This window comes from Notothenia rossii (genome assembly GCF_949606895.1).
Source record: "Notothenia rossii genome assembly, chromosome: 9".
NCBI lineage: Eukaryota > Metazoa > Chordata > Actinopteri > Perciformes > Nototheniidae > Notothenia > Notothenia rossii.
Window position 1 is genome coordinate 68,291,975 of NC_136907.1, and position 143,129 is coordinate 68,435,103.

The 143,129-nt window shown below is 39.9% G+C and overlaps 10 protein-coding genes and 1 pseudogene across 24 annotated transcripts in view; 9 read left to right on the top strand and 2 right to left on the bottom strand.

Annotated features, from left to right (window-relative positions):
* Positions 1–21, top strand: part of b4galt2 (UDP-Gal:betaGlcNAc beta 1,4- galactosyltransferase, polypeptide 2) — a 144,036-nt gene extending 144,015 nt beyond the window's left edge. Inside the window, exon 8 of the mRNA XM_079651873.1 lies at positions 1–21. This exon is cut by the window's left edge and continues 3,944 nt beyond it. The gene's annotated coding sequence lies outside the window, so the exon portion shown is untranslated.
* A 476-nt stretch (positions 22–497) lies between these two features.
* Positions 498–4,555, bottom strand: LOC307020490 (von Willebrand factor C domain-containing protein 2-like). Its single transcript, XM_079651874.1, has 3 exons — positions 4,054–4,555; positions 3,362–3,491; positions 498–2,688 (listed from the first exon to the last, which is right to left on the bottom strand). Exons 1-3 carry the CDS (start codon positions 4,399–4,401, stop codon positions 2,498–2,500), a joined length of 669 nt encoding a protein of 222 aa, XP_079508000.1. The 5' UTR covers positions 4,402–4,555; the 3' UTR covers positions 498–2,497.
* Positions 4,556–4,748: 193 nt separating this feature from the next.
* On the top strand, positions 4,749–21,747 carry ccdc24 (coiled-coil domain containing 24). The gene is made up of 9 exons (XM_079651872.1): positions 4,749–4,992; positions 5,601–5,754; positions 9,616–9,782; positions 12,948–13,055; positions 13,140–13,244; positions 14,424–14,478; positions 19,311–19,368; positions 19,809–19,923; positions 20,050–21,747. The coding sequence occupies exons 1-9, from the start codon at positions 4,943–4,945 to the stop codon at positions 21,014–21,016; spliced, it is 1,779 nt and encodes a 592-aa protein (XP_079507998.1). The 5' UTR covers positions 4,749–4,942; the 3' UTR covers positions 21,017–21,747.
* Positions 21,748–22,091: 344 nt separating this feature from the next.
* LOC307020498 (uncharacterized protein) lies at positions 22,092–72,151 on the top strand. Of its 8 annotated transcripts, none has more exons than XM_079651892.1 (25): positions 22,092–22,316; positions 24,852–24,999; positions 25,292–25,453; positions 54,368–54,505; positions 54,708–54,859; positions 55,034–55,137; positions 55,213–55,402; positions 55,849–55,980; positions 56,342–56,485; positions 56,670–56,805; positions 57,002–57,152; positions 57,268–57,410; positions 60,061–60,172; positions 60,906–60,969; positions 61,073–61,276; positions 61,375–61,520; positions 61,678–61,796; positions 66,787–66,908; positions 67,026–67,123; positions 67,536–67,672; positions 70,441–70,565; positions 70,707–70,852; positions 71,122–71,224; positions 71,325–71,461; positions 71,678–72,151. In XM_079651892.1, exons 2-25 carry the CDS (start codon positions 24,870–24,872, stop codon positions 71,793–71,795), a joined length of 3,213 nt encoding a protein of 1,070 aa, XP_079508018.1. In that variant the 5' UTR covers positions 22,092–22,316; positions 24,852–24,869; the 3' UTR covers positions 71,796–72,151. The 8 variants fall into 8 exon arrangements, with proteins under 8 accessions (XP_079508018.1, XP_079508017.1, XP_079508019.1 ...); XM_079651891.1 differs by having other exon boundaries at positions 24,870–24,999; XM_079651893.1 differs by having other exon boundaries at positions 24,870–24,999; positions 25,312–25,453.
* LOC307020512 (uncharacterized protein) lies at positions 34,982–45,845 on the top strand. The gene is made up of 7 exons (XM_079651922.1): positions 34,982–35,024; positions 35,145–35,242; positions 43,658–43,782; positions 43,926–44,071; positions 44,353–44,455; positions 44,548–44,684; positions 44,901–45,845. The coding sequence occupies exons 3-7, from the start codon at positions 43,675–43,677 to the stop codon at positions 45,016–45,018; spliced, it is 612 nt and encodes a 203-aa protein (XP_079508048.1). The 5' UTR covers positions 34,982–35,024; positions 35,145–35,242; positions 43,658–43,674; the 3' UTR covers positions 45,019–45,845.
* A 5,274-nt stretch (positions 72,152–77,425) lies between the features above and the next one.
* On the top strand, positions 77,426–96,744 carry LOC307020497 (uncharacterized protein). 3 transcript variants are annotated; one of them, XM_079651886.1, is made up of 25 exons: positions 77,426–77,507; positions 80,218–80,348; positions 80,798–80,959; positions 81,119–81,256; positions 82,878–83,029; positions 83,179–83,282; positions 83,377–83,566; positions 84,000–84,131; positions 84,468–84,611; positions 84,799–84,934; positions 85,131–85,281; positions 85,397–85,539; positions 86,576–86,687; positions 87,814–87,877; positions 87,981–88,184; positions 88,281–88,426; positions 89,539–89,657; positions 90,774–90,895; positions 91,016–91,113; positions 94,574–94,710; positions 94,870–94,994; positions 95,136–95,281; positions 95,563–95,665; positions 95,758–95,894; positions 96,111–96,744. In XM_079651886.1, exons 1-25 carry the CDS (start codon positions 77,488–77,490, stop codon positions 96,226–96,228), a joined length of 3,234 nt encoding a protein of 1,077 aa, XP_079508012.1. In that variant the 5' UTR covers positions 77,426–77,487; the 3' UTR covers positions 96,229–96,744. The 3 variants fall into 3 exon arrangements, with proteins under 3 accessions (XP_079508012.1, XP_079508013.1, XP_079508014.1); XM_079651887.1 differs by lacking the exon at positions 77,426–77,507 and adding an exon at positions 77,579–77,610; XM_079651888.1 differs by lacking the exon at positions 77,426–77,507 and adding an exon at positions 77,688–77,706.
* A 1,088-nt stretch (positions 96,745–97,832) lies between these two features.
* On the top strand, positions 97,833–100,477 carry LOC307019042 (protein THEM6-like). The gene is made up of 3 exons (XM_079649648.1): positions 97,833–97,959; positions 99,480–99,987; positions 100,075–100,477. The coding sequence occupies exons 2-3, from the start codon at positions 99,484–99,486 to the stop codon at positions 100,180–100,182; spliced, it is 612 nt and encodes a 203-aa protein (XP_079505774.1). The 5' UTR covers positions 97,833–97,959; positions 99,480–99,483; the 3' UTR covers positions 100,183–100,477.
* Positions 100,478–101,108: 631 nt separating this feature from the next.
* LOC307020492 (protein THEM6-like) lies at positions 101,109–105,474 on the top strand. The gene is made up of 3 exons (XM_079651879.1): positions 101,109–101,235; positions 102,388–102,892; positions 103,424–105,474. Exons 2-3 carry the CDS (start codon positions 102,392–102,394, stop codon positions 103,529–103,531), a joined length of 609 nt encoding a protein of 202 aa, XP_079508005.1. The 5' UTR covers positions 101,109–101,235; positions 102,388–102,391; the 3' UTR covers positions 103,532–105,474.
* A 237-nt stretch (positions 105,475–105,711) lies between these two features.
* On the top strand, positions 105,712–114,975 carry LOC307019938 (E3 ubiquitin/ISG15 ligase TRIM25-like; annotated as a pseudogene). Its single transcript, XR_013810576.1, has 13 exons — positions 105,712–106,426; positions 107,216–107,311; positions 107,435–107,668; positions 108,246–108,405; positions 108,500–108,601; positions 109,014–109,112; positions 109,612–109,659; positions 110,457–111,094; positions 112,203–112,600; positions 113,256–113,415; positions 113,503–113,553; positions 113,838–113,897; positions 114,168–114,975. The product of XR_013810576.1 is annotated as an E3 ubiquitin/ISG15 ligase TRIM25-like (transcript).
* Positions 114,976–117,878: 2,903 nt separating this feature from the next.
* eef1da (eukaryotic translation elongation factor 1 delta a (guanine nucleotide exchange protein)) lies at positions 117,879–127,607 on the bottom strand. 4 transcript variants are annotated; one of them, XM_079651875.1, is made up of 11 exons: positions 127,518–127,603; positions 127,045–127,066; positions 125,973–126,008; positions 124,736–125,356; positions 123,837–123,951; positions 121,924–121,977; positions 119,455–119,536; positions 119,274–119,362; positions 118,707–118,916; positions 118,202–118,396; positions 117,879–117,983 (listed from the first exon to the last, which is right to left on the bottom strand). In XM_079651875.1, the coding sequence occupies exons 4-11, from the start codon at positions 125,323–125,325 to the stop codon at positions 117,945–117,947; spliced, it is 1,374 nt and encodes a 457-aa protein (XP_079508001.1). In that variant the 5' UTR covers positions 125,326–125,356; positions 125,973–126,008; positions 127,045–127,066; positions 127,518–127,603; the 3' UTR covers positions 117,879–117,944. The 4 variants fall into 4 exon arrangements, with proteins under 4 accessions (XP_079508001.1, XP_079508002.1, XP_079508003.1 ...); XM_079651876.1 differs by lacking the exon at positions 125,973–126,008 and having other exon boundaries at positions 127,518–127,607; XM_079651877.1 differs by lacking the exon at positions 121,924–121,977 and having other exon boundaries at positions 127,518–127,602.
* A 4,078-nt stretch (positions 127,608–131,685) lies between these two features.
* The window catches only part of LOC307019638 (vasoactive intestinal polypeptide receptor 1-like), a 24,129-nt gene continuing 12,685 nt past the window's right edge, over positions 131,686–143,129 (top strand). The window contains exons 1-3 of one of the 2 annotated variants that reach the window (XM_079650637.1): positions 131,686–131,811; positions 132,642–132,759; positions 142,534–142,641. In XM_079650637.1, coding sequence (XP_079506763.1) covers positions 131,695–131,811; positions 132,642–132,759; positions 142,534–142,641 — 343 coding nt within the window. In that variant the 5' untranslated portion in view covers positions 131,686–131,694. Of the gene's footprint in view, positions 131,812–132,641; positions 132,760–139,438; positions 139,958–142,533; positions 142,642–143,129 lie in introns of those variants that run through there. The other variant, XM_079650638.1, reaches the window with a different exon arrangement.

Sequence of the window (143,129 nt, forward strand, 5' to 3'; positions counted from 1 at the left end):
AAATCTGATGGTTAAAGATTACCTCACTGTGTTGTCACTCTTTTTTCCCAGGGTACTGAAGAAGACACTGCTGGATAAATAGAAATGTCATTATAAATTAGTTTTCACCTCGATCTGATGTAATCCTAGAGCCTTATAATGTAATATGGCCACTTTTTGGCAACCCTATTTCCTGTTTCCATGACAACTCACATTTCTGTTGTTTCTAGGGTCCCGGTGACTAAGATTACATTCAGCTTTACTCCTGTTCTTCATTTTCTCTTGTATTTTCTCTGTTGTACAAACCTATCATTAGTATGAACAACTCTGTATTGCTTCAAAGTTAAGCTCTTTTATGTTCTACTTCTTTTCTCACCCTTTTATGGTTTTGCAGAGTTTTTCTCTGGAAACAAACTGTCAGCAGAAAATGTCTGCAGGGAAATCAAGATGCTGTCCTCTCAGAGATACCAGAGCCAAAAGTCATTCAAATAAAGTAAAAAGACACAACTCAAGGAAAACACGGAGTGAGAGGTGTTTAATGGACATGGAAAGGTGTTTTGTTTTGGAATACTTTACAAGATGCCGGTGAATAGTATCGGCATATTTAATTACACTACATGATTTGTTGGTGTGATTCTTATTTGTTCCCTTTTTATTACAGGCCGTTATTTAAAGCTCCACATTTTTTTGCAGATTGTTAAATGAGGAGAACTACACCGAGAGTGGTTTCAATCATTGCATCTCACTCAGAAACACTGATACAGCAAAGCGTTTTTCACAAATGTCAATCTCTTCCTTTAACATTGAGTCTTTCAGATTATTGGGTGATATTCACTCACTTTGGTTTGAATGCCAATCTCCTCAGGAAAATATAAATGTAGAAATGGTGTAGTCATTCACAAAGTCTCATGAAGATTTAAAAGGTGTTCATAACCCTAAAAGTTTAAAACGTAATCCCAAACCTTACTGAAAGAGGCTTTTCACGGAGATTGAATGCAGCGAATTGTGTCAGGTGTAATGATATACTTCATACAGCAGCACTTGGGAGTCTTATGCTTAAGACTATGTTTAAAAAAACGCGATTCAAAGCTACACATAAACATATAACAAGACTGGTTTATTTTTGGTTTTCATTTAAAGGTCCCTCCTGTTTTAAGTGGTTAGATATTGACAAATAACAGTAGGAATATCTGCTGCATATACAACTACATAAAACAATTCAGATATCTTTCTTATAAAGGTAAATGATAACTACATTTTGAAAAGAGTGGAAATATCAAAAGGTTGTTTCTATGAAAGGCCGCACATTTGTTTTAGTCGATAACTTATAAAGCAGATCATTAAAGATGTTTTTTCTAAAGTACATGCACAACAAACATTGCTTGTGCCTAGAAACTACTGTATAGTCATAATTATGTTAGGCCATAGTCATATGAGTTATATTTCAATGGGCCTGAAAATTGAACTGCAGGATTTATACGACTGTTACAAGTTGTTAATCGCTTTGCTAAGCCATTTCCTAGTCTAAATTGCATCACAGCTGCATTCATTAGGCTGGCGCATCAACCCGTGACAAGTCAATTACAATTTTTTTATCATCAAATAATCTCATTGGCTTTGTTGCCAAGCACGTCAGAATAAAAAAAAGAACTCTACAAAAGCTTACTCGCTCATTAACTCCTAGACCCTTTGAAGAAACCATGGCCAGGCAGACAAAATAAAAAACTGTAAATATCTGAATTTTGGTGATGTTTCAAGAGCTTGTTTTTATTAGGTTTTCTTTTTGAAAACCATATTTGTTTGATTATGGGTTTTGTTTATGAATACAGATGTAACAGTAAGCTCAGGGGCTGAAGGTCAGGCCCTATACATCCAGCGTCTTATTTGACAATACTGCCGTCCATATTATTGAATTGGAGGAGATTTAATCCTGTTTTCCTTCACTGTTTTCAATGGTTTTCAAGAACTACAATTCAGTTCTTTAACTAATGATAACGTATTGTCTGTGTTTCTTCACATAGATATGGCCGTATTAGGTTATTAGGTGGCCTACTGATCTTTCACTTACCAGCCTGTATGCACTGTTTATCCTGCCAACATGTGTCTGTCTGTGTCTTAGTTAGTTGGATAGAACACAACTTAATATGGGAATATGCACCATGGAAGCACAATACAAAGTAAACTAATAAAGGCATGGACTCAGAGCCCATCCATATGACAGGACCATGCTTTTAGATAATAATTAATTTGTTCATATTGTACTTTGCACATGATAAAATTGACAAAACCGTCTGACATGGAGAAAACCAGGAGTTTGTTAACCAACGTTTCAAACTCAATGGGTCTCATCAGTGTTGCAGAAATGTTAAACGAACAAAACTCCTTGTTTAATGGGAGCTAATCTGCTTTGATGTTTTTTGGAAGTTGCAGTTAATCCCTTTTCAGCTGCAAAAGAGAATTTTTTTAGAGATGGAAGTTGATCAGACATCGGGGGATTGTATATTCTGCTGACAGTGAATCAGTTTTTATTGACGGATGGTTGTTCAGGTGTACAGTTTTTGAGGCGGGAGCAGGAGGCGAGGCGGTTTCCCTCCCAGAAGCCGGCATCCTGGCCATCGTGACAGCGGCACTTGGTGCAGGAGTCGACCCAGATGGGCTCTCCTGCAGGAATCACCTGGCTGCGGGATGCATTCACGTAGCAATTAGGACCTGCAGGGAGAGGAACAGCAGAGGTATGTAACTGCAGCTAGAAGATATTGAGATGCACATAGTGTACAATCAAGCAAACCCATCCAATGCAAATTATCAAATGCAATTGAATTACATTTGACAGAGATTAAATACTTTATTGTTCACTTTCTGTCTGCAAAGAGCATACATGTGTTTTTGGTTTGCATGTGCAAAACTGGTCTATAAAGGCACATTAAAAGACACATCACATCCATTCAGGACACATTAAAAAACATTATTTTACAATTGAAGCTACATTAAAATTAGTACCACATTCTCCATGGTGAGGTCTGAATCAAGATTAAATAAATAGATATAAAATGAGAAGTGCTGTCGAGAAAACTGCCTTCCAAAAGCAGCTGTCCTAACTGATGAAGATCTTTTATGTTCAAACATATTCTTTGCGAGGTTTTTCTTTGCACAAGGGACTCTTTGCATTTGTCCTGAGGGCGGTAGCAATAAGAAATGGCTAAGGTCATCTTAGACTTTGCAACTTTATTGTTGAACTGCTTTCCCGTGGTGATAAAACAGTGGGGTTTGTTCATACAATAGAGGAGATAAATCTCCTGTGGCATCTCTAAGAGGCCCTCTGTGCTTTATTGTTTATTCTTAAACTTACGTTCTAACTTTTTTAATGCTATTCCAAACTTACCCTCCTTGCATTCAGGGCAGCATTTCCCAGGCTGGTAATTGGGGTTGACACATGGTGGCGGGGCACAATCTGCAACTAGACAGCGGGCGATACCATCACTGTCACAAGTGCACTGCTCACATTCTGATGGCTGGGAAAACATATACACACACACAAATAGTGAGAATCAGCATCTCTCACCAAGCCCTTTTCATGCCATCTCAAAAGGGGGCGCTAGTTTCCTTCAATTTCAGGCTATACTCAAATTACATACCAACATACCAGACAGTAATTTATTGGATCAGAGTTCTGCACGGAAATACCCTGAACAATATATAATTTGGCTTATATAGGCCTACTTATGATTATAACCTGCAAGCTTGTGAAATCAGATACATTGTTGAAATATATGCTTGTGCTAGTTACACAGGATTGCAGAACAGGCTGATACCTGTATAAAGGGAACTGAGGTTTACACATAAACAGTGCTGCTCACCTTTAGTTTTTATGTGTGATTGGGTTATTATGACAAAAACTCCTTGGCTGCTTACATTTTTCTTTAGACCTGACTTTCGAGAAGGGAAACATTTAAGTAACCTTAAACATGTAAAGCCCTAAATATACAATATTATAAATGGGGACATGCATTCCCCATCTATCCTGGAAGCACAGGCCAACCCTATCTTTGCAAGTTTCAAAGCTTACGGGCTTACCTGGAAGTTCTGCCCCAGGTCGTACACCACTCCTCGGTACTCACACCCGATCTTCTCGCACCTGGGGCAGCAGTCGGACGGGTAGTGGCTCACATGGATGCATGCAGCCGGGAGAGAGGTGCACTCAGTGCGGGAACATGCAGAGCCCTCACTGGTGCATTCACACTGGGTGCAGTGATCAGATTCCAGAAAATACCATTCGCCCACGAAGTATATGCTCCCGTTGGCCTCGCAGGTGCCATCCTGTCCGGCGACTGAGAAACCAAAACCGGCCTGTGCGCAAAGAAGTAGTGCCAAAACGACCGTGCGTATTCTGCGCTCCAAGGGAGGGCTCCCACTGAAAACCATATTGAATTATATGATAACAAATAGACCAGGTTAACAAGAAACATCCACTGTAGTCCAGTTGGGATTTGGGAGAGAGATTGCGAGAGTTATTTTACATTGTTACTGAACGCAAAAGTCCTTGGCGTTACCTCAGTCCTCCGCTGAGGCTGAGCAGACCTCTGGAGGGAGCCCGGAAGGGGGTGGAGGTTGGGGGGCATAAAAAGGGAAAGTTTTATATTCACTGCTTCTCCGAGAGTTCACACGCCAGTCTCAGCTGAAGTCTTTCCCTCCCCCAATTTAACATCTTGAAGAATATTAGTGCAGTCAGACTTTTACGAGACTCCAGGGGGTCTAGTGTGTTGTCTATGGGCAATTACTAAATTATACAAAGCATATAAATCGGTATTTATAGATAATGCATGACACTGTCATTTTGTAAAGCAAAAATAAACGAAAAACAACTACAAACGGTGGGAAATATAGGGGAAAACATTTTTGAGTGTTCTCTTAATAAAAGTAAACCAACTGTTGACAGTTAAGGCAGATCTCGCGATAACTTCCCATGGCAACTGGAATGTTTACCCTGGACAGCCTTGCTAGGTTCAAGATTGGGTGAGAATGTTTTTTCCTTTTAAGCAACATTACAAACGCATATTCTGAAATGTCTAAAACGAGTTATACACAAGCAGTTTATCATGTGTTTGTTGGTGTTAGAAATACACTTTGTACACCTCGTGTTTTGGAAAATGAACATGCTAGCCTTCCTGAAAAGACGGTTAACAGTTCACCTGTTTGTCAATTAGCTAACAATGCTAAAGTTTTGCTAACAACATACAGTTGTTGTGGACAAAACTAGAGAAAGTAACATGGTAATTTGTATCTTTTTACCCATGCAGTGCAGCTTCATGCCCTTTAAACCTTTTTTGTGTGCAGAAGTTGTGAGATAAATATTTAGATATTTAACTTAGTTAATATTACAGAAAATGCTCCATTACAAGTAGAGATCAATGTAAAACTATACACATTGCAATTATATTTTACAAGATTAATAACAAATGTTAAGTTAAATCTTAAGGAATCAGCAAAGTTACTATCAATGTCAATTTAATGTAGTCGGGCAACAATTATTACAGTTTGCATAAAACTCAAGTAAAGTTAAATGGCTTGAAAATGACACATTATATTTCATTTCAGCTTGTTTTTTGTTTCTTTATTCCTAGGTTACCATTCCTATGCAGTATCCTGATGGAAACCAGCTTCGGCCAGTCCCTGTGGAGCCTGATCACTGAGCATGTTCCTGGGTCAGAGCTGTGTAAGATCCACACAGCACTGGGCTACTCTGTAGTTGACATGTACATAGAGGTGCACACTGAGGTGAGTTTCATCCCTGCACTGTTTTTTTTAGCTTTACAATTAACATGTTTTTAAGTTGGAACATTTCTTGGTTACGAAAATTGAAACACTGAATGTTGTAGGGTCTCACAAGAATACCACCAGACCATTTACAATCATTTTCACTTTAGTTCCATTTCCGGGTGGATTAAAAATATTTGCTCTGCTCAGCATTCCTTAGCAACAATTTATGATCTGCTGGGTTGTGTTATGTACGTAGTTTAGTTGGTCTTCATACACGCCTTCATTCCTAGACTTCCTAATAAAAGTGAATTGTGGGTTAACTGTCACTACGCTGAAATGCAGTCCAAATGTGAGCCAGGCAGACATACATCAATATTTTCTTTAGGCGAGCAAAACTCTCTGCCCCCAACCCTCTTGTATGGAAAGTACTTAAAATGACCTCACTAAAGAAAGACTTGGCTATCGGAAACATCCACTGCTCGTTAAATCAAGGTCACGGTTATTCAATTCTAAAGAAAAGCATGGTGACTCCTTAAGTGTGGTCACAAATATTTAATAAAATAAAATGGTCTATCATAAGTTCCAAGAGCTGAAACTCACATCATTCAATGTATGTTTTTTTTATTCCAACTTCCAATCCGTAACCTGAAGGTATTCAATAAACCTTATGATGACAAAACAGTGAAAGGCAGAAACAAAAGTTTAAAAAAAAAATCTAAATTGTTCCCTGCTGATGAACTTATCAACAAATCATTTTAGCTCTAAAGGAAATCAAACGTTACAGTGCATTAAAAAGGGCTCAGTGGTTTACCATTCATTTAAATATGGGGAAATGCGGCCTAGTCTACTGCAGAAACATTCCTTTCCATCTGAGTTACATAAGCAACGTCATGCCATGTTGCACTTAAGACCAAGTGTGTAGCTGTAGATTTCACAATGAGTTTCTTTAATCAGCACTTTCTGTGGGTTTTCAATGTCTCTGTTTTGTTTTAAGATACAACAGTGCCTCTCTCCCCTTCTCTTTCCGTCTTCTTTGCAAAATCTACTCTCCTACCGGTGCCCACTTCTGTTGTTTCGTCTTGTGTTCTTTGGTGAAATCTCTCCATCTGTAGATGTTATCAGCCTGCAGCGGGCCCACAGGCCAGGGGCTGTTTGCAGAAAAACATGTTGACAAAGTCTGTCTCGCTGACCACATATTATTTTCGTGACAGTTGATATTTTTAAATGTTACATGTAAGCATAAAACAGTCCCTTCCTCTTACCCACACACACAGGCATGCACACACTCTCATATTCAATTCACAATTACATTCTCAAATTAAATGTCTACCTACATTAAAACGATTTGATTTAAAGCACTTATCAAAGAAGCAATAAACTTGAAGTGAAACCAGAATGTTGTGGAGAAATTCAGTTCACACACACACACACACACACACACACACACACACACACACACACACACACACACACACACACACACACACACACACACACACACACACACACACACACACACACACACACACACACACACACACACACACACACACAAAACCAAGTAAGCTTAGTGAGTCAGGGGTTTGGTATAACCGGGTTAAAGAGGCTAATCCGCAACTGTTGATAAGACCGTTAGCAACACATTTTATTTGACTCTGATGTGTGTGTGTGTGTGTGTAGTAAATATAGTGTAAGTGTGTGCATATGTGTACGTGTGACTTTCAGTATTGCTCTGAGGTTTTTTTCACCTAGAGTTCAGTGAATGCAGTGGTTGGCAGCTAAGCTCTCAGACGGAAATAAAGACTTAGGCTGAGAGCTTTAAGAAAATTCTAGGGAACAAAACAAAAGCACAGAGCACCTTATTCTACTCCTTAAGTTATTACATTTACTGCAGGGTGGATCACTTCCTTTTCTTTCCTTTTTTGTCTTTCAGCCATGTAATGAATTCCATCCCTCAGTGAACCACTGTGAAAAGTAATAATTTATCTGCGCACGACTCCTCCATTCCTCAACATTGCCATTCCGGCCTTCATCAAGGTCTCCATTGTCTCCGGCGGTTAGATCAGAGGAAACATTAGCCTCTCTTTTCAAGCCTCTGTACAAGGCCAATCTCTCAGTACCTCCCTTCAGACTTTCACTCTACTGTCTCTCTGCTCGGAATGCAAATGAGCCCTTTAAGTTAAATATATTAAATAGTTCAGCTTTTAGAAGGTTTTTTTAAACTAACAAGTTTCAACAGCGCTCACTGAAAATAGCTCCTGGATGAGATCACAGCTCAGGGAGAAAGAAATAAGATCCAGGAACAACTTGTTAGCTGGTGAGCCATGAAACATCAACACCTGAAGACAGACACAGGAAGCCAGTGTTAGGGAAAACGTGTGTGTGTGTGTGTGTGTGTGTGTGTGTGTGTGTGTGTGTGTGTGTGTGTGTGTGTGTGTGTGTGTGTGTGTGTGTGTGTGTGTGTGTGTGTGTGTGTGTGTGTGTGTGTGTGTGTGTGTGTGTGTGTGTGTGTGTGTGTGTGTGTGTGTGTGTGTGTGTGTGTGTGTGTGTGTGTGTGTGTGTGTGTGTGTGTGTGTGTGTGTGTGTGTGTGTGTGTGTGTGTGTGTGTGTGTGTGTGTGTTTTCACAGCGTGCGAATGCTGGTATGTGAGTGGCCGCACACACATCAGCACACGTGGAAAGACCAGAAGCCGCGTGTTCAGTATCCTCTAGTGTATTCCTTTGAACTGAAGTCTTTAGCTGCAACATGACAGAAATGATCGGCAGGCAACAGGTGGGGAGGTGCTCATGGTATCCAGACTTCGCTGAGACACATGCACACAATTATTCACACACACCTTTTTAATGTCTTTTCTTATTTTACAAATGTTTCTCTTGGATTATGGTAAAATGTGTCAGTGCGTGTTTTGTGTAAAAAGGCACAAATGAGGTGCTGGGTATAAAAGTAAACCTATTCAACCGAATAAAGAAGAAGTCAGGCATTAAGGTTGACCGTTATTCTTTTTCACATTTCCTTGATCTGCTGTGATAATCCTATAGCAAAATGACACAGACTAAGAAACCGCCTGTTCCCTCAGCCAACAGGGCTGTTTGTCTAAAGACATGGCAACCTGGAGTTCATCAAGCTCAGTCTGTGCTACTGAAGTGTTTCTACAATTACAGACATATTAGGGATTTATTTATGTATATTATTATTTTAAAGGAAACAGTTGTGTATGCCATATAAGAAGGACTTGTTGTTCCGATGTTACTCTACTCCAACATATATTGGTTAAAAGACAGTTCAGCCGTATGTTTTCTTACTATTTATTGTATCCTGTTCAAAAAAGACAATGTTAAATGAAAAAGGGAGTTACATTATAGCATTGTGTCAGCGTGTTCACTAGTTAGTGGTAACCTTTTTGTTTAATGGAAATATTTTCAATAGTTAGATTTTTTATGATACAAAATAAAACAGGAATATATTCGTCTCAATTTCTTTTTTATTCCATATCAGGCCAAGATATCTTTGAAGATAACTTGGTCAACAATGACTCTAAACACTGTAAATACAAACAAAGTCGTGTTCATTTGACAGTGAGTGAGAGGAATCCTGCACTTATACACTCACAGCTTAATTCCTTTTTCCACAGATTATTTTCAGATGTTGTCTATGTGAGTCTCTACTAAAATAATCCTCACTAAATGATGGATAAATGCTTTCATTTAATTAGATTATTGCTTATTTTATGTGGACTGTCCACTCTACTTTTAAAAAGTGGTTCACTTAATCAAATAAAAAAATGTATGTGTCACATGGACTGATACAAAAGTGTGTTGGTGTTTCAATGTGTTATTTTTAAAATTATTTGATATACAACCACTTCTCTAATATTTTCAGGCGGAGATGCAGTACAAGATGTGGCAAGGGAAGCGACGAGGAATAAACGGCAGCAGGAACGGGACCCCGCTCCCTTTAGCCGACCCGCCTGCAGTCAAAGAGCTGGTGAGAGCCGAGGTCAAGATGTTACTACACACTCTGAGAGAGAGAGCCAGCAGAGAGGGAGGGTAGGTGTAGCATCACACACACTCTACCATGCAGTATTAGTGAGTTATTGAAAGGTTTGTTTAATTGTCCTTTGCACAGATTGGGCTTTAATGTATGCCTACTTGTACAACACAGGGGGGGGGGGGGGGAGAATCATAAAGAAACAGTTTAACTATGTTTGAGATAGTAATAGGATTTTTATAAAAATCAGAAGAACCATAAATTATTGATTTTCCCTTTTTTACTGTCGAATTTGATTGTTTGAGTTAAATACTATGCAAAAGATATTTCAAGGCCAATAATAAAAAAATGAAATAAAAAAATCTGTATTCATTTAAAAAATATAAAGAAAAAATTATAAGATCATTATTCATATTTTATAACACGTCTTTACCAAAGATGCCCAACCTATGAATTTCTTTGTGTGCTGCTTTTGTTTTTGGACAAAGTGGGGATACATCAATTCAAATGGTAAAAAAGACATTTAGGAAACAAGAGAAATCTCGACATTAACCACCACCACTGATTGTTGGGGAGGAATGTGGTTTGATAAAAGTGCTAGATTAGTTCACCCCACTACTACTTTAGTTGCACACTATATGTCAGTCACCTCTCAGTCATTAGTTAAACTAAATGCACGAAATATAACATTTTGAAACAAGTCTTAGAAATATACTTTTCACTTCTCGATTTGATTTGTAAATGTTTAACAGCTACAGGCTTCATAAATGAGTTTACTTCCAGATGCATGATCAGCCATTAGATTAGACGTTTGAATGGTGTATTTCCCTCCTATTCAATGAATGCCATTTCTCGCTTTGACCTCATTTCTAAGTGTGGCTTTTTCCCAAGCCACAACACAGTAAGGATAAGTAGGTTAAGACACAGCTCTCACACTCTCTACGTCATTTCCCCCCAACAAAGGGTGCCATAAAAAGCTATATTGTGTTCCCATGTCACTTAAAAATGTGATGGTAAGCAAAGCAACAAAGGTTTTTGGCTTTGGGATGTTGCAAACTGCTTTAGGAATTGAGGAACAATGGGACAATTATAGGAGGCAGACTTCCATGCATTCCTCACTATGCCAACAAACACTGGATTTTAAAGACACAGTTCCTCCTGTCTTTATTGGATTAAATAAATGTTTTTACGTTAAATGGGAAGCTAAATAAAAGCTCAATTGTAAGGTATGTTATAGAATCTGTAAAACTGCCCTTTATTTAGTGGTTTGTCAGTGAAGTGCACACAGGGAGAACACAATTAAGCTTGTGTCTGTTTCTTATTAAGCACAGTCAAGAGGCTGTGATAAAACTTTCTAATTGCTGATGGTTTAATTTCTATAGTTAATCTTACAGCTCAGGGCAGTGATAAAAAACATGTATGAAATACTCTGAGGAATGTGGTTCTAGTGGCAGGGTAGATCCGTTTAGTGAAATTGCCCTTCATCTTTAGATAACCTTAGAAAAAGGCCTCACTTAAGCATTCAATGTGTTTTAGTGCGGAAGTCCGAGTATATATGAGCTAGTATTTAGCGTAGCAACCGGCTCGATGCTGCCAGCAATGTTGCCCTGTGTCACCTCAGGTCTTGCGTAGGCCTTTCAGGGAAAAGCACAAGATAAGATGGATTGTTTTCCGTTTTGTGACAAAAGCATTTACGCCCCGTCAGTTTGTTGACATCCTATTGAATGTGATTTCATTTCTTCTACCGTCATGTTGTTTAAGTGTAAGCTGAACATATCTCTAAGGCCACAGGTCTGATCCCCACAACAGCACTGTTTTTTTATTGAAGTGTCACTGAGCAAGAGACCTTACAAGATCCCACAAGTCTCTCTTCTAAAGTGCTGCGGCCGCCTGGCTGGGATGTAAATGGATCACAAAGAGATTCAGTGAGAGAGATCCGAGGGAGAGGGATATAGCCCATTGTTATAAGAAGCACTATGAAAAAAGAATTTGTGCCACTCAGAGTGTGCCAGCACAAATTGCTTTATCTTTACGAGGTTAGCGTTGGTAGGCTTGTTGAACTTGATGCAACGGCTGCACGGTGTGTGTTTCAGGCCTTTGAAGATTTAATTAGACTAAGTCCTGAGTGTATATCAGTCTAATGACTTAGGAGCTAGCCCAACACATTTCCTCGATATAACACTTTCTTTTTAAAATGCTCTACAGCCCTCTGTTTGTCAATTAGGTTTGATTCAATACGCTTTGTTACCATGAAAACTGAGGAGAACATTGCCAAAGCCTCTAGATAGAGGCCGCCATCTCTCTCTCTCTAGTATTTTCCGCCAAAATTGTTTCCATGTGTGCATGGTCTTGATGTAATTTACCAAGAACACTTCTCTACATGTGTAGCGAAGGCCCCACTCACTAATTTCTCAAAGCCACATCAACAGGTGGAGGGTGTAAAAATAGCGCTCATGATTTGAACCACTTGTGGGTGTGAAAATGGGAGTGTACCTTGTAAAAGTCAACTGATTTATCTTATTGGCTTTCTTCTGTGTGGTCCCGATGCCTCAGCTATCCACCCACACCCATGCCTAAATGTCATTGTCTGCGTGGCTAAAAAAAGAAAGAAGCATTTTCCCTCATATAGAGACTTTAAAATGAAGCAGCGCTGACCATGCTGTCGCCCCGCCTGCTGCTGCCTAAACCATCTGCTTGTGTCTTTCTCTGCCAGTGGTCATTCAGAAAATATATTCCTGCTGCTGGTTATCTTTTCATCTCTGGGATTTGTTTTACTTCAAGATAATCATTAGATGTAGTCAAATGAGCCCAGCCTGCATGAAGCAGCAATATTAATATTTGTAATTCAATCATTCGATTAATCGATCAACCTTTATTTGTTTGCCAGTTTGATAAGGCTAAGTGAGATTAAATGTCCTTTTTAAGTTTATTTTCAGTACACTACAATCAGCAAAAAACAGTGAGGCAGATATACAATTAATATAAAATGACAAGGATGAAAGAGTACATTTTAAAACAAGAATACAATAAATGTATTTAATATAAATACAAATAACGGCATTAAGACATTACAAACTCCAAACTAAGGATAGGAAGGTTTTTATTTGATATATTCTGATATTAACACATTCACTGAGTCTATGGGTTTGTATTCACTTGCTGCAGATACAGTAAACTAACTGATGATGTAATGTAAAGTCGTTTTTTGGGTGCTGTTGCTACAGGAACGGTGAGGAGCTCCTGTCTCGGTACAAACCTCAGACAGTGGACTACGCCCTGAGTCACTTAGACAGCCGATACACCAACCCTGGAGAAGCTGATTATGTGGCCAGGTAAGTAAGAAAGAACATACAACAGAACTTGAATAATTTACTGAGTTTAGTTTTTCTTACTTGTTATACTTCCTTCTCCTTCAGTCCGAGCTCCCGCTGCTCAGTCCGGTCCGACGCTGAAGATGAGGTCGAGGCAATGAGAGACAAGCTGAATGTAACTGACATCGATCAGGTGGTCGACCGACTCAAGTAAGTTGTGTTTGCCAAACTTTCTGACTTTTGACTACAGCCCGAGGAGTACTGAGTTTCCAGGACGTTACTGGTATTGGTATCTGGAGCTTTTTAAAAGATCTGATATAACAATGTATGAATGATTTATTGTAACTAAGATACATATTATTCAGAACATTTCAGAATAAAATGTAATGGAGACACTGTTTCTGAATTTCCTCCAACCTACGTAGTTTGGCAGGTCTGTGCTGCATTTTCTGTTACTGGCTGAGCAATGAATACACCCTTATTGACATATCTGATATTATATTTCTATTCCTACTTGCCCTTACCCTTTCAATTTAAAATAATGGCTACTTGGGACTCCTTATGAAATGTGACATTCCTATATTGGTCAATTTAGTTTTTGTATTTAAAGAAAAACATTGGGAATACAATTATTAAGTTGAATCAATCTTTGACCCCCTTGAAACTTATAAACTACTACTGGTAAAACACCAAAACACGTGTTATAATACTAACTAGCTGTGACGCATCATTGTGTGCTTGGCCATTTAAATAATGATATAATTCAGATGTGGTCTTTCAGTCAGTGAGTTCCTCGAAGCTTTCCTTTTGTCCTCTTTACCCCCTTCATTTCCCCTCAACTCTCGATGGCTTCTGTCGATGCCCTCCCTCCTTTACACTCCGTCCCTCCTTTCCGTCCTCCATCCCTCACTTTGAGGCCCACGGGGCAACACAGTCACTCGAGCCACCTTGGAAGAGAGCCTCTCTCTCTCTCTCTCTTTCTCTCTCTTTCTCTCTCTCTCTCTCTCTCTTTCTCTCTCTCTCTTTCCCTCTCTTTCCCATTTCCTGACTTGACCAGAACAAAAGGCCCCATTGTCAGAAAATGCATCCCAGAGCCGGCAAACTTTATTTTTCATTTGACAGAAGTGAAAAAAAGTCTACTGTGATGATATAACCAGGGAAGGAGAAAGTGTGTAGTCTAATCTAAGCATACACCAAGTGCACATTTTCTATTAACCGTGTCTAGTTGTGTTATTAGGAGCCACTATTGTGCTTATCAGTGTTGATCCCTGTGGGCCTCTCCAACATTGAGAATGTTATATTGTGTATACTCGTCAGATTTGCATTGGTTCTCTTTGCCTTCTATCTCAATCTCTATCTCTAACTCAATCTGTATCTCTATCTAACTAGGTCCGTCCTAATGGAGGAATGTGAGGCGTTGAAAAGGCTGGTGAAGCATTTCAGGGTAAGAAGAGCCCGATGATAAACAGCCAACTGCCAATTTAATCTTTAATCTTATTTTCTTTTCAGCTGCCAGTGCAATACTGATCCAAGTCCTAAAGTTATTCATGTACAACCAGACCAAAATATAAATATTTGCTATAGTAATGCAGCTGGGAAGGATTTCAAAATCAGTATTCATATAAAATAACCTTGTAGGATACTGAATTATGAAGCTGTGCTGTATGGACATCCTGTTTATTTTACAGTATATGGGACCTTTCCTTAGGCAACATTTCTATGGCTTACCTTTTCCTAAATCTTCTCTAGAAAATGTATTTTTTATAATTGTATATAGTTATTAAATACTGCTCTATTAAATTATAAGGAAATGTTCAGCTGCCTTGTTCATAACTTTTGAATTATCCTATGATGTATTCTAAACAATGCTAATAATTTCCACTAAAAAGAAACTGACTTTCTCGACCATGGGCACTTTCTTTCCTCCTCTAGAAAAACTTTAAATTCCTGCTTGACTCCCTCAGGTTGATCTGCAAACTGGCACCAAACCCTGCCAAGGTTTCCATCCATAAACAAAAACACATGCACACTTGCACGCAAACTCGCAGACACACACAGGAAACCTGCGAGGGCTCAGTCTAACTAGATTTTCCATCTGTCTGGCAAAAAATGTTGCAGTGCTGAGTGAGATCGATCTCTCTCCAATCACTCAAATTCTTACATACTGTAAAGTACAGTACCTACCCAACACACACACACACACACACACACACACACACACACACATACACACACACACACACACACACACACACACACACACACACACACACACACACACACACACACACACACACACACACACACACACACACACACACAGTGTGGCTGCACTGTCATGCTCACATTATGAGAGGCTTAGAATGACTTAGTTAGAGACTTGAATTAAGACTTTTCTGCAGACCAGATGTGGAGGTTACGTCTGACTCACTGTGCTTTGTGTGTTTATCTTAAATTCTTACATTGCAACTATTGAAGTTTATATGTTTCAGATGTTTGTTAAGAGCCAAAAGTCAACATGGTGTAACGACAGAGTTTTATCGTGTATGTCGAATTAAGACATATTTAAATGTTGCTCTGTTAACCTTATCGGGCATTTTCCCTATTGCTGAACAACAGAAATGAAACTGGGTGTTTTAGTGACATTATTAGAGTAACCTTCCACGGCCGAAACTGTTCTTTGACGTCATGAAGCATTTATGGTTGATGCAGTAAAATGTATTTTTCAAAAAAAAATCCTTCAGGCAACATAAGTGTGTAATTTCCCCTGTAAAGGAATTATCTCCTGAGGCATAGTGTTGGTGTTTGGTGTGTGAGCAGGTGGGTATAAGAGAAGCTGTGGCTCAGGTGGTGCCGTGCTCTTATAGCATGAGCTTATTGTGCACTGCTGGGAGACGTCGATGATGTGCAAGGCATCACTGCCGCTCTGCTGTGATGACTCAGTGGTCCTTGGAAGGGATTAGCCTGTAGCCAGCAATATCCTTTTGTGGTTTTAAGTTGTTACCATATCAAAAAGCCTTTAGAATAACTTATTATCTACAGTCCGACATTCAAGCCCGCTTCAAAAGGCAATCAGCTATTTGTACAGGGTTGAGACAAAACATGAACTTTGACCTTTTCCAGCATACTGAACCCTTGAGACTACTGGATAGTGGGTAGTTTAGGCTTACAAATGTTGAAATCCATGTTTCAAACAAAAAGGTTTCTAGGAAGCAGATGAAATAAGAGAATGCAAATACAGCTGTGATGGCCGAGTGGTTAAGGCGTTGGACTTGAAATCCAATGGGGTCTCCCCGCGCAGGTTCGAACCCTGCTCACAGCGTTTGAAGATGTTTATCACTTCTTCAGTTAACTATTTGCTGCAGGTCAGGATTGACCCCTTGGTTCAAAGTGTTAACAGATTAGGTCTATTCCAGATTGCATGCTAGTGTCAAATGGATGCACTTCTTTGTGTCCATTCCCCAAGCATTTCAAGTCTATGTTTTCTATATAGAAAAATAACTATGAAATGCAGTTATAATCTCTGGCCATGTATTGAATTGACAAAGCTATTTTTGTTTCTAATAAGGATTTTTTTTTTTAGTGTAACTTAATCATTCTAAGAAAAATCATTAGAGCAGCTGTGGTGGCGAAGTGGTTGAGGCGTTGGAGTGGAAATCCACTCTCGCAGGTTCAAACCCTGTTCACAGCGTTTGAAAATACATTACATTTCTTTAATTAACTACTTACAAGGTTGTTCCAATGCAGTTTGACCCTTGGTTCAAAGTATTCCATACATGACGTTCATTTCCTATGCAATAGCTAATCCTGATGAGACAGCCAGATACAAAACACATGTGACATTCAGTTTCAGAAGCAGGCACAAGATGCTGCCAGGTATCATTTTGACACCAACAATCTAGTATATCAGCTTTTAATCCTGAAACAACCCACTATGTGTTCATACAACAGTCTTGATAATCCCTCGCAACTATGAATTTTTCTCAACGCTATCATCCATCCCATATGATGTGTGGTCTAAGATAACATCTGTTTCAAGGCCTTTCATAATAAGCTATGTCTGTTGCAGGTTTTATGTGGAACATATGTTAAATATCAGAAAGTATCTTGTTACAGTGTTTGCAATAAAGGTGTGCTGTACACTTGTACACAAAATAAGCAAACGAAAATAAGTTTAGTAAGTCAAGATACTTTGAGTGTCCTTCTTCTGCCATGATTTTCTCATCATCACGTTTGAAGCAACTGAGATTACTATTGATTTGGTGTCATTCCATGCAGTCAAATGATGTAAAGACTATTCAACAGAGGCACATTTAGAAATCAAGAAGCTTGATACGGTATGATTGAATCCTGAAATGTGTTCTAAACACAACTTTAATAACCCATTATCTCTCAGCAGGAGGGAGCCTCATACCATGACTTATTCCAGCAACTGTCCAATAGGGACTTCCACACACAGTTCACAGCATTGAATGTAAAGTCAGTCAGAGAAAACAGTTTCTCATCACCCTCACGATGTGGAAACTATTTGATGAGCTACACTCGTATTGCAGCTTTCAATGTTAATATACTGAAACTAAAATTGGTATATAAGTGACCTTTTCTGTTTCTGATCTTAATAATAGTGCAGTCTAGACCCTCAAGGCTTCCTGTATGCTTCAGTCTCTCAGTTACTGTCTGCAAAGCACAGGTGGGAGGAATAATATCATCAGCTGTGCAGCATGCATAGTTCCTCATATTGTAATGTTTGCTTTTGTGTGAGGAATGTGTCTCTGGAGTAAGCAGAGATGGTCTGAGCTTGCTGTCTAAACCTGGCAGAGCTGGCCTTATATTGCTCAAGGTTGTAAATGCTTACAAATTAAGCATTTTTATATTTATTTATTTGCATTATTATCTTCCACGTTGCATGTGCTTCGGTTCATATTGAAGAAAGACAAAACAAGTTTAATGACATTTTAAGTAAAAATCTAAATATGGTTTTCCTGTTTATTAAAAAAAATCAAAGTGTGGACTTGTAGCTAAACAGGTGCCAGTTTACCTCATGGGCACTATCCAGTTACCCTTAAGCAAACACTGAGGGCACTGCTTGGAGTGTGGACAGTTTGGCAGCCCCTTCACTCATTCATCCCTCCACTAACCTACTGAGGGATTAATGTAGGTCTTTTAAAGAGATATATAACTTAACCTCCATCACAATTAAACCACTATCACTATCAGTCTGAGCTGCATACTCTACTGAATATCTGAACCATCATGGTCAAAAGATGCAGCTTGTGTGACCAGATGATGACAGCAGCTTATGGCAGATTTTCCATCAGGATATTGCAGATTTCTGCTGGTGGACCAGCTAGATAAAATTGGCCATCATAGTTCAGCGAAACAGATGGCAGCCATCAGTAGCTGGTTTCAGCTGGATCCTGTGACCCTGGCTCTCCTGTTTCTGGTTCTGCATAAGCTGAGGGATACTCTGTGTTTTTATGTAGATTTGGGTTCTATAGTCATCTATAAAAATACAGCTTTCTTTAAATATAAGCAAGCCAGCCCCGTAGTAATGGGTTCAAACCCCACACGGACCACAAAGCCTATTTTCAGACTATGTGTGTACGTGTGTGTGCTTAAAAGATGTTTTAGATTTCAGTCATTTCACTGTCAGAGACACCACATACTTTGTCTGCAGCTCTGAAACACAACACTGGGAGGTTTGAGTTTTAATCCCAGAGGAGAAAACAGATTCAAAATATATATTTTAACTGTCAGTCACCAGGCCTGTGGGTATGTTTTTGTTTTTGTGTGTTTTTGTGTGAGTTAGAGTATATAAGTATGCAGTAGCTATAAAAACTCTCCATTAGAGCTTTAGTGTTTGGAGGGAGGAGAGTAGGCTGCCAGTCACTCATAGAAAACCTATGAGCCACACTTTTCAATCGGTCTTTGGTTTTATGGGCACACACACACACTTTGGTTTTCATTTGCTCAGGAGATATTTGAGGCCAAATTATGATGAAAGACTGCTGCTCAATCGTTTAGTGGTCAAACGCATTCCTTTTTCTCCCACTGTTATTTTTATGCCTTTTCCTTGTTCCTTTGCTATTTCCGTTTTTGCTCTTGCCTTCTCAAATATGTTTAATACATTGACCTCCTATTTTTCCAAGTCCACTTCTATCACCAGAGGCTTAAAGTGTCCTAGTTTATACAATAGCATTGTGTTAGGTAATTCCAAAATGTATGAATAAACTTAAGCTGTGTCTCTTTCTGTTCTGTGTCTCATGTTTCTTACAGGGAAATATTACACAAAAGTGTCCCACTGAGCATGATCATTCAGAACCTATGCTTGCAGGTGAGTACATGCTTGTGTTTTGCTGCCATCTGGTGGTATGAAGTGTATTTAAAGAGTTCTCTTTCTTATCTGTAACGTCCCATTTAACCTCTAGTTCAGTTAGACATGAACACATAACTGAATTAGCTGGTAAAAATGATTCAGAAGCAAATGTATGAATCCAATCCAACCATCCAAATATTTTTTTTAAATAACAGTAAAACTACTTTAAGCAGTCTAGGTAAAACAGCAATTATATTTTGTTCTAAACCAAATATTATACATTCAGCACACAATTGTTTAAATGTGTGTTTCAATTTGCAAAAAAGAAAAACACAAAACCTCATATATAAAGAGAATCTTTAGCCAAACATTAAATTCTCTTCAGAAAGTATTTATCGAAACAGTGTGTTTCAGTATATTTTAAATGTCAAGTCTTTTTGTTGTTGTTGTGTGTGCAGAGTTAAGGGAGCTTAGAGGAGCTATACAATCGGACTTGGAGCTGTACCCTTCTTCGCTTTCTGCTTCACAACCAGCTTCTCCTCTCCCTTTGAAGAAATTGAAAAACAAGTTCAGGTTAGTAGGTTATGCTGTTACAACCTCTAGAAAGGATCTCATTTGAATTAAGAGAGCAATGACACAATGTTTGCACAATGTTGCTTTTGAATTCAAACATTTACTTTACTTCTTCCTCTCCCTTAGTCTACCATCAAGGGTTTCTATTGAGGGTGTGCAAGATTTGAGCCCCACCACAGCCCTAAAGCCACATCCACCTCCTCCTCTGAGTCATACTACACCCAGGCCTCCATCAGGTGCCCGTCCCAGCAAGACCTCATCATCAGTTAAAGAGATTAATAGCTCTTCACTGACTAGGACTCATGGACAGCATATAATCACATCCGCCTTCACTGGAGCTAGGAAAACACAAACATCTATCTGCAGTAGGATCTCAACTTCTAGGCATGCAAACCTCCCTACTTCACTTCCAGGGTCTACCAGGGACCAGATGGTATTAAAAACCCTACAAGACTGCAGTCTTTATCCAGAGCAAAATGGTGCCAGTCCCCATTGCAGGACCCTAACTTCTAGTCCTAGTTTTCCAAGAAATTCATCCAATGCCAATATTCACAGGCCAAGCAGAAAGAGTGATCTGTCGCCCCAGACTGAGAGAAAAAGCAGCCCTGCCTTGAGGTCCAGAAACCTCAATAGTGTCCCCTCTTTCCGTCAATGTGAAGCAGGAAGTTACAGCAGCAACACTGAACATTGTGTGTCAACGACTGGGAAACCAAAGACCAAAAAGGGGCAACAGAATAGTACCTGTGGAGGTAGTTTACTGTCAGTGCAGATGGAGGATGACATTAAGAAGTTCTCTTCTGAGAGTTTTCAGTCTGAAACTGGGAGCTCCCCGACACAAATGGACACAATGAACAGAAACAATGGAATTGATATAAATACAAATGGTCATCTTGCGAAGGACATCACACAACAGCAAAACCCTGTAGCCACAAGCGTTCACCCAGCAGCTGTACGGAAACATAGACAGTTCTTTCCTGCCCCCAAAATACCACTTGAGGGCGACACAAGTCAGTCACAAAGGGTCCAAGAGACACAGACAGGGCTGGAGTTTATCCACAAGTTTACAGTCCCTCCAAAAAGTGTCTCAACGTAAAGATGGTCTAGGAATCTTGCATCTGTTTCAGGAAAAATGCAAGGGAGGTTGTTTTTTGTGATATTGCAAACTTTTAGAAAACTGTCTAGTCTGGGCAATTACTAGTGTTAAGACATCAGACTCAATTATATTTGGTAGCATAATTACTTGAAATTGTTTCACTCTACAATATTTCACAGTTTTTTTCTATCCTTTAAAATAAACATGAACTCTAAGTTATGTATGAACAAGGAATTACGAGTGCTTAAACTTTTTTGTATGTGATTGATTGAGATAATGTGTTTTGTAGATGTATAGTGTGTTAGGGTTAGGTTCTGCTTTAATGATAAACTAAAATAACACAAAGTATATCATTTAGAATGACTGAGAGATATTTAAAATGGACATTAGATAATGACTGAAATCAATTATCTCTGTGGTTCATGGAGCAAATTTGCTGTTTTAAAGCTCTAATTTAATCTAATGAACTCTGTTGCACAAAGTACTGGTGTTATGAGTGTAATCATGTGGATATGCAGGCCAAACATTTCAACGATTCGCAGGATTTTAATGCCATTATAAAAAACACTTGAGGAAGTGTGTTTGCCTTTCTGAAGCTGCTGGTGTCTCTGCTGCCTCATGAGGGTAGAGTTTCAGACAGGACTATGGAAACAATATGTTCAATGTGTTAGGATCAGGATAATGAACAGCAGCCTAGATCTACAATAATAAAAAGTTGATTTGTGTTAAGGTGAGCATAATTTTACCGTGGCATAGTTAAAATAAATTCCACCAATGGAATGACATCATATACATTTCCTGTCTCCTGAGTGGGCGTGGTCCTATTTGTTTGTATTTAACTTTAGTTTTCATCAAATGTGTGTAAATTAATCATATTGTCAAAAGTGGTAGCCTATCAAAATATAATAGGCAATTTTGGATTTCTGAAACTGGAAAGTAGTGTTTTAACGTCAGGTTTTAACAAGGGAGGTGTCCATCAATGCGAGTGTGTGACTTTCTAGGACTCGAGACTTTAATTGTTTTTCTTTTCCAGAAACAATAACATAATAATAACTGTGTTTCGTCTTAGCGTTTCATCAATGACAGCATTGGTCTAAAGAGATAGAAACAAAGAAAGAATATAGCTTTACAGAAAAGTTCCTGATGTTGTGCCGTGAACTACCGAACAACACCAGATTACCCGACACGCGCTTCGGTTGGCACAGCACGTGACATTACTGCCATTTGCTGCTAAAAGCACAAGGCGGATTCTCCTGGTGGTGATTTCTGCGGTAACCGAGGTTCATCGACCTTCTGTGAGGTATGTGAAAACGTTATGCTGTTTTTGAGTGTTTATCTTTGTCATTCTTGTGAATACAGAGCATTTTTCAGCCCGAGATAAAAAAAAAACAGTGAGTGCACCTGATAATGAGACATGATGGAGGGTGACTGACAATATTACTATATACTAAGTTATAAAACCTAGGCTTTAGCTTACGTTAAAACTTAGTAAAACACTGTAAATCGGCTGTTTTAAAAAGTTGTATTACAAAATTCGCTTAATAAGAGACTTTTAAACATTAACGAGGCCCGACAGCACACCACGTGGTTAGCATGCTGACATTAGCATTTAGTTAAAACCTTGCTAGCAACGCAATAGACCAGCGACATTTACATCGTTTAACTATCCATTTACGAAACAAGACTGAACTGGTAACAGGGTACTAAATAAGTAACTATATTATAATTGAAAGAATATCGTCCTGTATAGTACTATGGTAGGTGAAGCTGGACTGAGAAGATGGTACATTTTAACTGACCTATTTTTTCCTTTTTTTCTATGCACATCTTTACACGAATACTTTTTGTTGAGTTTGGAGCTGTTTATGTTGCAATACAGTAATGAATTAAATTAGTATAAACCGTAATATACAGTCTATGGATATAAGTATTTAAGGAGTATAGGAACTGTGATTTACCATGTGGTGTAGAGACTATTTATTGATTTAAATAAAGTAAAAACATGCTTTATTATGTTTATAGCTGTGGGAACATGTTTTAAATGGGGGGTGCTGTGGGGATGACACCAGGGCCAGTTTTGACCAATTTGCTGCACTAGGCAAGATTTTAGCTGGCAATGAAAAACCTCTACAAAAGACCAATAGCCTACACCACAAAAAGAGAAACGTATTGACATGGTGGACAGCTTTATATAAAAAGGCTTCAAAAGTATTTAGTATTGCATGAACATGTTTTAATTGGGGGGTGGACTTCACATCCTCTGGGGGTACCCCCCCGGGAAGATTTTTTTTAACATTTTAAAGTAAAATGCTTCAATCTGGTGCACTTTGAGCGCCCAATTACTAGAGACTGATCTGGGGGTGCAACTCTAAACACCCATATGAAAAAGATCGGTTTGCATTTTATTAATCAAATAAGTATGTGAACATAACCAATAACCTACCATAGCCAATAACAAATACATGTAAGAACTGTATAAACTCGTTTTATTTTTGTGGTTCATTTATATCTTAGTTAACATTTATTTATTTATGCATAATTGTAAACCTCTCCAGTTTTAAACAATATTTTTGGTTTACTGTAGTATACATTGGAATGATTTCAAACCTGTTTTTATTTATCCTAATAGTTATAAAGGTGTGCCTTGGAAATATTTGCTTACATAAATTGTGATCAAAACGTTTGAGACCCACTGAGACAACAGGTGCATTCACACCTAATAGTCCGTTTTCTGCTGCGCACCAGATGACAGTTTGTTACATTGTTTCATTTTTCAGAAGGTTCAGTTTGCATTCACACGGGCAAAACTCAAACGGACTATAAACTTTAAACACAAGTCATGTGCTCGGAAATGCTGTTCAACCATTGGTCAGGCATTAAGGGGGTAAAAACGCCAATCCCGGCAATTTCTACCTGAGCCTCCGCCATGGAGCATCGGCACTTTCAGCAGGTTATTCTCATGCTGCTGTTAATCTGGAGATCAACAGACTCTAGCGGCCCGCGCATATGATTATATAATCAGAAAACGTCCGTTAAAAAACATTATAACATGAGAGACTTTCTGCAGTAAGGAGGGGCGTTTCACCGACGACAGGTGTTCTTACTTTATTGTAGTTGACGGAGAATTTTTACTTTACACGACACTGTTCAACACTTCATTTTGCTTCACTCTTTAACTAAACAACCGCGGATGTCTTGAAAGAGTCTTTCGCTAAATATTTTTGAAGATACCCGCGTTCACGTAAATACTACACTTCCGATGTTTTGTTGCGGACTGCGTTCACACCAGCAATGAACCGCTCCAGAGTTCGCAGGCAAGCGCTCCGACACCACCTATTTTAGCGGACCAGAGTCCGGTTGTTTAGTTCAATTAAGAGGTGTCAGACTGTGTTCACACCGACCCAAATGAACCGCACCAAGCGGCTAAACGCACCAGGGTTCAATTCAACCGGACTATACAAAGCAGGTGTGAACGCTAAAGTGAACTATCTAAAGTTAACCCTCAGTCCTTTACCTCACTGAGCCTCTCAGTCTGACAGGACCAAAATCTCCCTCCACATTATGGTTGAAACAGCTTCTTATATTCGTTAGCGCAGCAGAAGCTAACAACAATCCCCGCTGGTACCGGTGCAACTAAAGTTGCATCAAATTTTTTGGTCATGGACAATTAGGTAAAGGTCATTGAAAATCATTGTTGAAAAAGTGTATGTATATTATCAAGATATAAAATAAACTATACCTTGCAATATTTGTTTTACCCAGCACACTTTCAAGTTGCAGTACTTTAACTTAAGGGGAAAATATCCTAATCTTCTTTCCTTCCCTGTAAATAAAGTATCCTCCTGTGTTTAAGATGGATGCAATACTCAACACACTGAAGCAGTTCAGACTGGAGTCTTTCTGCGACCAGTTGGTCCAGTTAGGCGTGAAGGAAACAAGAGATTTCATGGATAGTGTTACAGATGAAGATCTGGACAACATGGGTGAGATGAACTTCAACTTGAAATCCAAGACTGTCAAACATGCAGCTGACACTCAGTAGAAAAAACAGTTACACCTACATCTAGTGTTTCTAAGCCTGAAGATGTAATTCACTTACATTTTCATTCAAAGTTGTATCTGATTTAAGCATTGTTGACACTGTTTGACATTTCTAATGCCTCATTATACTTTCAATGTCATTCACATTAAAATAAAGAAGTAAAAACAAGTCATTTTAAGTTAAATGTTGTTATAAAAATGATATACTTAATTAATCCGATAACTTATTCACAGGTTTGAGTCATGTTGAGAAGAACCGCTTTTCGGCAATGAAAACCTCCATTCAAAGAGCCAAGGAGCACCAGGTTCAAACTGTGACGCCTGTACAAAAACCCATGGAGTCGTTCTATCTGAAGTACACATTCCCCAAGTGTCGTAAACCAAAAACAATTAAAGGTAAGAGAAACACATTTCTGATAATTGGATGCACTAAAGCCATCCGCTGACTTTTTTTATCGCGGAGTTGGCTGTTTTATTTTAGAAATGAAATGTGATCATTGCACAGACATATTGAGAGCTTCACACAGTGGATATTTTGATCTAACAGATATGGATCCAGACAAAACCACAGTTGAGGATCTGATGATGAAGATTTGCCATCTTGAAAGTGTTGGTAATTCCAAAGGAGTCTGTCTCTACACCATCGATGGGATGCCCTTGACAGATGATCCCTTCTTCAACACATGTGAGTAAACCTGAACTGCTCATAATAAAATGCATATTAGCAAGATCTTTTTACGGTTCTGTGTCCAACAATGACTACAACGGTATGGAAGCATCCGTAATGTTGAACCATGACTCGGCTCTTCTTTGTCCATCCATCCATCTTCTCCCGCTTATCCGTGGTCGCGTCGCGGAGGTAGCAGTTCCAGCAGAGAGCCCCAAACTTTCTTTTCCCTGGCCACATCAACCAGCTCTGACTGGGGGATCCCAAGGCGCTCCCAGGCCAGCGAAGAGATATAATCCCTCCATATGGTTCTAGGTCTACCCCTTGGTCTCTTCCCAGCTGGACGTGCCTGGAACACCTCCCTAGGGAGGCGCCCAGGTGGCATCCTAACTAGGTGCCCGAACCACCTCAACTGGCTCCTTTCGACGCGAAGGAGGAGCGGTTCAACTCCGAGTCCCTCCCGGATGACCGAACTTCTCACCTTATCCCTAAGGGAGACACCAGCCACCCTGCGGAGAAAACCCATCTCGGCCGCTTGTACCCGCGATCTCGTTCTTTCGGTCTTGACCCATCCTTCATGACCATAGGTGAGGGTAGGAATGAAAATGGCCCGGTAGACAGAGAGCTTTGCCTTCTGGCTCAGCTCCCTTTTCGTCACAACGGTGCGGTAAAGCGACCGCAGTACCGCTCCCGCTGCTCCGATTCTCCGACCCATCTCACGCTCCATTGTTCCCTCACTCGAGAACAAGACCCCGAGATACTTGAACTCCTTCACTTGGGGTAAGGACTCATTCCCTACTTGGAGTGGACAGTCCATCGGTTTCCTGCTGAGAACCATGGCCTCAGATTTGGAGGTGCTGATCCTCATTCCAGCCGCTTCACACTCGGTTGCAAACCGATCCAGTGAGTGCTGAAGGTCGCAGACCGATGAAGCCATTAGAACCACATCATCTGCAAAAAGCAGTGGTGCAATCCTTAGTCCACCAAACTGCAAACCCCCCCCCCCCCCCCCACGACTACGCCTCGAAATCCGATCCATGTATATTACAAACAGGATTGGCGACAAAGCGCAGCCCTGGCGGAGGCCAACCCTCACCGGAAATGGGTCCGACTTACTGCCGAGGACCCGGACACAGCTGTCGCTTTGGGAGTACAGAGATTGGATGGCCCTGAGTAGAGACCCCCTGACCCTATACTCCCGCAGCACCTCCTACAGTAACTCCCTGGGAACCCGGTCATACGCCTTCTCCAAGTCTACAAAACACATTTAGACCGGATAAGCGTACTCCCAGGCCCCCTCCAGGATCCTTGCGAGAGTAAAAAGCTGATCCGTCGTTCCACGACCAGGACGGAATCCGCATTGTTCCTCCTCAATCTGAGGTTCGACAATCGGCCTGACCCTCCTTTCGAGTACCTTAGAGTAAACTTTCCCGGGGAGGCTGAGTAATGTGATGCCTCTGTAATTGGCACACACCCTCTGATCCCCCTTTTTAAAAAGGGGAACCACCACCCCGGTCTGCCACTCCTTTGTTACTGTTTCCGACTTCCACGCAACGTTGAGGAGACGTCTCTTCTTTGTATTGTAAGAAAATGTTTGTTAACAAGTCCACCATGTCATTTCAAATGTTTTTTTGCTTACACAGGGTCCTTGAAAGACAGACATATTAAAAATGGAGCTGTGATTTATGCAATCTTTACGCCAAGGGAAAACCTGAAACAGTTTCCTCAAACACCAAAGCGAGAGGTTGTTGAAACCCTTGGAAGCGATATTGTTCGATGCCACATCATGCTCAAGGTGGGTCTAAATATTGTGGTCATTAAGCAACTAATGATGATATTAACATTTGATAATATGTTTGGTTTATGGCCCTATTTTTTATATAATTCAATGACCAAATGATATACTTACAATCCAGCACATTATTATATACTTATTACATACAGGGAGAATTTCAGGTGACGGTGAAGTTGGCAAGTGACACGATATCGAGTCTGAGAATCAAGCTGAGTAACAAAAGTGGAATCCCAGAACATGTCCTTCATTACAAGTAACTATCTAATCGTCACACCAATGCTGATTCTTCTTTCTCAATACAGGCAGATTACATTTCTCACACAGTACTTGTGTTTTCTCCTGTACAGAGGTCCACAGGGTGGTGGTGACACTCTGGAGAGTTGTGGGATCTCTGAAGGGTCAACCGTTAACTTCTCTTTGTCCTCATTTCCTCACGAGACTTCATACAACGAGACATTTTTCATTAATGATTTTTTGCCTTCAGTCCCACAAACTCAGAAAGGAATCAGTGTGTTCTTGTCTTCACTTTATGCTGTTGTAAGTATCAATGTATAGAACATTATCAGTGCACATTTCAGAACCACTCTACAACTATTGGATAAATTGCTATGACATTTATTTTCCCCTTCAGAAGGAATCAGTATAACTCTTGTGAATGATTCACTTTTAATCTAACGTCTTTAAACTAGGTCCAATTCCCAAGTTGTCAAATGCTTTGAACTGTGCCCTCAGCTGCCAATTGCATTCAGTACTAATAGGCAAATATTACAATGTTAAAATGTTAAACTAGGGGGATCATAATTATACAGACTATATCTGTTTAGCATTGTCATTGTGTGCATGGTAAGTCATGTGGTTAGAACTGACTTTTTTGCCTCCTGTGGAAAGGTATTGTAAATTAGATCTTTCCATAATAACACAATGCAATTGGTATCCAACAATTATTACGCTATTTTTTTTCTTCTTCTAGGAAAGTCATTATAAAGCAACTGCAGAAACTGATTGCCTACATACGGAAACTGACTGGATGTCACCCTCTCGCCCAAAGTCTGCATCAGTTGTTCTGCAGGAATGAAACCCTAACCAGGAACCAGAAGGTAAACAGTATGAGTGATGTCTTTTCTTCATATCCATTGTACTTTTTGAAATGTGTGTTCTAATGTGTGATTTAACATTATACAACTTGGGCTGTAAATTATTTTACTATTATTATACTGTGCTTGAAAAACAATTCCATCTTGGAACATTTCCTGCAAAAAGGAAAAGGTGTTCACCTTTATTATATTTGTCACAGCTGCAGATTTAATTTAAATTATCTGCATTGTTTCAGGAAAGATGTTTTTCCAATAATTTGGGTAAATGTAACATTTACACGGTGATATGTGCCTTTTTATCAGTTCCCCTTTCATTAGACATACTTGTCCTGTGTTGTAGATTGCAGTGGTAGAAGGCTTGTACCTCCTCTTCAGAGAGATACTTCCTGAGCGTGGAAGACCACAAGGAGAGAGACTCATTAAGGACCTGGATGTCTTTGAGAACTCTCTGTGCTGCTGGGCACATCTCCGATCAGAAGCAAAGGTATGAGGATAGTGAGGCTTGACCAAAAAGGCTCATGTGGTGTTAAATAAATAATTATTTTGTTTGTGTGAAATCTGTCCATAATTGGCAGTGTTTTTGTTGGTAAGGGATAACCATCAATATTTAGATGATAGGCTTGATCGAATGTTGACCACTTAAGTAATGATCACTTGCCTTATTTTGAAAGAAACCGGCAGAGAACCATGAGAACTACGCACCAATCACTCTGACGTCTGAAGATGGCAGCCGCTTCTCTGAACCAGTCAGAGTACCTGGAGTACCTGGAGCATTGGAATGCGCTTATGTTCGTCAGAAAATCCAAGGTAAAACTGTCATGAAATGATCATACAGTACATACAGATGTGTACAAGAGGCGTATCATAGAAGATGTGTTCAAATGGAAGCATAGGCCCTTTTTATGAGCTGATCCTTTACTGAACACTGAAAGGAACAGTTAAAACAAGTTATTATTGAATGGTGCTGTACTCTGATTCATTTCATTTTCTTTCCTCTGTTTAGATGGAGAGAAGATTCCCAACTGCACTGAAGAGGTATTGCGTGGAACATCAATAAAGAAAGCCACCGACATTGAGAAGGTTCTGCTCAGTCTGCCTCCATTCGTCAGAACCTATCCTCTTTGGATTCACAAGGACAAGACGGCTGGCCAGAAGTAACTATCATTACAGTTTTACTTTTCCTAATGTAACTTCAATGAGATGCTTTCTCTTTTGTCTGTTGCAGAGACATCAGAGTAGTTTCCACTAACCTGTGCAATTCAATTAAAGCTTTAAGATCAACAATGAGAAGACTTTTGGAAGTATGATGGAAGAATTAAAATCTCCCGACAATCAATGCCTCAATGTGACCCCACCTCTGCATTTGAAGGAACTAGGACAGTGTGAGGCATGCCTTGTTCTACTGAGTGAAGGTACTCAATCACAAAGGGGATGGGTCATTTCTGACTGTGCACATGTACTGTATGTTTAAATGGTATTGTTAACTTTTTAAAGTTATTTATTTACTGGGGATGTTGTATCTTTAATCAACATTTCAGTGTTTACCTCTGAATTTGCCAGTTAGCTAATGATCTAACGTTCATCTGCAGATTATGTGCAGGTTTTCACAAATAGTGGCCTAGCATTATCAATACAATGCTTCAACAAGCACTACAGTACAATACAATATATTATGATACAATACATTACATAAATGATGTTGTCCTGTTCCATTTACATGGAAATTAGCTGTTGAGATTTGGGTACTTTGTGATGTCACAACTGTCTTTTGGGTTGTGCAACCACTAGCCAATAACCAACCAAGGTATCACATTACATTACAAGTCATTTGTTAGATGCTTTTATCCAAAGCAACTTAAATACATTCAATAATGTGGGAAATACCCACAGGAGCCAATTGGGGTTAAATGACTTGCCCAGGGACTCAACAACATGTTGACTGCAGTGGGACTGGAACCTGCTCCCCCCTGATCCAAAGATCAGCGCACCATACCACTGAGCCACAGCCCACCTTATTACCTGAATCTCCTCCTAGAGCAACATTGTGTTTTTTTAACCAAATATCTTGCAGATGGGCGTGGGGGTGGCAGCTCATTTGCATTTAAAGCTACTGTACAGACACAGAATGAGCACATTTGAAACAGGGTTGAAACAGAGGGGTTTATGGGATGCTACAATGCACGATCTGTTTGGCATTTAGAGCCACACATTTCAGAGACATGTTTTGTATATATCTGAGACTGAGACTATACATTTATAATATATTGGTGAAAAATAATATAATAGGGGACCTTTTTAAAGGCTGTGCATATGTTAATAGTGTGCACCTTATTCTCGAACAGTCTGAAAGGGACCTCACATTGGTTTCCATATTGCCACTGACATTAATGTTTCATGTTCAGCAGGCTTTTTAATGTAATTTATTTGAATGATGTTTTATTTCCCTCTTCGTCAGACAACATTGGCGTGTGTTTGAGAAAAGAGAAGTGTTCCCCTGATATGATCGTAGTACTTGATTGTTTGGATGGCAAAAACAAAACAGTGGATGTGAATTTGTTGGCAGCCAGGTAAGCACCTTTACGGTATCTTATATTCAACTTTCAAGGGAGCACTCAAATGTATTTCCGTTCACCTTTTTTTTCATTCCTGTGTAAAATAAATACATTTTTGATCTATTTTCTTTTATATATAAAATCCTATATCATTTTGAAATGCTGCATCCTACTTCTTTTCCTATAAATATTTTTGTATTTAAAAATGTAAGCAAATATATATATACATTTATAATACACTGTATTTCGTCTCATCAGAGCATAAGAAAAAGTTGAGACCCGCAGACTATTATTTTTTTCATCTTCCACAAAATTCAGAACACGTGTAAAGTTCTAACCAGCGCCTTCATGGGCGTCTTCTGTATACTTTATACACATCATAGTTGTCAGGCCTCCCTGCCGGTGGTAGATTAGGTCTTTTTCAGGTTGTCTTATTGTGACCACGATATTTCAGGGACGCTTCAAGGGAATTTTCTTTTTTTTATTTGGCACAAAAGTGAACTTCAACTTAAGGATGAACTCATTAGGGTTTGGTGGACACAGTTTAAGGTCACTGGGACCTCTCCCAACACCATTTGGCAATAGCTCAAGAACACAAATTTACCATCTTACGTCGTACAGAATGTGCTGTACAGTAATAGACAGAGCCACAATGTTTCTGCTGTTGTGGTTTTTATTTAAATATACATTTTATGCACCTCTTTAAATTCACAATATTATTTTGCTGTCAGTTGACTGCTGAACCTTTGTTGACATTGAACACAGGACTGGTGACCATGGTGATGGCCGGACATTTGTCACAACCAGGACTCCAAAAGAGGCTATACTGGTAACTTTGTCTGTTTCTCCTTTGAACGTTTCTTTTAAAGATGTGGGACTGACAGGGCTGTACACATTCACAATACGATTTTCTTGACTTGAATATGCATTAGGTGCTGATAGACACAAGCTCCTCCATGGAGGAAGAGTGCTATGTAAGTGCAGAAATACAGAAGATCCACGCTGTGAAAGAGCTCTTTGACAACTTTGCCACGAGGACCATGGCTTATGATTTTTGTCACATCATCGGTCTTGTGAAGTTCGACTCCCTGGTGAAAATTCTTCACACATTCACAGAAAATCTGGAAACGTTCAAGGTAAAGTCAGTGTATCCGTTTTGGATTTGTCTTTAATTTAAGAACAGTTTATGTCGAATTGTAAAGCAGTGATAAACCTCTTTTTCGCATTTGTAGGAACACATGCGCAACATTGAAGCAAGTGGATGCACTCTGCTGTACGACGCTCTGCGACGGGGGGCGTCTGAGCTGGAAAAGGTCAAGACGAGGTTTCCAGATTGTAGACTCCGCATCATGTGTCTCACTGATGGAAATGATTCTGGGTAAACTTCTTCCTCGAATTATGCCATAGTATCATGTTCATACTTCTTGGAGTCGGGAGGCCTGATAATTTATTCCGGTGAATTACTCAGACCTACTACACTGAACAAAAATATAAATGCAACACTTTTGTTTTTGCTCCCATTTTTCATGAAATGAACTCAAAGATCTAAAACATTTTCTATATACACAAAATAACCATTTCTCTCAAATATTGTTCACAAATCTGAACAAATCTCCTTTGCCGAGATAATCCACCCCACCTCACAGGTGTGGCATATCAAGATGCTGATTAGACAGCATGATTATTGCACAGGTGTGCCTTAGGCTGGCCACAATAAAAGGCCACTCTGAAACGTGCAGTTTTGCTTTATTGGGAGGGTCTGGGGGGGGTCCGAAAACCCTAGGGTTAAACCCTTACCCTAACATGTCACCCATCTCCTTCGCATAGAGTTGATCAGGTTGTTGATTGTGGCCTGTGGAATGTTGGTCCACTCCTCTCCAATGGCTGTGCGAAGTTGCTGGATATTGGCAGGAACTGGAACACGCTGTCGTATACGCCGATCCAGAGCATCCCAAACATGCTCAATGGGTGACATGTTAGAGTTAGGACAGGACAGAAAACCCTAAAGACACCTCCTCCATACCCATATTTGTGGAAACTGGGCATGGCCTCTAGTGTGCAGGACTTGCAAAATATTATTCTCGGCTATGGCACAAACCCTTTTTTGGGGCCTTAGTCTTTCTCCAAAAAGTCAGGAGCCCCCCCCCCCCTGTGCACTGCTGCGAGAAGAGACTGTCTCTCCTCTCTTATCAGTGACACCTCATAAACCATAATAGGTCTTACACTCAACTTAACACACCAATTGTGTTTTGTTTATACTGTAAATATAGAAAATCATAAAATATGAAGCATTTTCATTGTGGGTTATACAAGAATATATTTGAGTATATTTGATTATAATTAACTTTCGTTTGAAGTATTCAACCTAATATGGAGATCTCAACAATTCACCTGTAACTATGAGCAAGAAGACAATTAATAATGTCATAAGCAACAATGACAAATAACAGATAATTTAACTTTTAGCTGGAATCTCAATGTTTTCTTTCTTACTTTCCATAGATCCTGCATCGAGCCAGATGCAGTTACAGCCAAACTGCTGAAATCTAACATCGTTGTTGACTCAATCCTTCTTGGAAATGTGGAGAATAACATGCTGCATGGAATTAGCAATGCAACCGGTATGGCCTCTTTTGAAAGAGAGCGCTTTAGAAGTGTAACATTCTGATTATGTCAATATGCATTCTGCCATTGCAAGAGAACTCATCACAATCCTCATTGAAGTATTTTACTCAATGATGTTAACTATTATTTCCTCTAATGTTATTTGTATTTCAAGGTATTCAACACCAAAAGGCTCAGGCATATACACAGATACTGTATATTGCCTTTGGTACATCATATTAGCTGGTTGCTATGAGTCCTCCCAAATTTGAAGATCCTGGCTGAAAGTCCTTAACTTAAGAGTCCTAAAATCAGGGTGGAAGTTAATGCCACACACTATATTACATGTCTCTAAGAGGCTTGTAGAGAGCACATTTAAGTGTGTGTATCTGTGTTTTTCAAAGTCACAATTAGCATTTAAATTATGTTGCGCCCAGGTCTAGGGGAACCTAGGCACAGCAAAAAATTGCACTCTCCCCACTCCCCAGAAATGGACAATGAGACAGAAAAATGCTGTTGGTAATTTTAATTACCTGTTATTTTTAAAGGAGGCGAGACAACCCACATAAACAAATAATCCTTTGCATACATAAATCTTGCCTAACAAAATAAGTAAAATAAAATACAGGCTTCTTACCTAACCTAACGAAAAACAGGAGAAAACGGGATCAAAACAAAAGGGTTTCGCACTCCTGGGCAAATCAAAGCTTGTCTTCAAGACAGATTAAATTAGCTTAGCTTTCCAAAGATACACAATTATACAACAAGGACCAGTAATCTGCACTAAAGCCACACAGAACAACAGATCACAGAGTTGGGAGTAAGGGAGGTCGATGAGAGAGAGGGCAGAGGAACTGCATGGCTGTAGCTTAAATGCTCCTGTCTGTTCAGGTGGACCAATCAGCATGTTGAAGGCAGCCGATCAGCTAAACGGGCACCACCTGCTCACACACACACACACACACACACACACACACACACACACACACACACACACACACACACAAACATCTTGTAAGATGGGACACTATTGTATCTGAAAAATCTGTTTTGATTGCCATGGATATGATCTCTCAACATATTTATATGCAGACACGTGTTCATTTCTCACCTCACTTCCCCATTGCCTCCAGGTGGTTGCTGTTTCAAACCAAAGACAACCAAAGACGGTCTGAAGCTCTTTGAGATTGAGACGGTTCTGTCATTGGAGCAGAGGAAACTCAAGGAAACGCATGACCCCTCTTCCATCAGCAAGGTTTGATATTATAGATCGTTGTCCACCATTCTGTTGGAAATGATATCGAAACCAAATTCATTAGTTATTTTTTACATGGAGCACTGATCTGCTAATTCATTTGTTTTTGTGATTTTATAGCGTAGTTTGACAAGTATCTTTGCTACTCATGGGTATGACGAATGTCCAGAGACATCCTTGCCAAGCCAGATCAACAGCAAAGTGACAGCGACAGAGAGGTGAGTAAGATAGGATGAGATTCAAACTTAGTAAACAAAAGTTCAGTGATAGAAACATCAGTTATATAGATGCTGATCATAAACCTTGTCAAAAAAAGTTATTATAAAATAATCTGCTGATTACCCTCCCTGCTGAGTTGACAAAGTAAATGTGTCACACATTAAAAGTGTCATCTCTGAAAAAATTGCATTGATCACAATCAGACTTACAAAAAGGCGTGTGTTGTTCTGTGTTAGGTTAATGAGACAGAGTCTTACAACCAACACAGCGGGTTTAAAGCTACTCTGTACGGCGATGTTAACATGTTGTAGAGCAATACCTTTTCAGTTTGAGAAAAAGTTTTTAGAGAGTACTTCTCCATGGACAAGTGAGTTTGGCAATTTACTTGTCCGAATACACTTTTCACTTGTCCAGAATGGACACAAATTGGGGCCACTGGAATCTTCTTCTTCGCCATCGTATTTTACATTTTCCACCGCTTACGTAAGTGGGCGGTAAGATTTTACTGCATCACACATAGGGTTGGGTATCGTTGGGATTTTAACGATTCCGGTTCTGCTTTTCGATTCCAGTTATTTTCGGTTCTCGATTCCGGTTCTTTGAGAGGGTAAAAATAAGTCCCATGACAAACTGGGAGAAAAATATATTTATGAAAACATTAAGTCAAACCTGTATTCCTATTTACAAACCACTTCATACTGTTTAATGTCTTACGGTTATTGAATACAATTATATAAAAATAATCTCTGCATTGTTTAGTTAGTTCTAAGTGGTGCAGTTTGAGAATGTACAATTGTCCCAGTCTCCTCTGATGTTACACTGCAACCTGCCTGTGAGAGAGAGTCCAACCACACAGTCTGTGTGTCCAACACATGTCCTGCAACACACATGCTGCAACCTGCCTGTGAGACAGATTCCAACCACACATGTCCAACACATAGGCCTAATAATAATAATAATACATTATATTTATAGCCTATAGGCCTAGCGCTTTTCTAAAACTCAAAGACGCTTACACATGTCCTACAATACACATGCTGCAGCTGCCCAGCTGCTCAATGTTTGTAAAAGTAAATAAATAGTATTTTCATTTCAATAATGTACTTTCTATACCCTGCTTCATAAACAATACTGACATCCCTGCGCTCCTCTGAGTCTGGGGGTCCGGGGATGTGAGGATAGCGCGAGGACACAGACAGGGAGGCTGCTTCACTTCATAAAGGAAATGGCGGTCAATATTAACAACACAGGAGGCAAAACGCTTAAAGAGCCTGTGACACGATTTTCCCCCATCATCCAAACCCATCAATTTGAGTAAATATTGTCCCCTTGAAAACCGTTACTGAACTGATTTTGGATATTTGTACTTTGATAACCATTAATCTGCCCTTCAATGTTGACAATTTCCTGGATCTTCTCGGGGATTCTTCAAGTCCCGCCAAATTATGGGTGACGTCAATGCGGGCACAGCGCTCCAGCTGCACCGTTCAGGATCCCAGCATCTGCATGTAAACGCACGATGGCGCACACAGCAGCAAGCTCAGACAGCGATGACAGTTTAATCTTGAATGTGTCTGAGAGCTCATATGAGGCTGAAGGATCGGTTTATTTTGTATCTTTTAGAAGTTTAGGAATTAGGTGCGTCAATATGGGCGATCATACGGTCATGTAGCCAGTGGTGGACTGGGACTAAAAATCAGCCCGGGACTCTCGACCGGCCCACTTCGGTACCACTAGTAAATTGTCAACGGGGGGAGTGGGGGATGTGCTAGTGACTTATCCGACTGGCCCACTTCGGTACCGGCCCATCGGGATTCGTCTCGATGGCCAGTCCGCCACTGCACCCAGCCCAGCCCACGTAAACTGTCAACGGGGGGAGCCTCGCTGCGGGGAAACGGTGGACCTACTGTCCCGATCGGAGTGGGAATAATAATAATAATATTAATAATAATAATAATAATCCGTGCATTTTATCCATTAATTTCCCCAACATTGTGGTAACAAAAAAACACACTATTAATCCATGTTGGTGTACTACTACAACCAGTGGTGTAGTGGGGATGTTTTTACTGGGTGGACGGGGTGGTGGGTGGACGGGAGACACGATGGACGCGCTCGTGAACTGTCAACGGGGGGGGGGGGGCTTGGGGACCTCTGTGTCGCCTGTCAGCGCAACTTACATGATGCCGTTTAGACAATATAATAATAAAGGGCGGTGCCGACTGTCAGCGTACTGATCCGGCCTTTCTGCGTCACTATCACTCAAATGCGGGACATAGTCTCAATGTGTGGGACGCGGGACAAATAACAAATGCTGTGTGTGCAGTCCCGCACAGTGCGGGACACCCGGTCACCCTACACACACAGTTCTGCCCCTCACACACACACGCTTCAAATCAAGTTGCATAATAGCTTGAGCTACGTTTTTATTATAATTACTGTGAAATCTGCCTATTGTAGTGCCGAGAGACGGGAGTCGGAGGCGGGGTATCGAAGGTACAAGCTAGACTTTTATTTAACATCAGAACAACATGTAAACAGCTTGAAGATAAGACCGGGGGAAACAGGAAGTCCGGTCAACTCACTAATGTCCGTGCGGAACAATACCCCAACCCATAGTTCCGTGGGTGAATAATGTCAATCACCACACAAGCCCCCCCAGAATTCACCCATAGTCAAAACCCTCGCGCCTGGGAGGAAGTACCGCCCGACCCCGGCGCGTACGGACCACAGGGGCTGAGGAGGGCGGGGCCGCAGGCGAGGACAGGGGCAGGGGCGCCAACGAGGGCGAGGGCATCCCCACAGGGGGTGGGGGGCGGGACATGGGAGGGCGGCCCCGACGTGGGGGCAGAGCCAACTCCAACGGCCTGGAAACGTCCACGTGAGCAGGCTTAATCCGATCAACGGACACAGTCTCAGGCCTGCCACCAACGTCCACCACCAGGCTCTTGTCCCCGTGACGTATGACCCTGAACGGACCGTCGTAAGGGGGGCGCAGGGGACCGCGGTGAGCGTCGTGGCGAATAAAAACGAAATCCGCCGACCGTAATCCGGGGGACACCCGGAAAGCTGGGTTGCTGTGCTGCGACGTGGGGACGGGCGTGAATGTCCCGGCGGTCTCCAGCAGGGAGGAGCGCTGCCCGGCTGCAGACCAGGGCACAGTGGCGGTGGGAATGAATTCCCCGGGGACCTGTAGCGTCTGGCCATAGACGAGCTCCGCCGACGAGGACTGCAGGTCTTCCTTGGGGGCACACCTGAGGCCGAGCATAACCCACGGGAGCTTATCCACCCAGTTGCCGTCCGTCAATCCGGCACGCAGTGACGCCTTCATGGATTGGTGAAACCGCTCACACAATCCGTTAGCCTGGGGGTGATATGCGGTGGTGCGGTGCAGCTTGACCCCCAAACCCACAGCAACAGCGTTCCACAGCTCCGAGGTGAACTGAGAACCGCGGTCAGAGGAGAGGTCAGACGGGGTCCCGAAGCGCGCCACCCACGTGCCGATGAAAGCGCGGGCGACGTCGGAAGCTGACGTCGAGGTGAGGGGAACGGCCTCGGGCCAGCGGGTCGTCCTGTCCACCATCGTAAACAGGTAGGTGAAACCGTGAGAGGGGGGAAGCGGACCTACGAGGTCGACATTGACATGGTCAAACCTCCTCTCAGGAACCGCAAACAGTTCAAAAGGGGCCCTAGTATGGCGGTGGACTTTAGCCCGTTGACAAGCCACGCATGCGTCGACCCAGGACTTCACGTCCTTCTTAATCCCCTGCCACACGAACTTCTGCGACACCAACTTCACGGACGGTTTCCTACCGGGGTGGGAAAGATTGTGAACCGCCTCAAAAACGGGTCGGCGCCAGTCCGTAGGGACTAGCGGTCGAGGCTGGCCCGTGGAGATGTCACACCACAGCTTCGCGCCCGAGTCACCGACCGTGACCTCCTCCAGTCGCAATCCCGTGACCGAGGCCTTGAGGGTCTGGACCCCGTGGTCAGAGGCCTGGTCAGCGCCCATGCGGAGTTAATCGAGGCCCAGCTGCACAGCTCCGATGACCGCTCTGGAGAGGCAGTCCGCGACCACGTTAGCCTTGCCAGCGATGTGTCGTATGTCCGTGGTGTACTCGGAGATGTACGAAAGCTGGCGTTGCTGTCGGGCGGACCACGGCTCGGCCACCTTGGACATGCAGAAAGTAAGTGGCTTGTGATCCACGAACGCCGCAAACTCCCGGCCTTCCAGCAGGAAACGGAAGTGGCGAACAGCCAAATAGAGACCAAGGAGTTCCCTGTCGAAAGCGCTGTACTTGCGCTCCCTGGGAGTCAACTGGCGGCTGAAAAAGGCAAGCGGTTGCCAGGCGCCGTCGACCCATTGTTCATGCACCGCGCCCACAGCGTAGTCAGACGCGTCGGTGGTGATAGCGATGGGGGCCCTGTGTGACGGGTGAGCCAACATGGCGGCTTCGCTCAGGGCGGCTTTGGTGGCATCGAAAGCGGCTTCCCTTTCAGCCGTCCAGTCTATGGCCTGGCCGGGGGACTTGTCCTTGAGGGCCTCGTACAGCGGGCGCATGGTGTGGGCCGCCCGGCGGATGAACCGGTGATAAAACGTCACCATCCCGAGGAACTCTCGGAGCGCCCGAGCTGTAGACGGTCGTGGAAAGGCGGACACGGCCTCCACTTTCGATGGGAGGGGGGCGGCTCCATCTTTGCTGATGAGATGCCCAAGGAAGTGGATGGAGGACAACCCGAACTGACACTTTGCCGAGTTGATAATCAGGCCGTGTTGGCTGACCCTCGCAAAAAGGACACGGAGATGTGCCTGGTGCTCTTCAGAGGAGGAGCTGGCGACAAGGATATCGTCTAAATAGACGAAAATGAATGGCATGTCTCTGAGCGCCGAATCCATCAGCCGCTGAAAGGACTGAGCTGCGTTCTTAAGTCCAAACGGCATACGCAGGAACTCGAAAAGCCCGAACGGCGTAATCACCGCAGTCTTGGGGACGTCTGAGGGGTGCACCGGAACCTGATGGTAGCCCCGCACCAGATCCACCTTGGAGAAAACCAGCTTGCCCGCCAGGTGTGAAGAGAAGTCCTGGATGTGAGGGACCGGGTAGCGGTCTGGCGTAGTGGCGTCGTTAAGGCGGCGGTAGTCACCACACGGTCGTCAGCCACCGGCTGATTTAGGGACCATGTGGAGCGGCGAAGCCCAAGGGCTGTCCGAGCGGCGGATGATGCCCAGACGCTCCATGCTGTCGAACTCCGACTTGGCGACCGACAGCATGTCAGGGTTGAGCCGCCGGGCCCTAGCATAGACTGGGGGGGCCTTCAGTGTCAATGTGGTGCTCTACCCTGTGTTTGGTAGTGGCAGCGGAAAAGGTGGGCTGCGTCAAGTCGGGAAACTCACTGAGAAGGTGCTGGAACTTGTCACCCTGTGAGAGTGAGCTGGAGAGCCCGCTGAATGACGCCTCGCCGCGGGTACATGCGAACGAGGCAAACGTCAGTGCGTCCACCAGGCGGCTGTTCTTGACGTCCACCAGCAGTCCGTGAGCGCACAGGAAGTCTGCGCCAAGGAGGGCGAAGGAGATGTCAGCCGTGATGAAATCCCACTTAAACCGCTGACCCTCGAAACACAGGTCCACTGTCTTTGTGCCATAGGTGCGGATAGGGGTGTCGTTAGCGGACGTCAAAGGTGGGCCGTGGCCCCCACCGGCGGCGTCCTCCACCGTAGCCGGCAGGACGCTCCGCTGGGCTCCTGTGTCACAAAGGAGTCTGCGACCAGAGAGGGTGTCCCTGATGAACAGGAGCCGGTTGGATGTGCCCACGCTCGCGGCCACTACCGAGCGCAGGCCTTGGCGTTTCCCGTTTCCTTGTAGGTGCAGGGGGGACGGCACATCCTCGCTTTCGCCCCATAGCGTGCATGGTACTGACACAGGCCAGGGCTGGAGTCGCTGACGTCGGCCCTGGAGCTTCTGCTAGGTGGCATGCCTCTACCAGGGAAGGAGCCGCTGCGTGTCGGGGCCAGCACCTCAGGGGTAAAACGCTGGGTGGCCAGGAAGAACCGGTCAGCTTCTTCGGCTAAAGCGCGTGGCTCAGTAATAGCCGTGTTAGCGAGCGCTGTCTGAACCTGCGGCGGCATGTGCCGAAGAAACAGTTCTATGAACAAAAAATTGGGTTCTTCCGTACCTAGCAGGTTGAGCATCATTTCCATGTGGTCAGAAGGCTTGCTGTCTCCCAGGCTATGAATAGCGAGCAGGCGTCGGGCCCGTTCCGACCGAGACAGCTCGAAATTCTTTAGCAGGAAAGCCTTGAACGCTGCATATTTATCCTGGGCAGGGGGAGATGTAATAAAGCCCACCGTCCGGGTCGCAGTGGAGCTTCCCAGTGCCGAAACGACGTGGAAATAGCGTGATGCCTCATCAGTTACTCCGCGGAGGGCGAACTGAGCCTCCGCCTGTGCGAACCATGCAGCCGCAGATGTATCCCAAAACTCCGGCAGTTTGAAAAAAACGGCGTTATTTGCCATGCTCGGTTCAGTCTCGGATCCTTCTACGAGACTTATGTCGGGGTCACCAATGTAGTGCCGAGAGACGGGAGTCGGAGGCGGGGTATCGAAGGTACAAGCTAGACTTTTATTTAACATCAGAACAACATGTAAACAGCTTTCAGCCCGGGAAGATAAGACCGGGGGAAACAGGAAGTCCGGTCAACTCACTAATGTCCGTGCGGAACAATACCCCAACCCATAGTTCCGTGGGTGAATAATGTCAATCACCACACTATTATGTTTTCGTCATTATTACAACAAACACACACTTGCAACAGATAACACTGGCAATGATTTTAGATGTATTAGACTATTACAAAAATAAATCATGCTTCAAATAAGTGGGGGTACGGCGTACCCCCGCGTCCAACGCCCACTACACCACTGATTGCAACTACAAAAAGCTAAGGTTTGTTTTCTCATCAGGAAATGCAGACCGGCTCAAACAAAAGATTTTTACATCATCATCCTCACGATCATTTAATGTATCATATGTTCGCCGAATTGACATGAAAGCACTAATAAATGTAGTTTCATCCACTTGAGTTTACAAAAATCATCGATTTGTTTTTATATCACATCCGACGGGAGGAAATTCCGCAGCTCTCACTACCGATTTTTAATCCTAATTTAATCATCATCTTCACCACGATCATTTATGTTTATGTTCGCCGAATTGACATGAAAGCACTGACAAATATGAATATAATGTAGTCAACTTCATTAAAACGTTATTAACGTGCCTAAGCTCAGTAATTCACCATTTCTACGCATGACAACACACTTTGTCCGTGTTTGGCTCTCTCGCCGCACAGTGAAGCGTTCCCGCATTGACGTCACTTCCGGCTTCCCCCAAAACCTCAAAATGAGTCGAAGGAATTTTCCCGCGAATGTTGGAAATTATTGATATTTATCGGAACGGTATCGCTTTTTCTTTTTTAAACTGACGGTTCGAGATTACTAGTAGCCCACTATTTCATTGCACAACAGTTGTTGGGTTCGTGTCACAGGCTCTTTAATAACCTTCATTACGTGTTTGAGAAAGAACATAAGAAAGTTTGACAAAGATGAGGCTGTTAAACGGGCAGCGGATCCGCTGTGCGTAGAAAGAGAGAGAGACGCTGAGCTGCACCATGCAGCGATCAGCTGATGTGGAGCATAGAGAGAGAGCTGCGGTCCGCGGGGCTCGGCCTCGCCTCCTGTCTTCACAACTCTTTGCAATCCCGGGACCTTACAATTGTTATTTCTTGTTCCTACTTTGAACCGAGTTTTACTTCCCAACCCTGCCCCTGTGCTACACTTCCCGCCCCGTCCGCCCCCGGCTAACTGTACAGAAAGCGGCGAGATGCATTTCCTTAGGAATCGACAAGCGGAACCCTGCCCTTCAGAAACAGAGCGGAGGGAGAATGCAAGGCAGTGGACACTGAAACATGCACATTGGATAAATAACATAGGCGTTTAGTCTATTTAATAAAAGAGCACATGTTCAATGTGAAACGTGACCGTAGATCTGCCTAACCAGGTTTTATGTATGTACATATATATAATTTTTTGTTAGATTTACTGTCTTTATATCACCTTATAGTGCTCTCAAAAAGAAGATTAAGGAGTCCACTAACGGGAGGTTTTTGGAGAAGGACAAGCGTGTGCTGGAGGAGCTGAAGAGCCTGCACTGTAACCCTCATCCCTTCTTCAGAGTCTTCCCATCAGTCAGACTTCAGTAAGTGGCTTTTCTGGGGCATATTTATTAGTTTTGTTGTACAGGCTGTACAGTATAATGAAATGAAATACAATACACAGTAATCTTCAGTTTTGTATTCATGCAAATACATTTTCTTTTAAATAGCAACAAGCTCGAAATGTGTTCTTATCTTCTCAGCGTTCTGGAGGATTCTCATGCAGGGCCCTCCTGACACGCCGTATAAGAAAGGCGTGTTTGAGCTGTACTGCCAGTTTGGTCCTGACTACCCAGCCAAGCCTCCACTCGTCCGCTTTGTCACACCCGTATCCGGCCAAAATGCAAATAACTGAACAATTATTAAATAAATGTGTTTGTCTTTTTTTAATAATATGCAGATAGATGGTAATCACTTATAACGTAATGTTATCTGTGCGAAATGTACGTGTGTTTCTTAACATGATGACAGGTGTACCACTGCAATGTCAACAGTGTGGGTCGCATCTGCCACAACTTATTTGACCGCAACTACAACGCCCACATCACCATGAGAGAGATCCTACAAGCTGTGTACGGACTGCTGATCAGCCCTGAGCCTGAGGACCCACTGGACAGGTAAGATTTAAACCATTTCACAAATGAGTCACCATTATGGGCCCTTAAGCTAATTTTTACAAAGATATCTTTTTTTATGCTGAATATGTCTTTGAAGAATTTCCAGATTTCAGTAAGTCTTTGTTGTGTGCTCAACATGTTCTGTACATTGGAAATCCTTAGCTTCCTTGTATTTGACTTTGATGTTACAACATCCGATATTGATTATTTGATCATTCTGCTAAAGTAGAGGGTTGCTACAGATTTTTTTGTGAGATTATGTTTTTTTCTTTCTTTTTAAGCATTTTGGCCGAAGAATTCCTGACGAGCCTTGAGACGTATGAACGAGAAGCTGAGAAACACACAGAGGAAACTGCAGGGAAGTCACTGGATGACATGGAGGAAGTAAATGGGCTCTTATATAAAACATATTTTCATATTTTTTTTACATGTTTGGCCATAATATAATGGGTTCTTCACTTTGTTTTTATTAAAAGAACCTGGTGGAGCCTGTTCCACAGTTCATACCCCAACATCTGATCTGTCCACTCACCAAGAAGATGTTTGTTGATCCTGTGAAAACAGTGTATGGCACAGTGTATGAATGCAAGGCCATTGAGGAACACCTGAAGCAGTGAGTTATTTACTAAAAATGCATTACCTGTATTGTATATTGCTGATAACTGTTGAGAAACCATATGGTTGTATATGAACAATTCTTTAAATGGCTTTCAAGCACAACAAATTATCAGAAAATGCTTAGCCATGTTCAAAGACTTGCGATTCAAAAGTCGTATTGTCATATGCACAATCAAATGTTTTCACAGTAAAGTTGTTGGCTCTTTTGCAGACACCAGTACGATCCGACAGCCGGCCCAGGAAATGAGCTTAAAATGAACGACATCAGAGCCGACCAGGACATGAAGAAAATGGTGATGGATCATCGCACTTGGCAATTAAACGTCTAAGTAACAACTGTGAATATTTACATCGGGTTCACAAATAGAAGGAAATATAACTTGCTCTTATTACATTACCTTTTACTTCTGATTTATAATCATATACTATACGCTGTTCATTTGTCTCTGTTGAGACATGTGTGTTTGGGGTTATGTTTACTGATATATGTTGATGTACTGGTTAGTCTGACACAAAGTATTTTTATGCAATGATGTCAACTTTATAAGTGAAAAGGAGTAACAAATACAATTTAGCAAGAATATTCAAGGTTTTTTCTCAAAGTGATTTAAAGCAGGAAATGGTTGTCAGCTTTCAAATTGTTCATCTTTCTCATGTAAAGCAATTAAAGATGGTATGTATTCAAGTTGTTTTATGTATTCAAGTTGTTTTGCATTTGACAGTTTATGAACTGTCAAAAAAAACTATTTTGGGTTGATATAACACAAAGGTACAGAGAAGGGAGAATATTAATTTAAATAAGAAATAATGTAAGGATAAATCAGCTTTCATAGTATACAATTATTATTTTAAAAAGGACTTTATTATTAAAAGAGTTTGACAATTTGCTGCAATTGTTTTAATTTGCTATATGTGTTAATATGTTCTTGGGAAATTGGGGGTAACTTGTTCATGTTAACATTTTATAATCGTTTTTCTAACTCAATTTGGGAATTGTGATTATATTGCTGGAAGATAGAAATGCAACATCTACTATTGGAAAAACTGTTGGAAAAATAAATCCTATAACTGGACTGATAATTGAACTGTCATCTAAACAATACAAGAGAATATTGGAAAAACAAAACAACACAGAATAAACGAATATACAAAAGTTGCCTGATTTGATTTGTACATCTCAGTGTCACTTATTTCATATCAGTGATGATGGCCTTTGGGTTTAAACTGATAGACAGGGTCAATTTTCACAAAATCTGAACCCCGAAGGCATTTTGTTATTATTTATGCTATACAACATTTCTAGGGGTATTAAGGGGTGCTGAATCGAAATCTACTCTATATGAAGCTCCAAAATGCCTCAAAATTGAGAAATCCAACATGGCCGCCACCACCAGCCTGAAATCTATTTTAAGTATATCTTTTTGACTAAACAAGGTACAAACTTGAATTAAATGTGCTTTTGTAAGTTCTCCTACATGGGCAATCTGATGCCATGTTCAGATTTGAGATGTAATGTGAATAAACTACTTAGATCTCATATATATTGCAAAAATAGTAGTTTTTATCTTGAATAATTACTCAGCTATTATTATTATCAGGCTTACTTTGTATATTGTTTTGAGGTGAAATGTTTCAAATGTGCTGTGATGGAACCTTTGCCTTCCCCACTATTGCCCCCCTACCCATACAAAGCAAAAAACAAACCAAAAAGAGGAGTCACAGAGCGCCCATTCAGCGGTGTATTAGCAGAAGACTGTTTCACACAGTATTCTGACCAATGTCCTGCAGCACAGAAAGCACAAGCTACAGACATGGCCTTCTTCATGTCCAGGACATCTAAAAAACCAATGCCTTCCTGGATATTGTACAAGCAAAAGGCAAGCACAGTCAACCCAGAGAAAACTACTACCTACCTATCATCCAGGCTCCTGCCTCTGAACTCGATACACTGAACACAGTTGTCAAGCGAATGCTTCATATTTACAAATCAATGGAACAACAGCATGTCATTCTGACAGTGGACGAGGCACTTTATCCGAAGTTGCTAGAACTAAAGTGGTCAGTAGAAGAATACAAGGACGTGCTTATCCCTTGCCTTGGAGGCCTTCACATTGCCAAGAACTTCCTGGGTGTCATAGGACAATACATGGTTGATTCTGGCCTGAGCGAGCTATGGGTCAAGTGTGATCTACTGGGAGCAAATGCTGCTCAGCATGTCATGGCAGGAAAGGAGTATGCACGTGCCATATTCCATAAGGACCCACAAACGTACCCTACAGGCTCTTTGGCAGAGCTGCTCCCATGGCTTTACACATATCTGGATGAGGTTGATGTTACACCGAGAGCTGAACTCTCAGATCTCTGCCAATCCGTAGATGCTGACCACATCGCGCAGATGGTCGACAAACTGACTACAGACAGATTCCAGTAGCCTATGAAAGAGTTTGCTGCATCGCTTGCAGTTGATGACCCGAATGCCGCATTCTGGTGGGACTACATGACTATGGTAAGCATCGTACTCTGCTTCACAAGAGCGCAGCGTGAGGGATTGTGGGATCTCCACCTGTATGCTTTCAAACGTATGCTGCCCTTCTTCTTCAGGTACAATCATATAAACGACGCCAGATGGGGAACTGTTTACCTGGCTGAGATGTCTGCTCTCCCAACAGAAATCCTCCTCGAGTTTCAGAAAGGCAACTTTGTGGTGAAACGCAGTGATCGACGCTTCAATCAGGTTTCAGCGGATCAAAGTACTGAGTGGCTAAACGCTACAGGAAAAAAGAGTGGTGGTTTAGTGGGCATCACCAGGATAGCAACATCCCTCAGTAGATGGACATTGTCGTAAAATCATAACAGAACAGTCATAGCTTCTCAGCCAAAAGCAATGCTGAGACTGACAACAGATGATGAAGACGATGAGTACACACACACTGAGTGCACAAAGAGTAGAATGGAGAGAGACGACGGGGATGAAAGCAAAATATGTGTATCATTGAAAGAGCACTGTGTGTTTCAAGATGGTGGGGACACACTCAAGAACATAATTAACAAGGAAGTGGTCACACCGGAGATTCAAGAATCTCTGCTTGGTGCAGAACACCTTGGACAGGCACAAATGAAAGTGTTTGTGGACAAACGTCCACAACCTCCAGCTAGTGACCAGCACTTCGGACTGAAGTCACCCATTCGAAAGAACAAAGCCAAGACATTTGCCTCTTTGTATGAAGTCGTGCAACTTTCCAAGAACAAGCAAAACACCACCAAAGTGGACAGGCAGATTCTACAAAGGCTAGTCACAGCTTACAGAGCAGGTTGTAAGGTAGACCTGGAAAATGTCCTCCAGCATGAACATCAGGACATGAAGAAAAGGGTGATGGATCATCGCTCTCGGCAAATTAGGTTCTAGGTTACAATAGTGTACCTCAAGTCAAGTTCACATATAAAAGGAAATGAACCCAGTTACTTTCTTTTTATCGATAGTTCCTTTTTGGAGCTTTATCCTGTTTATTGGGAAAGTTTGCATGTTATATCACTCCCTTCCTGACATCACTTTTCATATTGTTTTTATGTGTGTTTGGGGTTAACTTTTGATACAATGTCCTTTTTATTGCTGTCCTTTTTCAGTTTTATTACTAAACTTTGTTGTCTCTAAAAAGCATGTTATAGAGTATATTTAATTCAGTTCATTGCATTTGTCTTATTATTGATAGAAGAATAATCAAGTTGTCATTGTGCATTTAAAAGCTTTGAAAAAATTTATTATTGTCTGAATTTGGCTGAATTTTGAGCCTTGAGTTTGGCATGCCTTCCATAGACAATCGCCACCTCCTTGAGGACATCACCCAACAACAAAACCTTGTAGCCATAAGCATTCATCCAGCATCTATACGGAAAACAAACAGTTAATTACTGCCCCCAAAATACCACTTGAGGGCGCCACAAGTCAGTCACAAAGTGTTCAAGAGACACAGACAGCTGGAGATAATCAACAAGTTTTACCATGCAGTCCCTCCAACAAGGGTGTCAACTTAAAGCTGTTCTGTGAAAGTTATATATCTGAATATATTTACACAGTAGTAAGACATCAGACTCACAATTATATTTGGTCGCATGATTCCTTGTCAGTTGCACACATTGATTTACTTTTCACAGTTGTGTCTGCATCCATAAAAATAAACTCAGTTATTGACAACAAGGAAAACGGGTGCTTAAATCTTTTTATTAACAAACTATTCTGTCCTGCTTTTATGATAAACGCAAATAACTCAACTACAAGGTTAAGAAGTTACAATTACTGAGGGATGTTTGAACTGCACATTACACTGGACTCTACAAAATGATCTCTATTGTTTGTATAAAGACTCACCTAATGATGGCTCTATTCCATTAATCTACATTTCACAGAACCATGGACTGTATGCAAGCACTAAATGAATATATTATATAACACTGAATAGGATTTCTGATGCAAGTACTGGCTCTTATCTCTCCATAAATATACAGATGTTTTGGTGAGCTTAAATCATGTGTATATGCAGGCCAAAGAAAGCTAACAATTTGCAGACATTTTAATAACATGATGACAGAACATGCACTTATGGCATGTCAAATCAGTAATGAGTAACCCAAGTTATCCTGGAATGAACAGGTGGCATGCAGTGAGTCTGAAACAAGCCTGTTAATAAAGGGTGTAAAAACAAAGCAAAATACGGTTCAACATGTATCATACTAAAACTTTCAAGAGAGGGAGTAGTTCACCAATACATTTTGAAATGTTTAATGACGGTGCAGTGGCGTCGCTAGGAGGTGGCTACTTGGGCTCAAGCCCCGGATGTTTTCTGAAAAGCCCCGGAGGTTTCACTTAAAAAAAAAAAAAAAAATTCTATTTTTCTTTTTTTTTTCTTAAAACGTCTCGAGAGTAATGTGCAGTACCGGAGTCCACCAGAGAGGCAGCCGCTGCGGGACAGTAGCCTGCGTACTGCGTAGCCTTCCCTGCCCTTGAAGAAGTGACCCTTCCTAGTGCCTGTCTAACGAGTTTTAAGCTAATAGCCTATAAAGTTATGGATAATAGAAAGTTATTTTCATCGAAGCAGGCGCCACAAGCTGCAGCAGCAGCAGCAGTATCAGCAGCTGACAATAATGTCATCACCAGCAGTGAAGAAATGGATGATGTTTCAGGTTTGTGAATCTAATAGTGATATCTGCGCTCTGGCTGACTGAGTAAGAAGTGAAAAAGAGTGATGTAACGTTAATGTTATAGCTAGTAAACATGGAGTAACCACACTAAGTATACCCTTATATGTTACTATGTATACAGAACATGACACAACATTATCCTAAGATGTTACGTTAACCCTTCATACCTCAGTCTACTTTTAAGACACTAAAAAAACGTATTCCAATTTGTATTTTGTTTTAGCGCGTGGAATTATACCGGCTCTCGTTTCAGTACACATAACAACGGAACCATAGCAACGGAACTGACAGGCAACCCTCTGAATCAGACTCCGATTGGCTGTGACTGCATCCACTCAGAGTGTCCGATTCAGAAACGTGACTCTTACACTCTTTACGTCACAAAAGAAGATGGTGGATGAGAATAGATCTATAAACAATAAGCAATGCACCAGAATCAAGGTGAGACTATCCGCATCCTTTAAAACTCTACGCACATTCGTTTCACCAAAATAAGTAAACGACTGTATTTGAGTGAGTTAAGGCAGTGTTTTTCAAAGTGGGGGCCCCGACCCCCCGGGGGGTCGCCAGGGGGCAAAGTTTTGAGGGAAAAGGGATTTTAAACTTTTTTTTTTAGATGTTATTAATAACTGCATATCTATCAATCTATGTGTCCTTTGATGCTTTTTTAAAAATATTTTAAATATGTTCGGTCCAACCCCCCCCCCAACAACTCCTGGGCTAAGCCCCGGACCTCCTACAATCCTAAATCCACCACTGCGTTTAGTTGTGTTTTTATAAGTTTCGTTTCCTCTGAAGCCACACCCTCCTATGGACAGTATCGGATGACTGTACCAACAACAAGGTAAGATTGTTATCTTGTTCTTTGGGGTTGAATGTTGTAAATTCGACTTGATTTGTATTTATTGTCAAAATATAGTTTTGACGAAAATGACCCTAAGGTATTGAATTCGTCAAATTGTCTTGCTGTTGACGAATGCTGTCTCCAGACTGTTGGTGTTTCTCCGGGTTTTACCGAGGACATCCTTGTAACTGCAGTAAGAACGATTGCATATGTTTGTGTTATGATGCTTTACCGTTCTTAACTTATCACTTTAAGCATTTAGGAAAATGGTCTAAGTGCTCAAATGTCATGTGTAATGGTTTTTTACCTTTTTGAAAAAGAGATAGATCAGCTCAGCTATTACTCTTACTGCTATGGAATTAGTTGTGTTTCAAAGATAACGGAACACTTTCTCAGAATAAAGCAAAACTAAGAGTTTAGGGTTAGGAAAAAAAACTGAGTCAAGCAAAATAAAATTAATTTCAAAAATAAAACTATAAACTTGCAAACAAATCATTTGTGTAATCATGTAAACTATAAGTCTTTTTTCTTTGTTTTAACATATATTTTTGTTTGCAGTTCTTGTAGCTTCTTTCTCAATGATCAGACTTTTGCTCTCGCTTCAGCTCTCTCGTTTGCGCTCCTTCATTTTTTGTTTTCGATTCTGACACAAACATCCCACTACACCACAGATCGTACAGTGCAACTCATGCAGCAAACTCCGGAGTCCACTCGACCACGTTTGAGTTGGTGCCTCCTTGGGAGTTTTCATGAAAATATCTGACTTATCTTATGGATTGCTGTGCATTATACTTGTGTTGTGTAGTTTATACTTTAAATATATTTAATAAAATAATTTCCAATTTGGGATCGATAAAGTGTCTATCTATTTTATAGATAAAAAACACATGTATTTTCAAGCTAAAGGTGATACACAATATAAACTGTATATTGTTATTTTTTAAAGACTTTTCAAAAGCATATATGGCTATGTTTAGGACAAACAATCAAAGACTGCTTTAATTGAGAAAATTCTACAATATAAATATGGCAGATTTGCTTCATTAAACAGACCAGACCTAGGTTGCATATACCAACAACATTAGGAACATGCTCACATCTTACTATGTTGGTCTGAAGAGCTGAAGCCTTTATTCATACACAATGGATAAAAACGGTGTTGTCTCGTTCTATATCCTGTGAGAAAAATGATATACATTTAGCATTAAAAACTTGACATACTATTCCTAGCCTGAGAAAGATATGAATAATCAACAGATTTGAATGGAATCTAACATTTTCATGTAGAATAAAGACAAAAGAGTGATTATACAAATTACATTTATTGAAATTTGAACCAGAAGATGAAGTCTCAAAGAATGTTTTAAATAAAAAGACATAAAACAAAAAGGTGGATAATACTAAAATCTATGAAATGTATGTGCAAAGGCATGTGGTCAAATGAAATAATACTGAGTAAGTGACAACAGCTACGCCCAGCGTGGATGAAGCTGGTGCAGGTCTTTCTTCATGCCTCCTCAGTGGATGTGGGAAATGGGAGAAGACCTCTGGACATCATGCTGTCTCAATGATCCACACTGTTAATATGAGAGGAAAATAATTGTTTTAGGAAATGAAAGATGTGACGTTAACTATCAACAGGTCTCCATATAGAAAAAAACAAATTAATTGTGCCATTAATTCAACATTTATTTTTTAAATGGAATTGGAAATGAATAGGAAGAGAGCTCAAATCTGATACTTACTAAAGGTAGGGTAGGTAATTCACTCCAGAAACACTTTATGTTATATTCCATGGAATGCTCTTAACATCCCGATAGCAATGAATACATTAAATGCGTTGAAAATAAATAGTAGCTAACTGTCCCTGCTGTTAGGCTACTTAACTAGCATTGTTATCGATCTAAAGTTAGCGAAAGCTAACTTTCATAGCACATATTTGCTTTACTTCTCCCTTAACAGAATAAAGAAACATACCGTATAGTACAGCACAAACAACACAAATGATTAATACGTACATATATTTTCCCTTGTAGTATTATAATCATTGAAATGCTGATTCTTCTGGGGGTCTTCTGTCCGTGCTCAGCTACCGCAGCTGCACTATACAATCGGGGGAGGACTGGGCTGTCACTCAAAAAACTGAGTAGCCAATGGGACTGGGCGGGACCCCTGAAAGTCCCGCCCAGCTGGGATGTTTGTGTCAGAATCGAAAACAAAAAATGAAGGAGCGCAAACGAGAGCTGAAGCGAGAGCAAAGGTCTGATCATTGAGAAAGAAGCAAAGAAAACTGCAATCAAAAAGATGTTAAAACAAAGAAAAAAAAATTATAGTTTACATGATTACACAAAAGATTTGTTTGCAACTTAGTTTTATTTTTTAAATTACATTTATTTTGCTTGACTCTGTTTTTTTCTTCTCTTAATAAACTCTTAGTTTTGCTTGATTCTGAGAAAGTGTTCCTTTATCTTTATGACACAAAACTAATTCCATATTCTTCAGTATTTAATGCTACTATCAAATCGTATCAAAAGAACATTCATTTCCAAGATGTTCAAATTTGTTTCGACAAAACAAATGTTGTACATGTGACACATCATTGCTTGCATAACCCTACTTTTAAGTAGGGCTCATTTTATTATTTGAGTAATTTGGTGTTCTAGTATTCTTTCTCTCCCTGTAAATAATGTATCTTGATGTGTTTGTTAAGATGGATGAAATACTCAACACACTAAAGCAGTTCAGACTGGAGTCTTACTGCAACCAGTTGGTCCAGCTAGGCGTGAAGGATTCAAGAGATTTCCTGGATAGTGTTACCGATGAAGATCTGGACAACATGGGTGAGATGAACTTCAACTTGAAATCAAAGACTGTAAAAAAAATGCAGCTGACACTCAGTATAAAACAATGACACCTACATCTAGTGTTTTTAAGCCTGAAGATGTAATTTATCCTTTCTTTTTATTAAGGCCAATCGCATTACCGGAAAAATATTAACCATGTAAGCTTACACAGCAATTCAACTGTAGTAAATACCTTTTTGTAACATTTTATCCAATTCAAATGCTACTTATTCACACTGTGATAGGTGTTGATTCATCAACAGTGGTAGTTCTGTAGGTTGTGTCATAGTTTGAATAGATAGCAGTTACTTCTACTGTTCGCTTATATAGGTGTCTTATAGCATAAATATGCATACCATGTAATTCCCACTTCACATTCAATGAACAAATCAAAGTGAATTAAAACAAGTATTTTTGAATAAAATGTTCATTTATAAATATAATACACTTACTGAATTAAATACCGGTATTGCAGGTTTTAGTCGTGTGGAGAAGAACCGCTTTTTAGCGATGAAAAACTTTCTTCAAAGAGCTCCGGAGCAGCAGGTTCAAACTGTGACGCCTGTGCACAAATCATTAAAGTCCTTCAGTCTGCAGTACACATACCCCAAATGTGCTCAACCAAAACAAATAACAGGTAAAGGAGCTCATATTTTTATTATCCACTTTTTATCAATAGATGAACCAGGGCTAGCCACTTCCACAAAGTAGCCCAATATTTATCAGACAGTGGGCTGTGACGTGTTAGATTGGGGTGTGGTAATTCTGAAAACATTGGTAATTTGGATCTAACAGATATGGATCCAGCGAAAAACACAGTTGAGGAACTGATGATGAGGATTTGCCATCTTGAAAGTGTTGGTAATTCCAAAGGAGTCTGTCTCTACACCATCGATGGGATGCCCTTGACAGATGATCCTTTCTTCAACACATGTGAGTGAACCTGAACTTCTTTTACAGTGAAGGCTGCTCATGATAAAATGCATATTTGCAAGATTTTGTGTCCAACAGTGACTACAAGGGTATGGAAGCATCCGTAATGTTGAACCACGACAAAGCCACTCTTTTTATTGTAAGAATTTTTTTTTGTTAACAAGTCCACCATGTCACTTCAAATGTTGTTTTGCTTACACAGGGTCTTTGAAAGACAGACATATTGAAAATGGAGCTGTGATTTATGCCATTTTCACGCCAAAGGAAAACCTGAAACAGGCTCCTCAGATACCAAAGCGAGCAGTTGTTGAAACCTTTGGAGGCGATATTGTTCGATGCCACATCATGCTCAAGGTGGGTCTAAATGTTATGGTCATTAAGCAACTAATGGTGATATTAACATCTGATACCATATGATATAATCATACAAGCTGAATATGTTTGATTTATGGCCTAATTTTAATATAATTCACTGGCTACATTATATACTGATATTCTAGCAAATTTGTATTTACTTGTTACATACAGGGAGACTTTCAGGTGACGGTGAAGTTGGCAAGTGACACACTAAGAAATCTGAGACTCGAGCTGGCTAACAAAAGTGGAATCCCAGTACATGTCCTTCATTACAAGTAACTATCTAATCATGACACCAATGCTGATTCTTCTTTGTCAACACAGTCAGATTTAATGTCTCTCCTGTACAGAGGTCGACATGGTGGTGGTGACACTCTGGAGAGTTGTGGGATCTCTGAAGGGTCAACCGTTAACTTCTATTTGTCCTCATTTCCTCACGAGACTTCATACAACGAGACATTTTTCATTAATGATTTTTTGCCTTCAGTCCCACAAACTCAGAAAGGAATCAGTGTGTTCTTGTCTTCACTTTATGCTGTTGTAAGTTTCAATGTATAAAACAATATCAGTACACATTTCAGAACCACTCCGAACTATTGGATGTATTGCTATGACATTTATTTTCCCCTTCAGAAACAATCAGTATAACTCTTGTGATTGATTAACTGTTTATCTAGCATCATTAAACTAAAGTCCAAAGTTGTCAAATACTTTGAACTGTGACCTCAGCTGCCAATTGCATTCAGTGCTGATAGGCAAATATTACGTTTCTTAAATGCTATACCAGGGGGATAATAATAATCAGCATTTTAGCATTGTCATTGTGTGCATGGCAAGTCATAGATGTGGTGGGAACTGATTTTGATTGATTTATTTTATTTTTAAAAGCCTCCTATTGTAAATTAGATCTTTCCATTCAAACACAATGCATTTGGTACTTGCACTTAAATATATGTTTCTTGTGCTATGGTTTTTTCTTCTTCTAGAAAAGTCATTATAAAACAGAGCAACTGCAGAAACTGATTGCCTACATACGGAAACTGACTGGATGTCACCCTCTCGCCCAAAGTCTGCATCAGTTGTTCTGCAGGAATGAAACCCTAACCAGGAACCAGAAGGTAAACAGTATGAGCAATATTTTTCCTAAAATATCCATTCCTTTTTTAAATGTGTGTTCTTATGTGTGATGTTACATTTTGTCAATAGCACATTATACATCTAGTGCTGTAAATTATTTTACATTTGTGTGCAGAATAATTTGCTTGAAAAACAATTCCATCTTGGAACATTCCCTACAAAAATAGAATGTGTTTACCTAGATTATATTTGTCACAGCGGCAGATTTAATTCAAATGATCTGCATTGTTTCAGGAAATATGTTTTCCTATAATTTGGGTAAATTGAACATTTACACGGGGATACAGTATGTGCCTTTTATCAGTTCCCCTTTCATTAGACCTGCTTGTCCCTGTGTTGTAGATTGCATTGGTAGAAGGCTTGTACCTCCTCTTCAGAGAGATACTTCCTCAGCGTGGAAGACCACAAGGAGAGAGAATCATTAAGGACCTGGATGTCTTTGAGAACTCTCTGTGCTGCTGGGCACATCTCCTATCAGAAGCAAAGGTATGAGGATACTGAGGCTTGACCAAAAAGGCTCATGTGGTGTTAAATAAATAATGATTTTTGTGTGAAATCTGTCCATAATTGCCAGTGTTTTTGTTGGTAAGGGATAACCATCAATATTTAGGTGATAGGCTTGATCGAATGTTGACCACTTAAGTAATGATCACTTGCCTTATTTTGAAAGAAACCTGCAGAGAACCATGAGAACTACGCACCAATCACTCTGACGTCTGGAGATGGCAGCCGCTTCTCTGAACCAGTCAGAGTACCTGGAGTACCCGGAGCATTGGAATGCGCTTATGTTCGTCAGAAAATCCAAGGTAAAACTGTCATGAAATGATCATACAGTACATACAGATGTGTACAAGAGGCGTATCATAGAAGAGGTGTTCAAATGGAAGCAGAGGCCCTTTTTATGAGCTGATCCTTTACTGGACACTGAAAGGAACAGTTAAAACAAGTTATTATTGAATGGTGCTGTACTCTGCTTCATTTCATTTTCTTTCCTCTGTTCAGATGAAGAGAAGATTCCCAACTGCACTGAAGAGGTATTGCGTGGAACATCAATAAAGAAAGCCACTGACATTGAGAAGGTTCTGCTCAGTCTGCCTCCATTCGTCAGAACCTATCCTCTTTGGATTCACAAGGACAAGACGGCTGGCCAGAAGTAACTATCATTACAGTTTTACTTTTCCTAATGTAACTTCAATGAGATGCTTTCTCTTTTGTCTGTTGCAGAGACATCAGAGTCGTTTTCACTAACCTGTGCAATTCAATTAAAGCTTTAAGATCAACAATGAGAAGACCTTTGGAAGTATGATGGAAGAATTAAAATCTCCCGACAATCAATGCCTCAATGTGACCCCACCTCTGCATTTGAAGGAACTAGGACAGTGTGGGGCATGCCTTGTTCTACTGAGTGAAGGTACTCAATCACAAAGGGGATGGGTCATTTCTGACTGTGCACATATACTGTATGTTTAAATGGTATTGTTACTTTTAAGAGTTATATATTTACTGGGTATAGTGTACTTTAATCAACATTTCAATCTGAATTTGCCAGTTACCTATTGATCTCATTTTCCTCTTCAGATTATGTGCAGGTTTTTACAAATAGTGGCCTAGCATTATCGATACAATGCTTCGACAAGCACTAGAGTACAATACAATATATGTGCAATACAATATATGACATAAATGGATTTGATAAAAGCAGTGCCAGAGATAATGTGGTATGGTTACTCATCATTGCAGGTTTGATTTGTAATACACGATGGCAATGAATGATGTGCATTAGACCATGTGCACCTATTGTTTTCTTTACAAGCCCTTTGCCTGGGTGTGAAACAAGGATCATCCAGTTGTTAAAAAGGCATATACTCAAGTAAGGTACTTAAACAGTACAAATATGAGGCACTTTTTTAAATTATTTACGACTTGCAAGTTATAGCTACTGTATAGTTACTTTGAATTTACATACAAAATATCATCTTATAATTGTGCAACATTTATAATTTAAAGGTCGCCTATAATGCAAAATTCACTTTTTCATGTATATTATACATTTATATGTCTCACCTCAGGAAAAGAGACTCTCTCTTTTTGTCCTGACCCATTTATATTTAAAATAAATTAGCTGTTCAGATTTGGCCACTTTTTGATGTCACAATTGTTAGCCAATAACCAACCATGGTATCAAATGTCGTTTGTTAGACGCTTTCTTCCAAAGCAATTTAAAAGTGAAGTGTCTTGCCCAGGTACTCAACAACATGTTGACTGCAGTGGGACTGGAACCTGTTCCCCCCTGATCCGAATATCAGGGCACCATCCCACTGAGACACAGCCCACCTTATCACCTGAATCTCCTCCTAGAGCACCAAATATCTCGCAGATGGGCGTGGAGGTGGCAGCTCATTTGCATTTAGAGCGAGAGACACAGAATGAGCAGCTTTTGAAACAGGGCTGAAACAGAGGGGATTATGGGATGCTACAATTCATGATCTGTTTGGTATTCTGAGCCAAACACTTCAGAGACATGTAATATATTTAGACCCTCCAGAAAAACTCGATTCTGCGTTCGCAGAATTTACCGCATAATCAGCAAAATGGCGCAGATTTTTAAAAGGCCACATATTTATCAAAAGGCCGCATAATCCCCGCATTTTTCCACACAAAGTTGAGAAGAAAAAAAAGTTAACTCGTCTTGACGTGAAGTAGTGATGATGATGACGTGACGTCATCAGCTCGCGATTCACAGAAGGTAAACAACACCGTAGAGCAGGGTTGTCTAACTCAAGGCCCGGGGGCCAAATTTGGCCCGCGACCTAATTTTATGTGGCCCGCAAGAGCTTGCAAAGAATATAATATACAATACAATTGGTGTAATTGGTGAATATTTACTTTCAATTATTTGCCCTAGACTTCTGCTTTCAGACGTAGTTATTTTGGAAGATATTACCAGAACTGATAATAATCCAATGCAGGGCCAACCATGTAATATAATACATTATTTAATATATATTATATATTTACATATGTATATTTATATATAATTAAAATTACAACCGGCCCTTTGAGTGCAACCATAATGCTGATGTGGCCCGGGATGAAATTGAGTTTGACACCCCTGCCGTAGAGTGAACGTGTGGAACTCACACGAGAGAGAAAACAAGGTGAAAAAATCTGATCCATCTCATTTACCGACGAACATTTCTGCAAAAGACCGGGCAAAGCAGTACCCCGATGTCTTTCACGAAAGTGGGGGGAAACTATTCTGCACCGCGTGCAACTGTGTGTTGGAGCCGTCTATGGTTGGAGCATAAGAGAAAGTCGACGGTGACGACCCACTTTGATTCATTCAAACATTCGAAAATGCTTTCTGCTGCTGCGGACAAGAAAGCCAAACAACTCACGTTCACCGAGGCATCAACCTCCAAAACCCTTTCGAGGGCTAAAAGAAACGAGGTGAGTAGCCTACAAGATTGAAGCTGGTCAGATAACGAACGAGTAAATGAAAACAGAATGAGGCGGAGAAGTGTGTGTGTGTGTGTGAGAGAGAGAGAGAGAGAGAGAGAGAGAGAGAGAGAGAGAGAGAGAGAGAGAGAGAGAGAGAGAGAGAGAGAGAGAGATTAAAATAGCCCAATTGCTTTTACAATAAATAAACATTGAATGTGTTAAATTGAATAGGAAAGGGGTTTAACGTTAGTGGCAGGTTGTGTGTGAGAGAGAATAAATAAGACAGCCCAATATTTAAAAATATATATATTATATTTCGCAACTTCCCGCAATTTCACCGCATAAAATCACATAAAACCCTGCATGTTTAATCGCATAATCAAGAATTTTTCCCCGCGTTTTTCTGGAGGGTCTATAATATTGGTGAAAAAGAGTATAATATGGGACCTTTAAAGGCTGTGCAGAAGCATATGTTAATAGTGAGCGCCTTATTCTCGAACAGTCTGAAAGGGACCTCACATTGGTTTCCATATTGCCCCTCTGACATTAATGTTTCATGTTTAGCAGGCTTTTTAATGTAATTTATTTTAATTATTATGTTTTATTTCCCTCTTCGTCAGACAACATTGGCATGTGTTTGGGAAAAGAAAAGGGTTCCCCTGATATGATCGCAGTACTTGATTGTTTGGATGGCAAAAACAAAACAGTGGATGTGAATTTGTTGGCAGCCAGGTAAGCACCTTTACGGTATCTTGTATTTAACTTTCAAGGGAGCACTCAAATATATTTCCTCTCACCTGTTTGTTCATTCCTGTTTAAAATAAATAAACGTTTACTGTATTCTTTTTATATATAAAAATATTTTTTATTTTGAAATGCTGCATCCTACTTCTTTTCATATAAATATTTGGGTATTTAAAAATGTAAGCAAAAAAAAAAGATATATATATAAAAACATAATATACTGTAGTTCGTCTCATCAGAGCATAAGAAAATGTTGAGAACTGCAGACTTTTTTCATCTTCCACAAAATCAAGAACACGTGTAAAGTTTTAACCAGCGCCTTCGTGGGCGTCTTCTGTATACTTTATACACATCATAGTTGTCAGGCCTCCCTCCCGGTGGTAGATTAGGTATTTTTCAGGTTGTCTTATTGTGACCACGATATCTCAGGGACACTTCAAGGGATTCTTTCTTTTTTTGGCACAAAAGCGAACTTTAACTCAAGGATGAACTAATTAGGGTTTGGTGGAAAGAGTTTAAGGTCACAGTGACCTCACTCAACACCATATGGCAATAGCTCAAGAACACTATTATTTACAATCTTACGTGGCACAGTAATAGCCAGAACAGCAATGTTGCTTCCGTTGTTTTTATTGAAATATAAAGGTTATGGACCTCTTTAAATTCACAATACTATTTTGCTGTCAGTTGACTGCTGAACTTTCTTTGACATTGAACACAGGACTGGTGACCATGGTGATGGCCGGACATTTGTCACAACCAGGACTCCAAAAGAGGCTATACTGGTAACTTTGTCTGTTTCTCCTTTGAACGTTTCTTTTAAAGATGTGGGACTGACAGGGCTGTACACATTCACAATATGATTTTCTTGACTTGAATATTCATTAGGTGCTGATAGACACAAGCTCCTCCATGGAGGAAAAGTGCTATGCAAGTGCAGAAATACAGAAGATCCACGCTGTGAAAGAGCTCTTTGACAACTTTGCCACGAGGACCATGGCTTATGATTTTTGTCACATCATCGGTCTTGTGAAGTTCGACTCCCTGGTGAAAATTCTTCACACATTCACAGAAAATCTGGAAACGTTCAAGGTAAAGTCAGTGTATCCGTCTTGGATTTGTCCTTAATTTAAGAACAGTTTATGTCTGGCTGTAAAGCACTAATTTACCTTTTTTTTTTCAAATGTTAGGAACACATGCGAAACATTGAAGCAAGTGGATGCACTCTGCTGTACGACGCTCTGCAACAGGGGGCGTCTGAGCTGGAAAAGGTCAAGACGAGGTTTCCAGATTGTAGACTCCGCATCATGTGTCTCACTGATGGAAATGATTTTGGGTAAACTTCTTCCTTTAATCATGCTATAGTATCATGTTCATACTTAATTTGTAACTGTCAGTAAGAATACAATTACTAATGTCATAAGTAACAGTGACAAATAACAGATATTTTAACTGAGCTAAAATGTCAATGTTTTCTTTCTTACTTTCCATAGATCCGCCATCGAGCCAGATGCAGTTACAGCCAAACTGCTTAAATCCAACATCGTTGTTGACTCAATCCTTCTTGGAAATGTGGAGAATAACATGCTGCATGGAATCAGCAATGCAACAGGTATGGCCGCTTTGGAAAGAGAACACTTTAAATAAAATCCCAGTGATATACTTGTAGAATCATGCTTCTAGAAGTTTAATATATTGAATATGCCATTATACATTCAGCCAAATTCAAGACATCTCATCAAAATCATTATTGAAGTGTTTTACTTAATGAAGTGAACTATTATTTCCTCTAATCATATTTGCATTTCAAGGTAATCAACACTATAAGGCTCAAGCATATATGTGTGTGTGTGTGTGTGTGTGTGTGTGCGTGTGTGTGTGTGTGTGCGTGTGTGTGTGTGTGTGTGTGTGTGTGTGTGTGTGTGTGTGTGTATATATATATATATATATATATATATTATATAGACTACCAGTCAAAAGTTTGGACACACCTTCAAATTTGAAGTGTTTTGTTTATTTAAATGTGTTCTGCTTTGTAGATTAATACTGAAGACATCAAAACTATGAAAGAACACATATGGCATTATCTACAAAAAAGTGTTAAAAAACCCAGAATAGGAATTTTATTTTATATTCTTCAAAGTTGCCCCCTTTTGCCTTGAGGACAGCTTTGCACACTGTACTTCTCTCAGTCAGCTTCATGGGGTCGTCAACTGGAATAAATAATAATAAATTAATAATAATAATAAATACAATTTGTATAGCGCTTCTCATCTGCCTAGGCAAATCTCGAAGCGCTTCGCAGCAAAGGACACTCATACAATTTGAAAGTTAATTGAATGGTTTTCAATTAACATGTGTGCCTTGCTAGCTCTCATGAGGACCCCCCCCCCCCCCCCCCGGGAAAGGAAGAGCAAGAGTTATCTCTGCTGCAGAGGATAAATACACAAGAGTTACCAGCCTCAGAAACGGCAAATTAAAGCACCTCACATTAGAGCCCACATAAATTATCACAGAGCAGATAAATCTCAACATCCACCGTTCAGAGGAGACTGCGTGAATCAGGCCTTCATAGACTAATCGCTGCAAAGATCCACTACTGACAATGAAGAACGACAAGAAGAGAATTGTTTGGGCCAAGAAACACAAGGATTGGACATTAGACAGTGGAAATCTGTACTTTGGTCTGATGGGTCCACATTTGAGATTTTTGGTTCCAACCGCTGTGTCTTTGTGAGACGCAGAGAAGGTGAGCGGATGGTTATTGCATGTGTGGTTCCACCGTAAAGCATGGAGGAGGAGGTGTGATGGTGTGGGGGAGCTTTGCTGGTGTCACTGTTGGTGATTTATTCCAAATTCAAGCCGCACTTAACCAGAATGGAAACCACCGCATTATGCAGTAGCCAGCAAAATATAAATCATATTCTGGATTTTTTAACACTTTTTTGTTTCCTAGATAATTCTATATGTGTTCTTTATAGTTTTGATACATTTACAATGTAGAAACATTTTAAATAAATTTTAAAAACTTCGAATTTGAAGGTGTGTCCAAACCTTTGACTGGTACTGTTTATATATATATATATATATATATATATATATATATATATATATATATATATATATATATATATATATATATATATATATATACTGTATATATGTGTGTGTATATATATATATATGTATTTATATAGCCTATATATATACTGTATATATGTGTGTGTATATATATATATATGTATTTATATAGCCTATATATATATATATATATATATATATATATATATATATATATATATATACAGTGGCGGCTGGTGGAAAATATTTTTGATGGGGCTATGGAAATGGTGGCATTTAAAATCAGGAGACTAAATACGAACTGTGTGTGTGTGTGTGTGTGTGTGTGTGTGTGTGTGTGTGTGTGTGTGTGTGTGTGTGTGTGTGTGTGTGTGTGTGTGTGTGTGTGTGTGTGTGTGTGTGTGTGTGTGTGTGTGTGTGTGTGTGTGTGTGTGTGTGTGTGTGTGTGTGTGTGTGTGTGTGTGTGGTACTTGCAAACCCTCCCGATTTTCGCGGGAGACTCCCGCATTTCTCCCGATTTCTGACAACATCAGATTTACTCACGACTGTTTCCACTCGGACTTTAATACAGCAACACCATTGTTTGGTTTCCATGGTAGCGCGTCTCTTTAGCAGCGGCGCAACTCAAAGTCTGAGAGGGTGAGGAAGATGAAAACTGAACAAGAATCGACAACTCGACCCTCTGATCACTCCTTTCCTGTAAAATACAGGTCCAGCCCACACATATGCTCCGTGGTGCTACAGGCATTGCCCTTATAACTACAATAAGCATGTAAATGTTAATCTACAGTTCCGGCGATCCACTAGCACCGGAGTCTACACCTGCAGACAACTACTGTAGCGTCACCTTGGATACGAGTCCAAACAACTCACAGACACACAGGCCAGGGCGCTGAAAGGGCGCCCTTTGAGCATCAGATCTGACGACGCTGATTGGCTGAAATTATGTTTCGGCGGCATAGTTTCCAGATAGCAACAGTCAGCTTGTTGGCTGCAGCTGCTCTGGCTGAGGGCTCTTTTCTACCGCCCGGACGAGAGAGGGTAATGATACAAGCTGCGGCCAGGCAGGAAACATGTGACTTATCAGTGACTTTAAACATCGTAAAACAATTTTAAAAAGATTGTATTGTAGATTATACATTTTACTGATACCAACTATATAATATTTACCTTGTTCTTTAAAAATAAAAATAAAAATAAAAAATAAATATTTTTTGGAAACATATTTTTTAATTTATTTTTAATTTTTAATGACAATCAAACATGTGGGAATGGGCCGGCCGCCACTGTATATATATATTGCTTTTGGTACAATATGTTAGCTGGTTGCTAGGAGTCCTCCCAAATTTGGAAGATCCTGTCTGAAAGTTATGGAGCTAATTTCCTGCAACTACGGATGAATATTACTGCCTTTTGGCAGTAATATTCCGCCGTGGTTGTGCTCAGGATTTTCTCACAAATGTAGGTACACACTCACATAGATATATATATAAATATCTATGCACACACACACATGCTCCATGGCAGCAGGGGGCGCTACTGAGTCCATTTGGATGGCGGGAGGCTGAGCAGAGCATGGAACAGCCCCTGCCAGTCTGATGACAGCAGTGTTTCAGCGATCCGATACCAGACTAACAATATGTTAAATATCTCTCATTGTCTGGCCTTAGATAAATTAAGCTATGCTTTAAAGGGAAAGTCTGATATCTTTAATAAAATATGGGGGAAATTCTTACAGTTTTAGAAAGGAACTAGATATGACTTTGGCGATGTATATGCTAGATATGATTGGATGTGAGAGCTTCTTGTCTAGCAGCTTTGTAACCTAATGTTGAAACCTTTTGTAAATGCCCATTTACATCATTTGTTATAATTTATGTTGTTTTGAGTCTTATCTTTTGAATTATTCTGAAAGCATCTGTATCTTTTTGTATTTTATTTATTTAAGTAGTACTTTTTTTTTCTTGTTTATTGTGTTGTATTTATCTTTCTTTCTTCTCTTGGGGGTTATGTGTTTGTGTCTTTTGCTGAAAGAACAAATTCCAACAGAAGAGTGTGTTGTTGTTTCTGGTGAAAAATGTTAAACTCCACAAGTTACTGTTTTATGAGTTGGATGATATCAAGGAGACTGCAGGAGCTAGCTTACACCAATTGTATACATATTTATATATATCTTTATATATAAAAATGTGGCTTTTGCCCACCAGTGCTCAGTGGGGGAATGAGTGTATACTGTATACACTGAGTTCTCCTACTGAACCAACATGAAATGTGGCTAGCTTGGTGTAAACTAGCTCCTGCAGTCTGCTCACACTCATGAAACAGTAACTTAGTTGAGTCAAATTTGGCTTTTTCACCAGAAGAAAACAACAAACTCACCTGTTGGCCGCTCGTTGTTAAATGAGGTCCGGTGTTGTGTCAAATGATGCACCCCGTGTCACGGGAACGCGCATTTCTAAATGAAACGTTTAGACCTTAAAACGATGCTTAAAACGAAAAGTAAACGTCCAGGGTTTTTTTAATGGTAATTTTCAGACTGTGAGTCGTTTAGTGGTAGCTCATATAGTCTTGATTCTTGTGGTTACACTTTTCGCTCTGTATTTTGATGGTAGTGGTGTCGAATCCTGGATTTTGCATTTATTTGTCACTTCTTTTTCAGTTATTTTTTTATTTAATATATGTTTTTATTTTTTATTGTGACGTCCTGTCTGTATACACGTGCTTTAAAATGTGTTGTTTAATTTTTACATATTTGTCATATAATAATCAAAATATATGTTTACAAATGTTACATAATCTTTGTCAGCATATTTTTACCACGTTATGCACCCCTTGCTATCTTACAAAAAAAAGGGTCACATACATGACATGTGCTCCACTTATTGGTACTAGTCCTACAACTATACCCTCAAAAATGCTTGAGGGTGGGATTAATAGAAGCATCCTTTTGGGGTGCTTTGAGTCACGTGACTTTTGGCAGTAATATTCCGTGACGTGAGAAGAAAAAGGTTTGTACTTGTAAAAAAAAGTTTTCTACTTGTCTCTGAAACATGATTTATTCGAAAAATGTTATGTGTTTGTTTGATCGATACGTTTTTCATTTGCAAAACTAAATGCATTAGTTTGTAGATGGTGTTTTGTATTTGCTAACCACACTGTGTTTGTTAGTGAATCATAAGGCATCTGTAAAACTTGTTTAGTTTGTTTGTGGAGTTATGGCAGGAAATTAGCTCCATAGAAAGTCCTTAACTATACGTCCTAAGATAAGGGTGGAAGTTAATGCCACACAGTAGATTACATTGTCTCTATAGGCTTGTAGAGGGCAAATTTAAGTGTGAGCAACTGTGTTTTATAAAGTCACAATAAGCGTTTGATGTTTAATGTTTAAGTAAACATCTTGTAAGGTGGGACACTGTATTGTATCTGAAAAATCAGTTTTGATTGCCATGCATATGATCTCTGAACAGATTTATTATGCAGACACGTGTGCATTTCCCACCTCACTTCCCCATTGCCTCCAGGTGGTTGCTGTTTCAAACCAAAGACAACCAAAGACGGTCTGAAGCTCTTTGAGATTGAGACGGTTCTGTCATTGGAGCAGAGGAAACTAAAGGCAAAACTTGACCCCTCTTCCATCAGCAAGGTTAGATATTATAGATTGTTGTCCACCATTCTGTTGGAAGTGATATCAAAACGAAACTCATTAAGGTTTTACATGGAGCATTGATTTGCTAATTCATTTGTTTTTTTGATTTTATAGCGTAGTTTGACAAGAATCTTTGCTACTCATGGGTATGACGAATCTCCAGAGACATCCTTGCCAAGCCAGATCAACAGCAAAGTGACAGCGACAGAGAGGTGAGTAAGACAGGATGAGATACAACCTTAGAAAACAAAATTTCAGTAATTGAAACATTAGTTATATAGATGCTGATCATAAACCTTATCAAGTTGTTATTATATAATTCACCTGCTGATTATCCTGCCTGTTGAGTTGACGAAGTAAATGTGTCACAATCACACTTAGAAAAAAGGTTTGTGTTGTTCTGTGTGTTAATGAGACAGAGTCTTACAACCTATAGAGCTGGTGTAAAGCTACTCTGTACGGCGATGTTAACATGCTGTATACAGCAATACCTTTTATTATTATGTGTAACGGTTGGTATATACTCTTAGACCTATTATTTTGAACCGCATAATCAGATTTTATGTTTTATATATAAATATATATACATTTTGTTAGATTTACTATCTTTATATTACCTTATAGTGCTCTCAAAAAGAAGATTAAGGAGTCCACTAACGGAAGGTTTTTGGAGAAGGACAAGCGTGTCCTGGAGGAGCTGAAGAGCCTGCACTGTAACCCTCATCCCTTCTTCAGAGTCTTCCCATCAGAGTCAGACTTCAGTAAGTGTATTTTACTCTTATTAGTGTGAATCCACTATAGTTCTTTAAATCTTTAATCTTGTTCTTATTTCAGCCAATACTTTGGCTCTCAATAACTTCAGTATACTTTCAGCTACATAAACCATTAAAATATCAAACTATTCAGCCTTTTCAGCACATGATGGGAAACCTTCTTTAAAATATGTTATACTTTTCAAAATATTCAGCTTTTTAAACTATTTTGTTAACATGTAACTCAATGGGAGGAACCTTCAAATCCTCTTTTACCTACACCTTGCGCCAAATGCTTCTTCTTCCACATACTTTCAGCTAGAGACTTTATTCCAACTTTAAAATTATCACAAGACCGTCAGCTATAAAGCTTGTTCTTTAGATTTTTCATATCTTTTACACTTTTTGAGATATTTAACTTAGTTTGGAGCCTGGTAAAGAGGCTTTCTTCAGATTTTAACATTAGTGTGTATTGAGCAGCTCGTTGAGGCTAGAGTGCTTTGATCTCAAAACAGAGTGGAGGAGTGCTTGAAATTCGCCCCAAAAAATGTTTTAAACCTGCCATAATTGCCAAACCCTACACTCCTTGGACATCATTTTTCATGAAAAGCGTAGGAAAACGTCTCATACGTTGAACAATCAAAAACAATTAAGCAAAACAATTAAACAAAATGCCTCTTGAGGGCATGAAGAGACAAAAACATTCAACATTTCTCCATTAAAGCCCATTGTACATTCTGGCTCATCTTTCCTCACAGCAGCCGCACACCTTTAGTTAATCTGCAAAAAAGGCCACATTATTAACCCGAAAGTACACAAAAAGCACACTTCAGATGCTCAAGGTCTTTGAGATGATTCACGCGTTGAAATTTCACCGATATCTGTTACGGTTCTTCAACAAAACCTTCACATGTAAGAGGTTTATCTCTCATTCAGAACAATGTAAAGGCTCTCCTCTCACTGAATACTGCACATCACCATGGAAACCTTTGTTCTCTGGGCTCAAGCGCAGGTGTTTCATAACATCGTTAGCTCAAATATAAACACCTGTGTCATGGAACACGATGATGTCATAACTCCAAATGGCATGCTCAGAACGCAACAAAACATCACATGATGGTTAACACTGTGGCCCTGAACAGCTCTACATCAAATCTGATGTTACGTAATGTGGTGTTACTATGACAACGCATCCCTCGCCATAAAACAGCAGCAGACTTCAGATAATGGTTAATGGTCCAGCCCTCAACAGCTCTACGTCAATTATGGGGTGTCATCATATGCCGTTTCCATGGCAACGCATCCCTCGCCATAAAACACGATGTCGCTGTAACTCCAATGGACACGGTCCAATCGTCCCCCAATCTTCACTTGTATATCACCGGTCCATGCCTCAACAGCTCCACGCCAAATCTGAGATCTCACCATATGCCGTTTCCATGGAAACACATCCCTCGCCATAAAACACGATGTTTTCGTGATGCCTATGCAAATGTTCTAAAACAGCACCAGACTTCAGATAATGGTTAATGGTCCGGCCCTCAACAGCTCCATGTCAATTATGGGGTTTCATCATATGCCGTTTCCATGGAAACACATCCCTCACCATAAAACAAGATGTCGCTGTAACTCCAATGGACACAGTCCAATCGTCCCCCAAACTTCACTTGTATATCACCGGTCCATGCCTCAACAGCTCTACGCCAAATCTGAGATCTCACAATAGGCTGTTTCCATGGAAACGCATCCCTCACCCTAAAACACGATGTTGTCGTTACTCATAATTATGAAAATGGTCAAAACACCAACAGACTTCAGATGACATTTAATGGTCCAGCCCTCAACATGTCTATGTGCCATTAGTGAGTTTTCCTCAAAAGCTGTTGCCATGGCAACGCATCCCTTTCACTAAAACACGATATTGCTATAACTCCTATGAAAATGGTCAAAAAGTGCTAAAACTTCACGTGTGTGCTAACAGTCCAGCAGTGAAGACATATACGGGACAGTCAAATGTCGTTGCCATGGCAACACAATGCTCGCCATGAAACCCGGTTTTCTCATAACTTCAGTGAAAATGCTCCAAACAGCCCAAAACGTCACAGCTTTAGTAAAGATGCAGCCATCAACGCATCTGAGCATATTATGGGGTTTCATCAACCCATTAAGTTAGTTCAAAAGTTTGCAGTTAAACTATTCTGCTGCTTTTCAAAGCGTTTTTACTTTATTTTCTCTTCTTAATACACATTCATTCACTACTAACATTTAATATTTAACTCCTTCAGCCTACTTTCAGCTACAGAAACCATTCAACTATTAAATGATTCAGCTATTTCAGGACATTGAGGCTATACATGTTGTGTTTATACATTTTTTAAACCTTTTCTTTTAAATATTAAGCTTCTTCACTATTTTTCCTACTCTTCCAGTTTAACAACATTCATTGCAAGGCATTTGAGCTGTAACAATTTGATTCAAATAATTTCCCTTTTCTGCATTTCTCAGCTAAGTTCAGCAACACACTTGCTTGGTTTTTGTAGCTAAAAGCAGCTACAGAGACCATTCAACTAATAATATTTTCAGCTTTTTCTGCATTTTCATCTAAATTCAGCAACAAATGTTCACAGTTTACAGCATTCGCACGCATTTTCTGTAGGAAATGCATTTTCTAGTTACTTTCTTTTTTTCTTTTTTTGATGGGGCTAATACAAGTACACTGATTTGTATTCACGCAAATAAATGTATTTTTCATATATTATGCTGTGTTATCTTCTCAGCGTTCTGGAGGATTCTCATGCAGGGCCCTCCTGACACACCGTATAAGAAAGGCGTGTTTGAGCTGTACTGCCAGTTTGGTCCTGACTACCCAGTCAAGCCTCCACTCGTCCGCTTTGTCACACCCGTATCCAGCCCAAATGCAAATAACTGAACAATTATTAAATAAATGTGTTTGTCTTTTTAATAATATGCAGATAGATGGTAATCACTTATAACGTAATGTTATCTGTGCGAAATGTACGTGTGTTTCTTAACATGATGACAGGTGTACCACTGCAATGTCAACAGTGTGGGTCGCATCTGCCACAACTTATTTGACCGCAACTACAACGCCCACATCACCATGAGAGAGATCCTAGAAGCTGTGTACGGACTGCTGATCATCCCTGAGCCTGAGGACCCATTGGACAGGTAAGATTCATACAATTTCACAAATGAGTCACCATTATGGGCCCTTAAGCACATTTTTACAAAGATATATTTTTTATGCTGAAGATGTCAGTAAGTCTTTGTTGTGTGCTTAAAATGATATGTACATTGGAAATCCTTAGCTTCTTTGTGTTAATATTTATTTTTACTTTCATGTTATAACAACCACCATAGTTTATTTGATAATTTTGCTAAAGTAAAGGGTTGCTACAGATTGTTTGTGAGATTGTGTTTTCATTTATTTCTTGAAGCATTTTGGCTGAAGAATTCCTGACGAGCCTTGAGACGTATCAACGAGAAGCTGAGAAACACACAGACGAAACTGCAGGAAAGACACTGGATGACATGGAGAAAGTAAATGGGCTCTTATGTATACATCTTTTTGGTGGATATCACCTTGGTTTACATGTTTGACCTAAACATAATGGGTTCTTCACTTTGTTTTTATTAAAAGAAGCTGGTGGAGCCTGTTCCACAGTTCATACCCCAACATCTGATCTGTCCACTCACCAAGAAGATGTTTGTTGATCCTGTGAAAACAGTGTATGGCACAGTGTATGAACGCAAGGCCATTGAGGAACACCTGAAGCAGTGAGTTATTTACTAAAAATGCATTACCTGTATTGTATATTTCTGATAACTGTTGAGAAACCATATGGTTGTATATGAACAATTCTTTAAATGGCTTTCAAGCACAACAAATTATCAGAAAATACTTAGCCATGTTCAAAGACTTGCGATTCAAAAGTCGTATTGTCATATGCACAATCAAATGTTTTCACAGTAAAGTTGTTGGCTCTTTTGCAGACACCAGTACGATCCAACAGCCGGCCCAGGAAATGAGCTTAAAATGAACGACATCAGAGCCGACCAGGACATGAAGAAAATGGTGATGGATCATCGCACTCGGCAAATAAACGTCTAAGTAACAACTGTGAATATTTACATCGGGTTCACAAATAGAAGGAAATATAACTTGCTCTTATTACATTACCTTTTACTTCTGATTTATACTCATATACTATACGCTGTTCATTTGTCTCTGTTGAGACATGTGTGTTTGGGGTTATGTTTACTGATATATGTTGATGTACTGGTTAGTCTGACACAAAGTATTTTTATGCAACGATGTCAACTTTATAAGTGAAAAGGAGTAACTAATACAATTTTGCACGAATATTCAAGGTTTTTTCTCAAAGTGATTTAAAGCAGGAAATGGTTGTCAGCTTTCAAATAGTTCCTCTTTCTCATGTAAAGCAATTAAAGATGGTATGTATTCAAGTTGTTTTGCATTTCACAGTTTATGAACTGTCCAAAAAAAACTATTTTGGGTTGATATAACACAATGGTACAGAGAAGGGAGAATATTAATTTAAATAAGAAATAATGTAAGGATAAATCAGCTTTCATAGTATACAATTATTATTTTAAAAAGGACTATTATTAAAAGAGTTTGACAATTTGTTGCAATTGTTTTAATTTGCTATATGTGTTAATATGTTCTTGGGAGATTGGGGGTAACTTGTTCATGTTAAAATTGTATAATCGTTTTTCTAACTCAATTTGGGAATTATGATTATATTGCTGGAAGATAGAAATGCAACATCCACGATTGGAAAAACTGTTGGAAAAATAACTCCTATAACTGGACTGATAATTGAACTGTCATCTAAACAATACAAGATAGTATTGGAAAAACAAAACAACACAGAATAAACGAATATACAAAAGTTGCCTGATTTTTTTTTTCACAGTGTAATATAAGCACAAGTATTTGATTTGTACATCTCAGTGTCACTTATTTCATATCAGTGATGATGGCCTTTGGGTTTACACTGATAGACAGGGTCAATTTTCACAAAATCTGAACCCCGAAGGCATTTTGTGTTTATTTATGCTATACAACATTTCTAGGGGTATTAAGGGGTGCTGAATCCAAATCTGCTGTATATGAAGCTCCAAAATGCCTCAAAATTGAGAAATGGCCGCCACCACCAGCCTGAAATCTATTTTAAGTATATATTTTTGACTAAACAAGGTACAAACTTGAATTAAATGTGCTTTTGTAAGTTTTCCTACATGGGCAATCTGATGCCATGTTCAGATTTGAGATGTAATGTGAATAAACTGCTTAGATCTCATATATATTGCAAAAATAGTAGTTTTTATCTATGAATAATTACTCAGCTATTATTAATATCAGGCTTACTTTGTATATTGTTTTGAGGTGAAATGTTTCAAATGTGCTGTGATGGAACCTTTGCCTTCCCCACTATTGCCCCCCCTACCCACAATAGCAAAAAACAAACCAAAAAGAGGAATCACAGAGCGCCCATTCAGCGGTGTATTAGCAGAAGACTGTTTCACACAGTCATCTGAACAATGTCCTGCAGCACAGAAAGCACAAGCTACAGACATGGCCTTCTTCATGTCCAGGACATCTAAAAAACAAATTCCTTCCTGGATATTGTACAATCAAAAGGCAAACACAGTCAACCCAGAGACAACTACTACCTACCTATCATCCAGGCTCCTGCCTCTGAACTCGATACACTGAACACAGTTGTCAAGCGAATGCTTCATATTTACAAATCAATGGAACAACAGCATGTCATTCTGACAGTGGACGAGGCACTTTATCCGAAGTTGCTAGAACTAAAGTGGTCATTAGAAGAATACAAGGACGTGCTTATCCCTTGCCTTGGAGGCCTTCACATTGCCATGAACTTCCTGGGTGTCATAGGACAACACATGGTTGATTCTGGCCTGAGCGAGCTATGGGTCAAGTGAGATCTACTGGGAGCAAATGCTGCTCAGCATGTCATGGCAGGAAAGGGGTATGCACGTGCCATATTCCATAAGGACCCACAAACGTACCCTACAGGCTCTTTGGCAGAGCTGCTCCCACGGCTTTACACATATCTGGATGAGGTTGATGTTACAACGAGAGCTGAACTCTCAGATCTCTGCCAATCCGTAGATGCTGACCACATCGCGCAGATGGTCGACAAACTGACTACAGACAGATTCCAGCAGCCTATGAAAGAGTTTGCTGCATCGCTTGCAGTTGATGACCCGAATGCCGCATTCTGGTGGGACTACATGACTATGGTAAGCATCGTACTCTGCTTCACAAGAGCGCAGCGTGAGGGATTGTGGGATCTCCACCTCTATGCTTTCAAACGTATGCTGCCCTTCTTCTTCAGGTACGATCATATAAACGACGCCAGATGGGGAACTGTTTACCTGGCTGAGATGTCTGCTCTCCCACCAGAAATCCTCCTCGAGTTTCAGAAAGGCAACTTTGTGGTGAAACGCAGTGATCGACGCTTCAATCAGGTTTCAGCGGATCAAAGTACTGAGTGGCTAAACGCTACAGGAAAAAAGAGTGGTGGTTTAGTGGGCATCACCAGGATAGCAACATCCCTCAGTAGATGGACATTGTCGTAAAATCATAACAGAACAGTCATAGCTTCTCAGCCAAAAGCAATGCTGAGACTGACAACAGATGATGAAGACGATGAGTACACACACACTGAGTGCACAAAGAGTAGAATGGAGAGAGACGACGGGGATGAAAGCAAAATATGTGTATCATTGAAAGAGCACTGTGTGTTTCAAGATGGTGAGGACACACTCAAGAACATAATTAACAAGGAAGTGGTCACACCGGAGATTCAAGAATCTCTGCTTGGTGCAGAACACCTTGGACAGGCACAAATGAAAGTGTTTGTGGACAAACGTCCACAACCTCCAGCTAGTGACCAGCACTTCGGTCTGAAGTCACCCATTCGAAAGAACAAAGCCAAGACATTTGCCTCTGTATGAAGTCGTGCAACTTTCCAAGAACAAGCAAAACACCACCAAAGTGGACAGGCAGATTCTACAAAGGCTAGTCACAGCTTACAGAGCAGGTTGTAAGGTAGACCTGGAAAATGTCCTCCAGCATAAACATCAGGACATGAAGAAAAGGGTGATGGATCATCGCTCTCTGCAAATTAGGTTCTAGGTTACAATAGTGTACCTCAAGTCAAGTTCACATATAAAAGGAAATGAACCCAGTTACTTTCTTTTTATCGATAGTTCCTTTTTGGAGCTTTATCCTGTTTATTGGGAAAGTTTGCATGTTATATCACTCTCTTCCTGACATCACTTTTCATATTGTTTTTATGTGTGTTTGGGGTTAACTTTTGATACAATGTCCTTTTTATTGCTGTCCTTTTTCAGTTTTATTACTAAACTTTGTTGTCTCTAAAAAGCATGTTATAGAGTATATTTAATTCAGTTCATTGCATTTGTCTTATTATTGATAGAAGAATAATCAAGTTGTCATTGTGCATTTAAAAGCTTTGAAAAAATTGATTATTGTCTGAATTTGGCAGAATTTTGAGCCTTGAGTTTGGCATGCCTTCCATAGACAATCGCCACCTCCTTGAGGACATCACCCAACAACAAAACCTTGTAGCCATAAGCATTCATCCAGCATCTATACGGAAAACAAACAGTTAATTACTGCCCCCAAAATACCACTTGAGGGCGCCACAAGTCAGTCACAAAGTGTTCAAGAGACACAGACAGCTGGAGATAATCAACAAGTTTTACCATGCAGTCCCTCCAACAAGGGTGTCAACTTAAAGCTGTTCTGTGAAAGTTATATATCTGAATATATTTACACAGTAGTAAGACATCAGACTCACAATTATATTTGGTCGCATGATTCCTTGTCCGTTGCACACATTGATTTACTTTTCACAGTTGTGTCTGCATCCATAAAAATAAACTCAGTTATTGACAACAAGGAAAACGGGTGCTTAAATCTTTTTATTAACAAACTATGCTGTCCTGCTTTTATGATAAACGCAAATAACTCAACTACAAGGTTAAGAAGTTACAATTACTGAGGGATGTTTGAACTGCACATTACACTGGACTCTACAAAATGATCTCTATTGTTTGTATAAAGACTCACCTAATGATGGCTCTATTCCATTAATCTACATTTCACAGAACCATGGACTGTATGCAAGCACTAAATGAATATATTATATAACACTGAATAGGATTTCTGATGCAAGTACTGGCTCTTATCTCTCCATAAATATACAGATGTTTTGGTGAGCTTAAATCATGTGGATATGCAGGCCAAAGAAAGTTAACAATTTGCAGACATTTTAATAACATGATGACAGAACATGCACTTATGGCATGTCAAATCAGTAATGAGTAACCCAAGTTATCCTGGAATGAACAGGTGGCATGTAGTGAGTCTGACACAAGCCTGTTAATAAAGGGTGTAAAAACAAAGCAAAATACGGTTCAACATGTATCATACTAAAACTTTCAAGAGAGGGAGTAGTTCACCAATACATTTTGAAATGTTTAATGACGGTGCAGTGGCGTCGCTAGGAGGTGGCTACTTGGGCTCAAGCCCCGGATGTTTTCTGAAAAGCCCCGGAGGTTTCACTTAAAAAAAAAAAAAAAGATTCTATTTTTCTTTCTTTTTTTCTTAAAACGTCTCGGGAGTAATGTGCAGTACCGGAGTCCACCAGAGAGGCAGCCGCTGCGGGACAGTAGCCTGCGTACTGCGTAGCCTTCCCTGCCCTTGAAGAAGTGAACCTTCCTAGTGCCTGTCTAACGAGTTTTAAGCTAATAGCCTATAAAGTTATGGATAATAGAAAGTTATTTTCATCGAAGCAGGCGCCACAAGCTGCAGCAGCAGCAGCAGTATCAGCAGCTGACAATAATGTCATCACCAGCAGTGAAGAAATGGATGATGTTTCAGGTTTGTGAATCTAATAGTGATATCTGCGCTCTGGCTGACTGAGTAAGAAGTGAAAAAGAGTGATGTAACGTTAATGTTATAGCTAGTAAACATGGAGTAACCACACTAAGTATACCCTTATATGTTACTATGTATACAGAACATGACACAACATTATCCTAAGATGTTACGTTAACCCTTCATACCTCAGTCTACTTTTAAGACACTAAAACAACGTATTCCAATTTTTATTTTGTTTTAGCGCGTGGAATTATACCAGCTCTCGTTTCAGTACACATAACAACGGAACCATAGCAACGGAACTGACAGGCAACCCTCTGAATCAGACTCCGATTGGCTGTGACTGCATCCACTCAGAGTGTCCGATTCAGAAACGTGACTCTTACACTCTTTACGTCACAAAAGAAGATGGTGGATGAGAATAGATCTATAAACAATAAGCAATGCACCAGAATCAAGGTGAGACTATCCGCATCCTTTAAAACTCTACGCACATTCGTTTCACCAAAATAAGTAAACGACTGTATTTGAGTGAGTTAAGGCAGTGTTTTTCAAAGTGGGGGCCCCAGTGGGTCGCCAAGGGGCAAAGTTTTGAGGGAAAAGGGATTTTAAACTTTTTTTTAATGATGTTATTAATAACTGCATATCTATCAATCTATGTGTCCTTTGATGCTTTTTTAAAAATATTTTAAATATGTTCGGTCCAACCCCCCCCCCCAACAACTCCTGGGCTAAGCCCCGGACCTCCTACAATCCTAAATCCACCACTGCGTTTAGTTGTGTTTTTATAAGTTTCGTTTCCTCTGAAGCCACACCCTCCTATGGACAGTATCGGATGACTGTACCAACAACAAGGTAAGATTGTTATCTTGTTCTTTGGGGTTGAATGTTGTAAATTCGACTTGATTTGTATTTATTGTCAAAATATAGTTTTGACGAAAATGACCCTAAGCCTAAGGTATTGAATTCGTCAAATTGTCTTGCTGTTGACGAATGCTGTCTCCAGACTGTTGGTGTTTCTCCGGGTTTTACCGAGGACATCCTTGTAACTGCAGTAAGAACGATTGCATATGTTTGTGTTATGATGCTTTACCGTTCTTAACTTATCACTTTAAGCATTTAGGAAAATGGTCTAAGTGCTCAAATGTCATGTGTAATGGTTTTTTACCTTTTTGAAAAAGAGATAGATCAGCTCAGCTATTACTCTTACTGCTATGGAATTAGTTGTGTGTCAAAGATAACGGAACACTTTCTCAGAATAAAGCAAAACTAAGAGTTTAGGGTTAGGAAAAAAAACTGAGTCAAGCAAAATAAAATTAATTTCAAAAATAAAACTATAAACTTGCAAACAAATCATTTGTGTAATCATGTAAACTATAAGTATTTTTTCTTTGTTTTAACATATATTTTTGTTTGCAGTTCTTGTAGCTTCTTTCTCAATGATCAGACTTTTGCTCTCGCTTCAGCTCTCTCGTTTGCGCTCCTTCATTTTTTGTTTTCGATTCTGACACAAACATCCCACTACACCACAGATCGTACAGTGCAACTCATGCAGCAAACTCCGGAGTCCACTCGACCACGTTTGTGTTGGTGCCTCCTTGGGAGTTTTCATGAAAATATCTGACTTATCTTATGGATTGCTGTGCATTATACTTGTGTTGTGTAGTTTATACTTTAAATATATTTAATAAAATAATTTCCCAATTTGGGATCGATAAAGTGTCTATCTATTTTATAGATAAAAAACACATGTATTTTCAAGCTAAAGGTGATACACAATATAAACTGTATATTGTTATTTTTTAAAGACTTTTCAAAAGCATATATGGCTATGTTTAGGACAAACAATCAAAGACTGCTTTAATTGAGAAAATTCTACAATATAAATATGGCAGATTTGCTTCATTAAACAGACCAGACCTAGGTTGCATACCAACAACATTAGGAACATGCTCACATCTTACTATGTTGGTCTGAAGAGCTGAAGCATTTATTCATACACAATGGATAAAAACGGTGTTGTCTCGTTCTATATCCTGTGAGAAAAATGATATACATTTAGCATTAATAACTTGACATACTATTCCTAGCCTGAGAAAGATATGAATAATCAACAGATTTTAATGGAATCTAACATGTTCATGTAGAATAAAGACAAAAGAGTGATTATACAAATTACATTTATTGAAATTTGAACCAGAAGATGAAGTCTCAAAGAATGTTTTAAATAAAAGGACATAAAACAAAAAGGTGGATAATACTAAAATCTATTAAATGTATGTGCAAAGGCATGTGGTCAAATGAAATAACACTGAGTAAGTGACAACAGCTACACCCAGCGTGGATGAAGCTGGTGCAGGTCTTTCTTCATGCCTCCTCAGTGGATGTAGGAAATGGGAGAAGACCTCTGGACATCACGCTGTCTCAATGATCCACACTGTTAATATGAGAGGAAAATAATTGTTTTAGGAAATGAAAGATGTGACGTTAACTATCAACAGGTCTCCATATAGAAAAAAACAAATTAATTGTGCCATTAATTCAACATTTATTTTTTAAATGGAATTGGAAATGAATAGGAAGAGAGCTCAAATCTGATACTTACTAAAGGTAGGGTAGGTAATTCACTCCAGAAACACTTTTTGTTATATTCCATGGAATGCTCTTAACATCCCGATAGCAATGAATACATTACATGCTTTGACAATAAATAGTAGCTGTCCCTGCTGTTAGGCTACTTAGCTAGCATTGTTATGGATCTAAAATTAGTTAAAGCTAACTTTCATAGCACAGCTTTGCTTTACTTCTCACTAAACAGAATAAAGAAACAGACCGTATAGTACAGCACAAACAACACAAATGATCAATACTTACATATACATTATTTTCACTTGTAGTATTATAATAATCGAAATGCTGATTCTTCTGGGGGTCTTCTGTCCATGCTACCACAGCTGCACTGTACAATCGCGGGAGGACTGGGCTGTCACTCAAAAAACTGAGTAGCCAATGGGGCTGAGCGGGACCCCTGAAAGTCCCGCCCAGCTGGGATGTTTGTGTCAGAAACGAAAAACAAAAAATGAAGGAGCGCAAACGAGAGCTGCAGCGAGAGCTGCAGCGAGAGCAAAAGTCTGATCATAGAGAAAAAAGCTAACAAAAAGATGTTAAAACAATAAAAAAATACTTATAGTTTACATGATTACACAAATGATTTGTTTGCAACTTAGTTTTATTTTTTTAACTACATTTATTTTGCTTGACTCTGTTTTTTTTTCTCTTAATAAACTCTTAGTTTTGCTTGATTCTGACAAAGTGTTCCTTTATCTTTATGACACAACACTAATTCCACATTATTCAGTATTTACTGCTACTATCAAATCGTATCAAAAGAACATTAATTTCCAAGATGTTCAAATTTGTTTCGACAAAACAAATGTTGTACATGTGACACATCATTGCTTGCATAACCCTACTTTTAAGTAGGGCTCATTTTATTATTTGAGTAATTTAGTGTTATAGTCTTATTTCCTTCCCTGTAAATAATGTATATTGATGTGTTTTTTAGGATGGATGAAATACTCAACACACTAAAGCAGTTCAGACTGGAGTCTTACTGCAACCAGTTGGTCCAGCTGGGCGTTAAGGATTCAAGAGATTTCCTGGATAGTGTTACAGATGAAGATCTGGACAACATGGGTGAGATGAACTTCAACTTGAAATCAAAGACTATAAAAAAGCTGACACTCAGTAGAAAACATCTTGTCTGGAGATGTAATTTATCCTTCCTTTTTATTAAGGCCCATCGCATTACCGGAAAAATATTAACCATGTAAGCTTACACAGCAATTCAACTGTAGTAAATACCTTTTTGTAACATTTTATCCAATTCAAATGCTACTTCTCACACTGTGATAGGTGTTGATTCATCAACAGTGGTAGTTCTGTAGGTTGTGTCATAGTTTCAATAGATAGCAGTTACTTCTACTGTTCGCTTATATAGGTGTCTTATAGCATAAATGTGCATACCATGTCATTCACACTTCAAATTCAATGAACAAATCAAAGTGAATTAAAACAAGTATTTTTGAATAAAATGTTCATTTATGAATATAATACACTTACTGAATTAAATACCGGTATTGCAGGTTTTAGTCGTGTGGAAAAGAACCGCTTTTCAGCGATGAAAAACTTTCTTCAAAGAGCTCCGGAGCAGCAGGTTCAAACTGTGACGCCTGTGCACAAATCATTAAAGTCCTTCAGTCTGCAGTACACATACCCCAAATGTGCTCAACCAAAACAAATAACAGGTAAAGGAGCTCATATTTTTATTATCCACTTTTTATCAATAGATGAACCAGGGCTAGCCACTTCCACAAAGTAGCCCAATATGTATCAGACAGTGGGCTGTGACGTGTTAGAAATTAGATGCGGTCAGTCTGAAAACATTGGTAATTTGGATCTAACAGATATGGATCCAGCAAAAACCACAGTTGAGGATCTGATGATGAAGATTTGCCATCTTGAAAGTGTTGGTAATTCCAAAGGAGTCTGTCTCTACACCATCGATGGGATGCCCTTGACAGATGATCCCTTCTTCAACACATGTGAGTAAACCTGATCTGCTCATAATAAAATGCATATTAGCAAGATCTTTTTACGGTTCTGTGTCCAACAGTGACTACAAGGGTATGGAAGCATCCGTAATGTTGAACCATGACTCGGCTCTTCTTTGTCCATCCATCCATCTTCTCCCGCTTATCCGTGGTCGCGTCGCGGAGGTAGCAGTTCCAGCAGAGAGCCCCAAACTTTCTTTTCCCTGGCCACATCAACCAGCTCTGACTGGGGGATCCCAAGGCGCTCCCAGGCCAGCGAAGAGATATAATCCCTCCATATGGTTCTAGGTCTACCCCTTGGTCTCTTCCCAGCTGGACGTGCCTGGAACACCTCCCTAGGGAGGCGCCCAGGTGGCATCCTAACTAGGTGCCCGAACCACCTCAACTGGCTCCTTTCGACGCGAAGGAGGAGCGGTTCAACTCCGAGTCCCTCCCGGATGACTGAACTTCTCACCTTATCCCTAAGAGAGACACCAGCCACCCTGCGGAGAAAACCCATCTCGGCCGCTTGTACCCGCGATCTCGTTCTTTCGGTCATGACCCATCCTTCATGACCATAGGTGAGGGTAGGAACGAAAATGGCCCGGTAGACAGAGAGCTTTGCCTTCTGGCTCAGCTCCCTTTTCGTCGCAACGGTGCGGTAAAGCGACCGCAGTACCGCTCCCGCTGCTCCGATTCTCCGACCCATCTCACGCTCCATTGTTCCCTAACTCGAGAACAAGACCCCGAGATACTTGAACTCCTTCACTTGGGGTAAGGACTCATTCCCTACTTGGAGTGGACAGTCCATCGGTTTCCTGCTGAGAACCATGGCCTCAGATTTGGAGGTGCTGATCCTCATTCCAGCCGCTTCACACTCGGTTGCAAACCGATCCAGTGAGTGCTGAAGGTCGCAGACCGATGAAGCCATCAGAACCACATCATCTGCAAAAAGCAGTGGTGCAATCCTTAGTCCACCAAACTGCAGACCCCCCCCCCCCCACGACTACGCCTCGAAATCCGATCCATGTATATTACAAACAGGATTGGCGACAAAGCGCAGCCCTGGCGGAGGCCAACCCTCACCGGAAATGGGTCCGACTTACTGCCGAGGACCCGGACACAGCTGTCGCTTTGGGAGTACAGAGATTGGATGGCCCTGAGTAGAGACCCCCTGACCCTATACTCCCGCAGCACCTCCTACAGTAACTCCCTGGGAACCCGGTCATACGCCTTCTCCAAGTCTACAAAACACATTTAGACCGGATAAGCGTACTCCCAGGCCCCCTCCAGGATCCTTGCGAGAGTAAAAAGCTGATCCGTCGTTCCACGACCAGGACGGAATCCGCATTGTTCCTCCTCAATCTGAGGTTCGACAATCGGCCTGACCCTCCTTTCGAGTACCTTAGAGTAAACTTTCCCGGGGAGGCTGAGTAATGTGATGCCTCTGTAATTGGCACACACCCTCTGATCCCCCTTTTTAAAAAGGGGAACCACCACCCCGGTCTGCCACTCCTTTGTTACTGTTTCCGACTTCCACGCAACGTTGAGGAGACGTCTCTTCTTTGTATTGTAAGAAAATGTTTGTTAACAAGTCCACCATGTCATTTCAAATGTTTTTTTGCTTACACAGGGTCCTTGAAAGACAGACATATTAAAAATGGAGCTGTGATTTATGCAATCTTTACGCCAAGGGAAAACCTGAAACAGTTTCCTCAAACACCAAAGCGAGAGGTTGTTGACACCCTTGGAAGCGATATTGTTCGATGCCACATCATGCTCAAGGTGGGTCTAAAAATTGTGATCATTAAGCAACTAATGATGATATTAACATTTGATAATATGTTTGATTTATGGCCCTATTTTTTATATAATTCAATGACCAAATGATATACTTACAATCCAGCTCATTATTATATACTTATTACATACAGGGAGAATTTCAGGTGACTGTGAAGTTGGCAAGTGACACGATATCGAGTCTGAGAATCAAGCTGAGTAACAAAAGTGGAATCCCAGAACATGTCCTTCATTACAAGTAACTATCTAATCGTCACACCAATGCTGATTCTTCTTTCTCAATACAGGCAGATTACATTTCTCACACAGTACTTGTGTTTTCTCCTGTACAGAGGTCCACAGGGTGGTGGTGACACTCTGGAGAGTTGTGGGATCTCTGAAGGGTCAACCGTTAACTTCTCTTTGTCCTCATTTCCTCACGAGACTTCATACAACGAGACATTTTTCATTAATGATTTTTTGCCTTCAGTCCCACAAACTCAGAAAGGAATCAGTGTGTTCTTGTCTTCACTTTATGCTGTTGTAAGTATCAATGTATAGAACATTATCAGTGCACATTTCAGAACCACTCTACAACTATTGGATAAATTGCTATGACATTTATTTTCCCCTTCAGAAGGAATCAGTATAACTCTTGTGATTGATTCACTTTTAATCTAACGTCTTTAAACTAGGTCCAATTCCCAAGTTGTCAAATGCTTTGAACTGTGCCCTCAGCTGCCAATTGCATTCAGTACTAATAGGCAAATATTACAATGTTAAAATGTTAAACTAGGGGGATCATAATTATAGAGACTATATCTGTTTAGCATTGTCATTGTGTGCATGGTAAGTCATGTGGTTAGAACTGACTTTTAAGCCTCCTGTGGAAAGGTATTGTAAATTAGATCTTTCCATAATAACACAATGCAATTGGTATCTAACAATTATTACGCTATTTTTTTTCTTCTTCTAGGAAAGTCATTATAAAACAAAGCAACTGCAGAAACTGATTGCCTACATACGGAAACTAACTGGATGTCACCCTCTCGCCCAAAGTCTGCATCAGTTGTTCTGCAGGAATGAAACCCTAACCAGGAACCAGAAGGTAAACAGTATGAGTGATGTCTTTTCTTCATATCCATTGTACTTTTTGAAATGTGTGTTCTAATGTGTGATTTAACATTATACAACTTGGGCTGTAAATTATTTTACTATTATTATACTGTGCTTGAAAAACAATTCCATCTTGGAACATTTCCTGCAAAAAGAAAATGTGTTCACCTTTATTATATTTGTCACAGCTGCAGATTTAATTTAAATGATCTGCATTGTTTCAGGAAAGATGTTTTTCCAATAATTTGGGTAAATGTAACATTTACACGGTGATATGTGCCTTTTTATCAGTTCCCCTTTCATTAGACATACTTGTCCTGTGTTGTAGATTGCAGTGGTAGAAGGCTTGTACCTCCTCTTCAGAGAGATACTTCCTGAGCGTGGAAGACCACAAGGAGAGAGACTCATTAAGGACCTGGATGTCTTTGAGAACTCTCTGTGCTGCTGGGCACATCTCCGATCAGAAGCAAAGGTATGAGGATAGTGAGGCTTGACCAAAAAGGCTCATGTGGTGTTAAATAAATAATGATTTTGTTTGTGTGAAATCTGTCCATAATTGGCAGTGTTTTTGTTGGTAAGGGATAACCATCAATATTTAGATGATAGGCTTGATCGAATGTTGACCACTTAAGTAATGATCACTTGCCTTATTTTGAAAGAAACCGGCAGAGAACCATGAGAACTACGCACCAATCACTCTGACGTCTGAAGATGGCAGCCGCTTCTCTGAACCAGTCAGAGTACCTGGAGTACCCGGAGCATTGGAATGCGCTTATGTTCGTCAGAAAATCCAAGGTAAAACTGTCATGAAATGATCATACAGTACATACAGATGTGTACAAGAGGCGTATCATAGAAGAGGTGTTCAAATGGAAGCAGAGGCCCTTTTTATGAGCTGATCCTTTACTGAACACTGAAAGGAACAGTTAAAACAAGTTATTATTGAATGGTGCTGTACTCTGCTTCATTTCATTTTCTTTCCTCTGTTCAGATGGAGAGAAGATTCCCAACTGCACTGAAGAGGTTTTGCGTGGAACATCAATAAAGAAAGCCACCGACATTGAGAAGGTTCTGCTCAGTCTGCCTCCATTCGTCAGAACCTATCCTCTTTGGATTCACAAGGACAAGACGGCTGGCCAGAAGTAACTATCATTACAGTTTTACTTTTCCTAATGTAACTTCAATGAGATGCTTTCTCTTTTGTCTGTTGCAGAGACATCAGAGTAGTTTTCACTAACCTGTGCAATTCAATTAAAGCTTTAAGATCAACAATGAGAAGACCTTTGGAAGTATGATGGAAGAATTAAAATCTCCCGACAATCAATGCCTCAATGTGACCCCACCTCTGCATTTGAAGGAACTAGGACAGTGTGAGGCATGCCTTGTTCTACTGAGTGAAGGTACTCAATCACAAAGGGGATGGGTCATTTCTGACTGTGCACATGTACTGTATGTTTAAATAGTATTGTTACCTTTTTAAAGTTATTTACTTACTGGGGATGTTGTATCTTTAATCAACATTTCAGTGTTTACCTCTCTGAATTTGCCAGTTAGCTAATGATCTAACGTTCATCTGCAGATTATGTGCAGGTTTTCACAAATAGTGGCCTAGCATTATCAATACAATGCTTCAACAAGCACTAGAGTACAACCCAATACAATATATTATGATACATTACATAAATGATGTTGTCCTGTTCCATTTACATGGAAATTAGCTGTTGAGATTTGGGCACTTTGTGATGTCACAACTGTCTTTTGGGTTGTACAACCACTAGCCAATAACCAACCAAGGTATCACATTACCTTACAAGTCATTTATTAGATGCTTTTATCCAAAGCAACTTAAATACATTCAATAATGTGGGAAATCCCCACGGGAGCAAATTGGGGTTAAATGACTTGCCCAGGGACTCAACAACATGTTGACTGCAGTGGGACTGGAACCTGCTCCCCCCTGATCCAAAGATCAGCACACCATACCACTGAGCCACAGCCCACCTTATCACCTGAATCTCCTCCTAGAGCAACATTGTGTTTTTTTTAACCAAATATCTCGCAGATGGGCGTGGGGATGGCAGCTCATTTGCATTTAAAGCTACAGACACAGAATGAGCACATTTGAAACAGGGCTGAAACAGAGGGGTTTATGGGATGCTACAATGCACGATCTGTTTGGCATTTAGAGCCACACATTTCAGAGACATGTTTTGTACATATCTGAGACTATACATTTATAATATATTGGTGAAAAATAATATAATAGGGGACCTTTTTAAAGGCTGTGCATATGTTAATAGTGTGCACCTTATTCTTCTAACAGTCTGAAAGGGACCTCACATTGGTTTCCATATTGCCTCTGACATTAATGTTTCATGTTCAGCAAGCTTTTTAATGTAATTTATTTGAATTATGTTTTATTTCCCTCTTCGTCAGACAACATTGGCGTGTGTTTGAGAAAAGAGAAGTGTTCCCCTGATATGATCGTAGTACTTGATTGTTTGGATGGCAAAAACAAAACAGTGGATGTGAATTTGTTGGCAGCCAGGTAAGCACCTTTACGGTATCTTGTATTCAACTTTCAAGGGAGCACTCAAATGTATTTCCGTTCACCTTTTTTTTCATTCCTGTGTAAAAGAAATACATTTTTTATCTATTTTATTTTATATATAAAATCCTATTTCATTTTGAAATTCTGCATCCTACTTCTTTTCATATAAATATTTTTGTATTTAAAAATGTAAGCAAAAAAAAATATACATTTATAATACACTGTATTTCGTCTCATCAGAGCATAAGAAAAAGTTGAGACCCGCAGTCTATTATTTTTTTCATCTTCCACAAAATTCAGAACACGTGTAAAGTTTTAACCAGCGCCTTCATGGGCGTCTTCTGTATACTTTATACACATCATAGTTGTCAGGCCTCCCTGCCGGTGGTAGATTAGGTCTTTTTCAGGTTGTCTTATTGTGACCACGATATTTCAGGGACGCTTCAAGGGAATTTTTTTTATTTGGCACAAAAGTGAACTTTAACTTAAAGGTGGGGTAGGTCATTTTGGAGAAGCCAGCTCGAGTGCGCTAGAATTTGAAAATACACAGCCGGAAAAAATCTGCCACTTCCTTACAGAGCCCCTCCTCCAACACACACGAACGCGTACATGACCAATGAGGGCACGAGATAAGTTTGTGCACAGATGGAAGGCTGACAGTCAGGTAGGCCATCCAGTTACTTTAGCCGGGCCGGCTCAGATGATTGGTCGTGCTTTTTACAGTACTAAGGCTTCCACAGATGACATTTTTTTTTCAGATGTATTTATTGTCAAAACATTTAATATATTCATTGCTATCGGGATGTTAAGAGCATTCCATGAAATATAACAAAAAGTGTTTCTGAAATAAATTACATACCCCACCTTTAAGGATGAACTCATTCGGGTTTGGTGGACACAGTTTAAGGTCACTGGGACCTCACCCAACACCATTTGGCAATAGCTCAAGAACACATATTTACCATCTTACGTCGTACAGAATGTGCTGTACAGTAATAGCCAGAGCCACAATGTTTCTGCTGTTGTGGTTTTTATTTAAATATACATTTTATGCACCTCTTTAAATTCACAATACTATTTTGCTGTCAGTTGACTGCTGAACCTTTGTTGACATTGAACACAGGACTGGTGACCATGGTGATGGTCGGACATTTGTCACAACCAGGACTCCAAAAGAGGCTATACTGGTAACTTTGTCTGTTTCTCCTTTGAACGTTTCTTTTAAAGATGTGGGACTGACAGGGCTGTACACATTCACAATATGATTTTCTTGACTTGAATATTCATTAGGTGCTGATAGACACAAGCTCCTCCATGGAGGAAGAGTGCTATGTAAGTGCAGAAATACAGAAGATCAACGCTGTGAAAGAGCTCTTTGACAACTTTGCCACGAGGACCATGGCTTATGATTTTTGTCACATCATCGGTCTTGTGAAGTTCGACTCCCTGGTGAAAATTCTTCACACATTCACAGAAAATCTGGAAACGTTCAAGGTAAAGTCAGTGTATCCATTTTGGATTTGTCTTTAATTTAAGAACAGTTTATGTCGAATTGTAAAGCAGTGATAAACCTCTTTTTCGCATTTGTAGGAACACATGCGCAACATTGAAGCAAGTGGATGCACTCTGCTGTACGACGCTCTGCGACGGGGGGCGTCTGAGCTGGAAAAGGTCAAGACGAGGTTTCCAGATTGTAGACTCCGCATCATGTGTCTCACTGATGGAAATGATTCTGGGTAAACTTCTTCCTCGAATTATGCCATAGCATCATGTTCATACTTCTTGGAGTCGGGAGGCCTGATAATTTATTCCGGTGAATTACTCAGACCTACTACACTGAACAAAAATATAAATGCAACACTTTTGTTTTTGCTCCCATTTTTCATGAAATGAACTCAAAGATCTAAAACATTTTCTATATACACAAAATAACCATTTCTCTCAAATATTGTTCACAAATCTGAACAAATCTCCTTTGCCGAGATAATCCACCCCACCTCACAGGTGTGGCATATCAAGATGCTGATTAGACAGCATGATTATTGCACAGGTGTGCCTTAGGCTGGCCACAATAAAAGGCCACTCTGAAACGTGCAGTTTTGCTTTATTTGGAGGGTCTGGGGGGGTCCGAAAACCCTAGGGTTAAACCCTTACCCTAACATGTCACCCTTCGCATAGAGTTGATCAGGTTGTTGATTGTGGCCTGTGGAATGTTGGTCCACTCCTCTCCAATGGCTGTGCGAAGTTGCTGGATATTGACAGGAACTGGAACACGCTGTCGTATACGCCGATCCAGAGCATCCCAAACATGCTCAATGGGTGACATGTTAGAGTTAGGACAGGACAGAAAACCCTAAAGACACCTCCTCCATACCCATATTTGTGGAAACTGGGCATGGCCTCTAGTGTGCAGGACTTGCAAAATATTATTCTCGGCTATGGCACAAACACCTTTTTGGGGCCTTAGTCTTTCTCCAAAAAGTCAGGAGCCCCCCCCCCCCTGTGCATTGCTGCGAGAAGAGACTGTCTCTCTTATCAGTGACACCTCATAAACCATAATAGGCCTTACACTCAACTTAACACACCAATTGTGTTTTGTTTATACTGTAAATATAGAAAATCATAAAATATGAAGCATTTTCATTGTGGGTTATACAAGAATATATTTGAGTATATTTGATTATAATTAACTTTCGTTTTAAGTATTCAACCTAATATGGAGATCTCAACAATTCACCTGTAACTATGAGCAAGAAGACAATTAATAATGTGATAAGCAACAATGACAAATAACAGATAATTGAACTTTTAGCTGGAATCTCAATGTTTTCTTTCTTACTTTCCATAGATCCTGCATCGAGCCAGATGCAGTTACAGCCAAACTGCTGAAATCTAACATCGTTGTTGACTCAATCCTTCTTGGAAATGTGGAGAATAACATGCTGCATGGAATTAGCAATGCAACCGGTATGGCCTCTTTTGAAAGAGAGCGCTTTAGAAGTGTAATATTCTGATTATGTCAATATGCATTCTGCCATTGCAAGAGAACTCATCACAATCCTCATTGAAGTATTTTACTCAATGATGTTAACTATTATTTCCTCTAATGTTATTTGTATTTCAAGGTATTCAACAAAAGGCTCAGGCATATACACAGATACTGTATATTGCCTTTGGTACATCATATTAGCTGGTTGCTATGAGTCCTCCCAAATTTGAAGATCCTGGCTGAAAGTCCTTAACTTAAGAGTCCTAAAATCAGGGTGGAAGTTAATGCCACACACTATATTACATGTCTCTAAGAGGCTTGTAGAGAGCACATTTAAGTGTGTGTATCTGTGTTTTTCAAAGTCACAATTAGCGTTTAAATTATGTTGCGCCCAGGTCTAGGGGAACCTAGGCACAGCAAAAAATTGCACTCTCCCCACTCCCAAGAAATGGACAATGAGACAGAAAAATGCTGTTGGTCATTTTAATTACCTGTTATTTTTAAAGGAGGCGAGACAACCCACATAAACAAATAATCCTTTGCATACATAAATCTTGCCTAACAAAATAAGTAAAATAAAATACAGGCTTCTTACCTAACCTAACGAAAAACAGGAGAAAACGGGATCAAAACAAAAGGGTTTCGCACTCCTGGGCAAATCAAAGCTTGTCTTCAAGACAGATTAAATTAGCTTAGCTTTCCAAAGATACACAATTATACAACAAGGACCAGTAATCGGCACTAAAGCCACACAGAACAACAGATCACAGAGTTGGGAGTTGGGAGTAAGGGAGGTCGATGAGAGAGAGGGCAGAGGAACTGCATGGCTGTAGCTTAAATGCTCCTGTCTCTTCAGGTGGACCAATCAGCATGTTGAAGGCAGCCGATCAGCTAAACGGGCACCACCTGCTCACACAAACACACACACACACACACACACACACACACACACACACACACACACATAAACATCTTGTAAGATGGGACACTATTGTATCTGAAAAATCAGTTTTGATTGCCATGGATATGATCTCTCAACATATTTATATGCAGACACGTGTTCATTTCCCACCTCACTTCCCCATTGCCTCCAGGTGGTTGCTGTTTCAAACCAAAGACAACCAAAGACGGTCTGAAGCTCTTTGAGATTGAGACGGTTCTGTCATTGGAGCAGAGGAAACTCAAGGAAACGCATGACCCCTCTTCCATCAGCAAGGTTTGATATTATAGATCGTTGTCCACCATTCTGTTGGAAATGATATCGAAACCAAATTCATTAGTTTTTTTTTACATGGAGCACTGATCTGCTAATTCATTTGTTTTTGTGATTTTATAGCGTAGTTTGACAAGTATCTTTACTACTCATGGGTATGACGAATGTCCAGAGACATCCTTGCCAAGCCAGATCAACAGCAAAGTGACAGCGACAGAAAGGTGAGTAAGATAGGATGAGATACAACCTTAGTAAACAAAAGTTCAGTGATAGAAAAATCAGTTATATAGATGCTGATCATAAACCTTGTCAAAAAAAGTTATTATAAAATAATCTGCTGATTACCCTGCCTGCTGAGTTGACAAAGTAAATGTGTCACACATTAAAAGTGTCATCTCTGAAAAAATTGCATTGATCACAATCAGACTTACAAAAAAGGCTTGTGTTGTTCTGTGTTAGGGTAAAAATAAGTCCCATGACAAACCGGGAGAAAAATATATTTATGAAAACATTAAGTCAAATCTGTATTCCTATTTACAAACCACTTCATACTGTTTAATGTCTTACGGTTATTGAATACAATTATATAAAAATAATCTCTGCATTGTTTAGTTAGTTCTAAGTGGTGCAGTTTGAGAATGTACAATTGTCCCAGTCTCCTCTGATGCTACACTGCAACCTGCCTGTGAGAGAGAGTCCAACCACACAGTCTGTGTGTCCAACACATGTCCTGCAACACACATGCTGCAACCTGCCTGTGAGACAGATTCCAACCACACATGTCCAACACATAGGCCTAATAATAATAATACATTATATTTATAGCCTATAGGCTAGGCCTAGCGCTTTTCTAAAACTCAAAGACGCTTACACATGTCCTACAATACACATGCTGCAGCTGCCCAGCTGCTCAATGTTTGTAAAAGTAAATAAATAGTATTTTCATTTCAATAATGTACTTTCTATACCCTGCTTCATAAACAATACTGACATCCCTGCGCTCCTCCGAGTCTGGGGGTCCGGGGATGTGAGGATAGCGCGAGGACACAGACAGGGAGGCTGCTTCACTTCATAAAGGAAATGGCGGTCAATATTAACAACACAGGAGGCAAAACGCTTAAAGAGCCTGTGACACGATTTCCCCCCATCATCCAAACCCATCAATTTGAGTAAATATTGTCCCCTTGAAAACCGTTACTGAACTGATTTTGGATATTTGTACTTTGATAACCATTAATCTGCCCTTCAATGTTGACAATTTCCTGGATCTTCTCGGGGATTCTTCAAGTCCCGCCAAATTATGGGTGACGTCAATGCGGGCACAGCGCTCCAGCTGCACCGTTCAGGATCCCAGCATCTGCATGTAAACGCACGATGGGGCACACAGCAGCAAGCTCAGACAGCGATGACAGTTTAATCTTGAACGTGTCTGAGAGCTCATATGAAGCTGAAGGATCGGTTTATTTTGTATCTGTTAGAAGTTTAGGAATTAGGTGCGTCAATATGGGCGATCATACGGTCATGTAGCCAGTGGTGGACTGGGACTAAAAATCAGCCCGGGACTCTCGACCGGCCCACTTCGGTACCACTAGTAAATTGTCAACGGGGGGAGTGGGGGATGTGCTAGTGAATTATCCGACCGGCCCACTTCGGTACCGGCCCATCGGGATTCGTCTCGATGGCCAGTCCGCCACTGCACCCAGCCCAGCCCACGTAAACTGTCAACGGGGGGAGCCTCGCTGCGGGGAAACGGTGGACCTACTGTCCCGATCGGAGTGGGAATAATAATAATAATAATAATAATAATAATAATAATAATAATAATCCGTGCATTTTATCCATTAATTTCCCCAACATTGTGGTAAAAAAAAACACACTATTAATCCATGTTGGTGTACTACTACAACCAGTGGTGTAGTGGGGATGTTTTTACTGGGTGGACGAGATGGTGGGTGGACGGGAGACACGATGGACGCGCTCGTGAACTGTCAACGGGGGGGGGGGGGGGGGGGGGGGGCTTGGGGACCTCTGTGTCGCCTGTCAGCGCAACTTACATGATGCCGTTTAGACAATATAATAATAAAGGGCGGTGCCGGCTGTCAGCGAACCGATCCGGCCTTTCTGCGTCACTATCACTCAAATGCGGGACATAGTCTCAATGTGTGGGACGCGGGACAAATAATAAAAATGCTGTGTGTGCAGTTCCGCACAGTGCGGGACACCTGGTCACACACACAGTTCTGCCCCTCACACACACACGCTTCAAATCAAGTTGCATAAATGCTTGAGCTACATTTTTATTATAATTACTGTGAAATCTGCCTATTATGTTTTCGTCATTATTACAACAAACACACACTTGCAACTGATAACACTGGCAATGATTTTAGATGTATTAGACTATTACAAAAAGAAATCATGCTTCAAATAAGTGGGGGTACGGCGTACCCCCGCGTCCAACGCCCACTTCACCACTGACTGCAACTACAAAAAGCTAAGGTTTGTTTTCTCATCAGGAAATGCAGACCGGCTCAAACAAGATTTTTAAATCATCAGCCTCACGATCATTGAATGTATCATATGTTCGCCGAATTGACATGAAAGCACTAATAAATGTAGTTTCATCCACTTGAGTTTACAAAAATCATCGATTTGTTTTTATATCACATCCGACGGGAGGAAATTCCGCAGCTCTCACTACCGATTTTTAATCCTAATTTAATCATCATCTTCACCACGATCATTTATGTTTATGTTCGCCGAATTGACATGAAAGCACTGACAAATATGAATATACTGTAGTCAACTTCATTAAAACGTTATTAACGTGCCTAAACTCAGTAATTCACAATTTCTACGCATGACAACACACTTTGTCCGTGTTTGGCTCTCTCGCCGCAGTGAAGCGTTCCCGCATTGACGTCACTTCCGGCTTCCCCCAAAACCTCAAAATGAGTCGAAGGAATTTTCCCGGGAATGTTCGAAATTATTGATATTTATCGGAACGGTATCGCTTTTTCTTTTTTAAACTGACGGTTCGAGATTACTAGTAGCCCACTATTTCATTGCACAACAGTTGTTGGGTTCGTGTCACAGGCTCTTTAATAACCTTCATTACGTGTTTGAGAAAGAACATAAGAAAGTTTGACAAAGATGAGGCTGTTAAACGGGCAGCGGATCCGCTGTGCGTAGAAAGAGAGAGAGACGCTGAGCTGCACCATGCAGCGATCAGCTGATGCGGAGCATAGAGAGAGAGCTGCGGTCCGCGGGGCTCGGCCTCGCCTCCTGTCTTCACAACTCTTTGCAATCCCGGGACCGTACAATTGTTATTTCTTGTTCCTACTTTGAACCGAGTTTTGCTTCCCAACCCTGCCACTGTGCTACACTTCCCGCCCCGCCCGCCCCCGGCTAACTGTACAGAAAGCGGCGAGATGCATTTCCTTAGGAATCGACAAGCGGAACCCCGCCCTTCAGAAACAGAGCGGAGGGAGAATGTGAATACGCAAGGCAGTGGACACTGAAACATGCACATTGGATAAATAACATAGGCGTTTAGTCTATTTAATAAAAGAGCACATGTTCAATGTGAAACGTGACCGTAGATCTGCGTAACCAGGTTTTATGTATGTACATATATATATTTTTTTGTTAGATTTACTGTCTTTATATTACCTTTTATAGTACTCTCAAAAAGAAGATTAAGGAGTCCACTAACGGGAGGTTTTTGGAGAAGGACAAGCGTGTGCTGGAGGAGCTGAAGAGCCTGCACTGTAACCCTCATCCCTTCTTCAGAGTCTTCCCGTCAGAGTCAGACTTCAGTAAGTGGCTTTTCTGGGGCATATTTATTAGTTTTGTTGTACAGGCTGTACAGTATAATAAAATGAAATACAATACACAGTAATCTTCAGTTTTGTATTCATGCAAATACATTTTCTTTTAAATAGCAACAAGCTCGAAATCTGCTCTTATCTTCTCAGCGTTCTGGAGGATTCTCATGCAGGGCCCTCCTGACACGCCGTATAAGAAAGGCGTGTTTGAGCTGTACTGCCAGTTTGGTCCTGACTACCCAGCCAAGCCTCCACTCGTCCGCTTTGTCACACCCGTATCCGGCCAAAATGCAAATAACTGAACAATTATTAAATAAATGTCTTTGTCTTTTTAATAATATGCAGATAGATGGTAATCACTTATAACGTAATGTTATCTGTGCGAAATGTACGTGTGTTTCTTAACATGATGACAGGTGTACCACTGCAATGTCAACAGTGTGGGTCGCATCTGCCACAACTTATTTGACCGCAACTACAACGCCCACATCACCATGAGAGAGATCCTAGAAGCTGTGTACGGACTGCTGATCAGCCCTGAGCCTGAGGACCCACTGGACAGGTACGATTTAAACCATTTCACAAATGAGTCACCATTATGGGCCCTTAAGCTAATTTTTACAAAGATATATTTTTTTATGCTGAATATGTCTTTGAAGAATTTCCAGATTTCAGTAAGTCTTTGTTGTGTGCTCAACATGTTCTGTACATTGGAAATCCTTAGCTTCCTTGTATTTGACTTTGATGTTACAACATCCGATATTGATTATTTGATCATTCTGCTAAAGTAGAGGGTTGCTACAGATTTTTTTGTGAGATTATGTTTTTTTCTTTCTTTTTAAGCATTTTGGCCGAAGAATTCCTGACGAGCCTTGAGACGTATGAACGAGAAGCTGAGAAACACACAGAGGAAACTGCAGGGAAGTCACTGGATGACATGGAGGAAGTAAATGGGCTCTTATATAAAACATATTTTCATATTTTTTTTACATGTTTGGCCATAATATAATGGGTTCTCCCCTTTGTTTTTATTAAAAGAACCTGGTGGAGCCTGTTCCACAGTTCATACCCCAACATCTGATCTGTCCACTCACCAAGAAGATGTTTGTTGATCCTGTGAAAACAGTGTATGGCACAGTGTATGAATGCAAGGCCATTGAGGAACACCTGAAGCAGTGAGTTATTTACTAAAAATGCATTACCTGTATTGTATATTGCTGATAACTGTTGAGAAACCATATGGTTGTATATGAACAATTCTTTAAATGGCTTTCAAGCACAACAAATTATCAGAAAATACTTAGCCATGTTCAAAGACTTGCGATTCAAAAGTCGTATTGTCATATGCACAATCAAATGTTTTCACAGTAAAGTTGTTGGCTCTTTTGCAGACACCAGTACGATCCGACAGCCGGCCCAGGAAGTGAGCTTAAAATGAACGACATCAGAGCCGACCAGGACATGAAGAAAATGGTGATGGATCATCGCACTCGGCAAATAAACGTCTAAGTAACAACTGTGAATATTTACATCGGGTTCACAAATAGAAGGAAATACAACTTGCTCTTATTACATTACCTTTTACTTCTGATTTATACTCATATACTATACCCTGTTCATTTGTCTCTGTTGAGACATGTGTGTTTGGGGTTATGTTTACTGATATATGTTGATGTACTGGTTAGTCTGACACAAAGTATTTTTATGGAATGATGTCAACTTTATAAGTGAAAAGGAGCAACTAATACAATTTAGTTTTAATTTGCTATATGTGTTTGTTATAGTGTTAATATGTTCTTGGGAAATTGGGGGTAACTTGTTCATGTTAAAATTGTATAGTAGTTTTTTCTCACTCAATTTTGGAATTATGAATATATTGCTGGAAGATAGAAATGCAACATCTACTATTGGAAAAACTGTTGGAAAAATAACTCCTATAACTGGACTGATAATTGAACGGTCATCTAAATAATATAAGAGAGTATTGGAAAAACAAAACAACACAGAATAAACGAATATACAAAAGTTGCCTGATTTTTTTCCACAGTGTAATATACCTATTCGATTTGTACATACAGTACATCTCAGTGTCACTTATTTGACATCAGTGATGGCCTTTGGTTTACACTGAAGCCTCAGCGGCTCCCTTTATGTTTTGTAGCCCACTAGGTGCAACATATACAATTATTTTCAAATGTTGAAAAAGTTTTATGACAACGTCTAATGAGAACTTGAAAGGGAACAAGTAGCCTGAATTTTCACAATCCAACAGAAACTATTTGTATCCAGTCAATTAAATAAGAACTTGTCAATTTGGCAGAGACAATGTATGTAGCATAATGATAGAGAGATGGCCCTGTTGGAAGAAGTACTCAGCCAGTTTACTTAAAGGTAGGGTAGGTAAGAATGGATAAACCTGCTCGAGTAAGCTAGAATTTGAAAGTACACAACTTGAAAAAATCTGCCCCTTCCTTCAGAGCCTGTCCACCAACACACACGAACGTGCACATGTGACATGACCAATGAGGGCACGAGATAAGTTTGTGCACGAGATGGAAGGCTGACAGGCAGGTAGGCCATCTAATTATCTGCCGAGGAAGATAATTGGACTTGCTTTTTACAGCGCCAAGGCTTCCACAGATGAAATATTTGTATATATTTATTGTCAAAGCATTTCATTTATTCATTGCTATCGGGATAAGAGCATTTCCCATGGAATAACAAAAAGTGTTTCTGAAGTGAATTACCTACCCTACCTATCATTAAGTTAAACTAACATACTATGTTCTTTAAAAACTCTATCACATACAGTATATGTAAAAGCAGATACGGCGCTGGGTAAAAAATAGATATTCTAAATAGATCAAAATAGATATTCTCTGGGTAAAAGCAGTATCTACAGTAAAGACCAATCACCGCCTCCCATTCTACATGACGTCACATCCGGGAACCAAGTAAATTACGTTTTATTTAATAAAGATAAAGTAGTTCATGTATTATTTACAAACTATATTATAGTGTTATTTTACAACATCTATATATTTCTTTATAGATAAATCCTATTCATTATGTTACGGACCGGGTGGTTTTACCGTCTCTGGTCATGCTTTTATTTTGAAGGCTGTAGACGGAAGTGATACATACATGCTTGGATCATGGATGTGTATCATATGAATTGAAAACCGCCGAGTCCCGCATATCTGAGTAGATTCAGTGTAAACAGGAGGAATCTGACAGCAGGTGAGTTAAACAGGATTTCTTCTTAGATTCTTAATCTATATTATCTTTGGTTAATCGTTTTGTTCACGTTCTTTGTAGAGTTACACCACACCGAACGCTATCGATACTTAAGTTCCCTCAATAGGTTGTGCACTTCAGACCTGCCAGCGTTTATAGTAACTTTGCTTACTTTTGAAAACAAGTACTGTTATGATAGTATAGTCTATGGTTATTATGACTCATGTGAATGAAACCTCTGACAGAATTATTTTCAGACTGTTGTCACTAAACTAAATGCTGTTCTTTAGTGTAAATAGTTTCTGGCACTGATTTCTTTAGTTCAGCTCAGCTCTAATGATCTTTTGCTAATGGCACTTATATATAAGGTTTCATAGTTCCACATGCTTTTTTATTCATGTTTAAACCGTCTTATAGTTAATGTTTTAAAGTTTCTCTTCTTAAATGGTAAGCTTTCTTTTTTTTTCATCACACTTTTTTTTCTGTCTTTTTTTACATTTTATTTTGAAAGCCCTTTAAGCTGTATTAATGGTATGACATGTTGATCTTGTTATTAATATAAAACGTATTAATGACGATTGTGAGTACTACTCTTACATTTGGCAAAACTTGGTCTTCGTAACAACAACTGTAGTTGGTTAGATTAGTATCCTTGTCTTTAAATGTGGTAATCTTTCCATTTACTCTGAACTGATCATACACTGAGAGGTTGAGCAAGCACCTGCCTTTCCTGCAGAACCTGTTTACTCTCCGGTTAAGTTCAATCACTTCACAGTTATGCAGAAAATTGGAAACGCTGAAACTCGTTTCAAACAGTCTTGTTGAATCTCAATGGTTCTGTTGTGAAATACAATACAAAGGTGAGGGGGGGGGGGGGTTCATGTCAACATTAGAGGAAATGCCCACTTGATTAAACCATTGAATCACTCAAATCATGCAGGTTTTGCTGGTTAAACAATACAATACTCACTTTTGTCAAAAACATAAAATGAAATACACATGCCTGCTAAGTGTGAGAATTGTAAAAGTTGTGCCACTTTAAACATCAACCACACTGTTGTAATTCACTGTTACCATCTTATGGACATTAAATAGAGTCTCAAGCAGATAAAGATACCCTGTTTTACATTTATGCTTCTGAGCAACTCAGAATGTATAACAAAACTAAGAAGAAAATGCAGATAAATTTGAAAGAAATACATTTTTGAAGGCACATTTGTTCAAATGAGTAGCTCTAACACTACTGAGATAAATAAATACTTGTTAGCGGGGGAAATCTTCTCTTTAACTGTGACACATCAGCAAAAACGTAAACATGCAGCGATACAATTAGGCATTAATAATAGTAGATATTGTCACATTTTCTTTTATGATGGTTATCAATATGATGAGTATAATTCATTAATTAAGATTTGTTTTTCACTTTTACCTCAGATTGTTTAATAACTGGAATCAAACACTACAACCCTCATACATCTGCTTTAGTTTGGCTTCACAGTAACCCCTCTGCCTTTTTTCTCCAGCACAATGTGGTGGTTGCTGTGGTTGCTCGCCGCCTTGCTGGTTCTCTTCTGCTCCCTGGATGTGTGGTACTTCCTCCGGGTCGCTGCTGTGGTCCTGCGAGCCTGGTTCCAGCCTCAAATCCGGGACATCACAGCAGAGCAGACCCTCACAGGCCGGGTCAGCCCCCATGACATTGACATGTGCCACATGAACAATGCACGTTACCTGCGGGAGTGTGACTTTGCCCGCTTCTCCCTCTACATACGTAACGGGGTATTTAAGGGATTGCGAGCCCTCAAAGCTTCAATGGTCGTGGGGGCAACCACCATCCGCTACCGCAGGGCTCTGTGTATAGGGGAGGGGTTCGAGCTGAGGAGTCGCATCGTCTCGTGGGATGACAAAGCTTTTTACCTGGAGCAGAGATTTGTGTCCACTAAAGATGGGTTGGTGTGTGCAGTCATGTACTGCAAGCAGAGCATCATACGCAGCAGCCCGGACAAGATCATGCAGCACCTGTGCAAGCGGAGGGTAAGATTTGAATGATTTAACACACATGGGAATTGGACACCTTCTTAAATATTGAAAGACGCTGAGTTCACGGTGTGCTTCTTGCAGGTGGAATGCCCTGAGTTTCCAGAGGACCTCCAACACTGGGTAAATTTCATCTCTGCCAGCAGCCAGGCCCTCAGAGCCGAGAGTGGACTAGAAGAGAAGAGCAAATGAGAAATTGCATGGGCAGCTTTGAGACAGGGTTTTTGTAAGACAGCTAATGTAACATGTCAAGGTTAAAATGAATTTGTCTTTGTTCACATTACATGACCTAAACACACTTGTGCCTTCATATTAAAAAAACAAGCTATGCTTGCAGTTGCACCCAAATACTTACCTATGTCAACACTGGAATAACTAGCATACGAGAGTCTAGAAGCTGAAACTCATGCAGTAATAATAAAATATTATGATTGTATGAAGTTAATTGTAATGTACTTTTACAGCAATAAAACAAATTGCTTTTGAAGCCTTGTTGATATACTGTAATGATTTTATTATGTATATAAAGTGACCTAAGGTATTGGAAAAATTAAGAAGTGCTGTTACAAGAAAATTGGACTAACTGTTACATCAGTTATAATATGTCTCTGTAATGGAAAAAACAGGCAGAAATAAACCTTTGAGGAGCACCATTGCATTTGCAGTGTCCAATATTGTGATACATTTTTTAAACGAGGGCAACTTACTTGACATGGAAGTTACTGAAGAAAAAGCATACATTTCCCCAATAATTGTTAACAAAAAAAGTGAACACACTACAATATGAAGAAGTGTGCCCTCGTTCTCCTGTGTAGTGTTAAAAAGAAGAAAGGATAACAAATTCCTTAAGTCAGACGAGGAGACATTTAGAGAGAGGAGACTTGGTGGAAGAAAGTACGATAAAACTAACACTATGAAAGAATATAAATACAGAATATTAATATTAATAGCATACAAGGGTGTGGTGAAATGGACAAATTAGTTGGGGTTTTCCGAAGACAACTATACAGGAGAACAGGAGGAGAAAAGTACAAGAAAACCGGACAATATAGGAGTAAAGTAACAACAGAAGATGGCAGTAGTTCACCACTAAGGATGCCTGCTGCTGCTTAAACCAGAGAAGAAGAACTGCACAGTATCTCTGCTTACGTCACACACCCGGAAGTTATGTTCATTCATTCTGCCGGTTGCTGGTTGCTTCAAGTTGTATCGCATCCCATGGTAACACTCTCTTCTGGACGCACGGTACGTTTTAAAGCCATCAAAACACAAGTCTACCATATGTGTGCTTGATGTTTAAATGACGGAAATTAGAAAGTGTTTTTAAAATAAATGCGACTTTACGGGCCAGGAGGTAGCCTATGGTCTCTATTTTTGCAAGGCCATCTACTGACGGTTGCTAGCAGCTAAGCTAACATATTTGGCTGTCACAGCAGATCCATCTGAACGGAGCTCAAGGTTGTGCTTCTGATTATTGCGACGAGATGCTTCCGTATTTGATGCTATGATATTAAGCCACAGATTAAAAAGGAACCACGGATCGCTTGTTTTTCTACACATCTGCACTGACATTGATGAGGTCATAGGAGCCTGATTCAATATTTATTGTGGTCGTGAATCTACAAAACCTATAATTCTTGTTATTGTAAGCATTTTGCGTTCATAAACTATGGCATCGCCCTACTACTATAATAATATATACTATAATATGTAACATTTATTTTGCACTTATGCAATTTTTGATTCTTGTCACTTTGTATTGGTATTATATATCATCACACATATTATACTGTTTTTAGAAGAAAAAAAAAGAAGAGAATTGATATTTAATAACCTGATCCAATTCCTTCCTTATTCGATCACATGTTATATTTTCTATTGCTGACCTAAGCTAGTTATTAAGCTACATTATATTCCTTGGCCAATTCTGCACAAATCTACAAATTGAAAACACACAATTTAGATATATTGTACGTCTTTTCATACTATGCTATTGTATTAAATGTGCATTTTTGTTTGTTTTATATATTTATTTAGAATTCTGTATCTTTGCAATACATTTTTCTGTCATTGGTGTTACAATGCTAATGTTGTGCACATTATATACCATACAAGTAAATGCTGTGAAAAGCTACTCGGCAGAAAACCTGATTCTATATTATTATGTATCATTTTGTTTTAATATATTACTGATTTGTGCATCATATTCTATATTATATGTATAAAACATCTTTATATTTATAAACAGGAAAACACTAAGTACCTTATCATTAAGATGCTGAGATGCATAGTACCTTATTATTTATTCTATTCTTTGTTAAGTGTTATCTTCCCATTATAACTTCCCTGCTGGCATCAATAAAAGTTAATCTTGTCTTGTTGGGATTGTTATTCCAGAGAGATGTTGCTGCTGGTGCTGGCCGCCCTCCTCCTGCTCTTCTGCACTCTGGATGTTTGGTATTTCCTGCGGGGGGTCCATGTGTTCATCGAGGCGACGTTCCAACCCAGAGTGAGGGACCTGCTGGCTGAGCAAAGCATCGACGGCATGGTCCTTCCTCATGATTTGGACTACATGGGCCACATGAACAACTCCCGATATCTCAGGGAGTGTGACTTTGCCCGCTTCCACCATTACATGCGAAACGGGCTGTTCATGGCCTCACGCAAACTGGGGGCCAGAATGGTGGTAGGGGCCTCCACCATCCGGTACCGGCGCTCCCTGGCCTTCCGTGAGGCTTTTGAGATTCGGACCAAAATAGTGGGATGGGACGAGAAGGCGTTTTACGTGGAGCAGCGCTTTGTGTCCAAGAGAGATGGCTTCGTCTCTGCCATCATGCTCTGCAGGCAGAACGTGGTGCACTGCAGCCCGGAGAGCATCATCGAGTTTGTCTGCAAAAAGAAGGTGAGAAACAGCTACAGCTGGAGGAATGTATTGGTATGCCTCGCATAGGGTTGCAACTGACTGTTATTTAAATATGGTAATCATTTTGTTCAGTAATCAAAATATGAGAAACCCAAATTGATGAAATTAAGAAGTTGTGTTTTCTCCAAACAATATTTGAAAACAATTTGAAATTACTTAAAAAATCGCTAACTGCCAAAAAAATAACCAGTCATTTTCCATCAATTTCCTGATGGATCATAATCTAATCATTTTAGCCTGACCCTAAACCCAAGGTAAATCCTTAAAATGTGTTGTTGTGCAACCAACAGTCCAAAATCACAAGATATTCAGTTTCCTAAAACACAAGACAAAGAAAAACTCAAATCATCAGACTTTTGGGGGATGTTACCATGGGGATGCTTTTTATTTTTCTCTAAAAACTAATTAAAAAATATAAATGTGGCTGCCAATAATTATCTGTCCATAGACTGATTGTTCCAGCTCTAGACTGTGGCTTAATCGTTATGCTAATGTTGTGTTTCTGTGCAGATCGAATGCCCAGTGTTTCCAGAAGAGCTCCAACACTGGATCAGCTTCATCACAGCCAGCAGCCAGGCCCTGAGAGCGGAGAGCGGACTGGAGGAGAAGAACAAGTGAAGCCCCACACCATGTATCATGAGCGTAGCCCCTCATATAATTTGCATTGCACGCACATACAGTATACATACATGCACACACACAGTTGATCGTCTTAGAGATTTTATTTGGCCTAAACGACTAAAGTTATCTCTGTTCTGGGTCCATCTTTCCTGCTGTTTATTTTTCTATGATGTGACCAGAACATCTGAACTTATGAAAACTTGAACTGTAAGATATTCCATGTTTTGAAATGCACCATATGCATTGGGATGATATTAAAAGTTCTCCCTGAAAAAAAACTAGCTTTATTTATTGCAGCGTATAGACTGGCTTGAGACATCTTCATTCTCATTTGAGCAAAAGTTATCTAACTTCAGATAAGCATGTAGAACTAAATTTAATCTTCCACTGACATAAATGCATGTTTCAAAACAACTAGAGGATTTATTTTGTGCCTGTTTTTTCTTGATTAGCAGTAGTTTACAGTTACAATTGCAGAGAATTATACCTTTTTACAAAAAAAAACATAGGTGTGATGGACTTCTCCATCACCATTTAAGTGATGGACTTGAATGGACGTTATGAACATGTACTGAAAATGGTTTTACTCTTTCCATCAGCACTTTGCACAATGTAACCCGAGGGAGTGGACAACAATTGGAAAGGGAATATTTGACTTTGAAGGATAATTGTAATCAGTACAGTAGAGTTATTTTACTGAATGTATGATACATGCATTTAAAGGGTGGGTCCTTGATTGGAATTGTATAAAACTAGGGGAAATGCTTAAATGGAAATAAGCTGTCATGATATGCAAATGCTAATGGAAAACCTGAAACGCACAAGAAACAAAGATGTTAGGGTAATGCTCGCTTGGCCTTTTAAAATTGGGAACCTTTATTTGACTGAAACTAAGCTTTATTTTGTGACCAAAGTAATGTATTGTTGTGTATGAAGAGGAAACATATTTTTCAAAGATGTATGTCTTACCTGATATTTATGTTGTTGATGCACTGGAAATCCTGCTTAATTTATTTAAGTTTAAAGATATTCATTGCACTTTTATTTTCCACTTATATGATGTATGATCTATTGCAATGGGTTAATGTACCACACTTTATTTATTGTGTTTGTTCATTATTTCAAAGCATTTTAAATAAAAAATGCATTGGAAAAATGTGTGTTACTTTGCTTGCTTTTAAGTGCTTGTTATTCATCAATAACCCAGAGAGATTCATGTACTGTGGTCTGTGGTCCTGCATTGAAGACCAGTATTTGTACCTCACTAAGTATTTACATCTCAATAACGCCACCGGATATGTGTCTTGGACGAGTAGAGACAAAGTACTTGCTTCAGGAACTCAACAAAAATAGGTGAATGTTTACCCTACATTGACTTTAGAGGATTGAAAACCCAACAAACATGTTAACCTTTTGTGAAAGTCTGAAGTTTCTGTGTTGGAAGAATTTAAACATTTGTTCAATGTTGGTCAATCTGAATCTTGGTGCCCTGATTCATTACTTTTACATGAAATTGCATGGATTTTAGCAGTAGTGGGATTTGTACGTTTGTTCATGTAGGGTCATTTATTACACTTTTGAAGTATTTTACTATTATTTACATTTCCAAATGTAGTACTTCACAACTATAGGGAAATAAGGTAATTTTAGTGCATATCATAATTTATTTGGCAACTGATGTTAGCATTTGCAGATGGTTCAAATGATAAGACCTGTACTTACATATTTTTACTACATTTATGTATTGCTTTGGTATATTTATCCATGTATACACCCTGCTGGGAAGAAACTAGCCAAGTATTATGAAAACAAACTGTACTTCCGCGTTCTCAGTACTTGAAATTCACTTCACAATATTTTAGATTAAGTTCCTAGTATTATGTAGAATAGCTCATATTCTGGCTTCACTGCAGCTTTCAAAAAATGTTGACAAATAATTAGCGAAATAAAAGAGAATTGGAAAGTTGTGTCGGCCATGTTAATACAAAATAAAAACGGTCAGGCTACATTATTTTGAAAATTACGTGTTTTTTAATCAATACGTTTTTTTATTTGAATAAATATTGATAGAAGAAGTAAAAATGAAGCAAAAACCTTTAAGAAACTCATGTCGAAAATGAGCACATTTCTTGTTTTTTAAATATTAAATTCCCAGCTGCCATTTCCGGTGACGTGTATCTGGCCACGCCCCGTCCCTCTTTCACTTCCTGTAAACAAAGCAGCAGCTGTCTGTCAGATTCCTGGTTTTTCGGTCATTTTCAACTCCAACTTCAGCGTTTTTCGACGATGGCTCAGGCCGGGGTAGTGCTGGATAAGGATCAGTTTAACTGCTCGATCTGTCTGGACGTGTTGCGGGACCCGGTGACCATCCCCTGCGGACACAGCTACTGCTCCGTCTGTATCAAGAACTACTGGGACCAGGACGACTTCTTGGGGGTCTTCGTCTGCCCTCAATGCAGACACAACTTCAACCCGAGGCCGGTGCTCGCCAGGAACACCATGTTGGCCGACGTGGTGGAGAAATTCAAAAAGACTGGGCTACAAGACACCACCACCACGACGACATTTGTAAATCATAGTTTCGCTGAGGCGGACGATGTGGAGTGCGACGTGTGTACAGGCAGAAAAAACAAAGCGGAGAAGTCCTGTCTGGTGTGTTTGGCCTCTTATTGCGACCTCCACCTGCAGCCCCACTACGACTCCGCTGCTTTCAAGAAACACAAGCTGGTTTCGGCCTCCAAAAAGCTCCAGGAGACGATCTGTAGCCGCCACGACAAGCTGCTGGAGGTGTACTGCCGCACGGACAAGCAGTGCATCTGTTACCTGTGTCTGACGGACGAGCACAAGGGCCACGACACGGTGCTGGCCGAGACCGAGACACTACAGAAGCAGGTCAGTCATTTAATCAGAGCTGTGATTGATTCATGTTGGTAATCAGTGACAATACAGTGCCTCTTTGTTTTATACATGCCTGGTCTGATGTGATCTACTTGGTGTAAAATGTACTTTCTGTTTTTACAAATGCTCACTATTTTTGCCTATTCAATGTATTACTTAAAACCTATTGTCTTTTTCTAGGAATAAACATATTCAATATAAGCATGGACAATTGAACACAATGTACAAACTCAACACACATTGGTTCAACAATAAAGAAAACGATTATCCTATTGTTTTATTTTGATAACATCTAGTCTCTTTTTCCAGGAATGAACATTTTCAATATAAGTATCAGCAATTGTACAAACTCAACTCAATTGGTTCAATGTTAAAGAAAGCAAATGTTATAAAAAATGTTAGCTGAAATGTTATAGCCTCAACTCTTAAAAACAATTTGTTATGTTCATTTCATTTTAAAACATTTTGTTATGTGTTCAGTTGTTTTTTCTATCTGTTCTTAGGCGGTGGGGATTAATAAAAAGCAGTGAAAGGCCCTTATTTTCTTTTTCTTAAATCTGGTTTGATAGTCTGTTAAAGCAGTGAAAAATAACCCTTAACTTCTGTCTTAACAAATTGCAAAAAAACGTTGTTATTTCAGATTTTGTATAATGTGACCCGATTGAGCGGAAACTATGAAACCACCCTCTTTCATTTTCAATTTGTAACCCTGTTCCACACATCTTAAACATGTTAATCAAATCCTATATTAAACAAACTCTTTTCCATAATATCTTTCCTCAGAGGGAGCTTGGTGACATGAAGCAGAGCTCTCAGCTGAAAATCCTTCAAAGGGAAAGGGGAGTCCAGGAGATCAGACAAGCCATTTTCTCTCTCAATGTAAGTTTCTTCTGACATGTTAATACAGCACATTGCATGTCTTGCCTCTGAGTGATGTAAAAAGTTCATCATTTGACATTTTAGACGATGACTTCTACATGTGTCTTTGTGTTTCCCCTCCAGCGCTCTGCTCGGGCAGCAGCTGAGGAGAGTGACGCTGTCTTCACTGAACTGATCCGATCCATGGAGCTGAAGCGTTTCGAGGTGAGAGAGCTGATCAAAGCGCAGGAGAAGACGGCCGTCAGTCAGGCGGAGCAGCTGCTGGACAAGATCCAGAAAGAGATCGCTGAGCTGAAGAAGAACGAGGCTGAAATGGACAAACTCTCCCACTCCGAGGACCACGTGCATTTCCTTCAGGTAACTAAACTCAGAGTGATAACATTCATATTTAGAGTTTTTTGATTTTCTTGTACCTATACTTTTACTTCACTACCTTTCAGAGGGAAACATTAAACTCAATTCTACAAAATCATCAGAAGTTACTGGTACTTTTTCCAAGCACAAAAACATTTTTTATCTAGTTTTTTAAAAAGTAAACATTAGCACATTAACTTTTTAAAAGTATTTTCTAAAAGTAATACTAGTGCAGCAAACTGCTCATCTTTTCCTTGTTACAAGCACTCTTTTGTAAAACTTTTTTAAACAAGTTGATTTAAAAACAAAAATACTTTGACTACAAAAAACGATCACTTGTTTTAAGAAGATGTGTGTTACAGAACTCTATAACATATATTATAACAACAACCAAGTTACTATTTTTTGCATAATAAGTACTTTTACTGTTGATATACTCTAGCTAAAAATACTTTTACTTAAGAAGAATTTTGAAAGCAGGACTTTTACTTTGGAGTAAAAAAGTAAAAGTGTGTTATTTTTACTTAAGTTTATAATCAAGGATACTCAAACTCTTTGTGTTTGGATCTTTGTGTTTCAGAGTTGTCAGTCTCTCCACGCTCCACCTGTGCTGTCAGATTTGCCTTCGGTCACCATTGACCCCAACCTCACCTTTGGCCCTGTGATGACAGCAGTGTCTGATTTTAAAGGGCTGCTGCAGGAGGTCTGCCAGGGAGGATTTGTCTGCATCTACGAGAAAGGTAGATACAAAGTGTCATTATCAAAGGTCTGTCTGATTCATCCGACACAAATGATTCCATCAACTCTTGCTACATTGTTTTCTCTTTTCTGTAGTGAGAGAGATATTGATCGTAAGTCCTCAAGATCCTGCTGTCCCGCTGGAAACAACGCAGTCCAGTGATGGAGAGTCAGCAGTACAAATGGAAGCAGCACAAGGTGAGTCACTGAAACTCTTTATGCTCGTCTTTACACTTTCAATTATATTTGTTTTAAAGGTGTGAAGTACAGACAATAATCTAATATAATAACCAATAAATGCATGTACTTTTCAAATGTAATATAATATCTGTTTTTTGCAATGTTATCTCATAATGCATATTTTCTTTATGTTTTGCAGTATTATAATAATATAATAGTATATTAAAGTAATATGCTTGAATTGAACCTGTCGAAAGCTGCATATTTCCTGCTTGCTTGTGCTTTCCATTCTAAAAACGCCTTACTCGACTTGTTTATTTATAGTAGAGTTTGCTGAGCCAGCTTAAGAAAAGAGATGACAGCGCTGCAGAACCTCACAGTTCTGACAGCTGCGACTCAGTAACAGCGTTTCTTCTCTTTGTGCTCGCAGTGATGCCGACACCGGGCCTCGACCAAAGTCCCGTGAACCATCTGAACCCTTTCCTCTATCCTGGATCTGCTGCGCCCACATTTGCCTTCTCACCATTTGGTAAATACAGCCGATATCAATGATGAAATATATTTCGACATTAGGCAGTGTGAAAATCCCAGTTTACACTAGCAAACCAAATGTATGGCAAATGTTTAATGTAAGTGACAGAAAGAAAGAAAGACGCACATTTAGTTAATGTAACATATGTTCCTTTACTTAAGTAGAACTACATTATTATTAACAGAACATGCAAGGTTGCATCAAAAGTAAAAAGTAATGTACCTGGTCATTTGGTGAATTGTAGATATTTACATCTTGGAATTAAATATCTAAGCAAAGTATATTAAAAAAAACCTAAATACTTATACATTTGATCATTTCAGGTTATTTAAATAAATAAATATTACATTGCATCTTGCTTGAAAAATAAATCTAAATATGATTGGTTGCTACTACACAGCACAGATCTAGGCCAGGGACATTTATGCTGTGATTTATGAATTGTTCGGTCACCTCAGGGTGCTGCAAAATGATAATTCCTGTTGTATCTTCTCAGGCTCAAAACTGTCCACAGGATCCAGACCAAGACACCTTCAGCGACGAAGCCACCCCAGGAGGAAATAGACTTTAAGTGGACTTTCCAAAATTCCAAATGCAGATACACGGACTGATTTTCATTGTACCTTAATGATATGCTATCACAAATCTGTACTGTATTGTACATTTAATAATCAATTTCACTTTTTACTTTTAATTAATTTTTTGTGGTTTCACCTATCAGCTCTACATCTTTCAGTATATTGCCGATAGGAATGAGATGAGTACAGTGTTTATATCCACAGAAGAACAAATACATAATGCTTAAAGTATTAAGCAACACAAAGCAGGACTGACTTTTTATTTCAGTGTTTAAATGGAAATTGCCTTGAAATGATTAGTTTACCAATTTTACCGAACTGTAATCGTTTAACAATGTTGTGCTTTTATAATAAATTTTCATTTTTTAACTAAAACTGTGAAAACACTATGTTTGCTTTACAGAAACGTGTACAAATATATTATGTTTTGTGAAATGCTGTCATTAAAAAACAAGAACACTCTTATACAAACTGGTGTTTTTTATTTGCATGGACGTTTCCTTGTACTTTAAACAAATACGGGCACAAGGTTTCCGAGGTAGAAGTAGAATAACCGGTTGAGTGTACACAAGCAGCCCTTTTGTGTTCATGTCAGATAACATTCAGGCAAGTGCATCTGTGACTTGTGTTTTTCAATAAGGAAAGGCAATTCTATAAAAGGCTGTTTTGTGCAGGTTGCGTTATGGGACAGCCCATTTGCTGCTTCCTTGGCTGTGATTGGCTGCTTCCGGGTATAGCAGGTGACACAACCAGCGGTAATCAGCACACACTTTTGAGGCACGCCCATCTTTGTCCCTCTCAGTTTCGGCTGGGAGTGTTTGGGAAATGGCAGCAACAACTATTTCTATTGAACAGGACCAGTTCTGTTGTTCAGTGTGCTTGGAGGTCTTAAGAGATCCCGTGACTATCCCCTGTGGACACAGCTACTGCTTGGACTGCATCGAGGACTACTGGAACAGGGCCAAGCAGAAAGGCCAGTATAGCTGCCCTCAGTGCCGACAGGTGTTCAACCCCAGACCGCTGCTGAGCAGGAACACAGTCCTGGGGGAAGTGGTGGAAACTTTTCTCAAATCTGGGGCTCGACAGTTGTCCTCAAAACCCGAGGAAGTGGCATGCAGTGTGTGCACAGTGAGGAGGAAAAGAGCTGTTAAATCCTGCCTTGTGTGCTCCGAGTCTTACTGTGCGGCTCACTCCAGGGTACATGAGGAGAGGTTTCATGGGAAGGCCCACAGGTTGGTCCCTGCTGTGGACCAGCTGAAGGAGAAGCTGTGTCAACATCACGATAAACCACTGAGGCTGTACTGTCGCACCGACCAGCAGAGTGTGTGTTCCCAGTGTGTGAGAGAGAGACACAAGGGCCATGACGCAGTCTCACTGGTGGATGAGAGAGCAACGCAACAGGTCACTTTCAGTATTTCTTAATGCAGAATTTAAATCACTCATTGTTATTTTGAGAGTTTTTATGTTTCACACCGTGATTACAAAAAAAAATGTTGTGCTTTTAAGATGACATAAATGACATATTCTTAGTTTTTGCAACAACATTCAGACGTGCTTTATCAGAATGCATTTGATTTTAAAGTGTACTCTTTCATCTGTGATGTTTTCTTTTGTTCCGGAAGAGCTTTGTGAAGTCTTGGAAAATAACCCGCATTATATCACTATTGCCCCATCAGGGTTACTTAGCTCAGGTGCATGCTGGTTATGTGGGATTGACAGTGTAGTATTTAATTACAATTTTTACGATATTTTACTTTAAAAAAAATACAACAGTGTATAAATCATTATGTGAAAGCAGAAATAACGTATAATATATTGTTCGATTATAGTTATTCATGCATTAATCTGTACATCTTAAGTTATAAATAAATTAGTAAAATAAATGTAGTTTGAGGTTGAAGTACAATATGTACCTGTGATAAAGGAGTGGAGTAAAAGAAAAATACTCCAAATTCTCAGATAAAGTACAGGCTTCTCAAAATGATGCTGTACAGCGCACGAGTAACTCTACTTCCACCAGTGGGAATTGATGCTAGAGATCAGAAGGAGTCTGATAATGTAATATGGAGGGAGTTAGCTGTGGGCTACAACTCGAGCCCCATTTTTTTATCTTACACCATATGTGTTCAGATTTTACTGAGTTATGACATCGTCACCTAATTCCTTTGGAAGCGCCGGAGAACCCTTACAAAGATGCTGTACCAAAAAAGTAGGGCAACTAATTATGATTATTTTTGGGGTTATGAAACATTGTCCCCTAAGTATCTTATAGGCTGGTGTGAAGGCTTCACAAATCTTCACATTTTAAACATGGGAGTAAAATGTGCCCTGGTCCTTCAGCCATATCTTGTGCTCAGATGATAGTGTAAAAAAGTTGAAGTTATTAGACCAAAGGCCATACAGCGCAATTGAATCCTTTTGATTGTAATATCCAAAATGTCCATCTTGAAAGTCAACTGTGAGCAGAAGCAGCCTGAGGGACTGAACTGTCTGATATTTAATCTCTTAGAAAAAACTCCAAGAAGCCTCTTTGAAGTCTGTGCAAAAATGGAAAGACACGGAGAAGGAGCTCAGATATGTTGTCAGATATATCAAGGTCAGTGCATTTCCAATATAGGAATTTAAAATGTGTTACATATATACTTCCTACACTTAAAGTATGTACCCTGACAGCACTCCACAGAGGCAGCGGTGGAGGAGAGCGAGAGGGTTTTCTCCAGGCTGATCCGCTCCATAGAGAAACAGAGCAGTGAGGTGAAGGAGGTGCTGAGGGTCCAGGAGAGAGCAGCTGTCAGTCAGGCTGAGGAGCTGCTGGAGAAAATACAGAGAGAGATCCTGGAGCTCCGGAGGGCCGGGGCCGAGCTCGAGAGGATTTCTCAAACTGAGGACCACACCGGCTTCCTTCAGGTACAAAAGAAAACATAACTCGGCCAATTATGTGTGACAAGGCCACCAACCATGTTGTTATCACATTTACAAAGTGGTGGAAAGAAGCAAAGTGCATTACTCAAGTGAAGGTACTTTGAGGTTACTCAAGTATTTCTATATTCTGCTACTTTAGTTATATACTTCTTCTCCACATTTCGGTGACAGAAATTGTAATTTTGACTTCAAATACGGAATATGAAATATCAACAATAAAATATTTTGACTTTAATTTGTTGTTAATTTGATTAGCTGTAAAAGCACTTGATAAATACAATATATTATTATGAAAAACAACATTAATATGCTATTATTATTCATAATGTATTATAGATGAACATGTCTTTTCAGAGCAAGAGTTATAAATCAGAGAGGAGGATTTACCCATCATCCGCCCAATTCTTGTTTATAAAAAAAAACACTCACTTTGACTATGATTCAGTTAGAAGTGATTCAAATGTTTAAATTGTATTTTGTTTCGGTCTAGTCCCTTACATCTCAATGAAACAATAATGTAATATTCACTAGATTTGAATTGGAGTGTTACCCACAAAGTCACTCCTTCCTGTTTGTCAGTGTTGTTGCATTTGCATTCAGATACTGTCCTGTCATTTGGTTGTGCTGCTTGTCACCACAGAAGTGCAAGTCTCTTCATTTCCCTACAAAGACTGTGGAGATGCCCAGCACTGATGCTCTTCAATATATGATGTATAAAACCCTGAGGGGAGCCCTGCCCAATCTCAAAGACAGTCTGGATGAAACACTTGAAAGAGAATTCAACAGGATCTCTGATAAAGGTGCAGTGCCCTTTTTTACAACTGATTCATATAAAAATGATTATTTGTTCAACAATTCTCACTATTTCTGTTTGTCTTCGTTTCTAGTAATGTCACTGAAGGAACCCAGCAATACAAGTGTATCTGAAAAAACCAAAGGTAGGTGAGTTTCTGTCAAATTATGCTTTAGCAAACTAAACTGTAGAAAGGACAGGTCTGTAAATATAAGGAATGGGTTATGTGAGCTTGATACCATGTGTGCAACCGTCATGTGCAAATTAAGATCCCTTTAAACCAGATTTCTGTTTGAAATTAGTTGTATTTTAACATCTAAAAAAGTCAGCAAGACTCCTAACTAGTCACTTTGGCTTAATCTTACCATCAAAGTAATCTCAATTACATTTAATCAAATCTGTTTTTAATGTTCATCATCTGTCTAACAGCAAAAGACACGGAGATACCATACAACTCCGAACCGAAGACAAGAGCTGATTTTCTACATTGTGAGTACCATTTTTTGATAAACCCTATTACAGTCGAATTGTATTCCTTCTTATTCCATTGCAATGTAAACACAGTTATATTTTAAATTATTTTAAATATTTTTCTATTTCTATACCTGTGTTTTTAATTGTTTTATTTGTATGTATACACCAAGTCAAATTCCTCGTACGTGTAAACCTACCTGGTAATAAACCTGTTTCTGATTCTGATAGTGACTCTTTATGAAAGCTGTGACTTAAGGTTTGCATTGTGCATTCACTGATTTCCAGATCACCACGATATCGTCCTGGACCCGAACACAGCCAACCCTTATCTGAGCCTCTCTGACGGTCGCAGAGGGGCGACCACGCGCTCGGAGCCCCAGCCCTACCCGGACCACCCGCAGCGCTTCAACAGCTGGGCCCAGGTGCTGTGCAGAGCTGGGATGGCTGGGCGCTGCTACTGGGAGGTGGAGTGGGCCGGGGAGGGAGGGGTTTCCATCGGGGTCTGCTACAAAAACATGGGCAGGAGTGGAGCAGGGAGCGACTGCAAGCTCGGACACAACTCCAAATCCTGGAGCCTGGACTGCACCAACTCGATCTGTTCCTTTCTGCACAACAAGGAGAGAGTGGGCGTCCCCACCCCCTGCTCCAGCAGGATAGGAGTGTTTCTGGACTTCAGGGGCGGGACTTTGTCTTTCTATAATGTGTCTGATACACTGGTTCTCCTCCATAAGGTCAAGACTACGTTCACCCAGCCCGTTTACCCAGGTTTTTGGGTGGGTTTAAGCTCCACTTTAAGGCTGTGCTCTCTTTAGTTGTAAAGATGACTGCACTCTTTGACGTTTTAGAAAGTAAGCTTGTATGCATGTGGCTCAAAGTATTTACTTTTGAGACGGTGGTGTGTGCTCAAAACTTCGGTTGCAGCAGTAACACTTTGGTGACGCTTTGATCAGCAAAAGCAACATCTATACTGAGGTGTATATTTCAAACAGGTTCATGATTATATATTGATATTTATTGTGCTTGAATCCATTTGATTTGAAATGAACAATATATTTTATTTAAAATCCATAATAAAGCATTTATTGCCATGTTAGTCCAAAGTCTGTGAATATCTTTATATTTAAAGGATGTCATCACCTCATAATTTGAAGCAAATTGTTTTTACCTGCTGGAGAGAAGAAAATATACTCTTTCCTAACACTATTCATATAATATAGAAAAAGTATGGTATGTGTAAAATATGAACAGGGTTTTAGATGTATATAGTATGTCAGAAATGTCATGGAAAATCATAATACAGGATGAGAAAGTAAGTGTGCTGGAAAGATCATGATATATATATATATATAACATTTTTAAAAACACAAAAATTCCACGCGCTTCACGCTCACATTATGCTCGGCCCACGTGCCTTAGCATCGCTGCTATGACTCCATCCTTGGCGAAACACATATATATACACAAACACATATATATATACAGTCTATAAAGTCGGAAACTACTAAAAAAAATTACTTCATTATCTAGTGTTCAGCTTTTATCCCAAAAAATGCATATATATATATATATATATATATATACACTGTTTCCCAAGGATGGAGTCATAGCAGCGGTGCTAAGGCACCTATTTGATAATAATCAAATAAGTACGTGAACATAACCAATAACCTACCATAGCCAATAACAATGAAATGTATTTTTGTTGTTCATTCATATCTTTTAACATTTATTTATGCATATTTTTGTATCTCCAACTTTAAACAATATTTTTGGTTTTCTGTCCTATAGTATACATTGGAATGATTTCAAACCTGTTTTTATTTATCCTAATAATTATAAAGGAGTGCCTTGGATATATGTGTTACATAATTTGTAAACACATATTTGAGACCCACTGAGATGGGCGCCGCCGCTATTTGTATATAGGGGACACACTGTACAGTACCAGTGAAAAGTTTGGACACGTTCTCATTTAATGTTTTGTTTATTTAAAAAGGTTTCTACTTTGTAGATTACAGTTTTTCTCAATCGCTAAACCCACTATTTAGAATCAAAATTCCTTTCATCAAACCAACAGCACAGCCATCGAAACAGAAAACCATTTCTCTACAACAGTATACCATTTATCATTGATATCACACAAAATGCAGATGCTAAGCAGTGTTTTGCAAAACAGATCACACAATTCTCGAACTGAAGTTACAATTCTCTACACAAAGATCAAAAATCTTTTGTGTAACTCATGTCTACAAAACAAAAAAAAATCTTCTCACAGTGGATAACACTTCCTCATAAACTTAGACCATAGCTACACTAATTGACACTTGATGTGCAAAATATGAACACTTGTTATCAGTCAATCACCCCATTGAAAAAGGTAACTCCATGGAATGTACTGTATACCTTACAGTAATGATGTTACATTGAAAACATTTACATGATAGAATTTGCATGACTGTACTTAAAATATTTTTTTAAATGGTGCCGGTAAAGCTATAATAGTGTTGATATGACTTGCATAGCTCTTTGAGATGTTCATATGGGGAGGATTAGCTATAGCTGATACAACATTTTTACAGTCAGTAATTGTGGTCTTTTCCTTTTTGCACATTGAGAAATGTTTTTTTTTGTATTGGGGTGAATTGAGTACTTCACTTCCATGTAAAGGAATTGCTCACAGCTGACATCAATGAATTTCCTATAGTAATTGTAATTAGTGAGAATCCTATAAAAGACCTCCCTCACTTCAGTAAGATGTTTGTCAAGGGTGGTGTCGACACGCAAGGAGATATTTCCCACGCTGCCTTGCAAGGGAAGACATACGCTGTGACGTAGATGAGGCTATGTGGCCAGACAGACGGCAAAGAGCAGATCAGTAAAGCTATATAGATCTCATTCTCTGCTTTACTGCTGATTTACATCATTTACCCATGTTATTTTTTTTCCAGTGTATTGCTATTCATCTTTTGTTTCTGTTACGGTGCTCTTCTGAAAATGAGACATAAAAACAATGACATAGTTACAGTAACATACTGTTTTTCCTATATGTAAGTTTGTTTCTCCCAACTTGTCAGTTTTCCGTTCAGTTTCCAATATCGATAGCTTGAGGTTTGTGTATTGATGATTGTAGTCAGTATTTAGTGTGCCACTTAGTAATGACTGTTCAAATAGTCTTCTCATGAGCTGACAAATGTTTGTTTTTGGAGAAGGTATCTGGTTTTGGAAGGGGTATTTTTAGTTTTGAGTGCCTTAGAGCACTTTGCAAGAAATGTATATTGTTATGGTAGAATGTGTTGTTATGGTGACCGGAGTTTCAGTTATGAAAACACATTTGTCTCATTAGAGGACAATTTGTTCTGTTTCGATCGACTTATTCTTTTTTGTGACCAGTATTTTCAGTTTTGGTCATGTAAGTGCATTTTGCAAAAGATATTCAGAGTTATGGCAAGTGTGTTTCTGTTTAGATGGCTATGTTCTTGTTTTGAAGAAATGAATTTAGATTCTAAAAAGTGGGTTTAGCGATTGAGAAAAACTGTAATACTGAAGACATCAAAACTATGAAAGATAGTTGTGATTGATTCAGAATTCAAGGCACACTTAACCAGCATGGCTACCACAGCATTCTGCAGTAGCCAGCCAAATATAAATCATATTCTGGATTTGTAACACTTTTTTTGTTTACTAGATAATTCCATATGTATTCTTTTATAGTTTTGATGTCTTCAGTATAAATCTACAAAAGATGTCAATAAAATAAACTTTGAATGAAAAGGTGTCCAAACTTTTGAGTGGTAGTGTATAATATCAAGTCATGAAATATTATGACAATGTGAAAAAGTCATAGTATAGTGATAGTCTATGAATAATATTAAAAGGCATATCATAATTTGTCTAAAAATACCGTATATATTTTTTTATTGCAAAAAAAGACTACAAACCAGGATAGCACGGACCTCAAAATATTAAGGTTGGACTGAGAGCAAACGGAGACAGGAATTTGCTCAAAACTTAATATTTTAATCAACATGCAAGCAGGGAGCAGCAGCAACACTTTGGTGGAGCCTAGATCTTATTGAAGGCAGCAACGTCTATACTCTGGATCTGCAATGGAAGAAAAGTGCAATAAGTCGAGGTGTACATTACCCATGATGTAAGCACCACACATTCAACTCAATTCATGTCAGTGATATTGGTGTGGGTGTAGAAAATGTCTTAACACACAAGTTAATAACTCAGCGTGGCTGGATACCCCGAGAGGTAAGTTAACTGAAGTAGTCTAATAATGGTGAAGGAGTTACCCCTGTGTGCGTTTTACTTACAAAGTCCTCAAACTTGGTGATCTCCTCCTCCAGCATGTCTGTGCCAACTTTGTCGTCCTCGATCACGCAGGTGATCTGCAGCTTCTTGATGCCGTATCCGACGGGAACCAGTTTGGACGCGCCCCACAGGAGCCCTTCCATCTGCACCGAGCGCACACACTCCTCCAGCTTGGCCATGTCCGTCTCATCGTCCCACTGAGGGAGCACGTGGGGAAGGGGGGGTTAAAGCCCAGAACACTCATTTGACCATGGTAAGACAATTCAACTCAGTTTGCAGCAAAACGTTAACATAACTGTTAACATGCATCGGGATTCATTTTGAATATTAAAAAAATATATATGCAGTTTAAGTCGCAATTAGCTTAAACTATTAATTAACATCTCAATTTTATCGCATTTTTTTACTTTTTCTGAAACAACAAAACAGTACATCTCTATAAGAACACAACTGCAATGGAACTAGCACAGATTTCAGCCACATGATGAAGGTCAGAAGGAAACGTACGGGCTTGACGTCTAAAAGCAGAGAGGACTTGGCTATGAGGGCGGGTTTCTTGGACTTCTTGGCAGCATAGGCATCCAGGCGCTCCTGCTTAAGGCGCTCGGCTTCTTCGTCATCCTCATCATCACTGCCGAACAAGTCCATGTCGTCATCCTCGTCTTCATCATCTCCATTTTGCACCTGTTTGACTGGAGTAGCCTGGACTGGAGCAGCCTGGTCAAAACAATGGAAACATTTCTGTAAAGGTGGGCTCTTCAGAAGGCTCTCTCAAATAAGATGAACTCTTTCCTGATCTCCATTTGTTCAAACAACTAAAACATCATACAATAAAGAGCATCAATAGATATGTGAGGGGATCGAAGGGAGCCTAAGCCTTATATATAAACAACATTAATCATAAACAACAAGACAAAGCAACCAAAAAGAGGAACATCAAAAAACATACTTATAGTTTGAGTATACCTTAAGCACAATGTGGATTACATTAGATTTGATTTGAAATGGTTTCAGTGGGACAAGGCTTTGTCTTTTACAGAGAAAATATGCATTTAGTAATTCTAAGTTATCTACCTTAGCACTTGGGACGCCCGCTGGGCTCTTTTCCAGCGTGGCCACTCTGTTCTCCAGCGTCTGCAGGGCTGCTCTCATTTCAGCCACCACTAACAAGCAGACACAATAGGAAAAGTAAGAATGGATACTCTGCATCAAATACACAAAAGCACAGAAAGACGTTATAAAAAACAGAACGAACCTTTGTGCAGAGTATGGTTCTCCAGCTCCATGCTCTTCATGCGTGTAACCAGCTCCTGGTCTCCTCCTGCATGTGAGGATGACTGTGGAGAGAGGAACACTAATGAGTACGTGCCATGATGCAGCTACGGGTTCAGATGATGACAAAGCAAAATGTAATCTCATCAAGGCAGTCCAAGCCTAAAAAGAAGCAAGCAAAATCAAAAGTAGATGAAGCGGTGAGATTTCAAATGAAACCCATGCAAGGCTAGCATCTATTACACACTGATGAAAACACTCCACCCTCACAACGCAGATGTTGAAATGAGGAACCGTTCAGAACATCCAGTGTCTGATCTGCTGGCCACTGAGCAGCTCCACTGAAGCATCTGCAGTTAAGGGCGTAGCTCCAGGGCACCTCAGTGCTGCTAATAAGCAGGTTCAGGTTCATCCTACAAGCTTGCTTCCCCCAACCTTTAGGCCACCGCTGTCCATGATTACAACAACAGCATGCAGGCAAACTCAGTGCAGATTCCTGTTACAGCACAATACATCATTATTAAAAAATGTGTAGCTGTCTTGCAGAGATAAAAAGATTGATACAACAACACATCCCAATTTCATTTGTGAATCGATTCAAGTAAGGAAATATAATGTTTTCATTAGTGAGCTTTAGATATGTTCAGGGATGCAAACACACGTATGGTGAAAAAAGAGAGAACTATTCGAAGCAGAAAAAAAACAGCGTAATATACCATCTGACAAAGGCCTGCGCTATAATGCTTCAATGAACTGGCTATTCTTAATATACTCAGATCAATAGAAGACAGAGATGTTAAGTTATAAATCAAGGGGTTTTATTATTATTTACAGCAGGGGTGGGGAACCTTTTTCCTTTCAATTTTTACAACATCCTCCGAGGGCCGTACAAATTATTGAACTGCTTAAAAAAAAACTAAAATCACAGCCCATTAATTTGGCCTTTCTCTCACGCTGTGCAAAGAAAAAGCTACCTCTTAATCCAGATATTTTACCATGACTCGCGCATGCACGCACGCACGTGCAGGGTTGTGGCAGAAAGATATGGACACAAGATGTGTGCAAATGTATTAAGTATCCTATCCATGTGAACATGATTTAAGTGGGGGGGACTTTACCTCCTCTAGTGGGGTCCGGGGCATGCTCCCCCAGGAAGATTTTTTTTTTAAATATTGAAGTTAAAAGCATCAATCTGGTGCACTTTGAGAGCAACCTGAAGAGATCTATGGATACATCTCAACACCCATATGAAACAGAACTGTAAGCAGATTCTTCTTTTTGGATATTTTACAAATCACTCCCCTTTTAAACTCTATTCTTGTTGTTTTTAACAACTTTTTTGTTACTGTCATATTGTATTTTATACCTGTTTTTCATTTAGACTCTAATGTCTCATTAATAACTATAATGATCATATCAAGGTGTGCCTTAACCTCACTGAGCTGAGGTTATTTGAGCCTCTCAGGAGAGAGCTCTCTTCCACCTGGTTGTAGAAAAGCTCTTTAAATTCGTTAGCATAGCTAGCTAACCAGATGCTAATAACAACAGATCGCCACTGTGCTTACAACTAAAGACAGCCACGCAAACACTACGGTGTGTACGGCTCCTTATGGGTACAGCAATATTTGAAGAGCTGGAGCGGCGTTCCGGTGCTCTCCGTCGGCACTCTAGTCTACACTCCTTTCCGACGAGACATATACCACGTGAAGACACGTTACGCTCGTGTTGTGTTCAAGGAACCTGCCCTTGGCCAGGAAAAACAGGCACTCGCTTGTTTAATTATTTTGCGGTCTAGATTTCTTCTTCTTTTTTGAAGTGAAAAGTTGTCCGTTAGTCGGACTGATGGACGGACGGACAGACGGACCCCCCCCCCCCACCCCACCCCCAAAACGAAAACTCTTCGGTTCTCCGCGAATTACACAAGTCACCCAAATCAGCGTTAAAAAAGCGGGAGGCGCCGAAAAGCGACTAATTTGCATCACTGTATGTTGGAGAGCCAGGCAATCTCTCTCTTTGTGCTAAGCTAAGCTAGGACAGATATGAGTTGTATCAATCTTTGATGAAACTCGGCAACAATAGGAATATGTGTACTACTCAAAATGTTTCATTAATGATTGACCACCTGATTCAGAAGTTACAGACAATAATCAAGATGGAAAGTTGAAAAACAATATAAATCTGGAAATGAGTAGCATTTGAATAGAATTGAATGTTTACATTATCTAACAAATCATCACCATTATTATAAATTCCACACACACACACATTCTGAATCAGTTAGTGGTAGCATAATGTGATGCATGAAGAAAAGAGTTGCAGGATGGAAGAAGGGTGATTCAGGATGACATCTGAGTGATAGCTGTACACTCCACTCCAGGCAGCAGCAGAACTCAGATCAGCGCTGTGTGTGTCGGCCATGCAGCGCTCCCAGACCGGAGCAGCAAACACTTACGTTTCTGTTCCGCGGTCTCTGCTGGCGCCCCTTGGGCAGCAGGGCCGTTTTGGCCTGCACCCGGTTATGTACAATGTGAAGGTAGGAGGGGAACAAAAAAACAAGAAGAAGAAGAAGACAGAGAAGTACAGGGTGTAGGTAGAACGTTGGATACTACACATGCTACACATGCAGAGTCATCAGTAAAAGGAAAATGAAGTCAGGATTGTTAGTGAAATGGGATGAAACATTTTAAAAACAACTAAATGGATGATTGCCTGTATGGGAAATATCTACCAATGCACATGTGTTCAACCAATCAACAGAACATTTGAAACTTTTTTAAGCACCAACGAAAGTTATTAAATTCAGGAAGGTTGACTTAAAAGGAAAAGTTCACATTTTTCAAAGACATGCCTTCTGAAAGCAATTTAAACGCAGGTGGTGGCGGACAAAATCCATTGCTTAACCCCTACAGGTATGGACTGAATATGTTGTTTAAAACCTGAATCTTTGTTGCTGCCACAGCAATATAGTTATTTGCCTAGGGGCATGCAAGTATTGGTTTATGTGGGACTTAAAAAAGCGTGTCAATGAATCCTTTAAGACAACGTTGAAGTAGCACTTATTTATGCAAAAATGACACATTCAAACCGCTTTCAATATAGCAAATGACGTGATGTAAAGACAAACACGTACATAGATTGCATACTTCCTGACAGATTGCAATGATCATTACGGGCAACGCAAGCAGAGGAGAGCAGGAGAACAAGTGTCAGTAGCTCCAAGGCCCAGGAACTAGCACTCTAAACTCGAATGAAAACTTCTAATTTAAAACAGATGTTCCCTTTTTTTAGGGCTGGTACTGGAAGATTAGTCAGGACAGTCCTGTCACTAAAAGGGGGGGGGGGGGGGGGGGGGGTTATCTGGGGCTCATTTGCAGTACTTACTCCGTTTAGGGACTGCAGGATATTCTGTCTGGATTTAGCAATGTCCTGCAGGATGGCATTAATCTCGCTCTCCTGAAGGTGTTTGTGGGTAAAGCAGTAATGAAGCGGGAGCAGTGACAAAGACAGAAAGCCGCATGCAAAACAAACAGAAGCAGCATGGACCACTCATCCAACATGTAGGAGGATTTTTCTAAAGATTTGAAGCAGGTAGCACAGAAATGGGAACTAAAGGCTAAAGAAATGTTGGCAGCTAGCATGAGGGTAGCACTTGTCAATGACCCAACCGGAGACTCTCGTGATGCCGCTGATGTTTAACCACTACGTGTTGTGATGAAATGTGAACCGTTGAAACTACTTTTCACACAAGAAATATGCTTAGTGAAATAATACCTTGAGAAGGTATTATCCTAAACAGCCAGGACGCTGTTTATGTAAAAACATGATTCACTTCTTACTTGTGTTATTTGGCAGAAGCAAAGCCACACAAACTGGGAACATACAACCCCTTCTTGAGACCACAAGTGGTAAGTGAAGACATATGGCTTCTGCGTTGTGGCTGATTAAGCCCTTTAAAGATCGCCATTGTTTCCAAGGCTCGTGTAGAAACTCTCCACTGCCCTTTCCAGTCAGAGGAGCCGAGGCAGCTGCCAAACCACCTGACCCCTCTCGGTAGGACGTGCCACTTCTAAATCGAGCAGCTTAACTCTCGTGCACACAGCCGCTCCGGGCTGCAGAGGGCTGGTGATGATGTAACTGTTGCTTTACAGGCCAGTGATTGACAAGGAGGCATGAGCGGAGGAGGAGGAGGAGTCAGACAGGAGAGCAAAGGAACTTCAAAAGATGGCAGCAGGAGACGAGAGGAGAATTTGAAAATAGGTTTGTCTGAAAATCTAAATAACCTCAAGAATGATCTGGTGGATAAACATCAAACAAGGTCCACACGAGAGAAAACAAAGCAGCTTTGCAGATCTTCCTTTGTTTTACCTTTGAAGGAGGTCCGTTGGCTCCCTCGTAGAAGCACTTCTCGGCTTCATCGTAGAGAGGTTTGTCGAACCAGATGTTCTCGGAGGCGAGGCACTGCAGTCCACTCATTTTGGTACTAAGGAGAGAAATCAGAAATGTAGGAGAAATAAGATGCAAAAAACGAAACATTGATGTACATCCAACAGCCATGATCAGGGGTTTAGTTGTTTACAGCCAGCACAATAACGAGTGACAGAACACAGCATATTTAGATGCTCAACTGGAAACAGCACATTAAGGGTAACAACCTCATGCAGAGCCACAGATGGAGTTGTGCGTGGAATGGACAAAACAAAGCGTAAGGCAGACAGTTCCAACCAAGTAAACAATTCATGTCAGAATAACTGGCATCATCTCTGTAAAACAAAAACACTACTGCATACAATGCTAAACCTTCCTTCTCGTTTTGCTGACAGGTTACCGCAGCGACAGGCATCTACACATTCCTCAGTCAGGGAAACAGTTTGCCTGCTCTGCAAAGTCTGGATTACTGAACAAAAGGGTTTTCTCTGCCCTCTAGAAACCCCTCTTAGTGATAGCAGGGGTCCCCTTCATTGTGCCATTGTCAAAACAACAACCTAGTTGACCATACGTGCGAGTACATGACGGTTGTACGCCAATGAGACAAGAGGTCAGACTTAGTAGCCGTTAAAGAAATGCAAGGGCCTGCTGTGATGCTGACAAAAAAATACAAACAAATATTCATCTCCAAACCTGCAGCTCAAAAATATTACCCACGGTGCACAAGTTAGCACGAATGCACAAACAAAAATGCATGACAAAAAAACCAAAGAAAACTCAGTTAATTAGCCGGAAAACACACATCCCGTCTCTCCCATTCCCCGAGAGAGGTGCCATACTTGTCCCATCTAGGCCTGCTCTCCGTCTCAGAGAAGACCCTCTTCCTCTGGGTCGGGCCCCTGCTGCCTTTGCCCCCCTGCTCGGTTTCAGAGGAGGTGCGATTGCGGCCTCTACTGTACTGACGGGGGGGGGTCCCGGAGACCTTCACTGTGGCGACGGGGGGTCCCTGATCCTGCTGCGGACCGCGCCCACGTCTGGCCTGGAAGGTCATGTATCCTCTGGTTTTTGGGCTTCTTGGAGAGGAAGACAACGGTCCGTTGCCATTGGATACTAGCCGCCGTTGGTAGTTGCCCTCGGCCTGCTCATAGACGCCCTGGTTGTACATCATTCCATCTGCCTGCATGCCCTGGAGCAAAGGGCTTTGACCATAGGGGCCACATCCTTCCATGGAGGGGCTCAACCCCTCATCTTCAGCCCAGGAGCGGTGGGCCTCTGGCGGACGTGTGCGTCTCCGCAGCCTCCCTGACTGATCTTTGTCTCCGCTGATGACGCTTCTCTCGGTGGGATTATGACCCTGCCTGGGGTTCATCACCGGCACAGCATTCTGAGGGACTCCTCCTGGCTGACGGGACGGCCGAGACTGATCCATTTCTCTACTAAAGGGGTCTCTTCTCTATTCACTTTTGTTTTACGAGGAATAATTAAAAAGGAGCAACAGGTGGAAACTAGATGGCATTAGTTCATTATGAAGATGGCATCACACAAAGAACTTTGCTAGTTAGATCAAACACTTGATATGAGATGCCAATGCGGTCTTGCAGGCAAAGAGACTAGATTGATCAAAAAGCTTACAATTACCAAAATAGAAACATGATTACCACTTATAGGAAGAGTTCACACTAACCTCTTTGAGAGTATTTAGTTATTTGGCAGACTGGGATCGATGGGAAGATTTTAACATATTGCCCAACCCTATTTTTGGGGATATGGAATATTATCAAAACATGTAAAAGCAGGTCATTGATCAATCTCACATTGGACTTTCAAAAAGCAAAGCCAAAACAAATAAGGCAAAATGTAATAAGGCTAACATAATGGCCAACATTTAGGTTAGGATGAGTTTGCAGCATTTCCTCAATATTCAGTTAATATCATAGAATCTATGAAGTACAACCGTTTTTAAATAGAATAGTAATTTGTCAATTAATTCATGAGGAAACGCTGTTTTTAAATGCATTAAGCACGTTTCTTCTGAAACATTTAAAAACCAAACCTATGCAACATTGTCTGGCTCACCTTTTTTTTGGCATGCTGGAGAAAAGTGTACGCTACCTATTGTGGAATGGAATTTTAAAATAATTCGCACACGTTTGAATTATATTGAAAATGATTAACAGTAAATTATATTAAAGACAATCCATGTGTCTTAACATGCAGGCAGAAACCATCAACAAAAGACATCTTTTACATTTTCATGCATTAAGAATACATAATTACATGATATTCAAAATATTTAAAAAAAAATTTTTCAAAACATTATTTGTGCCACAGATATATTCTCTCAGTTGCCAGTTGGTTAGGTACACCTAGCATCAAATAATGCAGTCAACAGCCCTGTGATAAATCCTACCTTCACATCGAGAGGGGATTACTTCCGGTCATTTTGAAGGCTTCAGTTTTAGGTGTGAAAATAATCTAAAAAGGAGTTTTTAATATTGTGTCCAATCCACTAGGGCTGAAACAATAGGTTGATGAATTGACAGAAAATGCATTGTTTAGGTCAATTTTCAAGCAAAAACAACTAACAAATGCTTGCACTAGTGGAAACGCAGCAATATCCACCTGCAGGTTGTTAACTAACAACCTGTAGGTGGATATTGGAGCGTTTCCTCTGTTTTATACCAGTGGATACAATATCTGCGTTTTGGAGTGTTGGGTGGGCACATCAAACACATTAAACATGTGGCAGTTGGCTTTCTGAATTGTGAGGATGGGCATTAACAAAAAAATAAATAATCCTAATAATATATTCAGAGAAAATGAAAAAAACTGATTTGGAAATAATGATACTGTAGTTAGTAGATTAATCACTTTCCAGTAAAATGCAATATTGTACATATCTACATCTACAGCCTCCAAAATGACCATAACGTTTAGTTAACTTCTCTCTCAAACAGTTTAATTAAGATCACATGGTAACCTTCACAAAGATAATATTGTAAGATGATATACACGACTGCATTAGTTTTAGCTAGGAGACCATGATCTATCAACTGAGAGCAAAACATTCAACACAACATTTCGACCGTAAGACAGCAATAAACCGGTGCATCGTCAGCTCAAAAACAGCTGCAACATCAACACTCACCTTTGGTAACGGCAATGGGAAGCTAATGCCCAACAGAGAAATAAGAGAAAATACACATAGTTTCATAATCTACAAAGCCCTCAGGAAAAACAATCACAGGACTATTATTTATTCAATATTTGAGGAATGCCAACAAAAAACCCTATAACTTAGTCAAAAGCAATAGATATAAGTTGTACAGTTCACTGAATAATTTTAAACAAGTGGTCATTTCATGTATAATACCAGTCACAAAACAAGCAAATGGAACAGCAATAAGAGTTAAAGTTGAGTTGGATTTGTTACAGGGTCACTTTGACACTGACAAAAGTTAGCTGCCAATAGTTTTTCTGACAGCACCAGCAACTTGTAGCTAGTTAGTTTGACCACGTGGCGCTTGAAAACTCCAAACTATAACGTCTTTGTGTGTTTTAACAAACATTGCACTTTATGTTGTGTCCTATGCCGTATATAAACAACTCTTCTGCACTTACTATTGGCTTTATTCGACGTTTTATGGCTCGGTAAGCGTTCCTTAGCGTGGTGCCTCGGCTGTAATCCGACGGGGGAAGAGGGTTTGCAGTAGCGGACCGCCTGTATTCTGCAGTTACAGAGGGGGAGGGACGTTAGCTTTTACACGACTTTATCGATGATTTATGCGTTTATTTAATGTTTATACAAAATGGTACTACATAAAAACGCACATTGAAACAAGTTATTGTATATTAACACTGAATGGAAGAGGGGATCTGTGTTTTGGTACTATTAACGCCCAACATTTTGATTAGTACAATCCGTTATGGCCAAAGACTTCATTTCCCAGAGTTCCAGCTGTTTGTTCCCCATGTGCTGGTTAAGCCCAGGCCCAGCCTGTACTGTTTCATGTTTAGTTTGAACAATAACGCATGTAGTTTGTATTCTTTTGTCTTTTGAGTTGATTATGAACTTCTGCCCTAACACCTTTTTTTAAATAAAACTGGGCAACAAGTTGAAAAAAATATATAGCCAGTTTACATTTGAGCTACTTGTGGATTGAAATCCCAATTCCTCCCTTGTCCTGCAGGGGGCAGACTAATCGAGCCAATTCAAACTGTTATCCAAAAGTTATACATGCCTACTGAATTGTATGAATCTTTTGGACAGACCAGAGAACCAGTTTGACTTGATGAAGGTTGAAATATTTTCAATTCAAGCTGAATTAATCTTGTTTTCAGCGTGGCATTAGTTACTCCTAATAAATGCATTGAATCTATTCCAGGCCGAGAGGATACATCTGTACAACATCCTTCTTTGACTTTGTTCTTGGAAGGAGAACAACAACAAAGACCTTATACAGCAAATTATTGTCCTAGTTTGTTATTAATTATAGTTCTTGAGATTGTATTTATGTATTTATGTATGTCACATCTGAGTGATAGAGTATGCTTCTGGGCTATGTTTAGTGTGCTGTATATATAGGGCAAAGCTATCTCCACACATAAAAGTTCACATATTTGTTTCAAATATTGTCTAAAATCCTTTGACATAAGTGTGTCTGACTCGATACCAAAGGTCAAAGTCTTTGGGCTGAAAAATTTGAGTTTGCTCCACTGACGATGAGGCGCTCACCTCGTGGAGCCTTCAGATGCTAAACTGAGCTGACAAACCAAATTAATTTCATATTCCAGCACTGCTAACAGATATGACCCAGAATTTGAACATAACTTGTCAGAAAGAATTGACACACAGCAAATGTTATGGTAAAACAATGTGAATGTCTCATTTTTACACAGAGAAGAGACAAATTGTATACCCCTGACATCAAATATGAATGGTTTGCTTTTGCATTTTTTAGCAAAGAAATCTACACTCAAGTGCCTATCCTGTGTCTCAGCCTCAAGAATAATACTTTTCTTTAATTATTGGGTGACATTCCTCTTTTTAACAATGAATTGTCTTGCAGCAGTGACAAGGATAAGGTAAAAATGAAAACTACTGAGTCAACAATATATGAGGGAGAAGACTAACACTGATCTTGCTTGGAGCAAGGCCCAAAATGAAAACAAAGAGAGGCCTAATTACTAAAAGGAGAAGTGAAAGAGGCAACAAATACTTCAATTGGAAATAAAGCAACACAAAATAGGTTAAAAAACGAAAACAAAGAGATGCAAAAAAAGAAATAACCACATGACTGAACAACACAGACTTGAAGCGACCTAAAAAAAGATCCCCAAAATCACAATGAGACATAAAATGGAGCATTAAGACAGAAAACAAGCACACATGAAGAGGTATTTGGACCTTTGTTGTCTTTTATGCGATGAAACTTAATCTCTTCTAGGCTTTGGACTATAGGTTGGACAAAAAAAGACATTTTAAGAAGTCACTATCATTTATCGATTCATCAGGAACACAATCAGTAGATTAATCAATAATGAAAATAATTGACTGGCAGCCCTATACTTACAATCACTGATTACATCTGTAGTAGCTTGTGTAGATGAAAGCTTGAATAGGCTCCATGAGCTCTTGTGAGGATAAACAACGTTGTTTTTTACTTTATACAACATCCTCTCCACAAAATTGAGAGCAGTCAAACAGGCAACGCAAAGCTTGGTTTGTATGCAAACAGCCATGTGTTTGATAAATAAGCCATTAGCCAGGAGGCGTATGTATATACACACCTTTTGTTAACCTGTGGTTTAGGATGACCTTTAGGGGAAGCCCAATGCTAAAGGGATGATGGTAACTTGATAACAGTCTACAAGAGGTTTGCTTTTAATTATTTTTCAAGCCAGTGGGATACCATGTTTCACACTGAGGGACACAGGTTAAATTGTACTCTTTGTGAGGAGCTAAGCTGCACACAAATTCTCCTGAAAATTAATCACTAGCTCCAGAGGAGTATTTGAAGGTTGAATGCTATTCTGTTATTCTGTTGGGAACAATTTCACTTGTTCACTTCTACATTCACACCTGCTAACAGTCTGGCCTATTTGGACGTCACTGGTCATAAACAAGCTCCAGTGGAACAGAATAAATATAAATTTGTCTTGATGATTGAGGTTATTCATTGATCCTGAATGGTTGGGATAGGTTGTCGGTCGCAACAGTTTCTGACAGGTTTTGCAGATATAAGGTTTTGCAGACACAACCTCCTTTTAGTCATGACCCACCTCGCTCGCCTTTTAGTAACCACATCCTCTTTGTTTTGGGCCCCAAGGAAGTGACACATTTTGCCCATATAATCTCTCCATATAAAACAAAAAATGTAATATAAAACAAAAAATCTTTAAGGAAACTGTAATAAAATAAAGTTAGATAGCAATAAAATAAAGCTGTAATTTACAGCGAAATAGAATGCAGTGAATTGTAGAACATGAAATATGAGATATGTGCAGTAAGCAGTATTTGAACATTGTGTGCATTAATGTAATGCATATAGAGTCTACGTTGTGGCTGAGGTAAAGTGTCAGTGGGGGGGCCGGGCCTTGTTTAAGAGGCCGGTAGCGGAGGGGAAGAAACTGTTCAGGTGGCGAAAGGTTTTGGTCCTGATGGAGCGTAGCCTCCTGCCAGAGGGGAGGGGGGTGAACAGTTTGTGTCCAGGGTGGGAGGGGTCGGCCACTATCTTCCCTGCCCGCCTCAGGGTTCTGGAGGCGTGCAGGTCGTGGAGGGATGGCAGATTACAGCCGACCAGAGCGGATGACACGCTGCAGCCTGCCCTTATCCTTGGCTGTGGCTGAGGCGTACCAGATGGTGATGGAGGAGGTGAGGATGGACTCCATGATGGAGGTGTAGAAGTTCACCATCTTTGCCTTAGACAGGTTTAATTTTTTCAGCTGCCTCAGAAAGAACATCCTCTGCTGTGCTTTTTTGATGAGGGTCAACTAAGATGGAAATATATGTCCAGCATCAGTAGCATTTCCAATAGTATATTAGCATCTTACAAAATAACTTTCTTGATAGGTAACAAACCCAACAAGTAATCTAATTTGACTTTAATACTTTAAGTATGTCTTGCTGTTAATGCTTGTATACCTTTAGGCTACATTAAATATTCAATGCTCTTGTTAGAGAGCTGCAATTCTACTTTTTAATTAGTAAAAACATATTAATTCCAGCACTGTATTTTTCTATTTGGTTTATTTAGCAGATGCTTTCATCCAAAAGTATTACCTTCAAAGCAGTGAGAATACAAACAAAGGCTAAAACACAGGCTTAGCAGACAGTAACATTAATTGTATGACTTGAATTTAGGTCATTGGCTGTTTGTTTTATCTCTGTCCTTACTGCCATCTTTGTGAATGAATGGAGATAGTCATTCATTCACCTGAGAGGAGGAGAGAGAGAGAGATTGGGGGGGGGGGGGGGAGAGAGAGAAAGAGAAGAGGGGAGAGAGAGAGAGAAAGAGAGAAAGAGAGAGGGATAGAGGAGGAGAGAGAGAGAGAGGGAGAGAAAGAGAGAGGGGGGAGAGAGAGAGAAAGAGAAGAGGGGAGAGAGAGGGAGCAGATGTGAGACAGCAGCTCTTCACTCGCAAGTTTTCAGCTCGCAGGGGAATATGGGGATTCATCTATTTTAAGGGTTGACAGGGCAGCCTAAATGTCTATACCGAGGCTATAACGAAGAAGCAAGTATTGAAGAGGCTCCGGAGGAACAAATAACCTGGATTTGCGACAACATTACCATCCTGCGATGAGGGAAATAAAGAAGGCAAATAAGACAATGGAAATGTGTTGCAAGGCGCTTACAGGACGACAGGAGAAAATCATACTACTCATCTTTTATGTTCATCTGTGGAACAAGCCTATGGTGAGTGTTTATTCTTTAATAGGCTACATTCTTCAGATTTGGCAACAAGTAATATAATTCATGAGGTGACTTTAAAAGTGACTTTAACCTTCTAATTGGGAACAATCTACTTCATTAAAACCTAATGACATATTGATTGCATTGCTATCACCGGTATTATCCTCTGTCCTTTTCCGGCTCTAAGGAGCAACACACACACACACACACACACACACACACACACACACACACACACACACACACACACACACACACACACACACACACACACACACACACACACACACACACACACACACACACACACACACACACACACACACACACACTATTGAACACCAAATGTCCTCATTAAGCCGCAGGCGGTAATTAGTGTTGATCAACGTCAAGGCTCGCGACCTGCACCCATCACCACCTGTCTTGGTATAAATCAAAGCGATCAAATCAACAGGGAAATTAAAGGAAAAAGGTTCCATATGTTGTCCGATGCAAGGTTTGAGCATGCATTTGCCAATTAATAAGAAGATGTTTGGAATTATTTTATTTTGGTGGCAAAATGTCAACTAAAAGACATTTAATTTGTAACGCAAATAAAACCTTTTGAGAGGATTTCATAACAGAAGGGGACACGTTAAAACACATTACTTTAAACAAGCGACACAAATAGCAAGTTATAGGCGTGTCTGTTGATTGTGTGTTTGTTTAATAGACTGTTTCCAGTGTGTTTCCTCCAACGCTGCACCCACTCAGCACCTAGCAAAGAGCATCGACCTGTGATGCGTGTCTGCCTCAGGCTATATCTGATTAATTAAGTTGTCTGGTATTTTCAGGCTGAAGCAATTCATCCGGACTGCGCCATCATCTCCCAGCACCTGCGGGCTCGGGAGGTGTGCAGCCAGACGAGGAGGAGCGAAGCGCAGAACCAGAGCAACCAGAGCGACCAAAGCGGTGGGTTCATATGTGATGTTCCGAGAGAGAGCCTGGACTATGGGTTTATTAAACAGGATTGTGCTCTGAAGTAAAAAAGGAAGAAGAGTTTTGAGATGAAAGCAGCATTTCATATACTCTCAGGAAGGATAATTATGTGGGTGAAACTTTCTGTGGGATGCCAGTTGGTTGTTAGTTTTACTTTGGTGGCATTGTGAGCAAATAACAATTAAATTACAATATTATTTAGTGTCTTTATCATTGTATACACCCAGTTTTGCAAGGACAAGTAAATGTACACAAGTACAGTACTTAACTCCAAAAAAGTAGGCTACTTCACTTTCTGCTAGCCTATACTTCTCCCATCTCAGAAGGGAAACGTTTGACTTTTTACTCCATTACATTGTCTGGCAACAGGTATTTCTTGCATAACATAACATATATGATATTATGCAGTTCTGTATACTGCTAGTCAATAATTAATAAATATCCCGAAATGGGCTACACATCATACATTTAATGACACTTGGAAACAAGACATTCTGCATAACAATGAATACTGTAACTTGTTATACTTTTTATGGCTATATTTTGATATCAATACTCACCTGAAGAATCCCAAAAGGTAATACATCTGTGGTGGGAGGTGGAGTATTGGAGTATGTTAACTGCAACTGCAATAGAAATAGCAGCAGAGAAGAATTGTTGCATATAAAAAGACACAATAGGAAATGAAGTAGACTAGCACACAATGTTTGAGTTATTTCTACAGTAAAGTATTTTGCTGAGCTTTGCAATACTTTGGTTCTTTTACCCAAATTAAGAAAAAAAAGCCCTTGCTTAATTGAGTTTTTTTATACTGTGCTATTGCTACTTTAACTTTTTTCTTTTGTAATTGACCTGAAAGCTTCTTCTACCTGTGAGGGGTCTTGAAAAGGAGCTTGACTGGAATCTGTAATTGGTGGAGGTGTGATTACACCCTGTAATATCCATCATGCTGCTATAATACCGACACTGACACCTGTTGTTCGTCCTGATGAGGTTTCACCTGGTTGGCTTTCCAATCTGACCTGCAGTATAGTAATGAACCTGGCGTCTCCCAGAGGGCCGCACTCCGTGTCTCCATATCGGCTGCTTCACTGAAGCCCAGCTCTTCTCCTCTTGCCCCAGAACAACAACGCTCTGGCAATACCCCTCCGCGAGAGTGATGAACTCTAACATTTCCTAATTTGATCTTAATTACTCGTGATGACTGTGAACGCAAAGTCGTCATCCACTGCTCATTACCCAGATAAATGTCTGCGGATGAATTTCACTGTCGTAATAGGAGTGTTTGGCCATCCATGCAGCTGACATGTAATGCAGAGCATGAGAGAGTCATGCTGAGATGAAATTTCAGCTGAAATAATGACTCCCGGTGGTAATGGGCTCAACTAAACCTCATGCATAACGCTCTGATACCTGCTGCCGCTGGCCACCAATCCACCACTTACTGTACTGCGCTCCTTTGATACATTTGGTTTAGTTTAGGGCTGCAGCAAATAACTATCAAATAGCATGTTGAACAGCTTCTCAATCAAATCAAATCAAATCAAGTTTTATTTATATAGCACATTTTTAAACGATTTTTGGTCGAGCCAAAGTGCTGTACATATAATAAAAATAACCTACAGTAAAGACACTTTACAGCAAATACAACAGCACAGTTTGTGCAGAATATCAGTATGAGAAAACGACACCCTCTATCCTTAGACCCTCACATCGTACAAGGAAAAACTTCCGGAGAAAAAACCCACAGTTTAAAGGGGAACATGGGAGCAACCTCAGGGAGAGCAACAGAGGAGGGATCCCTTTCCCAGGACGGACAGACGTGCAGTAGATGCCGTGTGTAAATCGAAGAGATAATACATTTTACAGCGTAGGTTGGCCAAAATGTTTGGAAATGCATGTGTCTATAATAAGAAGATGAATCCACGAGGATGTCCTGTGGGAGCCATCAGGGAAGCAGCATGACGAGACCCAGCCACTACCCGAAGTCCACGACTTAATCCAGAATTTCAGGATAGGGGATCAATGAAGCTTAATATGCATAAAAGGTTAGCAAAATTGAGAAAAAACACCAGTCAGGAAGGTTAGTGCTACATAAAAGCCTCATGTTTGAGAATCCTGGACCAGCAAACGCCTAAATGTGTCTCTAGAAATGTTGAGTTGATGGTTGGTTTGTCCACCACACTGGTCCAGACCAACATGACTCAATGACTGTTAGCCATGACATTTTGTGAAGAAGCTTAATCGTTGTAACCTTGACTTTTCATCTATTGCCCACCAGGTTGGCTCTTTGAAGTAAAGTCTGTCCTTACCATTGGATGGATTGACATGAATTGATCCAAATTCTCTATTAGAGCATATTGAAAGCAAAGGTATTCAAAAGTGGAATCAAATGTATATAAAAAAGGACACCCAAATGCACATTAAATAACCTTTAAAGCATTATATCTCTCTGAGAAGTCAACTAATTGCTTGCTGCTTAATACATTGAGTTTAGTCATTAAAATAAAAATGTATTTAGATTTTTTTTCTCCCACTGTGGAAGAAGAAGAAGAAGATTCAACTTATTGTCATTACGTAGTACAGGTACTATGTAACGAAACGGTTTCTCTGCATTTGACCCATCCTAGCAGTGGGCTGCCATTATGTACGGCGCCCGGGGAGCAGTGTAGGGAACGGTGCCTTGCTCAGGGACACCTAGTAGCACTTGGTCTTTCCGGGACCTGAACTGGTGACCTTCCAGTTGCCAAGCCAAGTCCCTATGGAATTCGCCACCACCGCCCACGGGAGAAAGTCCTAATTAATAATCGTAAAAGGGGGGAATGGGTGTTAAAGTGACTAAATGTATAGCCTATCGAGCGGATAAAGTGGATAAAGGGCCAAAAATAGAGCCCTCTCCAGTGGGAGAGACAACCTTTCGTCGATGTGGAAGGAAATGTGAAATTACTAATCAACCTATTGACGTGAGTGTTAATTAAGGACTCTGACAGATCACCTCACATTATGGTTTTCCACCAATAGTTCAAAATCCCCCCTGTATTTAAGCAACAGTATACGTTTCTATCATGGTTTTTGCTGTACTCACGGTGGCAATTGTAGCGAGGATGATTCAGGACAAATGTTTTTTAAAAATAAATAATTGAGCCTCTTTCTTTGTTTTCTTCCTCAAGTCAGGCTATAAATGAAATCTTTTCATAATCATCACATTACTCTTAGTGTCTGCATGACTCAAATCAAGAGAACTGAATTCAAGCATCTGGGAGCAGGAACTCTCTTGTGGGAATATTATTCCACCACTTGACAGACAGTGAAACTGTTGTGCGCACTTATAAGCAATCTCATCCGTATAAGAGCAATTAAACAAACAGCTTGAAGCCATCAACCTAGATATAAACTTATGTTCAGAGCAAAAAAGCTGACCCGCACAAAAGGCTTGTGTCTTCAGCTACGCTAGCAGCTCTGTGAGGCTGCTAACATCAGCATGCTTGAAACCTAGCACTCTTTCTCACTACAGCACACATATGGTAAGCAGGTCAACTGTTGACCATCTCTCAGTTTAGCATGTTAGGATGCGAACATTGGCTAAATTGCATCCACCACAAGGTAAAACCAACGCTAATGGGTATCTCATTGATTTTGAATGTATTTTGAAATGAAATAGGACAAAAGGAACTCAACAGACCCACACATTTGTCTTCGTTTCTGGCAGAGTATTAAGCTAAATCAGCATTTTGATTCAGTCTAAATTGTAGATAATACAAAAACTAGCTTCTTACAGAATTTCTGAATTGTTCATATCAAGGAGGGTAAAAAATCGGGAGGTATCGTTCCAAAACTGAACAGCAAGGGCTGCATACTTACATACACACTGCAATCGTGTCAGAATATGCTGTCCTACCCAGTCCCAGTTCTTAACCCTCAGTTTGTATCAACTCTCCATGAAGGCAAATGTATCACGTTTGCATAATCGACACTGTAACCACTACGGATCCGGTCTATATGGAGCATGCTGTGTGGGTGGGCTTGGGTGTCAACTGATGGGAAATGCTGCAACATTCCAGTACGTTAGGGATCTTTGGTGTGTCACACTTTGGCCCAATTCCTAGGCCACCTTTACATCAGACCATTTTCATAAACTACAACTTCCTCTGCTGCTTTGTTGTCTTCAATACTGCCAGATCAATTTAAATGTCAAGTTCCTTTCCTGTCCTTTAGTGCTTTAATTGCAGCTGGGTCTTCACAAATAGCACTGCTGTTTGGATTTGATTGTTCTACCACACCAAAGTGCCCATCTCTCATGAAAAAAGACATATTATAGATATTGCTGTTTTATCTCTTGAATAGATGCCTTTACAATTCGGATTAAACCCATCTGTGTTAACCCTGAAGATGATTCCTCCCACATACGATATACTTAAGAAGGTGTTTCCCCTCCAACCAATTCTGAAATAAAGAGAGCAGCATCCAATTCTGGCAAAAAAAAAAACATAATTTTGGAGAGTAAAATCTCTTAATCCTTAATACCAATTATAACACAAACATTTAGACACTCTATGTAACCCCACCATACTGTGTATCTTCTACCTTGCAACCACAATCATTATTTCCAAGCATGTACTTTGCTGCCAATCTCAATCTTCTTATCCACAATGGATTTGAACAAGATGCACTTGACAGGAGGTGGGCTTAGTGTGGGTGGGAGCCCATAAACAGAGAGAGGGGGGAAAATGCATCTTTATATTTAGCATGCTTAGTGTGTGGCCACAGCAAGATTTTGAAGTAAGCCCTCTTACGATGAAAGGGATTAAACTTTTTCACAGCAGATATCTTTTGCCTTTTAACACCAAGAGAAGCACAGGTGAATTGACCAGGAAGTGAATGATGGATCACGTACATACTGTTCCTATAACATGTCCAAAAGTCTTAGAAGATATACATGGCTCCAGATTTGTCTAAAATGTCTTATGTGGTACCAAATAAAGTGTTAATATTTAATAATTTAATTTCACACTGCTCTGCCCCACAGTCAACATATGTATTTCTTAAGATATGACATAATAATGCCAACATTATGTTTTTTTTTTTTTTCTGAGACAAAGTGGAAAACGCAGAAATACATTTGGCAAGTTTTTTTTCTTGTTCAGCAAAGCTTTTTCCCCTCATAGATTTTGGGCAGGAGTCTACTTGTGATAGCACACCTCGGTTAATTGTCAAAACACAGCATATAAACAATGTGGTTCCGATAAAAACATTTACAACTACTTAAAATAAAAGCATACATTATATCAAGATATAAGTTGATAGTAAAAATTAAAATATTGTATACTGGATGCCTTTTGAATCATAAAAGTATAGTAGACTTCATTACAAAGTATGCTAAAATCATCCATCTACAGTGCAAACATTTACAATTTAAATATAACTAGTATGTGTATAATTTAAGCTTTAGGAGGGTATGGATATGCTTATTGATATTCGCTAAATGCAATAGTTTTTATGTTATGGGTGAGCTAGAAAAAGCATGCTAGTATATTATTAAGTAACAACAAATCCTGTAAATAAAGAAGTGTAATATAAAAGTTATGGTGGGTTTTGTTAGCTTAAGTCACCTGCTGTGTTCATGGCACCAACCCTTGAGACACAAACTCATTGAGAAAACACGCAATGAAAAGACAGACCTGAAACTGGAGTGCTTTTGTCTCCTGGATCCTTAGCTTCGGGAATATCAGTCTGACTCAGCCTGGCAGCTACAGGAGATGCTGACGTGAAGCATAATACTCTAAGGTCCGCCGCGAGTAATTACACTCTCGCTGCATAGAGTTATGTTAGTGTTGACCTCATATTTCTATCAAACATCTCATTGGATGCAAGTGATTGTTTTTTTATGAGAGAGAGACACAGGGGAAGGAGTGGATAATGGATTAAATCCAATGGATTTGTACAAATAAAAAATAAGGCAGAGAGAGAAAATGGATATTCAGCACACTGATTGTCCAGGTCGTGCCTTATAACAATGCCAGCAGCCCATTGGATGGCTAAATGCACCTGCACTCTGCTCTGATTAGCTTTTGAAGAACATAGTTTTTGTATATTTTGAGCTTTTAATGTAACATGTCTCCATGCTTTAATGTTAAAAAAGCTCTTTATTTGTCTCATACTGCCTGTGCTGCAGCACCTCTTTTCACCCTCTGTCTGAAACCAGAGCCCAGTCTGCTCTGATAGGTTAGCTGGTCGGCTCTGTTGTGCATGCTCAACTGTTTAGAGATATCCCGTCCCTTAGCCTATCACAATGTGTTGGAGCGCTAGCCAATAGAAGCGCAAGTGTTACATAGTGATTTCACAATGTTATGGAAGTAAACAAAAGGAGTCCAACAGAGGCATTTCAGGCAGAGGGGGAGAGTGTGGGAGAGAAACTCCCTCTGGAGAGAACTTTGAGATTTGTGCCTTTGCAGACCATTTACATGCACAAAAACCTAGATCACACTAACAGTCTCTGTCTCCTTTGTGATGTGTTGTGTTAAGCTGGTCAAGTTTTCTTTGCTAAAATTAGCAGATAAAACATATTTGTGATTGCATGAGTGTTAGAACGGGGTTCAAAAATACTGGACTCAAATGCGGCGACTCATATTTTAATGAGAAAAATAAAACAAAGTTGTAACAAAAAATCACTCTTGCGAGGACAAAACAAAACTTCTTGATTTCAAACAAACAAAACTCTCCTCTCTGGTTTTAACGCTGGGTCTCTTGAAATAGAAGCACACTGAAACAAGACGAACTGGCACAAGACAAAGGGAGACAAGGAGTATTTAAACATGAGGGAATTGGGAACAGGTGGAAACAATCAGGGGCGGGGCAGACGCTGACGATGGCGGAAAAACACCCAAAGTGAGGAAGTAACAGGACCTGAAAGGAAAGACAAGAGGTAAGTACAAAATAAAACAGGAAATGGGAAAAACAAGACATGACATGAAACATGGGGACTTGACTAGAGATGACCGACATAAAATAGACAGACAAGACGTGAAGTAACAAGAAAACCTGACTCTACATAGAAACCTGACTAGACTTGGAATTACATACCTGACTAAACATGAAATGACAGACATAAAACAAACACGACTAACACAATTGACGAGACACCACAATGAGAAGGCGTATTTAACCAAGTCAGGTCAGGCGTACTGTTCTCTCTCTTTGTGTGGGCGCATTTGTGCTGATTAAGGTCTCTGAGGAGGACTGAAAATGTTCAAGCCGAATCTCAATAAGTGTAACAGCAGGGAGTCTGCGATGCAGTGAAGACTCATCATTCTTTTGCATGACCTTTTCGAATTCATAGAGACAGGAACCCTGTAGGAAGCTATGGCATTTGACTGATGCATCAATACAACTGAATACTCTTTTCCTTACTGATATTTGGTTCAATTAAAATGCACGCAATAATGTTTCCATACTTCATTCCATTTCATTTCAAACCTTTATTTATCCAGGTGTATCCCATTGAGATCATTGATCTCTTTTTCAAGGGAGACCTGCAAGACTATAAGAGAAGTGTCTTTTTAAGCCGCTTATGAATGCATAAACTGGCTGCTCCTTATTATATGATGAAAATACTATTTGTATCATTTCATTATTACTTTGATAATCCAGAAGTTGTCCTGGAGTGCACTTGCATTACATAAATCACAAACAAGATATGTCTCATGCTAAGAGCTTTGTACAGCTTAGAGCAGTTGTTTGTGCTCTATGCTAACGTCAACTAGCTAACATCACGAAAATCCTTACTAAACACTACAAAATGGTGTCATTCAGGATTCTGATTCATTCTGAGCAAGAACTTAAAATCTAAATCAATTCTGATGGCAAACGATCCATTAGCTGACTATAGATTTCACTCGAACCCACAAAAGTTATTAGCATTAATTCTCTGGGAACCCTGATCACAGAAAACATCATGGCGGCCAAAAGTTGTCAAGTGTCTGCTCAGGGATCAAGGTGGTGGACGTGATGGACCGACATTGCTCTCCATACACAACAAAACCCAACATTTCAACAGTCCGGGCAGTGGAGACGGAGCGAATTGGCACCAAGAGAATTATTGTTAACTTCTGAGGAAATGTGTGTGACAGTTTCAGTCTGCAGAAGGAACAACGCAACTGATTATTAATGTGAGGACATGAGACAGACAGGAAGCCTACTGTAAGACAATCAATTATGCAAATGCGGTCAATACAAATCATAATTGTTTTTAAAAAATACATTAGTGGTTACATTTCCTCAAGGCCACTAAAAGGCTGCTATGCATGGGAAAGGTTGCTGGGAGTGAAACACAAAGTTTCTTGAATAACTAAAAGGTAATCAGAATAACAATTGATCCATTATCAATGTTTGTAGACAATTCAGGTTAAATGGATGTAGTTAGGGAATAGCTATTACTGAAGGTATATAAAAGTATGCAAAATATATTTCTTGCAACCAGCAGCGTCTGTGAGCCTGTCACGGAGGTGATCTCTGGGGCCATAGATCTCAGCCTCCGTTACGGGTTGTATAGCTTCATTGTTGTTGATTGTGTTCGCCTGGTGCCCTGTGTTGTCTACTCCCCCCTCACCATGTGTCTTGTTGGTTGATTGGTATGTGTGTTTTTAGGCTCTGTGTTCCCTGTTGGTGTGGGTGAGATCCTTGTTGCTGGTGACTGTGTTCACATGAGACAGTAAGATTGAGGCTGTGTCATGTATTTGAACGTTCTGCGTCTGCCTCCTTGCTTGTTCGGGCCGCTCAACGGTCAGCTTCACAGATCCAGTGGCCTTTCTTTGTATCTTTTTGATCCCTCAAAGCAGCTCCATCCAATCCTCGGCTGAGATGAGTGTCAGGTTTCTAGCTTTTTAGACGGATCAGTCTGTCTGATCAAAATCACATGGACTTCTGAGGATATTTTATGAGATGTTGGCAACAGACACTGACACATTTAAAAAGCAGTGAGTGTCTCAGCTGTGATTTTCAGTACCAGGTCCTAAAAGGCTCATATATTAAGATCCCAAAACGATGTATATTTCTGATCTGTAGAGTCATGGTAATACAAAGGGTTATGAACACATGCACAGATGGTCATTCATGCAGTCTTGTGAATGCCGTATGAAATCATGATTTAAATACAGAATGAACTATATGTGAATTGTTAATAAAATATATAATGCTATATATATTTGTTTCTATTCATTCTAACTGGCAGTTTCATACTTAAAACATTTATATTGTTTATTATTAATCAATAATAATATTATTGCTCTTATTTTATTAACATTAGTAATATGTCCTTTTATATTTGATATATTATTTGTATTTATTACAGGGTGGCTGTGGCTCAGTGGATAGTGTGTGCTGGACTTCGAGAGTCCCACTGCAGTCAGCATGTCGTTGTGTCCCTGGGCAAGACCCTTCACCCCAAATGTGCTCCTGTGGGGATTGTCCACAGTACTGAATGTATGTTAGTCGCTTTGGATAAAAGCGTCTAACAAATGACATGTAATGTAATGTGATGTTATTATAACTGACTGACCTTGCTGCCTGTGTGTGTGTGTGTGTGTGTGTGTGTGTGTGTGTGTGTGTGTGTGTGTGTGTGTGTGTGTGTGTGTGTGTGTGTGTGTGTGTGTGTGTGTGTGTGTGTGTGTGTGTGTGTGTGTGTGTGTGTGTGTGTGTGTGTGTGTGTGTGTGTGTGTGTGTGTGTGTGTGTGTGTGTGTGTGTGTTTGTAGGATGTAACACAGATTGGGATGAGATCGGCTGCTGGCTGAGAGCTGATGTCGGGCAGGTGATCAACGTCTCGTGCTCTGAGGTCTTCCAGCATTTCTCCAGCAGTCAAGGTTGGTTTTGATATCTCCAATCTTAACAAACATAGAAAACTCTAACTTAAGTGGACATGCACTCAACTGAGCAGTTTAAATACAGATGGTAATGTGGAAGTTACGCTCTCTGTTGGTGCATGCTCAGCTACTAAATCTGTGCTGTATAATCTGGAGTCGCTCTGATGAAGGAGTATAGCATGAATTATTCATTAATGTTTGTTGGCAAGAATATGTATATAGATATATACCGCGGGAATTTCTGGCAAAAGAAGTGACTTTGTAATACTTTCCAGAAAGATGGTGCTGATGAGGACAAGAGGGACATATTCAGAAGTTAACATTATCTAGTCTTGAGTAAATCAAAATGAAGATGTTTTATATTTATATTTTAAGTCAAACCTTTCCCAAATTGGGATCCATAAAGTTCTATCTTATCTTAATATTATTTTTATAATAGACAAAACGGATGAAGTATTGTGTCATAAGTATGTTTTAATCCATTAATC

Coding starts and splice junctions, on each gene's coding strand:
- ccdc24 (XM_079651872.1), top strand. CDS start 4,943: ATGGCAACTGGAATGTTTACCCTGGACAGCCTTGCTAGGTTCAAGATT. Junction 14,479..19,310: donor GGCTGGTGAAGCATTTCAGG/GTAAGAAGAGCC, acceptor TGTTTCTTACAG/GGAAATATTACACAAAAGTG. Junction 19,924..20,049: donor AAATTGAAAAACAAGTTCAG/GTTAGTAGGTTA, acceptor CCTCTCCCTTAG/TCTACCATCAAGGGTTTCTA.
- LOC307020492 (XM_079651879.1), top strand. CDS start 102,392: ATGTTGCTGCTGGTGCTGGCCGCCCTCCTCCTGCTCTTCTGCACTCTG. Junction 102,893..103,423: donor AGTTTGTCTGCAAAAAGAAG/GTGAGAAACAGC, acceptor GTTTCTGTGCAG/ATCGAATGCCCAGTGTTTCC.
- LOC307020497 (XM_079651886.1), top strand. CDS start 77,488: ATGACTGTACCAACAACAAG. Junction 85,282..85,396: donor GACAAGACGGCTGGCCAGAA/GTAACTATCATT, acceptor ATTCAATTAAAG/CTTTAAGATCAACAATGAGA. Junction 95,666..95,757: donor CACTGGATGACATGGAGGAA/GTAAATGGGCTC, acceptor TTTTATTAAAAG/AACCTGGTGGAGCCTGTTCC.
- LOC307020512 (XM_079651922.1), top strand. CDS start 43,675: ATGCAGGGCCCTCCTGACACGCCGTATAAGAAAGGCGTGTTTGAGCTG. Junction 44,072..44,352: donor CCTGAGGACCCACTGGACAG/GTAAGATTTAAA, acceptor TTTCTTTTTAAG/CATTTTGGCCGAAGAATTCC. Junction 44,456..44,547: donor CACTGGATGACATGGAGGAA/GTAAATGGGCTC, acceptor TTTTATTAAAAG/AACCTGGTGGAGCCTGTTCC.
- LOC307019042 (XM_079649648.1), top strand. CDS start 99,484: ATGTGGTGGTTGCTGTGGTTGCTCGCCGCCTTGCTGGTTCTCTTCTGC. Junction 99,988..100,074: donor AGCACCTGTGCAAGCGGAGG/GTAAGATTTGAA, acceptor TGCTTCTTGCAG/GTGGAATGCCCTGAGTTTCC.
- LOC307020498 (XM_079651892.1), top strand. CDS start 24,870: ATGGATGCAATACTCAACACACTGAAGCAGTTCAGACTGGAGTCTTTC. Junction 55,981..56,341: donor CCCTAACCAGGAACCAGAAG/GTAAACAGTATG, acceptor CCTGTGTTGTAG/ATTGCATTGGTAGAAGGCTT. Junction 71,225..71,324: donor CACTGGATGACATGGAGAAA/GTAAATGGGCTC, acceptor TTTTATTAAAAG/AAGCTGGTGGAGCCTGTTCC.
- LOC307020490 (XM_079651874.1), bottom strand. CDS start 4,401: ATGGTTTTCAGTGGGAGCCCTCCCTTGGAGCGCAGAATACGCACGGTC. Junction 3,492..4,053: donor ACCTGGGGCAGAACTTCCAG/GTAAGCCCGTAA, acceptor ATGTTTTCCCAG/CCATCAGAATGTGAGCAGTG. Junction 2,689..3,361: donor CTGCCCTGAATGCAAGGAGG/GTAAGTTTGGAA, acceptor CTCTCCCTGCAG/GTCCTAATTGCTACGTGAAT.
- eef1da (XM_079651876.1), bottom strand. CDS start 125,325: ATGGATCAGTCTCGGCCGTCCCGTCAGCCAGGAGGAGTCCCTCAGAAT. Junction 123,952..124,735: donor AGCAGGCCTAGATGGGACAA/GTATGGCACCTC, acceptor TTCTCTCCTTAG/TACCAAAATGAGTGGACTGC. Junction 118,397..118,706: donor TGCTTTTAGACGTCAAGCCC/GTACGTTTCCTT, acceptor GTGCTCCCTCAG/TGGGACGATGAGACGGACAT.